Source organism: Cryptomeria japonica, chromosome 4 (assembly GCF_030272615.1).
Source record: "Cryptomeria japonica chromosome 4, Sugi_1.0, whole genome shotgun sequence".
Taxonomy (NCBI): Eukaryota; Viridiplantae; Streptophyta; class Pinopsida; order Cupressales; family Cupressaceae; genus Cryptomeria; species Cryptomeria japonica.
The window spans coordinates 566,855,612-566,999,790 of record NC_081408.1 but is presented as its reverse complement, the minus strand read 5'-3'; the positions used below and the strand labels follow the sequence as shown (position 1 = coordinate 566,999,790).

The following is a 144,179-nucleotide window of genomic DNA, read 5'->3' as shown; positions in this document are numbered from 1 at the left end:
AGGCACGACATTTTGGCACCCACCGTGGGGCCGAAAATCTCATTTCTGGCCTCTCAAGCATCATCAAATCTTCATTTCTAGTCGGGTTGGAATCAGAATCTCGTACGAGTTCCTTTTTCTGGCTTGTACGAGCTCCTTTGTGAACTTGGACGATAATTCTTTCTTACTCATATGAGCTTCTGATTTGTCGTACGAGCCTGCTTCTGCACTCATACGATCTCGAAAAGATACTCGTATGAATAGGTAAATAGTGTCGTACAACATTTTGCTTCTGTGCTTTTAAAATACACTGCATTTTTGGGGTTTCATGCTTTGATTCGATTATTACTAATGCTAACCCTGGTCTGTTTGTGATTTTTTCGACAACCTAACTATTTTTTTGCATGACGATTATCGAAGATTATGCTTGTCAAAGACTCATTGCATAAAAACACATCATGACTACTAATGCAACTATTTTGCAATTTGCCTAGGAGGACTCAACAAAAACTCTATGTCCTCTTTAATCTTTCTAGGCACATTTGATTTTGCTAATGGAAATGAACAATCATGTTTTATGTGTTTTGATGATAGGCGAGTATGCTCTCACCTTTCTGAGGTGATTAGAAAGTTAGACTCATCCTTTTCTTTCATTAGTGCATTTCTTTAGCGGGCATGCCCTCCCGATGAGCTAATAACTCTTAGCCATTAAGGTCGGTGAGAGGGAAACGACCTAAGTGGGAATGACTAACGCCAAGTAATCCAACCCACTATAAAATAAATGTGATTTGATGAAAATCAAGTCAACAACAGTGCTCGAGAATAGCTCTCCTCCGTACCTTCGGGTATATCAAACCTTGGTTTTCAAGGTTGGGAGACCTCTTAATTGAGTTTATACCTCGACACATCGAATGAATCCCTTACTAGTTTCGGTTAAATTAGAAGCTATCCGATTCACCTTCAAAAGGGTGATAATCTTTGTGCAAGAGAGATAGTAACTCTCCCAAGACACTTGCCATATCGTGCCCCCATTAGCGTTTAGAGTCGGATAATACGACATTGAAAATCCATTGCGTGAGACTCGATGATCATATTCTGATTAGCTATTGGGTGTGTACCTAAGTTTGCAAGCAAAGGTTTTCTCTCTCAGCCAACTTCTTTAGGGTTTAGCATGCTTGAGGTCACTTAACATATCACATGTTTGTTGTGTATTTGTCCCTAAATCGGAAAATCAGACATTCAAAACTGGAAAACATAAGCAAAAAATCAAACTTCACTAATCAAAATTCGGCCAAACAAACATATTTTTCTCTGTTATGTTCTTTGTCGTACGATGAATATAGTTTGTCGTATGAGCCGGTAAAAATTATCGTACGAGCCTGTTAGCATAAAATCTTTTGTCGTATGGCTTATTGAGTTTTGTCGTACGAGGTCTTTTGTTTATCATTTGGCTTAGGGGGAATTGTCGTACGAGCTTATGCTTTGTCATATGGAATTTCTGATTTGTCATATGGGCTTATATGTTTTATCGTCTAAGGCTGCTTAAACTATCATATGAATTTTTGTCTCTGTTGGTCCAGAGTTGTCTTCTTGCACATCTTTTTCAGGTCTGTCATATTTGTTCGGTCAATTTGCAGTGATCATAAGCACTTGTTATCTATCATTTTATGCTCGGATTGTCTTCTCGGTTCTCTTGGTCAAGTTATCATCTGTCAAATCAGATTCTAAAGCTAAACACCTCAAGATTTTCAAGTGCTCACATTCAACAAGTTCAAGATCTAAACATCTCAAAGTGCATTATCACCCTCTTTGATAAACTGATCACTCAAACATAGTTTCTCATCAAGATCTATCATCCTTTATCATGAAACTACCACGCTCGGTCAGAATAATCTTGTCCCACATCATAGGATATATCATTCCTATTGGACTTGATTTTTATCAAATCATCATCATTGCACTCCAAAACCAAAAATCAAAAAACTTGCAAACTTTTAAACACTTGAATCATATTTTTGTGTCATATCACTCTATCACATTTACATTGACAGTTGATCACTAATCGAAACAACTTTTGGACAATCGAACCCCTGAAACGGAAACATAAACATTTGAAATAGCTGAAAATCATATCAACATGGAATACCAAAGTAAAATACAAGTAACAAGACAATATATCAAAGAAATCAAACAAGTCCAAAATCAAAATCCAACTATGTCAAATGTCACAAGGATTCAAATACATCTCCAAAGAAAGGTGGTTCTTTTATGTAGCTCTTAAAGATATCCCTAAAGGATTTGGCTAAAGAAGATCACAATCACGCACCTATGTCTAGCAATGGCTCACCCCTCCATAAGAAAATTGATTCTCCAAAGGCATCTATTCCTACACCTCTTGAAAGCTTGCAAGAACCTTCCATAGCATCATCACCAAACAATACACCCAAAGATGAAGTTCCCCAAGGGATATCCATAATGGCCATCAAACCTATTTCAGAATATCCTATTGAAATCTCATCTCCTTCATAACCAGGCATTAATTCCTTGCAACATCCCCATAGCGCTCCCTTGCAAATTGAAGTCATCATTCATAGAACTCTTGTTAAATGTGTCCTGATAGATGGGGGAGATGGCTTAAAAATTTGCTCTCTGAGTCTTGTCCATGCTCTAGGTTATTCAGAATATATAGTTGATCCCTTGAAAAAGATCACATTCAAAGCCTATGACGAAGAAGAGCATTCCTCTAAAGGAATTGTGATATTACCCATCAGAGTGGGACCTTTGCAGAAAGACACAACATGCCAAGTTTTTGACTTGGACTTACCATACAATCTACTCTTGGGAGGACCATGGTTACATGACATACAGGCGATTCCATCAACATATCATTCGTGCCTAAAATTTCCCTACAATGGGCAGGAAATCGCGATATCAACAGACTCAAATCCATTGCAGTGTTATAGTAATCTGAAATCAACTCAAGAGGTCATAGTTTCAAATAACAAAGAGGCAGCATATTCAAGCACACAATCCAAAGAATAATCATTTGCATTAATTTTGTCAAACATGGAAAAACAAATACAACTAAGAGATCGAGGGAACGGAGAATATTTGCTATCATGGAAAAACAAACAAGAGCAACTTGAAATTGAAATGGAAGAAGAAGATGTAGATGTCGATGTAGTTCACGCGTATGCAGGACAAACGTTAGGAACTAGCCTACTTGAATCATAATCACATTCGGCTATCATGGACTTAATCGAGGATGATCAGGAGCTACTTGTGTGAGGACATTCTGACGAGAGTACCGTTCTAGACATGGAAATACATATTGAAAGCTCTGACATCTCTATCATGACCCCTAATATCTTTGACATTATTCAACATGAGGACCCTTTATCCCTAATCTACCCCAAACCTATAGACTGGGAAAATGAAGGACATACTACCATTGATACCTTTTTGAATGACCACGCCATATCTGTATATCTTAATGAAATCAAACCCGCAACAACTCTCACCAGGAGTTTCAACAACACATCTTCTAGTCAAGTGGGTGCCAAATCTCCTAGTCGCAAAAAGAAAAATAAAGAAAACAATATCAGGTTTAATGCTGAAAACCTTTTCTTGGCAACATTAGACAGGGAAAAAGTAAAAATAAAGGACGCATCTAATAGTGAAAACCTCCTCGAGGCGCCAGAAGATGGGAGATTTGACACCTTACCTGAATTCTATCAAAAGAGGTCATCTATCTCGATCAAACCAATATAGGCAGTTATCATTGGCATAACTAATCTACATCCAGCAACTTCTCTATTAGAACTAGCAAGGCAAAAATATTTGGAACCCTTCGAAAGATGGCAAATCAATTTCGCTTGGTCATATACAGACATTCCAAGGTTCGATCTATATCTTACAATACATCACCCGAATATCAGTCCAGGAGAAAGCATCAATAATGGAACACAACACAGATCATGAGCAAGCATTTTATTCATCGCACCACAATGTCATACAATTCCAAAAGCATACAAATTAAGCTTTCCATGCACCAACAATACAAAAGAATATGAAGCTTTGGTTACAGGTATCAAAATGGCTATAGAATGGAACATTACACAACTTCAAGTCTTTGGAGACTCTCAGCTCGTCATCAATCAAATTAATGACGATTATCAAACAAAAGATGAAAAATTAATGCCTTATAAAAGGATGGTTGATGATATCAATAAATACTTTGTAGAAATAGCCTTCCAACATAATCCAAGAAATGACAACAAAGCAGCAGACGCCATGGCTACACTTGCTTCTCTCCTTCAGACATAGGAAAATCAACAGCGTTATGAATTCCTGGTAGAAGAGTTGTTTTACCATGCTCATAATTGTCCTGGTTCCCAAAACATTTGTCAACTTGCTAGGCATGATTCCTCCCGTTACGACCAAACTTACACATACCTGAAAGATAATACCTTACCTCCTGACTTATCAAAAAATCAAAAGAGAAACTTTATTCGCCAATCCTCCCATTTTACTCTTGTCGCGGATACCCTATTTAAACAAGGTCTAGATGGTACTCTTTTAAGATGTATTGAACAAGAATAATATGAGAAGGCCTTACATGAAGTCCGTAACGGTATTTGCGACACTCATTCAAGTGGTCTTACCCTTTCGAAAAAACTCATACGCTTGGGCTATTATTGCCCGACTATGGAACGAGATTATTTTCAGATAGCTAGAACATGCAAACAATGTCAGATCCATGGGAATTTGATTCATGCACTGGCACAAGAACTTCATGCTTTGACAACATCTTGGTCTTTCTGCCAATGGGGTTTTGATCTAGTAGGAAAGATAAATCCTTCTTCATCTAATGGTCACAAATTCATCCTTGTAGCTACAGAATATTTCACAAAATGGATTGAGGCAGTGCCTCTCACAAATATCATAGGAAAACAAATTGTTGCATTTATCTTGAATTACATCATCCGTCGTTGTGGAATACCAATGACCATTATCATTGATAATGGGCGACCGTTCAAGAATCAGGATGTACAAGAACTATGTGAGAAATTCAAGATCCAGCACATATTCTCCACACCCTACTATCCACAAGGAAATTGGCAAGCAGAAGCATCAAACAAAACAATTCTAACAATCCTCAAAAAGACAATGAATGATGATGGAAGAGATTGGCATATTCAATTAAACCCTGCTCTATGTGCCTACCGTATTAGTATCCACACACCAACAAGTGCCACACCTTTCTCTCTTGTTTATGGATCAAAAGCAATACCGCCAATAGAAGTAGAGATACCTTCTCTACGAGTATCATTAAAATGTCTCATCCCAGATGAAAAACAACGAGTATCTAGATTACAAGAGTTAGAATTAATCCATGAATGAAGACAAAATTCCTTTGATCATTTAAAGGTATATCAACAAAGAATGTGTCAGAGTTATAATCACAGGGTCAAACCACGAGTCTTTCAAGTTGGGGAACTAGTACCAAAGGAAAATCCACGCAACCAGGCAGATCGAGAAAAGAAAGGAAAGTTTGAGCCAAATTGGTTAGGTCCATTTATGGTCACATTAGTATTTGGATCAGGAGCATATCAGCTATCAACACAGGATGAAGATCAACTCGATGAACCCATCAATAGCATGCATTTGAAGAAATTTTATGTCTGAAAAAGTAGAAAAATAAAAAACGGTGAAGAGAGAGAAAAAAAGAGAGTGAAAAAGCAGAAAATCCAAATAAAAAAAATCAAATATGAGAAAAAGTGCAATAAAAATAGATGGTGAAAACCTGACAAACAGGCACTATCTATCTGTTAGCTCTTCCATCTATTACTTCATGCATCTTTCCGCTTGCATTCATTTTCCATCAGTGTTTTCCATATCCATCATGAAGCCTTTGTACATACGCAGACATCCTAGCTAATCTCTCGTAATGGTTTGGATTATTGAGTATATCATAACGACTTTGTTTCTAGGCTTGGGACAAAATCCTACACCTAGCTGGGGGCAAAATTCTTGATCATTTTGAGCTTAATCAAACAGGTAGAACAACAGTTAAACAACCCTTATCAAACGAAAACTGAGACATATCCAACATTGAACACGAGATCAAATTATCAACCATCAAACTATCACAAAGTCAATCTAAACGCATGGATGATATCTTTTGGATAATGATTTTAGCATGATTGTTCAACTTTTTTATCTTGATTTTCGCTATCATGATTTTTGAGTGACTCCGGGATGTCTTTGACTAGAGGAACAAGGAAGGAACATGATATTTTTCTTGTCTGATGTCTATAAATTAATCATTAACATGTGCAAATTTGTCTCGGGACATGATCATCGAAGACATTTTCGATTTGCATATTAAAATGATTAATATTGCTTGTTTTACGCAAGTAACACTCAGGTCGTCTTAGTTCAATTATACCTTGATGATTGTGCTAAATTACCATATTAAAATCCAGGAAAGCAGTGCTCAAGTCATCATCAATGTTTGCACTCACTTCCCACATTTCAAAAGCTCAATGATGACAAAAATGCAATAATCCAGTGACTTGTCCAATCGTAGCTTCGCATTTCATTTGCATTTGCATTTAAGCTTGCATTTCATTCTTGCATGGGATCCTGAATGCTCATTTTATCCAAGGTTAAATCTATAGTAGGAATCATCAAGGTATCATCATAAGTGTATACACAATCAAACTGATGACTCATATCTCTCTAGATATTGTCGACCCAGCGAAAATCTTATGCTACCCTCTCAACAGAACCAACATCAACATATCTGAATCTTTCTGCAACTTGATATCAACAAATTGTCAATTCTTTATCCAATCAATCTTATCAACTATATCAATCGATCATATATCATCTATTTTATCATGTCTTATACAGGATGTATCTTTCCTGAAACCAGATGTTCTGATCATGTCTTATACAAGATATATCATTCCTGAAACTAGACGCTTTGATCATCTTTGTCTTATATAGGAGGTGTCATTCCTGAAACCAGATTGAATCTCGATCTTATCAATATAATCAATCAAGATTTATCAATAATCAAGAACCACATCACCATGATTGTAGAACTCACATTTTCATCAAACACAGTTGCAGACATCGAATCATTTCTAATCGGGATATCAATTTTGCAAAAATTTGCAAAACTCCAAAGGTCAATTATCTCAATTGATCTTCCGAGGGGGCATCATCATACCACAATCTATCAATCAATAGCTGGGGCATCCTATCAAACCAATATCATCATCAAAATGAGATTATTCTTTGAATCAACATGTCATCACACTTTGCTTCAAAGAGGGGCAAAATGTATACACCTAAAAACAGTCTGAAGATAATTAATTGAATATGCAATTATTTAATTAATCCTCCTTCCCAATTTTTTTGAATTCATTAAACAATTTGATTAAATTCTCCCACTCATCTGCTTATTAATAAATCTATGGATTTATTTAATAGGTTAATTTCAATAATCCCCTTTGATTAATTAATTCAAATTAATTAGTCCCTCCCCATTTAAATTCATTTCTTCTAATCTTCTAATTAATTAAAACAAGTCAATTTATGAGTTGTTGAAAGTTAATTAGTCTTGTCCTATTATTTGAATTTTTAAATTTAAATTATCCACATGCCTCCTAACTTCTAACCACCTAACCTAACCACTTCTAAACCTAATTGATTCCATCTAACCTTGGGTTTAATTAAACCTATCCTAGCTTGCACATCCTACCCTCCTTATCCTAACCTCCTATGGTGTGGATACTCTCCCCTTGAGACACATGGCATTCTTGGGCCACATGTCCCCTCTCTTGGAAGCCCCTTGACACTTGTCACCATAGAGATGACAAATGTCCCCTTTCCTCCAACCTCTTTTCCAACCTCTTCCAATTTCACCATTGATATCTTCAGACTCAATCTTGATCGTTGATTCTTGCCACCTCACCCCTGGCCTTGGAAATCCTATAAATATTTCCCATTTTGGAGTAATAATCATCCCATCTCATTTGCATTTTAGGCATTGTTACTATAGGCATAATATCTCTTAGCATATCATTTAAGCATTGTTATTGTAGGCAAATGCATCTTAGATCTAGCTTAATTTGATCATTTTCTAGCATAATTGTTGAATCATGTAGCTTAATCATTCTCTTTTTTAGCTTAATTACATCATTATCATTTCAAATCCTCCATCTAGGTGTAGACAAGTCACTGGAATTTGCTTATCCATATCTGAGAAAAAATCCACACTCACATCTCTTAGGAGGCGATAAATCACTTTGCCATGGTTTTATCTTCCTTTGTTTTAAATTTGCTAACCATGCTTGTAATGATCTATTGAGTGTTTGTGTTGTAGCTACAGGTATCACACTTCACAGGCACAACAATTTTCACCTTCGGATACATCCTCTATTTTTACTTTTTTAGGGTCAGACAATGCCATGATGTGGTTTTCACTATAAGACCCATGATTTATTTTTATTTTTATACTTTTGCGATTAGAAGGTTTGGCATTCTCTCCTAGATATGTGGCACTATCGAGTTCTATGATGTATCCTGCTTTGTGGTCTCCAAGAGGTAGATCATTTCTTATGCCAAGGTAGTCCTTGAAGGCCTCGTCATTTTGGAAGGTGTCTAATTGAGGAGGCCCTTGTTGGTTCCAATCGATGATATGTGGATGAACGAGGGGAGGCCATCAGTGTTTTCAAAGTCAACGAGAGTAAGAGTAAAGACACAAGAGTCTTTGGGCATTTCAATGCAATCATCGGGGTCATCACTAGAACTCTCCTCATCAGTCTCAATTGTAAACGAATCCAAATTGGCATCACTAGAGGGACACTCAGCAACGAGAGTCTTCACCATTTGCAGTTTTGACCTAGAACCTTGAGATGTTGAGGATTTTGGATCCCAAAATGTTTTTATCCACAGTCCTCCACTATCTTTCTTTTCTTTAGATGTAGGCTTTGATAGTGTTACTTGACCAAATCTGAATTTTTTGTTAAACTCTTCTTCTTTCATGGGTTCACTTTATTCTTTGAATGTTTCAGTGAGCTCGTAATCATTGGATGACTTGTCCGAATCCCATTCCCATTCTTTAGAGTCTATGAAATAATGTTTCTCTCGTTGTTGGTCATTAGTGGAGATGGAATCTGTGATGTGCAATGCTTCTTTAGAACTATGAGTACCTAATCTAAAGGGTATGAAGCCAAGCCCTTTGGAGTGCTAATTCTTTAATGTTAACTCTTGTTGCAATGGTTCAACAATTCCTTTCTTTTGTAACTGAAGAGGGCCTTTACCATCATATCCAATTTTTTGTAATAACTTAAAGCCTTTGCCATACTTTTCACATGGTATTTTGATGTGATTTTGTGTGGATTCTTCTTCGAGTTCTTTATAAAGCATATTGTCTTCAGATCTTCTTCATCCATCTCGCCCCATTTTTTAAATATGGTGGGATCCTATTTTATAGTGATAGCAAATACTTTTTTAGAAGGATGTGGTCGTCCATAATCTTTAGGAGAATCCATTATTCATCCCAAATACATGGTTTGATTCAAAGTATACTCTCCCATGTCATTGTCCTTGTATTTTCCTTTGAGCTCACCTTCTTTTGACTTAGAAGGTTTTAATGATTCTGGATCCACATATATTGATGATGGAGTTGCTTCTCTATTAATTGGAATTATTAGCTTTGATCTTGGTCGCATGTTCATGCAATATATGAATGGGTTTCGATCGCCTTTAACTGTCACTTTGACTCCGCTGTGTGGAAATTTGATACATTGGTGATATGTTGATGGTACTACTCTCATTTCATGTATCCATGGACATCCCAAGAGTATATTGTATGTAATATCTAAATCAAGGAATTGACAAACAACATCCTTCGTGACTAGCCCAATTCTCAGAGGCAAGGTGATTGTTCCCTTGGATGAGCGTTCTTCATCATCATATGCTTTAATGGTGATCTTATTCTTTGAATTCACAATTTGTTCATAATATCCCAATTATTTAATGGTATTCAATGTACAAATGTTCAGACCTGCTCCTCCATCTATCAAGACTCATTTGATACGGCTTTTATGGAGAAAGGCTTCAATGTGGAGATGTGCATTGTGTGGTTGGCATACATATACGTCATCGACTTCTATGAATGTAAGACAATGCAGAGTGGAAAGATATCCCATCATGGCTTGAAATTGGTCCATGTTTAGATCAGTGGGTATGAAAGTTTCTCTCAAGGTTTTGTCAAGAATAGCCTTATGTGAAGGGGATATATGCAAAATCTCAAGGATGGAAGTGAGGGCGGGTGTCTTCCCTAACTAATCTAAAAGGTCATACTCATTTTTGGTAGATGATGAGGTTGTGGTCTTGGGTGGAACACTTTGCAAGGTGACTTTACATCGACGAGTTGTGACATTACATTCAAAGATTTTGTCATTAGATGGTGAAGAGGATGGTCGAGCCTTCAGGAGATTTGTCCTTTGTGATAATGGTAGAAACATAATTGTCCATTGAAATGTGGTTAGTGGTGGAATCACAGTCATAAGACATCTTAACATAGTTAGCTTGATTATCTACTTTGGCTTTTCCTTTATCGTGTTTAGGGAATGGCTCTTTAAACATCGCATGTTCCTCCTTGGAGGTATGACCATCAACTTCTATGTCACCTTTGTCAATAATATCTTGTATAGCATTGTTCAATTTGTGACAATTCCCAGTTGTATGTCCTTTGCTCTTGTGATATTCACAATACTCATCATCAATCCACTATGCAGGTTTCACTTTTGCTTCATAAGGTGGATTGTATGGTATTGTTATAAGCTTGTTTGCAACCAATTTATTAAATGTTGTCTCAAATGGCTCTCCCAATGGAGTGTATTTCCTTTAAGGCTTTAATGGTCTTTGAGTGTTCACTTGATTGCTCAAATTGGATGAACTTGCACTAGGGAAAGTTATTTTTGGTTTTACAACATTTGCATCTACTACCCCATCATTGACTATGTTCTTATTCTTATTCAAAAAATAGGATTTGTCTTTCCCATTTGATTCCTCTTTGTTATCCTTGAATAGCTCAATGGTGCCTTGTTCAATAAAGACTTTCTTAGTTGCCAATCCCTTTTCTATGGCTTCCTTGAAGGTAGACAAACAAGCTTTTCTTAGTTCATATCCAATATCCTTGTTGACATTTTGAGTGAACATTTCTACCATTTGTTTTTGTGAGATATCACGAGAGCATCTACTAGCAAGACCTCTCCATCTCTCAATATTGTATGAGAAGTGTTGTATGAAAGCTTCTACTAGGTCACTCCATGACTTGATTCCAAGTGGAAGTTGGGAGAACCATTCCCTTAGCTTGTCCACCTAAGCTCTGTGGGAACAATCTCATCAAGTATATTTCTTTGTTGGCTACCTCAATACATGCTATGAAAAAATCTCTTACGTGTGCCTTAGGATATCCTTTGCCTCTATACTTATCAAATTTTGGTGTCATAAAATGTGGATGAAATGGAGGCATTGGAACACTATTATCAAATGGATAAGGACATGTGTCTTTCATCGTATACTCTTGCTTTGGTGTATTCATGTATGTAATTTGTTTTTGCAAATCCTTGATTTGTTATTGGAAGTTATTCTTAGGCGGTGTATTTTCTCTTTGAGTTAGTTCCATGCCTGAGCTACCAGACGAAGGAGGAGGGATGTAATGTACGTATGGATGGTATTGATCATAAATGTGTTCGTATGGAGGAGGGACATAGTTATAGCTCGCATATTGACCACTTGGTATGGCATTGTAGCGAGGAGCACTAAGTCTAGGTCGATAAATGTCATGACCATTAGGATAGGAAGTATCATAAGAATGATCTTGGATATTGCCCCCAAATCTAACAGGGGGTCTCCTCGTGCCACGAATTTTAATGTTCCCTTGAGTATAATTGTATGCATTGGTATGATCATGGGTATAATCATGGATATGAGCATGTGTGTTAGCATTTCTCCTCCACACAAAAGGGCAATTGCGGAGTTGTTCATGAGAGTTTCTAGCAAATTTGGCTTGAGCATGAGTGTTGGGAACTTTAGGTTTTTGAAATAAGGATGAGGGTAAATTAGGCATGAAACACTCTCTCCTATTTCCACCATTACGTCCTATGGGATTTGTATTTGCTTGATTCACTTGATTTGGATCCTCTTCTAAAATTTGTGACACATCAAAATCATGAGGTAGTATTATTCCACTTTGTGTCATGACTTGAAAGAAGTATTGTCTATCTCTTCTCATGATTTATTCAACCAATCTATTGAACCTTGGATCTACAATAGTCTCTTTAATGTCCGTGAAAGTGATAGATGCATTGTCATTATCATTTTTTTCTCATTGTTGTTTTCATTGTCATTGTTTGGCATATTGTTGTAATTCTCAAATGGGTTGTAAAATTCATCCCCATCAAACTCATAGGTAATCATGTTGAGAGATCTTAGAGCTTCCTCGACTTCTCTTCTAGACCTTTGGGAACGAGTTTCAACCATGAACTAAACCTTGGCTAAAATGAAAGGTGGAAGAAAATGTGAAGAGTATGGAATACCAAGAAGGAATATGAGATGGAATGAATCTAAGGTTGTCTTGCAATGTCCAAAAATGTAAGTCCAATATATGTGTGATTTAAACTAAGGTGTGACTTCCAAGGAGATGATAGATCTCTCGATGAGGTAAGTTGACCTTGACTAAAGAGGACCAAGTGGGACCCTAAGATGATAGATTTGATGTAGGAACCACTTAGTGATGTGTTGTAATGCATGAGATATGATGAGGACAACAAAGCAACCTTTTGACTCTAGTTTAGAAAATGTGTACGAGGGATTGAAAATGAAAGCAAATGATGGACAAATATGTGACCAAGACTAGTTGATTGAAAAATAAATGAATCCCTATAGGAAATGCCTTATAATCTCTTCAAATCTCAAAACCTAAGCATGTTTTCTCTTCTCAACTTTTTGCAACTTTTTTTCTCTGAAAAGCAGATGTAGAGTTGTTCTACACAGACACAATTTCCAACCCAGACGCAGTTTTAAGCGACACAGACACGGTTGAATTTCACAGACATGATTTTGTATGTCACAAACGTGATTTCTTGTTGTTACTGACAATGTTTTTTCTCTTTTGATACAAAAACGTGATTATGCCTTGCATAGACATGATTTTCCAACCTAGACATAGTTTAAGCTAACGCAGACACGATTTTGGAAAAAAATTCTGAGTTTTTCCAAATACGAAGTTGTTGAATGTGACCAGATCTTGATGTTGAATGTTTTGTGGCAAGAAAACACATCAAACAATGAAGACATAATGTCTGAGGGTGTTTTTATCGAAAATGTATGTTCAAAAGATTTTTCATTGGTATAACACAAATTGAAGATACTTGAAAACATGCACAACCCAGGCTAAAAAGAGAAACCATTCAACGAGGCCCCTGCGACATAGAAATACCTCAAATAAGTGGACAACTAGAGATTCTGGTAGCACTGACTCCCCCACCACGACACTCACTTCTCGGACATACTAGATTCCCTCACCTCAAAAGACCAAAGATAAAATGAGGGATTCTTGTCTCAACATGAAAGGGTTTATGAAGGGTATCTACCGGGTATGATCTGCACTCCTTGAACCATCAAATGTAAGGATTTTTGGCCTCTGCAACAAAAGGTGTTTGGTGGGGGAACTTTTGTGGTCCTTGGTGTCTACCCATGCGAAAACAACTCATTTAAGAACCCACTCCTAATCCCCAAAGATGATTTTTAATGCATCCAACACAAGTGTGGATACTAGGGAGAACTGTTAATGTAGATACACATCACCAAGTTGTCGCGACTTTCGCCTAACATATTAATTTATATAGCAAGCAGAAGAAGTATCGCTTGGGTCGTGCTCTCTTACTTGGCCTTATGGGCTACTCGAGAGATAGACCCTCCTACTTAAAAAGAAGATGATAACAATTTCTCTTACACCCAAGGTCCAGTGGAAGAAGAGGGAAGAGGATACTTTTGTTATCACCTCTAGGATTATAAACATAAAATGTGCAAAGCACACCAAACACTTCAAACAAGTTCTTTAACCCCAAATGAAAAAGACATGACCCTAATTAGACTAAAAAAATCAAAGACACACACCTAGATTACCCTTGTAACAAATGATTAGTAGTTTTGATAAATTACCCCCACCTACAAGCACACTAGTTAGGTAAATTTTAGAAATCCAAATCCAAATGTGAAAGAGGGGCCTTCAACAAAATGATATTTTCTCCTTTTCAAGATAGTTGCACCACTTTATTAGTGCAAGCAAGGGGTTCGACCAAAAACTAGATCTAAAAACCATTAGATGAAAAACAAAAAACAAATTGAAAATTAAAAAACGCGACTATACCAAACACATACGCAGTTACCGAACACAAACGCGATAAGGCAGAACACAAACGCGAGAACAGAACTTGAAAAACCTACAGACAGACCATAAAACACAAATGTGACAAAAATAAACCTAAACATAGTTTCCAATCACAAACGTGAAATCTGAAAGTCTGAACCTGCAAAAAATAAAAGAAAACACAGACACAAAAAGGATGAACGAAGATGCGACTTCTAGGCGCAAACGTGAAACGAAAAATCATGGACGTGATTTTAGATCATGAAACCTACAGACAAATGAAAAATCACAAACTCAACAAAAATAAACCTAAACACATTTTCCAATCACAAATGCAAAATCTGGAAACATGGACGCAAAAACTGAACAGGGACGTAGAAATAAAAGTCGTAGATGCGCAATAAATTAAAATAGTCGCTAATCCAACCTACAACTTGACAAACAAAAAGCTAAAAAAAAGCCAACACAAGTTAGAAACAATGGGACAAGAGTCCCATCGGGTGTGCCAAAATGTATATTGTAAAAAGAGATGATGACAAACTATTGCAAAACCACAAAAATCCAACCACAATAAACCTTAGTGCTACAACCAAACATTCACCATACACCAATGAAGATACCTAAGAACATGCAAATCAACAAATGAAATAATATTACCATTCACATGTCAAGTAGGGTTTCAATCTCCATTGTCTCCTATATCCATTGATTTTGTTTGATATATTTGCTCTCAGTTTTTGTATGTGCACAAGAGCTCAACAAAGAACGGATTGTGCTTGTGAAGTCGTTTGATTGCAAAAAGGCTTGATAGTCGCATTGGGTAGACGCATTAGGTGTTAGAAAGAGAGGAAGAATCCCCTTACATAGAAGATGCTTTAGAAAATGAAGGGATAAGATTAATAGGTGAAATAAATATATGGCTAACTAGGATTAAAGGCTAGATAGAAGAAATAATTAAATAATGAAGGGGGTCCGTAGATGAAAATCAAGAGATGGATGACATATGTCAGAGGAAAAAACTAGAATTAATTAAATAAATAGAGATTTATTTAGTTAATAGAGGAAGTGAGACCAGTTAAATAAATAAAAATATTTATTTAGTTTAGGGAGAAAGATAATTTAAATAAGTAAAAATATTTATTTAGATGAGGAAAGGGCTAGAAAAGGTTAAATAAATAAATTAAATAAATAAAAAATTATTTAATTAATAGAAGACTTAGGACAAAATAATTAAATAAATATAAACAGGACAATTTTAGGTGTCTATACTTTCTTGTCTATTTATGGAGGTGGAAATCACCAAAACAAGGGGTTTGACTAAGGAAAAGCCCTGTATAGCCACACACACACAATTTTCCAGCTTGCAGGCACAGGTACAAGTTTCCATCGGAGAGGGTGGTTTCTGAGGGATCTCAACAATCTGTCACGGACCCATTTCTATAATTTGGCCCCAAATCTTAGGGACCAGAGTGCCCAACACCTTGGTACTTCACAATTAGGTGCATATTTTGGCAGTTCAGATCCAGATCTTATCGGCTGGCATATTTCTAGTTTCTGGCTCAATACAGTCACTGAGACTAGAGAACCCATCGCCTTGGTCCTACTCAATCAATCTCAATTTTTAGTATCAGGTGCACATCATAATTCTCTTTTCAACCCTGTATTTTTTTCTTCTCAGTTTCAGTTCTATATCTATCTGTTATTTACTGCTATCTTAGTTGTTCTTGTATACACCTAAAAATTGTCTGAAGATAATTAATTGAATAAGCAATTATTTAATTAATCATACTCCCCAATTTAATTGAATTCATCAATAATTTGATTAAATCCCCCTTTTTCATCTACTTATTAATAAATCTAAGGATTTATTTAATAGGTTCATTTCAATAATCCCCTTTGATTAATTAATTCAAATTAATTAATTCTTCTCCATCAAAATCATTTCTTCTAATCCTCTAAATAATTAAAATAAATCAATTACGAGTTGTTGAAATTAATTAGCCTTTTCTTATTATTTGAATTTTTAAATTCAAATTCTCCTAACTTTTAACCACCTAGCCCAACCATTCATAAACCTATCCCATTCCATTTACCCACATGTCCCCTTTCCTTGAACATTTTACCCTCTCATGAGAAAATCTTTGTGACACTTGTCACTAAGTGTTCCCTTTCATCTAACCTCTTCTAGAATCTTTGTGACACTTGTCACTAAGTGTTCCCTTTCATCCAACCTCTTCTAGAATCTTTGTGACACTCGTCACTAAGTGTTCCCTTTCATCCAACCTCTTCTAGAAGCCTCTTGACACTTGTCACCATAGAGATGACAAATGCTCCCTTTAATTCAACCTCTTTGCCAACCTCCTCTAATTTCACCATTGATATCTTCAAACTTAATCTTGATCGTTGATTCCTGCCACCTCACCCCTAACCTTTGAAATCTTATAAATAGACCCCATTTTGGAGTTCAAAGAATCCCGATTGATCCCATCTCATTTGCATTCAAGCACTGTTATTATAGGCATATAGATCTTAGCAAATCATTCTTAGCATTGTTATCATGTTCAATTTTAGCTTAATTGCATCTTCATTCTAGCTTATTTTCTAGAATAATCATGAAATCATTTAGCTTAAATCATTATCTCGTCTAGATTATGCATCTTCATCATTTAAATCATCCATTTAAGTGTAGTCAAGTCACTGGAATTTGCATAACCAGATCTGAAAGCAAAATTCATACTCGCATTTACTAGGAGGCAATAGATCGATTAGCTATGGTTTTATCTTTCGTTGATTAATTTTCTAACCATTGCTTGTAATGATTTAGTGAGTGTTTTGTGTTGCAGCTGCAGGTACAAGTACACTTCACAAATACATGATATTTTGGCGTCCACCATGGGGCCGAAATTATCATTTTTGGCCTCTCAAGCTTCATCAAACATTCATCTCTGTCGGGTCTGAATTAGAATGTTGTACGAGTCCCTTTCTGGCCTAGTACAATGTACTTTGTGAGTTGGAACGACAAGAGATCCTAACTCGTACGATCCTTTGGTAAAATTTTAATATCGTACTATCTCTCATTCTGACTTGTACGATTTCTCATTCTAACTCGTACGATCTCTCATCCTGACTCGTATGAGATGGTAAAGTGTGTCGTTCGACACTCTGCTTCTGTGATTTTAAAATTGACTGCATTTTAAGGGTTTAATGCTTTAAGTGATCATTACTAATTCTAACCCTCATTGATTTGTGAGATTTTGGTAGCCTAACTCTTTTTTGCAAGACAATTATCGAAGATACATTAGCCAAATATGTAATTCAAAAACCAATCAATGACTATTAACAGATTTATTTTGCAGGTTGCCTAAAAGAATTCAACTAAACTCTATGTCTTCTTTAATCTTTCTAGGAACACTCGATTTTGTGAAAGGAATGAACAATCATGTATTTTGTGTTTTGATGATAGGCGAGTATGCTCTCACCTTTCTTAGGTGATCAGAAAGCTAGACTCATCTTTTTCTTTCATTAGTACATATCTTTAGCAGGCTTGCCCTCCCGAGGAGCTAAAAACTCTTAAAGTCATTATGGTCGGTGTGAGGGGAACGACCTAAGTGGGAATGGCTAACGCCAAGTAATCCAACCCACTATAAAATAAATGTGATTTGATGAAAATCAAGTCAACGATAGTGCTCGGGAATAGCTCTCCTTCATACCTTCGGGTATAGAAAACCTTGGTTTTCAAGGCTGAGAGACCTCTTAATCGAGTTTATACCCCAACGCGTCGAACATATCCCTTACTAGTTTCGGTCAAAATAGAAGCTACCCAATTCACCTCCGAAAAGGGTGATAATCTTTGTGCAAGAGAGATAGTAACTCTCCCAAGATACTTGCCATATCGTGCCCCCATTAGCGTTTGGAGTCAGATAATATGACATTGAGAATCCATTGCATGAGACTCAACAGTCGTGCTCTGATTAGCTATTGGGTGTGTACCTAAGTTTGCAAGCAAAGGTTTTTTCTCCTCAACCAACTTCCTTAGAGTTTAGCATGCTTGGAGACACTTATCATGTCGCGTGTTTGCTGTGTATTCATCCCTAAATTGAAAAATCAGACATCTAAACCTGGAAAACATAAGCAAAACATCAAAATTCGGCAACACAAACATTTTTATCTCTGCGCTGTTATCTGTCATATGAGTCAGGTTCTCTGTCATACGAGTTAGGTGATTTATCGAACGAGGAATCTGTTTTGTCGTATGGTTCATAAAAGTTTGTCGTACGAGCCTGTTCTTTTGCACATAAAAATCTCAGTTTATCATATGGCCTTGTATCTTTTATCGTTTGAAGCTGAGTAATCTATCGTACGAGTCTCTGCTTTTACCAGTCCAGAGATGTGTCCTGCATGACTTTTTCAGGTCTGTCATTTTGATCAATTTACAATAAACATAAACATTTGTTATCTGTCGTTTAATACTTAAATTGTCTGCTTGGTTTGCTTGATCAAGTTATCACCTGTCAAATCAAATTCTAGACATATACACCTCAATGTTTTCAAGTCGTTATCCTCAACAAGTTCAAGATCTAAACATCTCAAAGTGCATTATCACCTTCATTGGTAAACTGATCACTCAAACATAGTTTCTCATCAGGATCTATCATCATCTATCACGAAATTGAAACGTTTGGTCAGGATAATCTTGTCTCACATCGTAGGATATATCGTTCTTACTAGACTTGGTTCTTATCAAACCATCATCATTGCACTCCTAAACCGAAGATTGAAAAACTTGCAAACTTTTAAACACTTGAATCCTCTTTTAGTGTCATACTATTCTAGCATATCTACATTGACCATTGATCACTTATCAAAACAAATTTTGGACAATCTAGCCCCCGAAACAGAAACAAAAACAAAAACATTTGAAATAGCTGAAACCATATCAACATGACATAGCAAAACAAAATACAAGTAACAAGTCAACATATCAGAGAAATCAAACAAGTCCAAAATCAAAATCCAACTATGTTAAAATCTCACAAGGTTTCAAACACATCTCCAAAGAAAGGTGGCTATTTTATACAACTCTTAAAGAGATCCCTAAAGGATTTGGCTAAAGAAGATCAAAATTGTACACCTATGTCTAGTAATAGCTCATCCCCTATAAACAAATTGATTCTCCAAAGGCATCTATTCCTACACCTCCTAAAAGCTTACAAGAATCTTCCATAGCATCATCACCAAAGAATATATCCAAAGATGAAGTTCCCCAAGGGATATCCATAATTGCCATCAAACCTATTTCAGAGGATCCTATTCAAAGCCCATCTCCTTCATATCTAAGCATTGATTCCTTGCAACATCCCCATAGCACTCCCTTGCAAATTGAAGCCCTCATTCATAAAACACTTGTTAAACATGTCTTGATAGATGGGGGAGTTGGCTTGAACATATGCTCTTTGAGTCTTGTCTGTGCTCTAGGTTATTCAAAAGATACAGTTGATTCCCGGAAAAAAGATAAAAATCAAAGCCTCTAGTGAAGAAAAACATTACTCTAAAGGAATTGTGGTATTACCCCTCGGAGTGGGACCTTTGCAAAAAGACATAGCATGCCAAGTTCTAGACTTGGACCTACCATACAATATACTCTTGGGGAGACCATGGATTCAGGACATACAAGCTATTACATCAACATGTCATCAGTGCTTAAAATTTCCATACAATGGACAGGAAATCACAATATCAGCAGACTCAAATCCATTGCAGTGTTGTAATAATCTGAAATCAGCTCAAGAGGTCATTGTTTCACATAACAGAGAGGTAGCAACTTCAAGCACACAATCCAAGGAACAATCATTTGCATCAATTTTGTCAAACATGGAAAAACAAATACAACTAAGAGATCAAGGGACCAGAGAATATTTGCTATCATGGAAAAACAAACTAGAGCAACTTGAAATTGAAAGGGAAGAAGAAGATGTAGAAGTCAATGTAGTTCATATGTATGCAGGACAAACGTTAGGAACTAGCCTACTTGAATCAGAATCACATTCGGTTGACATGGACTTAACCGGGGATGATCAAGATTTTCTTACACGAGGTCATTCTGATGAGAGTACCGTTCTAGACATCGACATACATATTGAAAGCTCTGATATCTCTATCATGACCCTAATATCTTTGACATAATTCAATATGAGGACCCTTTATCCTTAATCCCTCCTGAACCTATGGACTGGGAAAATGAAGGACATACTACCAATGATACCTTTCCAATTGACCAGGCCATATCCTTATATCTTAATGAAATCAAACCCGCAATAACTTTCATAAGGGATTTCGCTAACGTATCTTCATGCCAAGTAGGTGTTAAATCTCCTAGTCACAAAAATGAAAATCAAGAAAATAATATCAGGTCTAATGCTGAAAACCATTTATTGGCAACATTGGAACGAGAAAAAGTAAAAATAGAGGACGCATCTAATGATGAAAACCTCCTCGAGGCGCCGGAAGATGGGAGATTTGACACCTTGCCTGAATTTTATCAAGAGAAGTTATCTAACCTAATAGAACCAGCAGAGGCAGTTATCATTGACACAACTGATCTATATCAAGCAACTTCTCTATCAAAACTAGCAAGACAAAAATATTGGGAACTCTTCAAAAGATTGCAAATCAATTTTACCTGTCCATATACAAACATTCCACAGTTCGATCCATGTCTTACAATACATCACCCAACTATCAGTCCAGGAGCAAATATCAATAATAGAACACAACATGGATCAGGAGCAGGTATTCTATTCATTACACCACAAGGTCATACAATCCCAAAAGCATACAGATTAAGCTTTCCATGCACCAACAACACCACAGAGTATTAAGCTTTGGTTACAGGTATCGAAATGGCTATAGAATGGAACATTACACAACTTCAAGTCTTTGGAGACTCTCAGCTCGTCATTAATCAAATCAATGATGACTATCAAACAAAGGACGAAAAATTAATGCCTTATAAAAAGATGGTTGATGATATCAAGAAGTACTTTGTAGAAATAACTTTTCAACAGATTCCAAGAAACGACAACAAAGCAACAAACGCCATGGCTACACTTGCTTTTCTCCTTCAAACACAAGAAAATCAACAGCGTTATGAATTCTTTGTGGAAGAGTTGTTTTACCCTGCTCATAATTGTCCTAATTCCCAAACTATCTGTCACCTTGTGGGTCATGATTCCTCCTGCTACGACCAAACTTACACATACCTGAAAGACAATACCCTACCCCCCGACTTATCAAAAAACCAAAAGAGAAAATTTATTTGCCAATCCTCCCATTTTACTCTCATCGCGGATACCCTGTTCAAACAAGGTCTAGACGGTACTCTTTTAAGATGTATCGAACAAGAAGAATATGAGAAGGCCTTACATGAAGTCCATAACGACGTTTGTGGCACTCATTCAAGTGGTCTTATCCTTTCGAAAAAACTCATACGCTTGGGTTATTATTGGCCAACTATGGAATGAGATTCTTTTCAGATAGCCCAAACATGCAAACAATGTCAAATCCATGGGAATTTGATTCATGCACCAACACAAGAACTTCATGCTTTAGCAACATCTTGGCCTTTCTATCAATGGGGTCTTGATCTAGTACGAAAAATAAATCCTTCTTCATCTAATGGATACAAATTCATCCTTGTAGCCACATAATACTTCACAAAATGGATTGAGGTAGTACCTCTCATAAATATCACAGGAAAACAAATTGTTGCATTTATCTGGAACTATATCATCTATCGCTATGGAATACCCACGACCATTATCACTGATAATGGCCAACCGTTCAAGAATTAAGATGTACAAGAGCTATGTGATAAGTTCAAAATACAACACAAATTCTCCATACCATATTATCCATAGGGAAATGGGCAGGCATAAGCATCTAACAAAACTATTCTGAAAATCCTCAAAAAGACAGTGAACGATGTTGGAAGAGATTGTCATATTCAACTAATCCCTGTTCTATGGGCCTACCGTACCAGTATCCACACACTAACAGGTGCCACACCTTTCTCTCTTGTACGCGGATCAGAAGCCATATTGTCAATCGAAGTAGAGATACCCTCTCTACGTGTATCATTAAAAGGTCTGATTCCAGATGAAGAACGATGAGTATCTAGATTGCAAGAGTTAGAATTGATCCATGAACGAAGACAATATGCCTTTGATCATCTAAAGGTATATCAACAAATAATGTGTCGGAGTTATAATCGTAAGGTTAAACCACGAGTCTTTCAAGTTGGAGAACTAGTGCTAAAGGAAAATCCACGCAACCAGGCAAATCGAGAAAAGAAAGGAAAGTTTGAACCAAACTGGTTAGGTCCATTTGTGATCACAACAGTATTTGGATTAGGAGCATATTAGATATCAACACAGGATGAAGATCAGCTCGATAAACCTATTAATAGCATGCATCTGAAGAATTATGTCTAAAAAACAAAAAATCCAAAAACAGTGAAAAAGCCAAAAAAAAAAAAAACAATGAAAAAAATAAAAATTCAACTATGGGAAAAAGTGCAATAAACACAACTAGTGAAAACCTGGCAAATAGGCGCTATCTGTCTGCTAGCTCTTCCATCTATTAGTTCATGTATATTTCTGCTTGCATTCATCCTCCATCAGCACTATCCATATCCATCACAAGCATTTGTACATACGTAGGCATCGCAACTGCTCTCTCACCATGGTTTGGATCATTGAGTATATCATAACGACTTTGTTTCTAGGCTTGGGGCAAAACCCTACACCTAGCTGGGGGCAAAATTGTTGATCATTTTGAGCTTAATCAAATAGGTAGAGCAAACAATTAGACAACACTTATCAACCGAAAACTGAAACACATCCAACGTTGAACACGAGATCAAATTATCAACCATCAAACTATCACAAAGTCAATATAAGCACATTCACACACTTTTCAATGGATGATATCTTTTGGATAATGATTTTAACATGGTTGTTCAACTTTTCTATAATTGATTTTCGCTATCATGATTTCTGAGTGACTCCAGGATGTCTTTGACTAGAGGAATAAGGAAGAAACATGATATTTTTCGTCTGTTGTCTGAAAATTAATCATTAATATGTGCAAATTTGTCTCAGGACATGATCAGTGGAGTATCATCGAAGATATTTCCGATTTGCATATTAAAATGATTAATACTGCTTGTTTTACACAAACAACACTCAGGTCATCTTGGTTCAATTATACCTCGATGCTTGTGTTGACTTGCTATATCAAAATCTAGGAAAACAGTGCTCAAGTCATCATGGTTTAATTATACCATCGATGTTTGCACTCACTTCCCACATTTCAAAAAGCTCAACGATGACAAAAAAACAATAATCCAATGACTGGTCCGGTCATAATTTGCATTTCATTGCATTGACATTTAGCTTGCATTTCATTCTTATAGGGATCCTACAAGCTCATCTTATCCAAGGATAAATATATCACAGGAATTAGCGAAGCATCATCACAAGTGTATACACAATCAGAATGATGACTCATATCTCTTCAGATATTGTCGACCCAACCCAAATCTTATGTTATCCCCTCAACAGAACTGCCATCAACATCAACAAATCTAAATCATCCTGCACCTGATATCAACAAATTGTCAGTTCTTTATCTAATCAATACTATCAATTTTGTCAATCAATTACATCTGATCTATTTGATTATGTCTTATACAAGATGTATCCTTCTTGAAACCAGACATTCAGATCTAGTCTTATACAGGATGTATCCTTCCTGAAACAGACGTACTGATCAAGGCTTATACAGGATGGATCCTTCCTGAAACTAGACGTTTTGATTAGCTTTGTCTTATACAGGATGTATCCTTCCTGAAACCAGACTAAATCTCAATCAATCTTATCATATCAAATCAAGATTTATCAATTAATCAGAATTGTATCATTGAGATAAAAAACTCGCATTTTCATCAATCAACATTGCAGAAATCAAATCAATTATAATCGGGACATCAATCTCGCAAATCTCAATTCATCTCCCGAGGGGGCATCATCATACCACAATCTATCAATCAAGAGTTGGGGCATTCTATCAAACCGATATGAGATTATTCTTTGAATCAACGTGTCATCACACCTCGCTTCAAAGAGGGGCAAAATGTATACACCTAAAAATGGTCTGAAGATAATTAATTGAATAAGCAATTATTTAATTAATCCTCCTCCCCAATTTAATTGAATTCATCAACAATTTGATTAAATCCCCCTTTTTCATCTACTTATTAATAAATCTAAGGATTTATTTAATAGGTTCGTTTCAATATTCCCCTTTGATTAATTAATTCAAATTAATTAATTCTTCTCCATCAAAATCATTTCTTTTAATCCTCTAATTAATTAAAACAAATCAAATACGAGTTGTTGAAATTAATTAGCCTTTTCTTATTATTTGAATTTTTAAATTCAAATTCTCCTAACTTTTAACCACCTATCCCAACCATTCCTAAACCTAACCCATTCCATTTACCCACATGTCCCCTTTCCTTGAACACTTTACCCTCTCATGAGCAAATCTTTGTGACACTTGTCACTGAGTGTTCCCTTTCATCTAACCTCTTCTAGAATCTTTGTGACACTTGTCACTAAGTGTTCCCTTTCATCCAACCTCTTCTAGAATCTTTGTGACACTTGTCACTAAGTGTTCCCTTTCATCCAACCTCTTCTAGAAGCCTCTTAACACTTGTCACTGTAGAGATGACAGATGCTCCCTTTAATCCAACCTCTTTGCCAACCTCCTCCAATTTCACCATTGATATCTTCAGACTTAATCTTGACCGTTGATTCCTACCACCTCACCCCTAGCCTTGGAAATCCTATAAATAGACCCCATTTTGGAGTTCAAAGAATCCTAATTTATCCCATCTCATTTGCATTCAAGCATTGTTATTGTGGGCATATAGCTCTTAGCAAATCATTCTTAGCATTGTTATCATGTTCAATTTTAGCTTAATTGCATTTTCATTCTAGCTTATTTTCTAGAATAATCATGAAATCATTTAGCTTAAATCATTATCTCATCTAGATTATGCATCTTCATCATTTAAATCCTCCATTTAAGTGTAGTCAAGTCACTGGATTTTGCATAACCAAATTCGAGAGCAAAATTCATACTCGCATTTACTAGGAGGCAATAGATCGATTAGCTATGGTTTTAACTTTTGTTGATTCATTTTCTAACCATTGCTTGTAATGATTTATTGAGTATTTTGTGTTGCAGCTATAGGTACAGGTACACTTCACAGATACACGACAGTTCTCATACGTTCATTAGCTTAGTTTGTTTGCATCTTACATTTGATTCATTTCCTTTTCATATTAGCAAAGGAATAAAAACCCTAAAAATATTCATTGACTCCCTTTCACAACAGGAAGTCAAAGTGAATCACTTCCTTAGGCTCTTTTGTATTCCAATGTAAGGATGGAACTGAGATTAGGTCCTAGTTTACCCGATCCCATTTTTTACCATTATAGGTTCATCAAATAAAACATTTAGGAGAGGGAAGAGATACAAGCTAAGGAAGGAGGGCCAAATTTGAAGGGCAAGAAGACCAAATTTCAAAGGATTATTACTAGGTTTCGTAGCAAGATAAGGCTTGATTTTCTAGTCGATTAGATTTTTTAGTCCAATTTTTTTTGGACTTCATAGCAAAATACAATGTTTATATGATACTGTTAAGACTGTCTTAGTAATAGGTTAGCGGGGAATATTAGTAGGGTGGTGTTTGTTTAAAAGATAGTAGTTTAGTATGGTAAATGAGTAACATGGAAGGTTTTGATGGTGCAGTTGGAACTGGATTTGTAAACATGTGTTAAATTTTATGTTAAATAATCATATAAATATATCTTTACTGATTAAAAAATAATAATAATATCAATAAAAAGTTATTATCGTGGATAATAATATGGATAAAAAAGTTTCTATTAGTAATATGGATAACTCTTTCAAGTAATAATTCTTATGAGGCAATAGATGGTTTACAAAAGATGACTCTTTTGGGAAGGGGTATCTTTAGCAAAGGTCATGACTATCTGTTCCTTCTTGAGGGTACATATATGGCAGACCGCTAATTGCATCGGAGGGTAGGGGGAGGGGAACATGAATAAGTATTCTATCTGATGTAAGCGAGTCAAGAAAAAAACAAGTGATTAATCATCATTAGAAGATAAGGAGAGGTGAAAGGTTGAGATCAATGGATGTTAGCGAATTGTATCTTGCTGTCAACGGTATGCTGAGAAATATTGGTTATAATATATATATATATATATTTTTTTTTTTATTTTATTTTTTTATTTTATTTTTATTATTTTTTGATCGGTAATTGGCCGAAGCCTGAATAGCTTTTGACTGGAGCTATGAACCAGTGGGGACACAGTAGGGGGCCCCATCCCCATTACATATCTTTGAATTATTATTATTATTCTGTTTGATTAGATTGACTCCAAGACCTTCCCCATCCTATGGAAGGCCAAGAGTCACAACTTAGAATTCCACTTCAGATGTCCCTATTGGGAATTGAACTTGGGTTTCCACAGTGAGAACCCAGTGTTTTAACCAGTTAAGCTCAACCCCTTGGACAAATATTGGTTATAATATTAATGTTTCTTTATGAGAATATTCTGCTATAGCTTATATACAAAATGTCTTCATAAAAAAGAATAACAATATTAGATTGTAAATCAAAAATAATTCTTAAGGTAATAAACATGAAGAAGAATATGTATATACAATTTCATTCTTGTTATTACTGTCAATAATTAAGAAGATGGGATTGAGTTGTTTCAAAAGAGGGACAACCTAAATCCAATCAATAGGATGATTTCCAAGATAGGATAAGGATTGGCGTCCCATTAACTTTGAGGGCATGGTCCCAAGATAGGGTAAGGGCTTTGATCCGTAAACTTTGAGGGAGCCTATTATATTTTGGTTCCTAAGTGCTTTGGTAACATAAACATTCTCTTCTTCCTTAGAACTGAAGTAGTAACAGAGGTTGAACTTTGCATTAAGAATTATGGATGATAAAATTAATTATAGTATGATAGATTGACAATTTATTCATTAATAATTGATAAATTATCTGAAACTATGAAATATCGCATATTTGATTCATGTTAAGGAAACAACTAAGAATAGAGTTGTCTCCTAATCAATTTAGCTGAATGTCATAAGTATATTGAAATGAATTAATTATTGTTAAAACATGCCTAAACCTAGTAGTAAACATTACACTTATTTACCTTTGTTACCTTCTTTTTCTCTCACTATTACCCCTTCAATCTATTTCTCCCTGTGTCTCCCTCTCTATTTATATCACATTATCACTAACTCTCATTGATCCACTCCATCTCTCATATTCTTTATCCCACTCTTATTATCTTCATTCCTCCCTCCATCTCTCCCACTCTATATCTCCATCTCTCTCTCTGCCTCCTTCTCACTCCTATCTACCTCTTTCTATCCACATTTTTGAATACCTTTGTCTTCTTATCTCTCTATCTCTCTCCCTATCCCTCTTCATCTCTCTATATCACCATCTATCTACATCTCTCCATTCCATCTCCCCCCCCCCTCTCTCTCTCTCTCTCTCTCTCTCTCTATATATATATATATATATATATATATCTCCCTATTTTTCTCCCCCTCCACACTCTCTCCCTCTCTCCATATCTATCTATCTATCTTTATGTCTATCCATCTCTCTCTCTCTCTCTCTCTCTCTCTCTCTCTCTCCTCTTTTTTTTTTTTTTGTCTCTCCCTCTCCTTTCCATATCTATCGAGCTTTCTCCTTCTCCATCTCTATATCTCTATCTCTATCACCTATCTCTCTTACTCCCCCTCCTATCTCTATCTCTCTAACTCTCCCCCCTCTATTTATCCCTCTTTATAGGCCCATCTCCCCCTCTCTCTCCCCTCTTCTTATTGTAGACAAAACACAATCCCGTTGCTAAAGATTATCTTCTTCATTTAGAGGTTTTGTTTCAATCATGTTCCAGACCTTTGTTGCACAAACAACATCACTTGTTAAATTACCTACCAATTGACGTCATGTACAACACAATTGTATGCAAAAATATACCACTTTTTTATCTTATTGACCTTCCACATTACCTCTTCAACATACCCATTACACACCAACATACACTCAATAAAGAAGCACAAATCTCTCAAATACCAAATCTAAGAAGAAAAGGCATGGCAAGTGCCACGGAGCACAAGACCCTTTCTACTTGGCCGAAACAACATAACTTGGGACCCACAAAAAGATTTAATTTGAAAATCTTTACCAAGAGAACATCGAACGGTGGATTCTCTCTCCAACAAGACGGGAATCTTCTATCTGCTGCACATTATTATGCACGAGGACGCACCAAAAATTAAAACATTCAAATTAAGGTGGAGCCCACCACATGGCGGGTGAGCCTGTTATCTCTCTTCCAAACTGCGTATAAATCGACGGCCCAAATCCAGAGCTTGCCATCTACACCCTCAGCCGTCGATGCTTTCGCCACAGATCCTTCTCCGACAAGTATCACTGTGCAGGGCGGTTTCAGCAGCAGTACGCATTTTTCATTCGGCGGTAAATTGAGCCCCAATTTGAGCAAGGAGGCCGGGAACGATAATACCGCCTTGGCGGAAAGTTTTCCCTCCTTGAAGGCCAGCGAAAGGAATTTTTACAGGCCTTTTGTTCACAACGCTCTTCTCCCATACCCTGGGAGTGAGCTTACCAAACCCTTGGAGCTGCTGTTGGAGAGCGCTTTTGATGCAGTAATGGAACGCGGGGATCCGAAGATTGTGGTGGGAGGGGAAAGGAAAGGACACAAGCGAAAACTGGCAGAGACATGTGCGGGACAGGAGAAGGAGAAGGAGAATGAGGAGGATGGCCCCTTCAGCCTCCTCCCGCAGGATGTACAAACTCAGGTCGGAAGGCTCAATTCCAGTTTTTCATGGCGGGAGGCTGATCGCTTCACCGCCAGACGCGCTGCTCATTCAATTGCAGAATTCGCTAAACACGGTAACTCTTCAGCAATGTGTATTATTTCTTTTTTTCTTCTGGAGATTTCTGCAGTGCATTTTATACTTCACTTCAAGGAAATCTTATGTTTTAAAGCGCGTAACGTTGTTTATGTATTAAGTTTTTCTTTGTTAAGATTTTGAAATTTTTCAGCTCATTGTTTTTTCAAGTATCTTGTGGATTGAACGGCTTTGTAGGTTTTCAATTGGCTTTTTTATTGATTGATGCGGGTTCTATTGTGGCCTGCGCCCTTTAGAAAATACCGGAGTACTTGTATAATTGCCTTCATATGCAAATATGGAACACATATATAAAAATTAAAAAAACGGACTTAACTTTATAATCATTCTAAAGGAGGAGCTAAAAATACTCCATAGCCTGTTTCAGTCACCACCGCACCTGTCTCCATAAGTTACCTCAACTGCGCACGAACTACTTCAGCTGTAGAAAATTCGTACGCTCGAGCTGATGTAAACTTATTTGCCAATACCCTAACCATTAAAAAACTAAACATAAATACTACTAGCTAGATTATGAAGGGCAAAAGTTTGGAGGAAAGAGTGATTATAAAATTAGATCCCTCTCCAACATGGATCCTCTTGCCCAATCATAATAGTCTTCACTTATCTTTGCCGAGAATAGGCACTAGTTCGCTCCATTATTAGCTAGGTAGTCAGTTACACAATTCACCTAATGCAAACAACGCATGTACTTCATCTTCTTGAATCATGTTTCTACAGTTTTAATCCCATCAAATATATTCTGAAGTGCCCAATCTGCTAATGAACTCTTGTCACAGTCACTTATTAGTTTTAATCTCATCAAATATATTCTGAAGTGCCCAATCTGCTAATGAACTCTTGTCACAGTCACTTATTACCACATTTGAAACTCCTACGATCTCTAAATAATCACAGTTAGAAGGTATGACCACTTTCATTCCTCCCAAAAGCACTAGGGTCCTTGTTTGATTATTGGATTTCTTGCCAGGAAAAGTGGATCCTTTTTCTTCCAAGATTGTCATCTTCTTTCTCAAAGCTTTTCCTGCTCTCGCTGGGCCTGGATTCCCTTTAACTTCCCCTTCAGAATTAAGTTGAGGCACCCCTGATTTGGCGTAAGCCATGCACTATTCTTCCTTCTATTGTGATCATCTATTTCTCCATCAACAGGGAGTAGATTTTCAGTTATTTATTGCTTTGTAATAAATATATTTGCATAATGTTGCTGAAGTAAAATATATTTGCATAATTGGTAAGTCTTTTATATGTGGTAGAATTCTACAAAAGGCATTTGTTTAGCTGAAGTAAAAGATTAGCAAGCCACTGGTTTTGGCAATACCTGGCTTGCAACTACTATTTTAGGTAGAGACAAATTTTAATGATTGTGTGTTGGAGGCTCTTTTATTACAATTATGTAAGCTTGTTTGTTGTCATTTGGATTTATTTCGTGGAGCACTTTAGATATATTGCTCACATAATGAGTTGTATGTCTTTGTTTGAGCAGAAATTAACTATATCAATTATAAATTAAAAATCATATATCTATATCTACATATATGAAATATTTCTTTGAACGTTTAGTGTTGTGGTAGAAAAACTCCATCGGTGAGGTAGCCACCAAGGTTCAAATCCCTATTGGGCCATTGAGCTCGTGGGCTTTCTACCTTTGTTGGGTTGTTGAGCTCGTGGGTTTGAACAAGCGTGGGGAATGATGAACCCCCCAAAAATGGACAAAATAACAAACTTTTTCAACGTTGATTCCACATTGACTCTGATTTTGTCTGACCAACCCTATTTCTAAGCAATTCAGTAATTTCATGCGTTTTTTCTAGGGTTTTGCAAGTTTTTACAATGATTTTTTTTCACTTTTTTGCCATTTTGGGGTTTTTAAACATTATTTTAACGTGATTTAAATGCAAAAAAAATTGAAAATTGGGTCAACGCTTGGTCAACAATTTTTTCATGAATCGGGATTTTTTCGGGGAATAAATCGGCTAGCTCCAGGATTCAGGATTAATTGGGTATAATCGCGATTTTTTGCAGACTATTGCTTCATTGCTTTAAAGAACACGATGTGGAAGCATAGACAAAGAATGTGAATTGTTCAATAGAATGCATCAAAGAAATTTGGTCTCATGCATAAAAAGAGATTATATTGCTACTTATGCCCCAAACCCCCATAAAAACAGAAAAATATAGAGCATTAAAAGTGAAAAATGGAATCAGAATTGGAATAAAAAACACTGAAAACTGGGAGAACAACAGAGTGCCTTCAAAATACAGAAACTCTATCCAAAATATGTCACTTTGAAAGCACTAAAGGGGAAAAAAGGGCAGATGACGAATACAAATGTATTGATTCCATATTCCAAAATTAAACATTAGAAGTTTCCAGGGAGGTTTATTTTTATAATTGTATTGATACAGAGTTTAAGTTGAAAGATTTACAGCCGAAAATAACAGGCCACAGCTTGAGAAACAATTCAAAAGTTTCATTTGTCCATTGCTCCTGGTACTTAACAGGAATTTTGTTAACCATCACCTGCACATGTTCTGCCTGCTTAAGGTTTATATGGGCACCTTTGCTCATACTGTATCTGTTTTCATCCTGCACATGAGTAGTTCACAGTTTATAGCTGAAATCCAACAGAGTTTCATTCATATGGGGGGAATTAAATGCATAAAGATTAGAATCAACCAAAAATAAAGTGTGTAACACTCAAAAGCTACCCCTGTTATAATTCTCCAACCCCAATTTCCTTCTTCAGAAACTACCATCTATTTCTCCACCTTCTCTATTATTTCTCTCCAACTTTGTGCTTGTTCTTTGGTCTTTGCAATCTGATCATCCATACTTGCCAGAAGATCCAAATGATCAATGGTATCTTCGTAAGAGATCAACGATAACTAGTAAATAAAACTCAAATAAAATCAGAATAATTTGAAAGCAGAGTACAAACCAGAATCAATCATGGTCATTGTATTCTCTTGTGCTAGACTTGATTTTTATTTCCATGTGAGCCCACAAACATATCCACTTAAAGAAATCAGAATGGTAATTCAACATGTTGTCAAACCGCATTTGTTTTTTTCCCTTCAGTGCATTAAAGAAAGTGTTTTTGTCATGCTTACAGCTGCAACCAAATCTGGCAGCTCGCCTGTCTATAAAATGCTAGAATCACTAGTGAGAAAAATAAGGTCTAATGATTTGTTAAATTCAGATACAGGTGTTTCCAAGAATAGCTTTTTAACCGTTGCAGCTTCCCCATCACCCCATTTCCACACTCTCTCTGTCATTTTGAGAACTGCTTGCAGCCATTACAGAGCCGGATAACCTTCTCACGTTCAAGGTTTGAACTGTTAGCTGCTCGTCAATTTAAATTGCCTGGGGATTTTATTTACACAGATCTCTGCTGCCACTGTATAAGGCCTCTTGGTGTAAATATATGGACAATATTAATGTATATTATTTATTATATATATTATTAAATTTTAATAATTAACTATTAAACTATTGATGACATATATAATATTTATTATAAATACAGTATTAATAATCTAAGTTACTGAATTGGAATCAGGCATTGGTACATTCTTGGGATGTCCATACAAAAAATATATAAAATCATAAATATATACATATTTGTAGCCTAAAAATTAATATACAGCTATACTATGTATAATTTATTCTTAAGCATGCTAAATATTAGCAGTAAATATTTAAAAATCAAAGCACTTTAGGAACACCATATCAAATATGGATAAAACTACTGTTCAAAATCCTTTAATTATTAGAATAATATCTTTATTCAGTTAATTTAATGGTCAATTTTGTAATATATTGTAAATATTAGGAGTTTCTATTTTTTGCATCTGTTATCAATTGTTTCTTATTAGAAACATTGATCTCTTTGTAATCTATTTAATGATCGTTTGATCATTATTTAATTCAATCAGTTTTTTACCAAATACTCTTGTATTATGGCATGAGAGCAGGAGATTAAATTCGTCAAAAAAAATTCTTTTGAAAAATTTGATAGAATTTTTTTTAGATTTTTTTTAGAAATACGAATTTTTTTTTGAGGGTTTTCCATGCCCCATCTGTGTATCTGTTTGCGCGACTTCTAGGCTCGATTTTTGTCGGGCTTTCATTTTTGAGAAGGGTATTTTGCGTTTTTGAAAAAATCATGATTTGTTTATGCTTTCTCTATTTGCGCGATTCGTCTGTTGGCTCTCCGTGGCGATTTGTTTTAGGGTTTTTTCATTGTGCGAAAAGGGTTTTCTTTTAGTCGCGGATTTCATTTCGTGATTTTTTGGTGCCCGTTTTCGGCGATTTGGTTTCGTGGGGTTTGTGCGACGCTTGCTTTTGTGATCGCTTTCTGGTTTATGCGTCGGCCTTTTTCCTTTTTTTTGTGTGTGGTTTTGACGCTCGTTCGTAGCCTTTTTTCGCGGATCTGAGCTGTGTTTTTGCCTACGATTGCTATGTTTTCGTACTCGCAATTTGCCGTGGTCGTGACGTATTCTAGGTCATGATTTTTTTGGATTTTCGTGATGATGGCGCCGTGGTTAGGGTTTGTGTTCGTGGGCAGTTTTTTTTGCTGTGTTTGTTGTTTGCAGAAGGGTTTTTGGTGATTCTTCTGCAGCATAGGGTCTTTACGAATTTTTCGTACTTTTTCTGTGGCTAGGATTTTTTGCAAAATCATTCATAAAATATCCTAATTTTTGGGTTTTTTGAAACCTCTTTTGGGTATTTGTCAGAAATTTTATGGGTGCTCATAAATCCGTACATTGGGATCCGTGCCAAAAATTCTTCATTCCACCTTGAAATCAGTGCTAGTTTTCTGCCTCCGTTTTCTTGCACGCGTTGTGTTTATGTGATTTCATGTGTTGATACCTCTTGCCTCTATTCGTGTCATCATTCGGTCAACTATTTGTGACCTTCATTTTTCAGTGATGGCATCTCAGATGAATATTTTACTCGAGGGAGGTTAGAAATTCAACGACAAAAATTACAGTACCTGGAAACAACAGATGCTCACAATTGAGTATCGCGTTATTGATCAGTTGGTTCTCGGAAAAGTTTCCCATCCTTCTTCAACCAGTCCTGATCAGACCAAGTTGGATGAGCAAAATCGTGAAGTTGTCATGCTCATCAAGCTCTCAGTGACCGATGATCAACTTCCTCAGATTCCTTTCGGCAAAATAACTATCGATATATGGGAGCATCTCAAGACGTTGCATGAGACGTCTGATAAAAGCAGAGCCTTCTTTTTGAAAAATATGCTCTTCTCTATTGTCATGGATGAGAGAAAATCCCTTCAGGATCACCTCAATCGGATCAAGGAAATCCGTGAGTAGTTGGAAGCCATCAGTTGAAAAATGGAGGAGGACATGGTTGTCATAACCTTGAAAAGTTTGCCCAAGTCCAACGAGCATTTTGTCGAAACACTTAACATCACCTCAACCAGTGTTGATTTGAAGTTCATTGATCTCTGCACTAAACTTCTGCAACAGGATTGGTGGAAGCAGCAGTTCGACAGTAGTACCAGCTCATCCTCTACAGAACAATCATTTGCAGCCAAATTCTTTCAGAAGGATAAAGGCAAATCACATTCTTCTTAGTCTTCTCAGTAGAAACCTTTTGCTCCGTCATGAGAAGGCTCGAAGAAGAAGAGTGTTCAGTGCAATTATTGCCATAAGTTTGGTCATATGTGCTGTAAATGCTTGGCTGCACAAGCTAAGCAAAGTGGTTTGCAGCCTAAAGCAAATGTAGCGGAGCACATTGAACAGAATGAGTCTGCCTTTTACGCCTTCATGGCTAAAAGACCTGCAGACCATGTCAAATCCTCTGCTTGGTATATAGATTTAGGTGCTTCACGCCACTTCACTCATCATCGGGATTGGTTCATTGATTTTCAGCTTTACTCAGATTCAGCTATTTTTGGAGGAGGGGAAGAGTACATCGTTGTCGCAAAGGGCAATGTGCAGTTTCAGTCTGGAGGGAGGAAATTGATTTTCCTCAACGTGTACTATGTTCCAGGAATGGAACTCAACCTTCTCTCAGTCAGTCAAATTTTGAAACATTCTCCTCGGCTCGACGTGACCTTCAGTTCATATCAGTGCAATATCATTGATCGGGAGACTCAGACAACTGTTGTTGTGGGTCTTGAGGATCATGGTCTTTTTAGACTAGTACACTTTGACATCAGTGGTATGGGCACTTAAATGTGCACTATCTTTATTAGCTTGTTCGGGAAGATCTTGTCATTGGATTGCTACAAATTCAGACCCAGAACCTCGGAGTTTGCGGAGCATGTTAGGTTGGGAAGCAACTTCGGACTTCATTTTCGGATGGCGACCCTTGGAGTACCTCTAAGGTACTACAACTGGTCCACGTTGATATTTGTGGACCTGTGGCTACTCCTTCTGTTATTGGGTCCAGGTATTTTCTACTTTTTGTTGACGATTTTAGTAGAAAAATGTGGGTGTATTTTTTTCATCAGAAATCAGAGGTGTTTGCTATGTTTCAAAAGTTCAAAGCATTAGTTGAAAAAGAGTGTGGCCAACATATTGTTACTCTTCGGTTTGATAATGGGGGCGAATTCTGTTCTTTTGCTTTCTCCCATTTCTGTGAACAACATGGCATCAAGCGCCAACTCACTACACCTTACACCCCTCAGCAAAATGGTGTCGTCGAGCAGAGAAACTGCATGATTACCGAAATGGCCCGGTCTATGCTTGAACACAAGAGTATTTTGAAGAAATTTTGGGCTGAAGCAATTAACACTGCAGTTTGTCTTCTAAATCGGTCTCCTACTGTGGTTGTGAAGAAGAAGACTCTAAAAGAGGCTTAGTCAGACTGCAAGCCTAGAATCCATCACCTCAAAGTTTTTGGCTCCATTGCTTTTGTTTGGATCCTTGATGCTAAGCGCACCAAGTTGGATGCCAAGAGCCAAAAAATCATGCTCATCAGCTATAGTGATAATCACAAAGCCTACCGATTGGTTGACATTGAGACAGGTTGCCTCATCTTTAGTCGTGATGTGGTTTTTGATGAGCAACGGGGGCTAGTTCAGCTCTCTCCTCCAGTTGTGTATTATGAGGATCAGCCTTTGAAGGCTTCAGACTTGGGTGTCCGTCTTCCATTAGGTCCTCGTGATGGGAGGGCTCCAGTTGTTCCAATTCCTGCAACTACATCAGTTCCTTCTCCTGCAGAATCACCTAGACATGCAGTTGCACCACCTAACTTACCTTAGGATTCCTCCGATCTTTTGTTTGATGAACTTCATCTTGTTGCACCTCCTGCATTTGATGTTGGCACTTCTACTCTCCAGCCTAAATGGTGGGCTAAGACAATTGTTGATCTTCATGATGATAAGCTCATCGAGGGTAGAACTGCTTGGAAGACGAGCAAACATCTCGACTATGTCAATTTTTCTCTCATGGGCAACATTCACAGTGTGTATGAACCTCAATCATACACAGAGGCGAAAGGTATACCTGAGTGGGAACAAGCTATGGCAACTGAGCACTAGAGCTTGTTGAAAAATATCACTGGTTCTGTCAAATCTTCCTCCAGAGAAGAAACCCATTGGATGCAAATGGGTTTATAAGGTCAAATACAAGGCTGATGGTACTTTGGATAAGTACAAGGCTTGTCTCGTTGCCAAAGGCTTCTCTCAGTGTGAAGGAATTGATTATGAGGAGAACTTTGCTCAGACAGCAAAGATGATTACCATCAAATTAGTCCTAGCCATGGGAGCTCAGTGTGGTTGGAAGGTCCTTCAAATGGACGTCAAGAGTGCCTTCTTGAATGGTGAGTTATAGGAAGAGGTCTACATGACGCAACCTCCTGGATTCAAGGTTACCGGAAAAGAACACCAGGTACTCAAACCGGTGAAAGCACTCTATGGCCTGAAACAGGCTCCTCGGGCACGATACATGAAGATTGATAAGTACTTCACAGATCAGGGTTTTTCTAGAGGAGTCCTTTTGAATTAAATCTGTATGTCAAGATTACTGGCCGTGATATCATCATTTTGGTTATCTATGTTGACGATTTGATCATCACTGGCAGTTTAGCATCTTTGATTTAGGGAATCAAGCAGAATTTAAGCCGGTCTTTTGACATTACCGATCTTGGGCTTCTACACTATTGCCTAGGTGTTGAGGTTTGGTAGGAGTCTCATGGCATCTTCATCTCTCAGTCCAAATATGCTAGGGCTCTGTTAGACAAGTTTCGAATGTAGGACTGTAAACCTGCATCTACACCTGTGGAGAAAGGCTTGAAGTTGTTAGCCAAATCCGGTTCTCCAGTTGAGAATGAATCCGATTTCAAGCAACTAGTGGGCAGTTTAATATATCTCACTTCCACTAGACCTGATCTGAGCTATGCAATGAGTTAATATCCCGCTTCATGACAACTCCTACATCAGAACATTGGGCTGCAATGAGGCGGATCTTGCGCTATGTCAAGGGCACTTCAGACTTTGGTATCCTTTATGGACGGACTAAAGATCCCAGACTCATTGGTTATACAGATTCAGATTGGGCAGGCTCTGTTGATGACAAAAAGTCCACATCCGGGTATGTCTTTAGTTTGGGCACCGGTGCTATCACTTGGACCAGTAAGAAGCAACATGCAATAGCTCTTTCCTCGTCGAAAGCTGAATATCGAGGAACAGTCAAAGCAACTTGTGAGCCAGTTTGGCTTCAATGGATGCCTCAGACATCCAGTTGTCTCAAGTCAAACAACAAAGATGAGCACCATCAGATTAGTCCTAGCCATGGGAGCTCAGTGTGGTTGGAAGGTCCATCAAATGGACATCAAGAGTGCCTTCTTGAATGGTGAGTTATAGGAAGAGGTCTACATGACGCAACCTCCTGGATTCAAGGTTGTCGGAAAAGAACACCAAGTAGTCAAACCGGTGAAAGCACTCTATGGCCTGAAACAGGCTCCTCAGGCACGATACATGAAGATTGATAAGTACTTCACAGATCAAGGTTTTTCTAGAGGAGTCCTTTTGAGTTAAATCTGTATGTCAAGATTACTGGCCGTGATATCATCATTCTGGTTATCTATGTTGATGATTTGATCATCACTGGCAGTTTAGCATCTTTGATTTAGGGAATCAAGCAGAATTTATGTCAGTCTTTTGACATTACCGATCTTGGGCTTCTGCACTATTGCCTAGGTGTTGAGGTTTGGCAATAGTCTCATGGCATCTTCATCTCTCAGTCCAAATATGCTAGGGCTCTGCTAGACAAGTTTCAAATGCAGGACTATAAACCTGCATCTACACCTATGGAGAGAGGCCTGAAGTTGTTAGCCAAATCCGGTTCTCCAATTGAGAATGAATTCGATTTCAGGCAACCAGTGGGCAGTTTAATATATCTCACTTCCACTAGACTTGATTTGAGCTAAGCAGTGAGTTAATATCCCGCTTCATGACAACTCCTACATCAGAACATTGGGCTGCAACGAGGCGGATCCTGCGCTATGTCAAGGGCACTTCAGACTTTGGTATCCTTTATGGACGGACCAAAGATCCCAGACTCATTGGTTATACAGATTCAGATTGGGCATGCTCTATTGATGACAAAAAGTCCACATCCGAGTATGTCTTTAGTTTGGGCACCGGTGCTATCACTTGGACCAGTAAGAAGCAACATGCAAATGCCTCTTTGTGTTTGCTCCAACTGTCTCAAGTCGGTCCTACACCCCTCTTCTGTGACAATCAAGGGGTGCTGAAACTTGCTAAAATCCAGTCTTCCATGAGCAGACCAAGCATGTTGAGCTTCATTGTCACTTCATCCACAAGCTGGTTGAAGATGGATCCATTAGATTTGCAGTATGTTCCTATGGAGGACCAAATTGCAGATGACTTGTTGTGAAGGAGACCCATGCCCCCACTAATAAACACTCACGTGTGAATGTGTGATTATGTTTGTGCACTACACGTGTGTGGGCACATATGATAAAACATTTCAGTGGTCAGCTCGTGATGTGGGAGAAAAAAGCCCCTCAAAAATTGTGTTTCCAGGTTGAAATGCTCAGAACTCAGTTTTGAATTGCCATGTCATCATTGGAATCGGCTAGATTTGATATGTAAGCCTAAAAAACGAGTATTACAAGACTTGGACTTACCTCGGACTTGGCAAGCTGATTTTTGACTTGGACTCGAACTTGGCCAGACTCAGCAAATACTCGACCAAGGCTTGACGAATTGGAAAACCCAAAAAATTCAAAGATTTTTAAGGATTTAAAACTTGTTTTATGCATCCTTTAATAAATAAACCTTAAAGACACAATAATCTCATCAAATAGAAGCTACTTTGAACACATTCACAAGTTTACATTGATCACATAAGTATAAATGCAAATTTTAGGATTGAGTTGAAGGAAATAAGTTAAACTAAATAACACATTAGAAATATAAATAGTGTCAAATGTCTACAAAATTCATTGAATATGAAATCCATGGCATCAAAAGTTCAAAACATATATCAAAATAAAAGCTAGAGCCTAGAAGTCTAAGGCTCAGAGGAAACAATACAAATGACCACTCGACCTCGCAACGCTCCTACATGTGCGTGAATGCAAGCTAGTAACGTGCACAAACAATCGGCAATCATTATCTCCTCTTCAATCGATCTGCTGGTCTGCTCTTCAATGCCTCAATATTTTTGCTCAAATGCCTCTTTGTGTTTGCAAACAATAAAAATGAGCTTTTAGGGTAGGGAGGCAAATATAATGACCTTTTGGTCAAGTGAAAACACTTAGTTTTTAATTTTTTTTTTGCTTTTTTTGTGTTTCTGTGTTGCAGAGTCTTACCCTTGAGACTGACTTGTCGAGTCGGAGCAAACTTGGCCAGACTCGGTCGAGTCCGAGTCCAGAACCTCTTGGACTCTGTAGAGCTGACCCAGCTCTGGACTCGCAAGGATCCTATTTGGGGATGTTTCGTACCTGGAATTGGCCTGTATATGAACCGATTCTCTAACTTAGATTAACCTGTGTTTATGGAAAAGGGCAAGGATATTATGTATTCATTGTAACAAGAATATTATAGAGTCCAATAGGTTGCTGAACAGTGAATTTGCTTGTCCTGTGATCATGGATGAAATAAACAAAATTATGAATACTAGAACCAAAATCAATGACATTATAAACCTACTTTGACACTTGCTGTGAGGATATAGTACTTTGCAGGATTGAAGTTCATTTCAGCAAATGACATAAAAATTATATAGCAAATGGAGCAGATGGTCTAGCAGAGTTTGAACTGTGGCCTCACTCCTTCCTGATTTTTACCACTGTATTCTCCCCAACACTAGCAAGAAACCAAGAGTGCTGAGCATGACCTTTTTCTTCAGTGAATGGATTAGTAACTGGATGAAGATGAGGGTTGTGAAAAGTTTCTGTAGTGTGAGGTCTATGATAACAAATGCTGTAATCACTGTAGAAATTTTCACCTCAGGGTCTGCAACATCAATACAAATAATTTCAAGTTCACCAGCAGGTTTTAAAGGCTGCAGATCCTACATGGAATCCTCATCATTAACTGCATCCTCGGACATTAAGGCTTTTATCTGCTCCTGTTTTATAAGTACATTATCCCTGAACTCATTCAATTTATTCTTTAGATGATAATTGGAAGGTCTACTTATGCCTGATACTTGGTAGTTCCTCCACTTTCCCAATCTACTCCTATCCTGATTCAATAGAGTTAGCAAGTTAGCTAAAATTCTTGAAAGCTATACTGGCTTCTTTATGATTCTAGCAAATGCAATTCTTGTTGAACATTTGAAGTATGTGATGATTGTCAAAGTTCACTTGCTTCAACTTCCAACACTTGCTTCAACTTCCAACATATGATCTCAGAATCAATTTCTGTGATTGACTTTGAGATTTGATGAGAAACAGCTGATGCTAATCCTTGCCACATAGCAAGTGCCCCACAAATGTTGTTAGTGGCAACACATGCATCAACAAAAGTAATATATTGAATTTTCAAAGCAATTTGAACATATACCTATAGCACATGCAGTCCCAGGATTTCTGCCAGAAGCATCAACAACTTTCATGTTTTCAATCAGGAAGGAACAAGGGGAATTCACAGTATAAGTTTATACTTATTAGGCTTATAATATTTCGTTCTGCCTTTTCTGAATTGACACTTTAAACTCTTTGCAGTGTCAAAACAAATCTACCTCCTCTAAGATTCGAGCCTTTGTAGGTGATTTAAACCTTTTACATGTTCCAGTTAGCTGTTATTTAAGTTGCTGAATTGGAATTGGAATCGGAATCAGGCATGTGGATACAGTATGCAGGTACAACAATTTTTTTTTTTGGGGGGACTTGGTATGTTTGGATACATCCATACAAAAAACATATAAAATCATAAATATATGTTAAAACTAAATATATATATATATAAATATATATGATGTATATGAAATACATTATAAATCGAAAATAAGTATATTTATATTTTATAGTAAAAATAAATTATAAATATACAAGTTTTTAATAATAATTTCATAAAATTTATATTATATTTAATTTATAATTTAACAAGTATTTAATAGTTTAAAGTTTAGAACTATTAATTGAGCCTTGGCAACATCGACATAATTGATTTCTAATTCTCGGGCATAGCAAGAGTCCTTCAGCCTGTCGGCGCTTTGACCATCCCTGATCTGCATAAACTCCGATCAAGGCAATCTATAGATCATAGAACGTCTAGGTTCGCTCGTCCTTCTTCTCGTCCTTCTGCCGGCATTGCTGATTCATGAAATGCCATGCCAGTTAAAATAGTATCTTTTGATTTATAGTTTTCATCTACAAAAGAAGAGATTAGAATGAGGTTATGTTTAGGGTTTATTTATTTTTGGGAGTTAAAAGTATCATTTAGGGTTTTTTTGAAGGCTTGAAGTTCAGGGATATGTAGGGACAAAATTTCTGAAACTGGATGGATTCTGTGCCGATTCTACACAGATTCTGATTCGGGGATGTTTCCTACCCGGAATTGGCATGTTTTTCCAGTGATTTGGTAATTTTATTATTTTTCTATTATATTCACTAGGCTCAAAGTATTAGAGTTCTTTATTTTTTGAAATAACTGCATTGTTAAATGGTATTTATCTCCAGTGCAATAGGAGACTTTGTGCAGGGCAGTTGAACCCTTTTGCATTATTAAGGTGAACTCTCATTTTGTTTATTATACATAGCATCTTAAGTATTTTTCTTCTTTTTCATTTCATGAATTAGTGTTCTAAGCCCTCTGTTTTGCTAAAAGAAATTTAGTTCTTGCAAGACTTTGGTTCTCACACATGGATTCTATCAGTTGCCACTGCAGAGTACTGCTATGTGTTACATGTTTTATACGTTTACTAGGCTCAAAGTATTAGAGTTCTTTATTTTTTAAAATAACTGCATTGTTAAATGGTATTTACCTCCAGTGTAATAGGAGACTTTGTGCAGGGCAGTTGAACCCTTTTGCATTTTTAAGGTGAACTCTCATTTTGTTTAATATACATAGAATCTTAAGTATTTTTCTTCTTTTTCATTTAATGAAATAGTGTTTTAACTTTTAAGCCCTCTGTTTTACTAAAAGAATTTTAGTTCTTGCAAGACTTTGGCTCTTACACATGGATTCTATCAGTTGCTACTGCAGAATACTGCTATGTGTTACATGTTTTATACGTTTACTTGTTTATTTATTTGCATATAATATGCCAATAATATAAAGGTTTCGTTCTTTTCCTTTTTGAAGTAGTGCTTCAAACACTGTGCATTGGTAACAGGAATTTAGCTTGAACAAGACTTTAGATTTCACTCATGGGATATGAACCTTTTCCACTGCAGAGAAAGCTATTATTTGTTTAGAATAATATTCCTTTTCTTTTCTTTTAGATAATCCCATAAATTTTGTTTTGCAGAAGGAAATTTTATCTCTTTGAATATTTTTTCTGTTCTCACATAGGACTTGAACCTTTATCACGACAGAGGAAGCTGCTTTTTTTTGGAGAAACTTTGCCAATACATTTTCCCCCATAATTTAAGAAATAGTTATATTGTAAAAAACAAATTTCCCTTTTGACATTTTGCACATGAGATTTGAACTTTTCCCATGCCACAAAAGCTATTGTCTGTTTATTTATTTCAAATATGCCTAGAATAGTGATTTTTAGAAATAATGCGATGGAAATTCTCCATTGTTGGAATAAATTTAAGTTTCCCGAGATTTGAGCATTTCTGCATGAAATTTGAACTTTTGTGTCCACAGAGAAATCTGCTTATGCTTGCCACTAGAAATTTATCTTCCACCAGAGTGATGTTTCACATAAGATTTAAGAGCCTATGCCACTATAGAGAAGCTGTTATGTTTTTATTTAGTTATTTACCATAAATAGTAACAGCCTAACTATCAAGTGTTTAATTTGTTTTTGAGATAGTGCTTTGAATTCTCTTCTCTGTCAAAACAAATATTGCTTCCTGCAAGATTTGAGACTTCATGTATGAGATTTGAACCTTTATGATGGTGAAGAAAGCTATTTGGTTTATTATTTAATTAATTTGCTTCTTGTAACTTTTATGTTAACATAATATTTGAGGATGAAGTTTTCGTATTTTTTGAAAACTGCACTTTAAGTTCTCTTTATTGTCCAGAACTTTAACAGTTTAACTTCTTCAATGTTTGAACCATCAGGCATGCGGATTGAAGCATGCCCACATTGATAAGGTTGTGTCCCCTTTCGACAATTTTAGAATATAAAATTTTCCATTTTTTTTTCCTGAAATAATGTTACTCCGCCTTGTCAAAAGAATCTGATTTCATTGGTGTAGAGTTTTCACATGTGAGATTGAACTTCCAAAGTATAGAGAGTAATTTTTTTTTATATTTTCTTGAACTCTTAGCATTTATTGAACAATAAAATAAGGTGTAGTAGTTCTTTAAATGTAAAGGCAAGCAAATATACTCCTAGTGATAATAGAAAAATATAATATGAAATCAAAAGCATAGAATACATTAAACCATAAACAAATTTTGCTCTGAAGACCACACCAGCACGGTGAATAATAAAAGATTTAAATTGGGATATTTGTAAGGGTGGAATAATCTTAAGCCTAGAGGTATGAGTCTCTCAACAGGCAGATTAGTATAAAAATTATCCGGTGAGACATAACTGAATGTAAGGTCCCAGTCTTGTCAACATTCAGGGGAAATACAAAAGATCAAGAAAAAAAACTTATGGAGTAAAAGTTGCGTGGAAGCAAAGCCCCCTCGAACCCCCCAGCAAGGCAGGCCAAAATCCTATTCCCACATAAGTATTAGAATAATGTTTTGTTTCTTTAATGGTCATTTAGTTGTCGTAGTTTGGGAAAGTTTCGTTTTCTGCATTCTGTTAATGATTGTTTCTTTTAGAAACATCATCTCTGGTAAATTCTTTATATAGAGCTTTCGTCTCTATTGTTTATTATAACATCGATTTACCATAACATGGTATCAAAGCGGGTTGATGGGGGTTTTCAGAATTTACAAACTTTTTAAAATAAAATTTTGCCACCTCTTGCTTCTTGATGATTTTTAAAAAAAAAATTCGTTGGGTCTTGTTTTCTGAAATTTGAGGGTTTTTCAGCCTGTTTTTTATCTCTAAAGATTTTCGTGAGTTTTAACTTTTATTCTACAATTTGTTCAAGGGCTTTTGTTTGAGGGTTTGTGTATTTATTTGCCCGTGTTGGGTGCCTGCAGTGTTTCCGCGATTGGTTGCAGTGTTTTTCCTTTCCTCGCGAAAGTTTTTTTTTGGGGCACATTTTGCATTTTTTCGGCGGATTTTTAACGACCTTCCATGGTTTTCTTGCGGCGACTGTGTCGTTTTTCTTAGGGGCTGTGATTTCCTGCAACTTGAGATATTTTTTATGACCGTGGGGCTTCTTTTGCGACTTGCATTTGTGTTTTTTTGTGGCAGCTCGTGTGCTGATTTTTGCTTGTGTTTTGTTCTTTGTGACCTACGAATAAGGAGCGATAGGCGTGTTTTTTTTCTGGGCGTTTTTGTGTTCAACGCGTTTTTCTTAGCGGGCTCTCTACACCCCACGATCTATGGCTTCCGCGAAGGTTTTCAGTGACGGATTTCGATGTCTGGTTTTATACCATGCTTTGTGGGTTTCTGCACTTACTGTCGGCTAGGGTTTGCAGATATTTTTTGGTGATCGGGGTTTTTTATAATTATTTCCACAAAAATTATTTTGGTGTTTTTTAATTTTTGTCCCTTAAAATTTTTTTATTGGTGGGTTTATATTTTTTATCCTAAAAAAGTATCTGTGGGTTTTATAATTTTTATCCTAAAAAAATTATTTTGTTTTTATTATTTTTATCCTAAAATATTTATTCTGTTGGGTTTTATAATTTTAATCCTAAAAGAAATAATCTATTTGGTTAATAATTTTTTACCTTAAAAATTATTTTGTAAGGTTTAGAATTTTCTCGTAAAAAATTATTGTAAGGGTTTTTCAAATTGTTGCCTCAAAAATCGTGTTGGGTTTTGCCTGATTTTATCTTCAAAAATCATGGGTGTTCCTATTTTTTAATTTTTGTATGCTGATCCGTGTCTCGGAATTTGTGCCAGCTACTCACTGATGTTTTAATGTTTAGGTTTTGATCGATTTTTATCCTAAAAAATTGTGTCTTGTTTTGATTGGTTTTTCAACTCAAAAATCATGTTTGATTTCTTGCAGCTATTTTGGATCATGCCTTGAGTTTCTAGGGCAATGGTCTGCACAAGGGTATGTCGGTTCGGGTTTGTCGATTTTTCCTCAAAATTGTGGTTTTAGTTTGAGAAGCTGTTATCAGTGTCTCTGGCTATAGGGAGGGGCAGTTTTTTGTTTTCCCAACATCAGGTTGGAAGGTTTTTGGTTATCTTGATCATTAACATTCTGCAGATCTAGGGAGTGTCTCAGTAGCTGCAGAGTGTTCTGAAGAGAAGGGACAGACTTTTTTGTGTTTGTGATCAAAAGACCTGTAGATTGTCTTCTGTAGGGTTGTTAGGACGATGATCATTAAGGGAGGGTATTAGAATAATGTTTTGTTTCTTTAATGGTCTTTTAGTTGTCTTAGTTAGTGTAGGAAAGTTTCATTTTCTGCATTCTGTGAACGATTGTTTCTTTTAGTAACATCGACTCTTGTAAATTCTTTATATAGAGGTTTCGTCTCTATTGTTTATTATAACATTGATTTACCATAACAATAAGTAAGTCTGGAGTCATTTTGGGTGTCTGTAGTAGACCAAATCCCTAGGAATGCACTGGATTCAAATGTCTTTTTTCAAACATTATGCGTAGTAGAGGTGATGGCATCATTTCCTATGCCAAGCCCTTGAGCAAAATAACAATTGATTAGTTTAAAAACCAAGGAAGCAGACCTACTTGTTTAACTATTGAACTGTCTGGAATCTGGATTACCTTAGCTAGCTTCAAGAAGGATGCTACTTTAAACCAACCTAAGCAACTAAGGGAATCAAGAAATTTTCAGGGTAACCGCTGCAAGGAGTCTGTGGAAGAAACTGTGCTTCAGAAGAATAGAACCTTGTGTGTGGTTTTCTTGAAGTTAAACAAATTACCTTTTCAGAAAGACCTTTGTTTGTTTTTGAAAGCTTTGAGTGAGGAAAAAGCATATACTGATATGCATTTGTGTGTTTTTGAAAGCTTTGAGTGCTTAAAAAACCTTTTGAAGCAAAGTCAGTTCCCTTTAAGATGACAGATCTGTGGAGGTAGATCAGCCAGTGGACCGATGAGATCAATCATATTCTGAATGGATTGCAATTGATGAGGAGGAGACACTTCTTGATTAGGAAAAACTTATTATCTTGGGAGATACTGAATTTGATCGCGGGGCGATTGATCAAATTAGGAGAGGCTATGCCCCAGGAGCTTCATTATCTCAACTTGCAGGCTTCTAGTGTATTGTACTTCATAGCAGCAAGTGTCATTATATCACTCCAGTTTTTGTTACTTTGAATGTTGTATGTTAGATTGTAATACATTTTGAGGTTTGAACTTTGAAGTTGAACTATGTACTTTAGTGTCTAGTAATGGCAAATTGATGAAGAAAAATTTACTCAGAAATTCATGGTGTAAAGTGTAAACTCTCATTTCCCTCTCACTCTTTATATCTCAATGCGTTTAAATTGCCTTTGAATATAAAATACAGCGATTTTCCCTTTTTCTTCCTGCATGTTTTGATTCCCAATTATTTTCCTAGTTGAATGTCATTGTTTTGAAAAAATCTTTATTCTTTTGGTTTGCTGAGTTATTCCCAAGAATGATTTGTGCTACTATGGCTTAAACCACTTGATTATTTAGGTTGCCACTAATTGTACCAGTACATTTGATTTTTGCAGTTAGAGTACAGGGTTTTCCATCCTGGAGGTTGATAAAGCGGTTCTTTGATATTACAAATCCCATTTCTTTTTGCTGTACTAGAGAGTGATTCTAGATGTTACTATCATATTCTTTGCTTGTATTCTAAGTCAATAATGGGCATGAGCAAATTTTACTTATATGATTTTTTTAACCTATGCATTCTTTAAACATAGTCCCATGTTTGCTCTTTTGCAGAAGAGCATGTGGACCTTATAGTGGGAGAAGGTGCTATCCCAGCATTAGTTCAACACCTTCAAGCACCTCCAGTTGGTGAGGGGGAGGGGCCTATTGCATGTGAACATGAAGTCGAAAAGGAGGCTGCATTTGCATTGGGACTTCTTGCAGTGAAGGTAAGGTCTTTCTAGACATATGTTACAGTTAATGTCATGAATGTGTAGAAAATGCTGAAAGCACCCAAAATGCTTTAAATTTTTGGGTTATCTTTTCTTGCCTGTAACACTAAACAGGTAAAATAAAAGTAAAGAAGTGTACTTTCATTTTCATATATTTATTATTTGGTGGAGAAGATTTAACCATGCTTATGATATATTTTTCAGTGTCATAATGGAGAAAAAACTTTTTTAAACAAATATTTATTGTCTTTTTATAAGGAGATGTTTGGATGCCTATGTATTGGAATTTTTGACGATTGTAAACAGAGTCTATAGTTGAGTATTTGGTGAACATCTGTAAGCTGCAATTAATATTTCTTGTGCTCACTTTCAATTACCCTTGTATTTTGATTGGCCCTACTTTCCTTGTAGTTTAATAGCACATTAGAATTTAGTATGGCTTGTAACTATTAGTTTTCACTTGAATTTAGCTGAAAATCTCACATTGGTTTGCTTCTGAGCAGCCAGAGCATCAACGACTCATTGCAGATGCAGGTGCTCTTTCCGGTCTTGTTTCTTTACTAAAAAGGCATGGGAATGGCTCCAATAGTCGTATTTTGAATGGTGTCCTTCGCAGAGCTGCTGATGCTATCACAAATCTGGCACATGAAAATGGTGCTATCAAAACTCTTGTCAGGTTTGCATGATTGGAGTAGTTTATTGTTGATTTGGAGGTACAAATGCAGTGAGTATTTTTGTGTAGACATCTGAAAGGAATGAATCTGAATGTGCTCACAGAACGGAAGAAGGAATTCCTCCGCTTGTTGACTTGCTTGAGTCAACTGACACCAAGGTGCAGCGAGCAGCAGCAGGTGCTTTGCGAACTTTGGCATTTAAAAATGAACCAAACAAGAACCAGGTCAGAGTTTATGCTTTTGGAAACTCAAAAAAAACAAACATTTAATATGCTTCAGTTTATTGTGTGGTTTTGCTATGTCTAATCATGGTGGCAGTAGTGTGTTTCAATTGGCGTATCTGCTATAAAATCTTCATTTTTCTCAAGTTGGAGCAATGTTTGCATCAGATTGTAGAATGCAATGCACTTCCAACTCTTATTCTCATGCTGCGTTCTGAAGATGTCGGCATCCACTATGAAGCGGTAGGCTTTTTATTTTCACATATTTGCAATTGTCTTGTTTCCATTGCATTTCACATCGTTTAGCTATATTGCACATTATCTGGAGTGCACTGAGCTCATTTGTTTATAACTTTATAGTAACTGACAGGCCTTATGTCTGATTAGATAATATTCAAAGTATGGGTCCTGGGTTAATGCTAACTATATGGGAATGGGATACTAGTTAAATGTTGACATAATATGTTTGTAACTGTTGCGTTCATTTGTTTATAGTAAGTGTATTCCACATTATCTTGGAGTGCACTGAGCTCATTTGTTTATAGTAACTGATAGGCCATATGTCTGATAATGCTAACTGCATGCGAATGGGATAATAATTGAATGTTGATATCATTTGTTTGTAACTATTGATTACATTTGTTTATGGTTACTGAGAGAGCATACATGTGATCAAATAGGGTTAATACTAAGCAATTACTTATGGTATATTGGTTGATTGTTGACATCATTTGTAAGAACCTTAAAAGGTCCTCAACTGAGACAACTGACGTTTAATTGAACCTGTTGCGTTTCAAGTGTTTTCTTTGCCAATTTGTAGCAGCAAATATAATTTTGACAAACTTAAGCACAAAAAGCAACTATAGGGAAACGCTAGAAATCAATTCTAATTCAGTAATAAACTGATCAAATCCTTATTACATATATTCAACCTTTATTTACTCTCAATACATAAACAGATGATAAAAGATGGGAACTGAAAAATACCAGGAATTGTTGGAAACCCTTATTTCTTCCTTGCTGGTCATACACAGTCCATTATGACAGCATGCTATAACTCACTCCAGATTGACCCAAACAGCTGGCATGGTAGCTCAATGGGTGACTCTAGGCTAGGCGCACCTTCTCCTTATTTTATTTATTTTTTTGGATCCTTCCAACATGCAAATCGCAGCCCCTTAGGTGATTGGCGCTACTCCCCAGGCAGCCGTACAGCCATAAAAAATATCTCCTTTGGGTATCGTTGTTTCCTTGTTTGCTGCAGCAACAAAATACTGATAAATAACGGTGCCTCTCTGACTAATAAGCACAAACTTGGTCCCTGAATGAAACCAACTATAAGAGCAAGATCAACTGATATTTCACAGCCTCTAATGCTGTTGTACAAGAATCCCACGTTTTCCTGTACCGATACCTCTGATCACTGCAAAAGAATCTTCTGCTGAAACCCTTGGCCAAAACTCCTCTCAGAGCTCCAAACAAAAATATCAAAACTTAGCATAATGAAAAGAAGACCTAAAATCTTCTTTAATCTTCTCCATTTAGGGTTGGTGCGATTCCCAAGAAAGGTGCGATTTTGCCTTTAATGATGTTTTAACTTTTATTATTTATTTTTGACTCTTGAAGTGTCAAAAAATAAATCATCTTCCATTTAATATAAAACTGGCCCCATCTGATGAGAAATAGACCCTCACTTAAGTTATAACTTAAAGTGACTTTTAAAACATTAAAACATTAAAGTTCGCCATTTAATATTTAATTAAAAATAATTAAATATTAATATCTAAGTTGCAGGGTTCGCCCCTGGGAAGCCCTGGTACGGGTCCGGGTTCGACCGGGTCCGTGGTACGGGTCCGGTTCGACCCGGGTTCGACCAGCGTTCGTAAAACCCAGGGTGGGTTCGACCCGGGTCGAACCCAGTTGAACCCGAGGTCGAACCCAGTCGAACCCGGGCGGACCCAGTCGAACCCGCGTGGCTGGGCGGCCCAATAAGTTAAAAAACAAACCAAATTTTTTTTTTTTTTCAATTCCGCCTTTAAAAAAGCAAAAATTATAACCTAAAAAACACTTCTAAAACATCTTATTGACACATTTCACCTCATTTGTGTTGCAAACAAATTTTTTATGAGAGCAGGTTGAAGAGAGGTTGAACAAAATTTGGCTTCCAAGATCAAAGAGGAGGAGTTGAAGACCGATTTTAGAAGCTTCAACAAGTGTTGCAGCATCATTTCCATACATTTTCAAGCTTCCATTGGCAGCAAGAGGTAGGTTTTTAAACATTTTTTTCCAACTATTTTTGTTTCACAAATTGTCAAACATGAAACTTGAATTTTTTTTCATTATTTAGTTTTTGTTTTTGAATATGTTTATTTTATTTCTTGCCATAGGAACTAGAATGGCATCTACATCTTCCTCCATTGGCAATGAACAAGTAATTGCAAAACAAAGAAATGATCCAAATTCTCCCTTATGGAAATATGTGGACATTATAAAACAACTTCCGGGAGGTGGGGGATTCCGTTGGAAATGCCATGGATGTGATATTGAACGTAATAGTTCATATTATCGAGTGGTAGGCCATTTGTGTGGAATAAAAGGAAGAGGCATCAAAAAATGCCCTGGCAAAAATGGTAAACCTATACCAGATGAGATAGTGATGAAATATATTAGGGAGCATGAGGCAGCAGAAGAGAGGGAAGCCCGTAGATTGAACCAAACCGCATCAAAGAAAACAAGGGGAATGCAAGGCCCTTCTAATCCCAGTATTGTAGTAGAAGACCACCCCTTCTTTGCCACAAATGAACCTCAAAGTGAACCACCCTTGACACGTAAAAGAACAAAAGGGCCTTTAGAAACCGCATTCCAAAATGAGAGTAGAGACAATGCTGATCAAGATATAGTAAGGTGCATTTATGCAAATGGTTTGTCATTCAATGTTGTTCGCTCCCCATATTGGAAGCAAATGATAAAAAGTGTTAATGAGGCACCAAGAGGGTATAAGGGCCCCGGTTATGAGAAGGTACGTGGAACATTATTGGAGAAAGAGGTGAAGAGGGTTGAAGATGCATTGAAACCCATAAGGGATTCGTGGGTTGAGACAGGTGTAACAATTGTTTCAGATGGGTGGAAAGATGCTAAAAACCGTCCCTTGATCAATGTCATAGCGGTGTCCCCTAAAGGGGCAATGTTTTTGAGAGCTGTGGATAGTGAGGGCCAAATAAAAGATGGCGAATTTATTGCAGAAATTCTCATCTCTGCCATTGAGTCTGTGGGACCCCGCAATGTTGTCCAAGTCATAACGGACAATGCAAAAAATTGTAGAGCTGCTGGTTTGTTGGTTGAGCAACGCTATGATCACATCTTTTGGACACCTTGTGCGGTACATTCGCTCAATCTTATGCTACAAAGGATTGGGCAAAAAATAAAATGGATCAGAGATGTGTATGCAGAGGCTGAGGACATCCAGATGTTCATCACAAACCACCACATGTCTCAAGGGATTTTTAGAACCTATTCGAATTTGGAGCTATTGAAGGTAAGTGAAATAGTAATTTAATTTTACATTTTCTGATTTTTTTGAATTTTCAATGTTAATAATATCATTGTGTAAGCTATATTGTGTATTCTTCTTTAAAGTTTGGCTTTATTTTTTAATAATTTGGCATTAATTTGTGTTATAGGTTGCTGAGACCCGTTTTGCATCAAACACAATCGTCTTAAGACGACTTGTGAAAGTTAGAGTGGCACTATGCAATATGGTGATCAGCACCAATTGGACTGTATGGAAGCAAAGTAGCACTGAGAGGGCAGGAAAAATTAGGGATAGAATATTGGATGAGAAATGGTGGGATCTTGTTACATATCTCCTAAGTATCACTGAGCCCATCATGAGCATGATTCGCTATACAGACATGGATAGGCCTTGCATAGGTGAGATTTATGATGGCATTGATTCAATGCTTGAAAAAATAAAGTTCACTATAAATGAAAAAGAGAATGATCCTCAGGAGAAATTCTTCAAAGAACTGGAATTAATTATTGTAGAGAGGTGGAATAAGATGACCACTCCTTTGCACCTTCTTGCCTATGCCTTGACACCTAAGTACTATAGCAATCAGTTTCTTGATAAACTAGGAAGGATTCCACCATGGAGAGATCTAGAAGTATCTGATGGGTATAAGGCAGCATTTCTTAGACTATATCCCGATGATGATTTTGCGAGATGTTGTTACAAATGAGTTCATAGAATTCGCAAATGGGAATGGTCTAAGTGTTGATGCACTTCGTCATAGATCCAAGAAAGATGCTCATAGCTGGTGGTACTTCCATGGCACATGCTTCCAACACCTACAACCCCTCGCTATAAAAGTTTTATCACAAGTAAGTTTAATTAATTAAAATTTTTAATTTACAAGTTTTAGTTTATTTATAGTTTACTTTGTCTTCATAGGTTGCTAGTAATTTTATTTTTATTAATGTATAACTTTAATTGTTTACTTTGTCTTCATAGGTTGCTAGTTCATCTGCTTCAGAAAGAAATTGGAGCACATACTCTTTCATCCACTCAGTAAAGCGCAATAGGCTGCTATCAAAAAGAGCGGAGAATTTAGTATATGTGCATTCCAACCTACGTCTTCTTTCACACAAACAACATGACTACACACAAGGGGAAACAAAGATGTGGGATATAGAGCCAGAGCATACTGATTTGGATGCTCCTGGTTCTCAGCTTCTTGCATTGACACTTGATGACTCGGAAATTGAGCCAACTTATAGTGCAAGTGCAAGTGGCATTGGCTTATGTAATGTCAATGTCAATGAGGATGAGGAGGAGGAGGAGGAGGAGGATGAAGAATTAGATGATCCATTTGATGATTAAACTTTTAAGTTTATATTTTTGAAAGTTGAAACAATGATACTTGAATATTTTGTCATTTTGATATTAAACTTGATGTATATGATGCTATTATCAATTATGGTATGATCATGATGCTATGATTACAAGTTTATGTTTGTTTTGTTGTTCATATGATGCTATGTGACATGCATATTTTAATTCATGCTTATAGGCTTTGATATATATATATATAATATATATATATATATATATATATATATATATAAATTTACATGTTTTTGTACTAACGAACCCAAACGAACCCAAACCCCTTTTCAAAATTTTGCCGTACCGGCGTACCGGGTTCTTCGAACCCGAACCGGAACCCGAACCCGAACCGGCAACTTAGATTAATATCTCTCTAAGCATTCATCAGAAATGCCTGCCGTTTGAACTGGAGACTGCCAAACCATAATCTGTCCTTGCCCAACCTACTGGCTATAAATAGCAGGACTGCTAAAAATAGAAAGTATCTCAAACAAAGTCTTGGAGAGACCTCAAACGAAGACCAGACTTGGAGTGCTTGCTCTGAAGGTGGTGAATCAAACTCTGGAGGACCCTCTACCCAACCTCATCAGCCTACGAGGGTCAGTGATAGGCTAATCTACTCAGCTGACAGATGTCAACTAGAAGGGGACATCACATCATTTGTATGATGTATCTATATAAGAAAGTGAAAATAAATTTTGAGCCTCAAAATAATTATCAAAGTATCTATGTGCAATATCCAACATTATGCAGGACAAATATTAATCTAGAAATAGAAGCACGGTTTAAATGAGTAGATATTAAATCTGCTAAGAATGCACAGGAGAAAGATAATAAGGAAACAACATCAATGGTCAAGATTACAAGTGAGTTGTCTTGCAAAAATTGTTATGTTTGCACTCTTCATCAGCATGAATAAAATATATGTTCAATGACAAGTGCACATGCTAGGTTGATAAGTCCCAGCACATGCAAAAAACAAAGAGCCAAAAAGACATTCCCTCAGGGTCCTAAAAATTAGGCCTTAAAATTTGCCAATGTATAACTAAAATTTTCTGACCTGTATATGTAAAAATCTGATAAATGAACAGATGGCATCATATGATCAGCATTTCAAATTTCAGGCCAACGTCACGATCAGATACAGCAGTGCACAAATTCTGCACAACTTTTCCCTAAGCAGTGTCAACAGATTATGATGGCTCTGTGCATGGTAAGTCCAAGGAAAGACAGGTGGAGAATGTGCATGGTGCAATATTGTGAAACTTTGAATTAGAAATTGTCAAGATCGAAAAAGGTTTCGGACAGTTTATCTTAGAACTATTTTCTTTTGGCTGGTTTTTAACATCTCAGAAATGTTTATATTTTGTAGACACAGAAACAGTATGTGGGAAAAGCTAAAAGGAATGTGTAGAGTTTGCAATGGGAAAGTGGTTGCAGTCATATAACAGTGAAAATTTCGTAATGTGTCTGGAAAAGTTACAATCAAGAGTGGTTCTGTGTGACAGCAGGATAGGATGGGAGGAGAAAGGGGAGATCAAATGGTAAAATCCAGTCTGTTGAGCCTTAAGATACGATCACAACAAAAGTGTGGCTTTGTGACTGTTGAGGGCAGGCCTGTATGTGAATCGGGTAGGGAGTGGTATAACTTGCTCAGAGTGCACAGAAGAAACTAAGAATGGATATATATTAGAAATGGCAAGAACACATGAGAGATTTGTTGCAATTACTGTTATGTTTACACTCTTGATATATGCAGAATAATTGGATGTACATTGACAAGGTTGTGTGGTCACTGGATAAGGTTACACAGGAGAAAAAATAAAAAGTTAAAACTGTTAGCTGCTAACTAATTATAGAAGTTTTTATAAGAGTGAATCTTATTACAGTGAGAGGTGTTCTACAGTGGCAGCTAGGGGTAGAGTAATGGCGCGTGTTAAATATTTTTTTTACATTTCATGTTAAATTTGACAGCCTCTTGGGTGTCAAGGCATTTAATATAATAATAAACACAATATTTAATAATAAATATAAATGTAAATATATTAAATACAAATGAAATAATCTTTTATTTTTGGCATTATTAGACAAAAAATAAAAATAAAAACTTTAATAATATGTTTGAACCATCATTAGTATAAAAAAGAAGGTAAATAAATAAATTAAAGTTGCTATGAGTTGATAAAAAAAATAAATGAAAGAATATAAAGTGTTTAAAAAAAGTAGGAAAAAGTTTCAGGTTGCCATGAGTAAAAACTAAAACGATGGTAGACTTAAATTAATTCTATTTAAAAAAAAATTTAAATAGAATAATATGTTAGGGTTTAAATTGAAATATGTTCTTTGTTAATGATTTTAAAGTGTACTACAAAAATGTCTTAAAAGATAAATAAATTCCAAATTAAAATACAATATTTTAATAAACCTCTTATTTAAAAAATAGCTTAACAGATGAAGTAAATAATTTTTGTTTTCTTTTAATTTTTTCAAAATTATGGATAAAAGATATCTTAAACACATTTATTAAAAAATATCTTGTCCTCTCATTCTACTGGGTTGTATCCCACTTATAGTTTTGTTGTATCTTTTCCTCTGATTTATCATTTGTATCCTCAACAAGAGTAGGGCAAAGGAGAGAACTAGTAGTTCCTTGGTCTTGTTTCCCATAATACCCCATGAGAAGGTTAGGACCAAAATCAAAGTATGGTGCTTTATTTTTAGTCTCAGAGCTATCCTCAATAACCTGCAACAATTCCCCATCCCTTTGTAGGTTGACCTCTTCATCATATGATAGGTCAGGATTTGCATGACACAGGTGACAAGAATCATTTGAACGATCACTGTGTTGCAATTTCAGAAGACAAAGTAATGTCATGAAAAATCAATTGAATTTTCTGTTAATGTAAGATGTTTTGAGTATGAAATATGTTTTTTCTATCATAATTGATAATAATCTTTGCATTTCTGACACGTTTTTCAACATGGAGCAGCTTGGCACAAAATGATAGGAATTTAGATTTTAGTACCCCTTAAAAAACTATCCAGGTTTGCTTGATTTTATTTCTTATTTCTTGAGTTTCCAGGATTTGCTCAACACACAGGTGACAGGAATCATTTGAATAATCAAATCACCGAGTTGCAATTTCAAAATGAAATGTAATGTCATGAAAAGTCAACAAGAAGTATAACATCATAGTAGCATTCCATTTAGTCAGTATTGATTCTGCAAACTTAAAGTATAAATTTAATCCAATTACTTGGAATTAGAAAAGAAAAAAATAGGAAAAAACCAGCAAACAAATATGTGCTGTAATATTCATAAGACAGGAATTTTTTTTGTTAAATTAACAAATAAAGCACCAACAAATTATCCAAAAAAATTCATTCAATTGAAAAAATCAGCAAACAAGAATGTGCTGAAATAGTCATGAAACAGGGGAAAAATTGTTGTTGAATAATCAAATAAACCATCAACAAATTATCCGAAAATTTTCATTCAATTCAAAAAATGGAAATGTAATGACAAAAACGTATGCAAATGGAATAATTGTCAATTAATTATGATTGATTGAAGAAGTTACAAAAAAATTGTGGTTTATTGGTGATTTTTTAAATAAGTTGCAAATATTCACTGAAAAACCTGGTTCTTTAAAAAACATTGGTATGTTGATCTGAATTGGTACGACAATTGTTATGGTTGGCAATTAATTGTGAATTTTTGGGAATTTTTGCTACTATGATTTTGTGCGAATAACACTGCCACCACAGCCACAGGTATACAGATTCAATTCCTTGGATCTATAGGTAATTAGCAAGATTTTGTAATAGCATTGAAGTTCTTTAGTTATTGTGTGGCAGATAGTTATTGTTGAAAACACTTTTTTAATAAATGGTAGGTATGATTCTAAAAGTGAACCTGGTAGCATGATCTTTATTTGCTATAAGTGAATTAGAGGGGAAAACCACATCTTATATTCTTCCTTGGAATGTCAAAATCCTGGTCAATAGTATATATAAGATGACCCTTTGAGAGTTTTCTTTGTATAATTTGTGTGCTTGTTTTGCTGTGCAATCTTGCTGTAGGTTGGTGTGATTGGGAATTTGGTGCACTCATCTATTAACATAAAGAAGGAGGTTCTTCTTGCTGGAGCTTTGCAACCTGTAATTGGTCTCTTGAGGTATGTTCAGTGTTTTTATTTGTTTTTTATGTGCATAATGGAGTTATTGTTTGTGCTTTTAGCTGAACTGACTTGTAATTGTTGAGCTTTCTGGTCTTCACAGTATGGAATTATACATTCTCACTATATATTTTAAATAACTAATGATGTCAGAATGAAAATTTGAAATTCTAAGGGCTTGTCTACATTTAGAGTCCCTTAATTTACATTTAACACACAAGTCACATTATACATCTTAATAAATTTTCTCCATATTCTTGACCAATATTTCTGTTTTAGCTTGATGGTTTTCAACTTCTACCTTCATTAATCCATCTTGCCTCTACAGTGAAGCCTTAAATGGATAAAGTAAAAAAAATCTTAAAACAATCACAACTGCTTTAGAGACTTGTGTGCTTCACTTAATTGATTCATCTAGAGGCAATAATATCATTGTAATCATTGTATCTCAGTGGCTTGGTGGTGTGAGGGATTTACTCAATAATGTCTTTGGGGTGTAGATGGCTTATCCTATACCAATGCTCTGTGGAGTCTTTGGACTTTGAAATTGATCAATAACTTGTTGTGTTCAAGGTCAATGTTGGTTATAACTAGGTAAGATGGGTTCGGATTGCCTTAAGGCAACATCCGAACCCATATAGGATTGGGTCCTATCTTAAAGGGGTAACGTGGCCCAAGTCAAGTCCGGCCCCATTCCTCCACGCCACACTAAATGCACCACGCCTCAATAAAATAAATTGGCGCCAAAAAGGATTACGGCCGACTTGAGGTATATGGGTTAAAGACTCATATAAATAAAGGTAAAATTGCAAACACAATCAATCACTTCATCTCTCATGCAATCAGCGAACTAGCTCTGCAAATAAAGGTGCGAAATATTGAAGAGGATTGTGCGAACTTGTCCAAGAGGATATAAGGCATTTTGGTGCAGACTTGGTGTATTTAGAAGGGCAGATCTTATATACTAAAAGGGATCAGATCTGGAGAATCAAGCTAAGTATTGTATTTGTGCAAGTAAGATTGAATACATAATCTGACCTGTGGGTCTTTAGTGCTGGGTTTTTCCTCCTTGGAGGTTTTCCCAGGGTATTTGTGTTTGTCTCTTGCTCTCTTGTTTCATTCTTGGATTTACTTGATTATGGTTTACTAAATGATAACAAATAATTAAATGTTACAAATCTGATTACTGAACTAGGGCACAAATTTAACAGTCAATACTATCACTACCTTGAACACCTTACTAAATCAGACATATCCAGCACTTTTTAGTTTTGAGATGCTGAAATGATGCACTACAATTTTGAGTACAGTCCTTACATTGACATCTGTAACAAATTCTTTTTGTGTTTTCTTTACTTTTACCAGAAGAAGATGGTCACAAATCTTAACCATTAGCATTCTTCACACTTTCATCCTTCTAGTGCCTCCCATCTCTAGAATTTTTCCATTTCTTGAGAATATAACATGTAAGTGCCTGGCCCAGAGGTAACATACTTCTATTTCATCCAACTTGAGATCATGTTCCTTCAAGTTCAAACGGTTCACTACATGGACTGTCCGATATCATTTTTGAGTTGGAGAGAAAAAGTTTGTTTATAACTGAACAAAAGAATTCAGTTTTCTTCATATCATAAGCTTAGATCTATTTGGTATGGCCACTATATGATTTTGTAATCCATTAAATGGAAATTTGCTGCTTTGAATTGTTTGCTCATTTTAGTATCCCTTATGTTATGGCATTTTTTCTCAAGATTAAAGGTGCCTGATCATCCTGTTACATAAAATCTAAATTTAAGATGGTAATGGTGTTGGCTTTGTAGATCAAGATTTAATTTTTCCAGTTTAACATCACCCAATTCTTATCTTTATTCTCCTGAGCTAATTATAGGTAAGTGACACTGTTACGATGTATTTTTGTCACATGTCATGCTAGTTATTAAAATGATCCTATTGCATGTCCTACCAGGTTTTGGATATCATAAAGTTGAGAAATGAATTTCTAATTAAATGCAAATGTAGTAAGTTGCTAATTGAAAGTGAAATTCCTTGAAAAGTTTGAGTAAGGTTGTGATCATGAATTAAATGTTTGTGCTCTCAGCTCTAGGTGTCATGAAAGCCAAAGGGAAGCTGCATTATTGCTGGGGCAATTTGCTACAACAGATCCTGAATGCAAGGTATTTGATGTTTTGTTTTATTTTGGTTTCAACATGCAGTTTTATAGCTGGAAATGGTGGCCAAACATCCTGTTTTTATTTATCGAGCACACTTTTTTTATGTATTGAAACAATGGGTTTAAATCTGAAATCCATTTCAAACATACAAGACTGCATTGACAACAAATGGTTTTAGATTTGTGTTTGAGTTCCTATTAGCTTCTTTGTTGGATTTGTTGGTCCAGTAAATCTGTGGAGCTTGAAGGAATGTATGAAGTTTGTTATAAGTTTTGAATAATATTATGTTATCACTTGTCTTTTTTGAGTAGAAAGAAACATTTAACAAAATCTATATTCCAATTAGGCATTGTAAGAATATGGAAGAATCTAAAATTTAGTGTTGCAATTGGCATACCAGGTGAAAATGAATTATTGTCCTCTGCACATGATTTTTTCATTCAAATATTTTAACTTTTTGGATATACAGGTGCACATTGTCCAAAGAGGGGCTGTTCGACCTCTTTCAAATATGCTTCAGATGCCTGATCCCCAACTGAAGGAGATGGCGGCTTTCGCCTTGGGCAGATTAGCACAGGTTTGAATTTATCACATGGGTTCCTGGTGTTGTCAATTCTTTAAATAGTTTTCTTGATTGGTTAAATGGTTTGAGATGAAAAATTGAATTGCGAATTTCCCTAGCAATGTCATTCTTTTTCTAGAATAGATTTCTGACAAGGATCCTTAAAAATCAACACTGCCAATTAAACTTCAAAAGTCTTAATAATATATCTGTCAAGTTTATTAATATACCATGTTACTTGTATGGTGCTTTATTTTCAATACTGAAATTGTAGTAGAATGTTTTTTTTTGATGACCAGAATTCACACAACCAAGCTGGCATTGTTCATGATGGGGGATTAACTCCATTGCTGGAGCTGCTTGATTCTAAAAATGGATCTCTTCAACACAATGCTGCTTTTGCTCTGTATGGGCTGGCAGATAATGAGGTCTTTTAGAAGCTTGTCTTCACATTCATGCAGCATTTAGAATATATTATAGCATGTATTTGTGATTCTATTCATTCTGGGGAATCCTGCTTGCTTGCTATTATTATTAGTTTTTATTCATATTTGTTTCCCTTTCTGCATATATGACTTGACTACTCAGGCACAGTTGATGTGGTTTTCAGGACAATGTTTCTGATATTGTGAAGGAGGGAGGAGTACAAAAGTTGCAAGATGTAGAATTGATTGTTCAGGTGAAATCGATTCACTTATGTGTGTACGAATCAGTATTTGTAATTTCTAGGAAAATATAATTATGTAAGCTTAGACATGTAGCGATGCTGTTTGACTGCAGAAATAACTGACTACAAATTCTGTAATTTTGTCTTTATTTTTATGAATCTTTTATGTTATTGAATCTTCTGGGTCTTTGCTACAGGCTTCAAAGGATTGTGTGGCAAAGACCTTGAAAAGGCTTGAGGAGAAACTTCATGGAAGAGTAAGTTCTTGCTACAGGGTTGCTCTGTATGTTTTCTAAGTTTGTTACCAGTGATTATCAATGTGCTTTTAGCATTTATTGGCAAACTTCTGGGTACATAATTGAAATAATAATTGATTGTTTGATAAACAAAGGAGAGGATTACTCCTAATATAAGCAATCACAGAGGATCTTTCCATTACGGAAATGATCCAAAACTAAAGACATAAATGGAAGTTACTAAAACTGACATACAGAATAGAAGGTTATTAACTAAACTACTTAAATGACCATTATAAGCTAAATATTACAATATTAGTATATTACTTTAATACCTTCCCTTAATGGTCATTCTACTAAGTACAACAATTGTCCCAAAATTTTACAACCATGACCTTTGATGCCAACCGTGCCGTTGAATCTCTGGCTGCTGTCCAACATGATGTTGGGTAACAAAGTCATCCCTCCTGCTATCCAGAAACACAAATTGAGATCAGCTTCTCAAAAAACTTCGAGGGAAAGTCGCACACAATTCTGTCAAAAAATCAGCAAAACCCTTCATTTTGGGAAAAAATGGTAAAAAACCTTCGTTTTGTGGAAAAGCAGTAAAAACCTACCGATTTTGTCGAAAAATCGTCAACAAACAGCATCCCTCGATCACAGGAGCAGAGAACCCTGAAAAAGCAAAAACCACGCCAAAAACACGAAATCTTTGCATGATGAAATCCTATCCGTGGAAAACAAATAACCCACTATTTACAAAAAGAATTGTTTTAAAAACATTAGAAAAAATTTGTATTCAAATCATGAATTTTAACTAAACAAAAATTTGCCAATTTATTTTATGAAAACCTCTAGAAATTGCCACAAAATTTCCAGGAAAATTGTCCATGAATTTTATTAAAAAAATCAGGCAAAAATTTCTAGAAATTTCATTGAAATTTTTAGGTAAAGACCACAAATTTTTATATAAAAATTTTAGCAATAAAACTCTTGAGCTCTGATACCATGAAATAATTATTGATTGTTTGATAAACAAAGGAGAGGAATGCTCCTATTATAAGCAATTACAGTGGATCTTTCCATAACGGAAATGATTGAAAACTAAAGACATTAATGGGATTTACTAAAACTGACTAACTGACATACTGAATAGAAAGCTACTAACTATTTACTTAAATGACTTAAATGACCATTATAAGCTAAATATTACAAGATTACTTTAATAATTGTTTAACTTTATACATTTGTGAGTTACTAAGTTACCAGAAGCCTTTCAGTATTTGTGTTTGGCATATCGTATATGTATCACTAGCTGACAAAGGCCCAGTCCTTGGGACCAATGCACATATCCTGGATGTATGGGACATATCAGAGGTGAGTATGTGATGAGATCAAAGATGTAAATATCTTAATCGGCAATAAATCTTTTGGCCAAAATTTAAAAAAAAATCGGGAATCGGGAAAAATTCGGCAATAAATCAGCAAAATTATCGAACATTTGAAAATATATAATTTTTTTAAATATTCTAAAAAAACACATGTATACACTAAATTTATAGAACACAATAGCATATTATTGGTTTCCATCATATATAAATCATAGTTTGAGACTTTGAGTCAAATACATACCACATGGCATATAGCAAAATGATATACCAAAAAAACAAGTTCAAGTTCTAAATAGTAAATACTAAATATGATTGAGTCAAATCCATATTGTAGAGCGTAGACCACAAAACAAATCAGTGAAGTCTGAAATTCTGAATACATATTAAGTTCATGGTTTCATATCATTGAAAACTGGAAATCATAGATTGCGTCTGCGAATAAAGTTCAAAAACTCTGTTGTTGCTGAGTGGGTGCTGAAGTAGATGGTGTTGCAGCAGCTGCTGCTGCTGCAATATCCTCAACCGGTGTTGAATCTGCCTCTTCTGGATCAACAAACTCATCTCCCGCCTCCTCACGTTTTGCCACCTCTGCCGTGTTGATTTTAACACTTTCAGATTAACTAAAACTCAGAAAATCAGAATTTGATTACTGATTAGATTAATTAGATTAGAGATTTATAGTTTCAGATTTAAGCATAGTAAAGAAAGAGAATGAAATAAAGACTAGGCACAGTTACCTTGGGAAAACCTCCTAGGAGGAAAAACCCAGCCAGAAAAGATCCTCAGATCTGATTATGGATTATAGTTATGCAATCATTACAACACTTATCTCATGTATTTGTAGGTTCAGATGTTGCTGTCACAAGAGGTATGGCAGATTGAGGTGGCTGCCTTCAATGTTTGCTTGCTGTCATATGAGAGATGGATGCTGCTGCTCCCTTAACCTAGATTGCAGACCTTCAAGGAATTCGTTGTGTATAACCTAGATTGTAGACCTTCAAGTAATTCGCTGCTGACTCCTAATGATGAATTTCGCACCTCCAATGGCAGATGAACTTGCTGTAAGTGCAGATGTAATGTGTCTTCCTGAAGTTCGCATTTAGGCAGGCATGTAATTTCGCATGAATGAGAGAGCTGACCGAATTGAATGAATGACAATGAGGTTTTACATTTACTTATATGAGGAGCGAAACCTTTTAGATAGGTCGACCTTCTTTATAATTACCTTTAATTATATTTTCCCTTAATTGCCTTATGAATAGGGTCGGCCCTATTTGTCAATACGTTGAATGTTTAAGTTTAAGGTTTTAAGGTTGCCGTGTGGTATAGGGTTTTGCCCTACACGTTTGAGGAAAGGGGCCAGCCTTTTTGAGCGGATTCCAATGTTGCCCAAGGCAATTGGAATCCGCCATTCCCTAATTAACATCAACACTCCCTCTTAATTAGGGAGGAGAAACATAACTATAATCTTCCATCTTGCACACAAGCAAAGAATGGATTACATAATCAGAATGTTGTAGTCTTCCATCTAGCACACATACAATGGAACTACATAATATAATCTTCTAGCTCGCACACAAGCATAGACTGGATCCACCTTACATAGCCCGCAGAGGGTGGAGAGGATCTTTTCTACCATCTTACATTGATCGCAAAGGATGGTCAACAATTACACTTCTCCCTGAGAAGATTACAATACCATCTTACATTGCCTGCAGAGGATGGTTAACAATTACACTTCTCCCTGAGAAAATTACAATACCATCTTACATTGCCCGCAGAGGATGGTTAATAATTACACTTCTCCCTGAGAAGATTACAATACCACCTTACATTGCCCGCAGAGGGTGGTTTGATACAACACAATGTATCACTGAGATTGAGACTCCCTCTCAATTAGGGTTTCATTTTCCACAATACCAAGTCTGTCCCTGAAGTACACAAACTTCACTTTGGATAGAAGCTTGGTAAAAATATCTGCAACCCGCTCATCAGTGCTGACATACTTCAGCTGAATAGCACCTCTTTGCACCATATCCCAAATGAAATGATAATGGGTTTCCACATGTTTTGACATGTCATGAAACACTGGATTGATAGACATTTTGATACAACTCTGATTATCACAGTGAATAACTGTAGGATCCCAAGGCTGACCAAACAGCCCAACAAGAAGCTTACGAAGCCACATTGCTTCTCTAGAAGCTACACTTGCAGCAATATACTCAGCTTCAGCAGTACTCAATGCCACTGAGGATTGTTTTCTGCAAGTCCAAGAGATCACTGTTGATCCCAAGCTAAAACAAATACCGGAGGTGCTTTTCCTGTCTTTGACGCTTCCAACCCAGTTTGCATCTGAATAACCTTCCAAGGTTATTGAAGTGTTAAGTGGATACTTCAGCCCAAAACCAACTGTGCCTCGCAAGTACCTTAGGATGTGCTTGGCTGCAACGAGATGAACATGTTTGGGCATGCTCATAAACTGATTGAGAGCATTCACAACAAAACATATGTCTGGTCTAGTGTTTACTAGATACATCAGTGATCCAATCAACTGCCGGTACTCTGATGGATCTGCAAAATTAGAGTTAGCTGCAGAAACACTTAACTTCTTTAAGTTAGATTCCATAGGAGTAGACATAGGTTTACAATCCATCATTTTAAATCTTTTCAAAATGTCAATAGTATACTTTCCTTGACTTAGAAAAATTTCTTTAGGTCTTTGCCATACGTCTAGACCTAGAAAATAATGCATTAGACCTAAGTCTTTTATTTCAAATTCTGAAGCTAGTTCTTTCTTGCATCTAATAATAAGTTCATCTTTACCGGTAAGAAATAAGTCATCTACATATAGAACTAGAATTAGCATTTCATCATTGGCTAACTTAAAGTAGATGTTAGTGTCAGCATCATTTTTGCAAAAACCTAGACTTAACAAGTATTTATCAATTCTTTCATACCAAGCACGAGGAGCTTGTTTAAGGCCATACAAAGCTTTCTTCAACCTACACACATGAGTTAATCTATCCTGAATCTCATAACCCTCAGGTTGTTCAATATAGACCTCTTCCTCAATGATACCATTAAGGAAGGCAGTCTTAACATCCATCTGATGTAGTTTCCAACCTCTAGTAGCAGCAATAGCTATAATCGTTCTAATAGAAGTATATCTAGCAACAGGAGCAAAAGATTCTTCATAGTCTATGCCTTCCTTTTGAGAAAAACCACGAGCTACAAATATAGCCTTATATTTTTCAATACTACCATTAGCATTATGTTTAATTTTAAATAACCATTTAGAGGAAAAAACAGATTTACCTTTGGGTCTGGGCACAATATCCCAAACATCATTCTTGATGATTGACTGATACTCTTCATCCATAGCAAGCTTCCAAGCATGATGATTCAAGGCTTCTTCAACATTGCAAGTTTCAGTTTCAATGAGATTGCACATCAATGCAACGTAGTTGGAGAATACTTGAGGTCTCTTAGTTTCACGGAAGGTGCCATTGGGAGCAGCAAATCGTTCGGCTTCTTGAATGGTGTTTCTTACCCAAAGAGGCCTCTTTTTGGTAATGACAATGTCACTAGGAATATCAGTGGGATTCATGGGCTCTGGTGGATCATTATGTTCTTCTTGAGGTGGAGGTTCAACCAGCTCCCTCTGAATCTCAGTGTTAGTATCAACATTCATATCTTGATTGTCATTAGCTTCATCAATAACACAAGAACCTTTTGATTTCTTAAAAGCAATGTTTTCTTCAAATGTAACATCCCTACTTACCTCAACATACCTTTGACCCGAGATGTATATCTTGAATGCCTTGGAGGATTCACTGTAGCCGACTAGCATGCCTTTCTTTCCGGAGGGTTCCAACTTGGATCGCTTTTCTTTGGGCACATGAACATAAATGAGACTTTAGGGGTCATGTTCTTTAGAACACGGTGTGGACATCTATTCTGGATATACACTGCTGTTCTAGAAGCCTTAGCCCATAGGAAGGTTTGCAAATCTTGATCGTGAATCATAGCCTTTGCAGCCTCAACAATAGTCCTATTCTTTCTTTCAGCAACTCCATTTTGTTGAGGATTGTATGCAACACAAAACTCCCTCTTAATTCTTGACAACAGAAAAATCATAAAAGCTATGGGAGGTGTACTCCCCTCCATTGTCAGATCTTAGACATTTAATTCTTTTGCCAAAGGAGTTTTCAGTTAATGCCTTAAACTCTTTAAATTTACTTAAGACTTCATCAGATTCTTTAGATTTCAAGAAGTAGATCCAAGTTTTCCTAGAGAAATCATCTATGAAGATTACGTAATAAAGAAATCCACTAGGAGATGCTATAGACACAGGACCACATAAATCAGAGTCAACAAGTTCTAGTTTGTCTTTAGCTCTATTTTCACTTTTATGAAAAGGACTTTTAACATTTCTACCTATATCCCAACCTTTGCAACTATTATCATGAATTTGACTGAGTTTGGGCATACCTTTGACAAACTTTTCAAGAGAGGGAAGAGCTTGATAATGCAAGTGTCTCAGGATTCAGGAGCCTCATTAATGAGGGCTTGAATAGGGTTAGTAGAGAGCTTATAAAGACAATCATATCGATGATCGATTATACGAGCAGATTTAAAACTAGATTTCTTAGGCCAAGCAAGAACTTTTCCCTCAGAAAATGCAATTTGATAACCTTTATCTTCTAGAGCAGAAATGGAAATTAGGTTTCTTTTAATTCCAGGAACAAACAAGATATTTCTAAGGTGCAGAGAAATACCAGAGTCTAAATTTAAAGAAGTAGAGCCAGAACCTCTTACCGAATAACGAGCGTCATCACCAATTACCACGTGAAGGCTGGTATCCTTTTCTACTAAGTTTGAAAGATGATCACAGTAGCCTGTGATGTGTCTAGAAGCACCACTGTCAATCAACCATGTATTACTATCTGTAGGAATACTGCTAGACATAGCGGAGATGAATAAGAAGTCATCATTTTGTTTTGAGACTTCATTTAGGTTGACTTCTCTTTGGGTAGGGTTATTCTGACATTCTTTAGCATAGTGACCAAATTTGTCACATTTAAAGCATCGGACACACGAGGTATCTCTTGGTTTCTTCCAAAGGTGCTGGGAACTAAATGGTCTGAATTCCCTATTTCTTTTTGGATAAGGCTTCTTCCAATTTCCCCCTTTCTTGCATTGGGCTGCAACTATGTGTTGATCATCAACATGGGGACTTTTGGTTTGCCCTCTTGTGATGAGGCGAGACTCTTCTTGGATGCAATCATTCTTAAGGCTATCAAGGGTAGGTAACTTAGTTCTGCCACTTATGGTTTGGATAAATGACTCCCATGAGTGAGGTAGACCATTTAGGGCAATCATGACAAGGTCTTTGTCTTCCATGTTATGACCAATTAAACCTAGCTGATTCTTTAGTTCTGAAATTATCATAAAGTAGGAAATAACAAAATCTTCTTTTGCCATTTTGATATTAAGTAGTTGCTGTCTTAAAGTAATTGCCCTACTGAGATTGTTAACCTCATATGTACCTTGTAGATGGCGTTGGCAGTAGTAAATGAGGCAATAGAGGTGACTAGGTGGTTTTTGACTGAGTCGATGAGAATCTTCCTGGCCTTGACAACATCTTTTTTGAATTGTTTTAGCTCACCTGCATCCGTAGGTTTAGTCAGCTCTTTCGCTTCTATGAATTGGAAAAGATCTTCTTCCTCTAGAGCCAACTTGATTCGAACCTTCCATGCAGTAAAATTGAGATTCCCATCAAGCCTATCTTCAACTTTCAGCCCCATTGACCTGACTTGCAAATGTGACAACAATCTGGAAATAAAGGAGTACTAATTTCTAAAATATGAAAGTTGATCTAGCCTATAGCTCTGATACCATGTTGATTTTAACACTTTCAGATTAACTAAAACTCAGAAAATCAGAATTTGATTACTGATTAGATTAATTAGATTAGAGATTTATAGTTTCAGATTTAAGCATAGTAAAGAAAGAGAATGAAATAAAGACTAGGCACAGTTACCCTGGGAAAACCTCCTAGGAGGAAAAACCCAGTCAGAAAAGATCCTCAGATCTGATTATGGATTATAGTTATGCAGTCATTACAACACTTATCTCATGCATTTGTAGGTTCAGATGTTGCTGTCACAAGAGGTATGGCAGATTGAGGTGGCTGCCTTCAATGCTCGCTTGCTGTCACATGAGAGATGGATGCTGCTGCTCCCTTAACCTAGATTGCAGACCTTCAAGGAATTCGCTGTGTATAACCTAGACCGTAGACCTTCAAGTAATTCGTTGTTGACTTGCTGTAAGTGCAGATGTAATGTGTCTTCCTGAAGTTCGCATTTAGGTAGGCATGTAATTTCGCATGAATGAGAGAGCTGACCGAATTGAATGAATGACAATGAGGTTTTACATTTACTTATATGAGGAGCGAAACCTTTTAGATATAGGTCGGCCTTCCTTATAATTACTTTTAATTATATTTTCCCTCAATTGCCTTATGAATAGGGTCGGCCCTATTTGTCAATATGTTGAATGTTTAAGTTTAAGGTTTTAAGGTTGCCGTGTGGTATAGGGTTTTGCCCTACACGTTTGAGGAAAGGGGCCAGCCCTTTTGGGCGGATTCCAATGTTGCCCAAGGCAATTGGAATCCGCCATTCCCTAATTATCATCAACATGCCGCCCATTCAGCTGCCTACCTCTCCATCTCATCTAACTGAGTGTCAGTGATAAATGTATCCACATCAATATCACCAGTAGCACCATCAGGTTTAGCAATCCAATTCGCTGTGTATGGATCAATCTCATCAATGTCAAGTGCGTCGTATGAATTGTTCCCTTGTACCCTCCTTTCATGCAGTCGAAGGTTGTATCGCACATATACAAGGTCATTCAAGCGCTTTTGAGTCAACCTAATGCGCTTTTTTGTGTGAATGGCCTCAAAGACACTCCTGTTGCGCTCACAACCAAAAGCTCTACAAGGCTGAGATAATATGCAGATTGCAAGCTTTTGGAGATTAGGCGTTGTGGCACCATAATCTTCCCACCACAGATCTGCAAGCATACAAATTGGCATTTATAACTCGGTAAAGATTTTTATAAACTTAAAGATTGAAATAAATGGTAAAATAGATTTAAGAGCACATTTGTTTGTACCTGGCAGCAGGGTGTCTCTCTTACGAATACCAATAGGTGAAGAAAACAATGGCCCATCTTCCTTCTTGTACCTCTGCAACTCATCAACAATGATGTCTTGAATATTTTCATCAGGAACCAACCTCTGAATACATGTGTCAAGGCCAAGTTGAACCTCCTCATCTATTTTGAAACTGCGGGAGTAAAAGAACTTGGGGTTCAAATAGTAGGCAGCAGCATGGATATGTTGGTGGAGTTGTCGGTTCCACCTTCGATCAATTATGCGCCATATGGGTTCATATTTAGCCCTCTCTAACCCATACAAGTGCTGAATTGCCTCTTTGGCCTTATCCATGGCCTCATATAGATACCCTATGGGGCTTTTATCCCCATCCACCATCTGTAGAACCCTCAACAACGGTTCTGACAACTAGACATGACAAATTTAACAAAAATCAGCAATGTGTAATATTAGAAAATTTAAAAATATATCATCAATTGAAATTTGAACTTTGAACACTTACATTGATGATCTCCTCCATGAGTTTGGCAAATCTATCATCAAAAATGGCCTTCACGACCTTCTCTGCTTCAGGCTTCCTACAATAAGGGCTTTGCAACCATCTTTCACTCACAAACATCCTCTTTAGGTTGGGCAATGGACGTAATATGCTTTGTAAGTTGAGGAAATTCGTGGCAAAACGTGCGACTCCTGAACGCACAAGATCCTTGCCATCAGTGTGTTGTCTCATAAGCTCCAAGACCCATGTGTGGTTGTAGATGTACTTTGTGTTTTCCCTTCCATCTTCAACAACATTCTTCACCCAACTAAGTTTCCCTATGTCCTCGAGGAGTAAATCAAGGCAATGAGCAGCACGAGGGCTCCAAAATAATGACGGATGCCTAGCTTGTAGAAGTTTACCCGCTGCCACATATGCAGCTGCATTATCGGTCATAACCTGAACAACATTCTGCACTCCCACTTCGATCACCACCTCATCCAACATGTTTCACAAGGTTTCTGCATTCTTCACTTGATCTGAGGCATCAATCGATTTTAAAAATACCACCTGTCCCCCTGAAGCAACTAGAAAGTTTATGAGTGTCCTATTCCTACTATCCGTCCACCCATCAGATAAAATGGTGCAGCCATTCTTTTCCCAATTCCTCCTTTGTTGTTCCACCAGTTGATGTGTGTTTTGGACCTCATCTTGTAATAATGGCCAATCCACTGACTATTTGCTCCCAATATGGACTCTCAATAATACTAAACGGAATATTGTTGTAAATCCAAAATCTAGCCACTGCCGCTCTTGTCTGCTGATGCACTTCCTTATTCCATGAAGTACCTAACAATCCAGGTTGTGTACCAATAGTGTTACGAGGAATGAAAAAACCAGATGTATTGCTGCCCATCCCAATATTTTCTGACTCTGTAGAACTGATATTCCTCGTTGGGGCTGCCATTGCCTTTGCTGTCCTCTTTTTTTCTACCTTCTTTTGCTCAAATTCTAAAAGTCTTGCTTTTGCCTCCCTTTGAACCTCTTCAGGAAAATTGTCACATACTGTAATATTTTGTCCACTGATTTGTGCAAGTTGAATTTTGAGTCGGTATATGCCAACGGTCATAGTTTTCATGCAATTGTTACAAATAACCTCTCCTGCCACTGCACCTGGTGTGCCATGTTTCCACATAGGATCCCTCTTTCTACCACCACCTCTAATTGTACCACCTCTAGTTGCAGAAGCCATTGCCTTTTATAAAAATTCGAAAGAAACCTATCAAAAGAGACCAAACATGGATGAATAAATATAAATTGAAGATGAACAAAAACTAAAATTGGACAATTTAGCATGGTCACGACTCACAGCCAAAGTACCAAACTACAGAATCCAGATAAATGTCTCATCAAGCTAATTGTAGGTGCCTCCATTATCAATTAGATACATCTCAATTCTGTTATTTTTAAACCACTACACAGTACACACCACTATTAGTAATTAAAATTTATTACTATTATTACACAATACAGTGTATTGTGTAATGATAGTAATAAATTAAATTTTAATAAGTGTCTGTGTAGTAAACTGTAAATTAATAATAGAGTAAGTAACTGTAAGATAATAATAGTAAATTACAGTCTTAGGAAACTATAGTAAACTAGAGTCTTAGGAAAACTACAATAAAATAATAATAATAAATATTAAATATACAACACAGTTCACAGTATGAATTTTAATTAAAAACCACTGCAAATTAATAGTTAATAACTTAATATGAATTTTACAGTGTAATTGTAAATTAATTTTGACATTTTTTTATTCAAATTTCATACTGTGTTGCAAAGAATTACTGTAAATAATTACAGTTACAGTTACACACTTACATTATTAATAAATATTGATCTGTAAATTAATAATATATAATAATTAATATATATTATACAGTGATACACTATACATGCTATTATTAATTTGATTTGGGTTATACAGTTGAATGAGTCGGGATATATCGAATAGCATTATATAGTTACCAGTATATAACTTAACACAGTTTTGGGTTAGTTTTTTATTTGAATTAAATTTATTATTTATTACAAAGATGTTAATTTAACACAGTATATGCCGTGGAAATTTCGAATCACGAATCAGGAATGAGCAGATAAAATAAAAATTTAACATAGTATATGCCGTGGAAATTTCGAATCACGAATGAGCAAATATAATAAATAAAAACCCGCAACACAGTCTGAATGCGCGTCGGTGGGGAAGCTGCAGTTGAAACCGGCGAATTTGCGTGCAATACGAATTCGCCTCTTTTTTTGTTTTTAACTTCAACTTTTTGACTTTTTAGGGTTGCGGGCTCTGTTGTTTTTAGGCGCGCGATTTTTACGCGATAAAATTGCGATTTGCAGTTAAACGATTCACGATTTTTACTGAAAAAATTGTTTTTGACGATAAAATCGGCAGGTTGAATGAGTCGGGATATATCACGATTTTCTGCCGATATTTACAACCTTGGATGAGATGTTCCCCCTCTGCCCAATCCTTGTTTACTTAACTTTTGCTGAGATTTCCTTGTTTTTCAACATTTGCATATGTCCCAAAAGTTTATAAATTTTTTTGCTTTTTCAGTCTTTATTACAGATTTGTATTATTTTATTTTTTTAAAACTTTTTTTTTTCTAAGAGAATATTGGGTAAGAGAACAAAACCACACAAAAAATGGCAGTCTGTACCAGATTCAAAGGTGAATTCTTTCTCATATTCTTGGAAGATCTTAGAGTCATCTGATAATTAGTCTTCCTCTGTTAGTGTTCTTAGCAAAGGTGAAGCTTGCAAACCAAAATAAAAAACTGAATCCTTAGATTGTGCCAAACTATCCCTTGCCACCTTCAACCTGAAGGTGTCTTAGTATTCAGAACTGGAATGATGGTTGGATCTTCCTGCAAATTTTGTGAAGGAAATCATCTTCTCTCTTAACATTGATACCCAATGCTTTCTTGGTAATGATATCAATTCCTCTCTCTTTCTCATGTGTAGAAGCACTCAAATCCTCCTGGTGAATTCAGTCAGCCTTTATATATTTATAAGCTTCATTCTCCTTTCTTTTGTAAATGATGTGGTTGTGCCCTTTACACTTAGTAGCTTGAGAAGATAGCTTCTTCTTGCTATCTTGAGTTGGAATAGAGCTTCTCTTAGGGCATTGAGAAGCCAAATTTCCTTAAACAAAAGTTTTTATGGCTTGTCAGATCAAATCTGCCCAGGAAATCCACTAAAAAAATGGTCTGGGGATGGTGTTCTGAGTTCGGCCTCTACATATAATTACTAAGGTATGGGTTAGCGCTGATTTTTCCCTTTAGATTTGTGCAAATCTGAATTTATAATGATTTTTGGTCGTCATCAAATTGAATTTGGTGGTTGAAGGCATTAATGGTGGAAATCTGATCATTCTGGTGAATGCAGCAGAATATGAGACCTTGGATGAAAAAATATTACTATCTGCTGTCACTGCAACTGAAATGTCTTTCATACTTGAAACAGACAAACCCACAACAGAATCCTGCACACAGACAGGGGACCCAATGAGATGCATGCAAACATGCTCTATAAGATCCTCCAAAATTGTTCCCACATCATGAGGCGGCTGATGATTGCACAGAGAAAATGCCAAAATCTGCTTAGGGTTCAGAGGAGCGAAACAAGAGTGAAACAGGAGCAAATTAGGAACCATTGCGAGTGAGCTTTGTGACATCTCTGTAGCATAGTCTCAATATTTTAGGCTGCGGAAAATGTCTTATCATCAAAACCTTGTGCAGGGCTCATGTGCCAAGCTGTTCCTTGAAATTCCACTCTGAACATTATCACAAAAAAATCTTGTATTGATAAAATGACCTTGAAATTCCACTCTGAACATTATGACACATAGTCATGTTTCAACTAAGATGTATATTTTGCTTTTAAACCCTGCACGGTTGTATATTTTCTGATAGCTTAAAACAGTCTCAAATGACCTGGGATTTCCACTCTTGAACATTATCACATGGTGCCATCTTTCAATTAAGATGTTATTCAACTTGGTAATTAAGGAGATAATTTGCTTCTAAAACATTTAAGGTTGTATAATGCTCTTCTGTGAAACTGTTCCCTCATAAATTTTTTTTCTTACAGCATTTTCTGTTTACCATCAACCTTTTTCCCTTAATGTAAGATGTTTGAGCATCAATTATGTTTTTTCTATCATAATTGATAATAATCCTTGTGAATTTCTGACATGTGATAAGGACACTAACCATTGATAGCCAGTTCTTGAGTTTTCTTTGGCCATTTTGAATTCTTTGAAATTTTTTCCAACTTGTTGGTTCTTGCTCCTCTTATTGCTTTCATCATTTCTTTTCTTGAAGCCTCGCATACCTTTATAATGCCTTCATTTTTTATTCAGGTTACCATGAAGTTTTGCAATTCTTTTGGAATTCCCAGGGCTTTTCTATTCACATTTTAATATTTTATCTCTCCTCGATGTGGTTCACATGTTGGTCCATTTACATCATCTTTAGTGTTAGTCTGTCTGACCATTTTCCTTTGTCAATCCTCCTCCTTTGAAGACAATGCAAAAAAATTTAAGTTACTGGTTCGGGTTTGGATTCGGCAAAATTTTTTTTTCTTGGGTACGGGTTCGTCCGTACACACACACACACACACACACATATATTGAACATATATTATATATATGTTCAATATATACAATCCATACAAAAATAAAATGTGCAATGTGACTTTCCATACATAAATGATAAATGATAAATCCATAATTGCCAATGCCAATAAATATTCATATATCGCAAATGTAATCAGTAAACTAATAACTTAAGTCTAATATCATATTCATAATTTGCAAAAAAGATAATATTCAAGTTTCAAGTCTTTTTTAAAAAGTCATAAGGGGGCGAATTAGAGTTTTATTATAAAAAAGCTATTTTAAAAAGTTTTTTTTTATTGTTTTTTTGACCCGTGGGCCCTGTTTTTGGGAACCCACGGGCCTGAGTTCATGTGGGTCCTCTTGGGTTCACACGGGTCCTACTGGGTTCCTCCCGGGTCCTTCCCAAGTGGCTGGGTTCCCTGTGGCCTTCCCAGGTGGCCGGGTTCCCCGTGGGCAGGATCCACAGGGAACCCGCCCACTTGGGAAGGACCCGGGAGGAACCCAGGGAGAACCCGGGGAGAACCAGGACCGGGCAAGAACCAGGACCCGGACCCAGGCCAAAAGGGGAAGAACAGGTATCTTGGAAAAAAATATGATTATTCTTCTAAAAAAATTACAATAATATTATGGTCAAATAAAGTAATATACATGTGATAGTAGTATTGTCACTATTGATAATTCAATGTATCAATACATGACAGATAGTAGCATTGACTGTTAAGTTTTTTATTACGATAATTTGGTGTTAAACACTGTTTGTCTGACTAGGTCATAGAAGAGAACTTTCACATTTAGGAATTCAAGAATCAATTCCCACAAAATTGGTTGAAAGTTGAAATCACATAGAATACAGACATTTCATCCTGTCATTTCACATATATGAAGTTTTTAATGTATCTAGGAAAGGAATCATTTATCATGTATATAGCTGTATTGTAAAACTAACCAAATTGATTTGTAAGACAGAAAGCCTTTTCTTTGATTTTGATGACTTGTTTGAATGTTGAAAAATTATTAAGATTTTATCTCTTTTGAAGCTGAATTCACACATGGGCCTATTCATGACTTTCTAGTGTCATATTAATCTTATTTGTCAATGAATAAGCATGCCCTGCCTTCCATGACAGTGAGAAGCCTTGGGGAAAAAGTAAGAAGTCCATCTTCATAGATATCGTAAATGCTATTGCTTAAATTTTGTATTCTTAAAAAGCAAATGCAAATGGAGAAACTTGTACTGAATCTGACTGATCAGTTTGGGTTTGTCTCTTAGAATACTTTAAATATCATAAACTAATGGATCATATTGGATGTGTGCTCAAATCTTTAGACTTTCTCTTCATGATGATTCCAATTCCCAAGAATCTGGTCACCATAGTCACCAGGAAATTCCAGTATAGGGAGGATGACTGCATGCAGATTCCTGTACCCTTACATTCTGGTGACTTTATTCATATATAATACGGCCTTTGCCCTTATTCATTTTCTCAAATACACCCTGATTTGACCTCTCTCTTGCTCCAACGTTGCCAGGCGACTATGGACGTTGTCTGTGCATAAATGATTTAATTGAGGTTTTGAAGTCTAATTTTGATAAATTGTTGAGTATTTCTTCTAAATGCTGTTTATGTAGTGGTTTAAACAAGTGGTCAATATTTTTAAGTGACACAGCTTGTGAACTGTACAATTGCATATTCTTTTGGCTTGGGAATGAAATCAAACTGTTGTTGATGTTTGTTATTCTTATGGATAGGTATTGAAGCACTTACTCTATCTGATGCGTGTATCTGAAAAAAATGTTCAAAGACGTGTTGCCTTGGCCCTTGCTCATCTGTGTTCTCCTGATGATCAGAGGATGATTTTTGTTGATAACAATGGTAAACAATTCAGGGTTCTGATATACTGGATTTCTATGATCTTTGTAAAAGCTTTCATGTTTAGGCAATTGGCACTTCCATGTTATCCCGAATCCTTTCCTGTTCCACCTGGAGAGGAAGTTGAAGCACGGATGATTTCTCAACAAATGATTGATGTCACTTCTGTTGAAAAATTTATGCAGGTTTGGAAGTACTTCTAGGTCTTTTTTCTCCGAGTGCAAACTCAAAACAGCAGCATGATGGTGCCGTTGCATTGCATTCTCTGGCAAAGAGGGCTGCTGCACAATCTCCAATAGATGCCGCTCTTCCACCTCCAACACCTCAGGTTTGCTTAACTAGGGTCATTTCTTAGAAGCCATTTATGTAGCTATACTGAACAAATTTGTAGGTGTTCAAAATTGTTGGAAGATGATTAGCAGAATGATTGAAAGTACTGTTAAGTTGTTGTAAGTAGACAAAGAACCTAGTATGTACTTTCAATATTATTTGGAAAACTTGTAAATTATAATATGGTCTAACAGGATTCATATTACTTAAGTACTTAACATTTTTGTAATTTTTAGTTCTGCAAAAATCTTGCAGTTCAAAACAGTCTTGAATGATCTTGAGTTCCACTCTGAACATCATTGCATAGTGCCATCTTCCAACTAAGATGTCGATCAACTCGTAATTAAGGAAAGAATTTGCTTCCAAACCATGCACAGTTGTATATATGCATATAATGCATTCAAATAGAGCAGATAATTTCTTCAAAACATAGGATTCTGTGCAGATCAGAGTCATCATAGTAGCTCTCTTGATTAATTGAACTTGGGATGACTTAAATATAATCTAATTGTCAGTTTTTCACTTATGAATCTTTTTGAACTTTTATCAAGCAAATCCTAAATGGGTCCTCATCCAGAAACAGAAATTTGTTAGTATACATTGTTAGTGCCTTGCACATCCAAGGGGTTCAACCTGAAATAAAATTGCCTCCATTAGCAGTAAGTTAAAGCTCACATTTGGGCAACTTCTTCAATAATCAAAGAATGACAAATGGGGGACTTGACTTTTGTGTACACATCATTTATAACCAGCTACACTGGTCATGGTGACAAATAAGTGACTTGGCTTGTATTTACACATCCAGCTTCATTAGGTTTGTCGATCAACTAAACTGATGAGTACTTCACAAGCATGATTTAATTGGTCTGAATCAATTCCATTCATTCCCAATGCATTCTGCTATGATTGCTGATAAAACTGTTGGCTTATTTAAGTGGATCATACAACTATCCCTTATGGGACACTTGGAATATCACTTTATCAGTAAGTCCACTATCCATTACAGGACTGTTGGCAAAACTCTCCATGAACCATACCATTATCACTTTCAGAACTGTTGACTTAACTCGTACAATTATGCCACTGTTCGTTTTGATAATATTGGTTTATCTTGCAATTAATTGTGTCATTATCTAATCATACCACCATCATGAGATGTTGGTTTATATGATATAATGGTACCATCCAAGCTCATATTCACTCTAATCAGGACAGCATCCTCTTAAGATGCTTTACTACATTCTGTTACTATTCTTATTTGACTGTTGGCCAACCATTTCAATCATTAGGATTTTTGATCAAATCTAGTTCATAACAACAGGCAACATCCTTCTGGAAATGTTTGTCAAATTCTAATCTCTGTACTAAATAGTCATTCCAAGTGCACAGAAGTTGATTAATAGCATATAAGAATAAATATCTAATATTGAATCTTTGTTGTGGAGCCAATGCCTTTTTGTGGTTGTTGAACCTTTTGAACTTCCTGAAGTTGGAGTTAAGTTTCTATGAAAAGGTGTGTCTTCAGGTGCCATCTTTCTGCGCAATCTGGCTATTAGCATACTTATCTTTTCCACTAACATTGCCTTGCCAGTTTTAAGCCAGATCTGTTATTTTCTCATCTATTTTAACCAAATTGTGGCCTTTCTATGCTCTTCCGTAATAAATACTTTTACCACCAGTGCACACCATAAAATTCAAAATTTGTGGAAGACATATTTATGGAAGTTTTTAAAAGACCTCAGGATATGATATTATGTGGATGTGTTACTACAAGAGTATAGAAGTATTGTAGTTTAATAAAAGCATACAAAAGCAAACATATTCTCTTTGCAGAAATCAAGAGGCAATGTGAAAAAGTTGAGATACCATATGGTCTAAATATTTTTATTTTATTTATAACAACTTGTGAGTACCAACATTTGTCAGTGCTAAAATGTCAATATTATACATCATGATAATAGTGAAATATTGATGTTTAGTTGTCATTAATCACCTTGGAAACATTCGTCTTGTCTAGATTATTATAAGTAACACTATAAATAAGTTATTGACATGCTAACTTGATCACGAGTCCAGTAAGTTTGTTAGGGGTTTCATTCAGTAATTTTCTAACTACCGTGTAATAATGAGGTCAGTTGTAACTGTTGGCAAGAACTATATATCTACGTGCGTATATGTATTATAATATTTGTCACAATTGATATCTAGTATGATGAATCTGTATTCTATTTCTTTTTCAAAAAATGCTGCACTTAACACATGCAGATTGAGAAAATTTGTTTGTGGTAACTGATTCTGTTGCAGGCTGAAAGAATGTAGATAGTAACTGGGGTAAGTGAATGATTTAAAATTTTAATGTCATGAGTTACAATGGATACTGCAAGTATCCAGCCTTGATATGGCAATGCCTTCAGATATCAACCGGATGTAACACATCTGCACATGGTTTTTAACTGGTTATGGACATTTTTTGAATAGCTGCTATTCTCCCATGCTATCTCCTTAACTGAATTTGTACTGGCTATGTTAGATACAGATACAGCAGGGAAATCCTGAAGTATTCTGCAAATTTTAAAACAACCTAGAGGTATTTATAAGATAAAAAGCCAGAACTAGCATTTCCCATGGGCCATATTGAATAATGGAGGGTATACAGATTGGAATATACAAAATATTGAGGATTTTCCTCAAGAAATCATGTTTTGTAGAATCCTTTTAGGGAGATAGGCTGGAGCAAAAATGGACCAACATGCAGGTTTAGTTTTCTCTCTTCATCCCCATGGTTTTTATGAAGTGAAAATTCTCGAAATTTTTCAGAATTTATGGTGGTCTCTAGCATCTTTTTTGTGGATGTGGCGAATCTGGCTCCAAAACGACTGACTAACCTTTGTGTTATACACACAGCCGAAAAATGAAAGACGCAGCTAGTTCTGCCGAGCACGGCCGAGATCTGTAATTTTCGACTTACACTCGTGTTATGCGGAAATCGTGGCGTTTTTTGAGCCAGATTAGCTACAGCCCTTTTTTGTTGCAACCTAACCGATTTGAATTCAACAAGGAATTGCCAATTTCAAGGGTCATCCAAAAATGCATTACAATCAGTTTTGCAATGGTTATAGCTGGCTTGCTGCAACTATTGGATAAAGAATGCTGGAAATATTTCTCAAAGGAAAGGATTCTGTTGTATAACAGATTTTTGATGGCAGTGGTGTTTAGTGATACTTGAAGATTCTTGGTTGAGGAAATGCCATGATATATTTTGATAAGCTAGGAATGCTATACTGTCCACTTGAAAGGTTTAGAGTGGACTATACTTGAGTAGATGTAATGTGCAGATAGCTCTTCTATTTTCTGGTTATAAGTTTCAACATGATGGCAATTCAGTAATTAGTAATAGTGTAATGGCATATTTCATACGAATACTATCTTTTTCAAGAAAGATGCATATTGATTTAGTTTCTAAATTAATTACTTACTATGATCTTTGACTCACTCTCATACAGTTAATTATTAAATTAATTTTGTCAGTGAGGTTGTATGAACTATGCACATTACTAAATGAAAACCTGTGCAGGTATACTTGGGGGAGAAATATGTAAACAGTAACACATTGTCGGATGTTACCTTTCTAGTGGAGGGTAAGTATTTATTTGTAATGTCAGTAGTTTTGTTTAAGATATTACTAGCTCCAATGGAATGCTTGAAGCAAAGGCTTCAACGGTTATTTTATCTGACAATTGTGAATCAATTGAGATGAAACACAGGTAGGCGGTTCTATGCTCACAGGATTGCATTACTGGCATCATCAGATACATTCCGTGCAATGTTTGATGGAGGCTACAGGGTATGATCATCATTTGTTTCTTTATATGTAAATTTAAAGGATACATATTTCTTTATCATATCCTTTATGCTAGTGATTCTCTGAGTTTCCAGGCCTGGGGACACAGGGACAAGGTTCTGGGGATGGCAATTTTTTTTTTCAAATTTTGGGGATGGCAAGGAGACAGCTATTAAAATAATGAAATAAATTAAAAGCAGCATTAGATTTTATTACAGTGCACCAGTTTTGCAATGATAATCCCCTCGTTTTTAGGAGTTTTTAGTGTTTTTCCTAAAAAATTACCCTTATTTTTATACATCAAATGTAGCAGGTTTCCGTGGAACACTGCTTTATGTAGTCATTTTTAAAATGATTTGTTCTGTATTCTAATGAGACTTACAGTCCTTGTTAGTGACTGCACTAGCATAGATATTTTAAATGCATCTACCTAAAAGACATTGAGAAATATCAGTGCCTAAATTGGATTTGTGACATTGGCGTGCCTCGAGATTATTTTTTTTGGTAGATGCATTTAAGATATCTATGATAGTTTATTATGTTTGATGTGTAAATGGTTGTCAAATTTATGCTACTAGTTTTTGTTATCCACTCACTCCATTACAATTTACAACCCCTTGCTGCCATTGTAGTTAGGCCTCCTAGCATAATTATTGGTGCTGTAGATAGATTTTCTGAAAACATATACTATCTTAAAGATCATTTTATGATTAAGAATGAAAGGATGATGATTTTTGGGGTACTTCTGAAAATCTTTGGCAGGAGAAAGAGGCGAAGGACATTGAAATTCCAAATATAAGCTGGGGAGTTTTTGAACTAATGATGAGGTGATTTCTTCTCTTTATTGTACTTGTACTTGAAGATGCATCGCCATGTTAAGGTTCAATTCTGAACTTACGTGGAAAGAGGATAACAAAGCAGAAATTAAGATGCTTAATCATTGAGATTATTACTGTTCTCATGGGAAATATTTGTTTCAGATTTATTTACACAGGCACGGTCGATGTTACAGCAGATATAGCACAGGATCTTCTCAGGGCTGCTGATCAGTATCTTTTAGAAGGACTTAAACTTTTATGTGAATGTGCAATTGCACAGGTACTTGTTTGTTTTATTGAATTTTTATTTTTAGTTTTGAGCTTGTGAATGTTAATGTAGAGCTTTTGAATTATGTTCAGGACCTCAATGTGGAAAATTTTGCGAATGTGTATGACCTTGCTGAGGCCTACCATGCAACTTCATTAAGACATACCTGCGTTTTGTTTTTTCTTGAGCAACATGAACATATGTCTACAATGCTTGGGTAAGGAAACAGACAACATTGAAGTTCCATAGAAGACATTTATTTCAGAATCCTTCTAATTATTAATCATTTGCTGTGCAGCTATCCCTCTCTTGTAGAACGCATACTTCCAGATATACGTGACTACTTAATTAGAATATTACGGCCACAGCTTCAAGTTCCTTCACAGTAGAATTACTTAATGATTATTTTCAGTGACCGAGGGCTCGGGCATCTCACCAAATGAATTGCTTCAAAGGACTTTCTGAGTCTGACCAAGATTGCATACAGTTGCATGAAATTTATTCAAAGGGATGAGCTTTCAGTTGGTCTTTTGATGATCTCTCAATAGAGCTTTGCTTTTTGGCCCATGATTCTAATTTTTTTTTTGACAAGACTCAAATTTTCTTATCTCTTTGTATTCAATATTGAAGATCAATTCAAAGGGTGGAAAATTGAGGGCTAATCATGCATTAAGTGATGTAAATCTTCCGCTTGACCAAAGAAGATCAGAGTTACCTTTCTGAGTACCATCTTTTAGGCAACAGAGATTTTCTGTATGTGTCCTGGAATTTGAACTTGTGCTTGTAGTGAACTATCAATCAGTGCAAGGAATTTGGTACATGCCAGAGCCAGGGATGCTCTGATTGGTTTTAGATAATGATACTATATGCAGTTTTTACTGGACCTGTAGCATATGTAATTGAAGAACTTATAAAACCAAGTTTTATGAGATTGGCTCAAGGATGGCACCATAATTTTGAGTTTAGTGCACTGTGTTACTAATTTCTTCCGTTCTTTCTATTATGGATATGAAGTCTTCCGACATACGTTTTTTCGCTATCTTCCATTTTTATACACAAAGCAATGAGTGTATAAACAAACAGTATCTTTGCTGGGTTACTAAGTTTTGAATCGCCCCCTGATTGTCCTTTGCGTGTTACAACAATTTCATCTATATAAAGAAGCATTTATATAAACTTGTCTTTTGAAAAATGTCTTACCTGCCCATTTCTTGAAACAGAAACTTGAGTTGATTGAGATGTGAATCTGAAAAAACTATTCAGCTGATTTTAGGAAATTATGTCTGGGTTTTGGGTCAAGAATCATTATCTTGGGCACTCCGTGGATATCAATAAATTCATCCATTATTTGCAAGCATAAGCAAAATACAGTAAAAGGGTGAGGTCAGGAACATTGTAAAATAGTGTTTATATGCTAAAATCTTAGGAACCATTCAGAGCTCTTCTAGTGACATATTTAGGATTTAGGACTTAAATGTTTGCTTGTAGGTGCGTAAAGCCCATCTTATGTTTTTTGATCTATTTCCATGCGTCTAAAGTTGCTCTCATGTATAGGACCCGTTCCATCCATAATGCTTTTGATCTATGTATTGAGAATCATCCAATTACCTAGAATTGACACTGCAACCTATAACTTCGACCCGACAACATAGAGAATTAGTTAATGGTAAGCTGTATATTATGCAATTTAATGCAACGTGTCAGGTCAAGAGAATAGTTTTTACAAAATTTCAGACAGTAAAAGTCTTCCTTACAAAGACAGCTGAAATACACAATTGTAATTATTACTTTGAGGCAACATTGGACTAGCAACGGCATTGCTATCTGTAGAAAATTGGTTAATTGTGGGTCGAATGTTATGCAATCGAATGCAATGTTATCTCATTGAAAATTGTCGTATCTGATACAAAAATTAGAAAGATAAAAGTTTTAAATTTCTATTTTTTAGTTTTGCCAGGCTTTTAAGCAATACATGTTGAAACAGGTTTACTTGAATGATACTCAAAATTAATGGCAAAGGTGAGATTAGCTTCCTAGGTGATCACCAAGTGGGACACCAATATGGTGTATGAAATTTGCTTTTAGAAGGCTACTGGTTATCCACTTAACTTAGATATTGTTCAGATACAGAATAAAATTAGGTGACCTCCTTGATGGAGCACCTATGCGTTCACCTTCAATCTCACATGGTCGTATTTGTAACAAACAATTGTAAGCCCACTTGGTGTAAATACCTTGAATACGAAGCTTTGGCAAATTTAAGAAAAACAAACACATATATAGGGTCAAATCAATATAGAAGTGATTTGATAAATGCCCGTGTGATATTAGATTAGAGATTGTTAAGTTGTATATTTATATTATTATTTAATTAAATCTAATATCAAATATTAGTGAAATCAATTCTTCTATATTGATTCCACCATATATATAGCCATAGGCAAGCATATTGGTAGATAGCTATGAAATTGTGAAATTTGTGGGCGACAACTATCGCTGCTTTTGGTATTATTATTATTACTTTTTTGTCATTCATGGCGACTTTACCGAATTTTTAGCGACACTACTAGTCAAGATTCTTTCTGTCTTTCCAGTTGTCATATATCGATTTAATTTATTAGTACATAGAAATTTAAAAGCTTGCAGATATTGAGTTTAGTAAGCGTAAACTTCATTCTTGGTCATCATGGAAGGAGATAGAGTGATTCATCCTCAAATTAAGTTGAATGCCCAGCGATGAAATCTCTGTTAGAATATTGAGGTTACACAATTGTTGTTGTTTCTGATTTATATTGTGTGTAATTTTTTGCATTAGTGATTCATAATCAAGATGATAGAAATTAATGATATAAGACTTTCATAATTCATTATTTGTTAGATGCTGCTTTTGGATGAGACTGCAATCTTTTTTTATCAACGCTTTGGATCACACCCAGTGATCCATCATTAGGATGATAGAAAGCTCATGGAGTAGAAAGATAGATTGTTGCAGATCTCTGAAAATTAAAAAGACTTGATTCAAGGGGGTGGGAAGATGTTGCACACTTAACGAGGAGACACCCAAGGAGGTTAAAAAATATCATTCAATAACACCTCATCCACTATGCTGACATCACGAGTGGTCTTGGATAAACGAGTTACTTTCACACAAGGCCCTCGTGTGTTCACTCTTGCTTGTCTTGATTTCTTGATGTAATAATAGAAATAATATTATATGTTTGCTTAATTTTATCTTTCTTTGACTATTATGTATATATAGATTAGTTTGGGGTTATATTTTAAAATATTAAAAAATCAATTTAATACCAAACTCTTGTAAAATTTTCTTAAAAATTAAATGAATTTATGTTTGGGATGTATTGGAAATATTTGTAATAAAAAGTGAAAGGGAGGTTTATGAAAGAGTCTTTATGAGCATATTGTAAGAAACAACAATGTTAAAACCAAACTATAAGATTTACAAGTTCAAAATTAGCAAAAGCAAGCCCAAGCCATGACAAGATTTACAAAGAACAAAATTGAGCCAAAGGACGATTGAGGGTAGAGAAGAATTCACATAAAATAGAGTTGATTGAGAGCCACTACAAGTTCTCATTCCTCCTTTAGGAAGTTAAGGTGCTTATCCATAAAGTGTGTATTTGTCCTAATCATTTCCTTTATTTGTCATGTTGTTCTAGAGTTGGGAGTGACCTATTCTAAAGTAGAGATCGATTTCAATCTCTCCTATAAATTTTTATTGGTATCAACACTATTTTGCATGATAGTTTTCCTAAGGTTAGCAAATCTCAGCCAATCTCCTTAGATTAGTATAATATCCACCAAAATTTTCACTAATGATTCAATCTTTCCCCCCATCCAACCTTTTAACTACGTACAACCTACCCGTTTCTTCCATTTCTTCCTAATTTTTGTAATAAAGTTTTTCTTATTCAATAGATTTGCTTTTAAATTCAATTTGTTAATCTCAATGAAGAACCACTTAAGGATCTTTTGGTGAACAACTTCATTATAGTTTTGTTTGCAAGAAAATTCACCACAAAAATATCAACTCACAAAGCAAAAGGATTAGTGTACAAGCCTTTCACTTTTAGAATCTTGGCACCCACATCAAGTCATTGCTCATAGTCAATTTTCTTTCCCTATTGGGTTGACTACTCTGTACTCCTTGCATGTTACCACCCACAACAAAGCCATTGTCAAAGTTTGCAACATAAGCTCTTGCAAGATCAAGCAACAAATAAGAATACCTTTCACAAATGAGAGCTACAAGAAAAGATTTGTTATATTCCTCATAAACAAAAGTACAAAATGAATGAAAAAAGCGAGAAGGCTTGCTTTATAGAAAAGGTAAAAGAAAACTTAATTTATAATTAGGGAACTAAAAAAACTCCAAAGAGGATTAAGTTAGAGAATGCCATGTGTCTTGATCATATGACTTGAGACAACCTAATGTATAATCATATAGTAAAGTACTCCCAAGTTCAACTTTAGTTTAATAAAGTAATAAGTGACCTAAGTTATTAATAATTGATTAATTAATTAATTTGGTGATTACCTAATTGGTCCAAGACCCCCCTCCCCTTAAGATGAAATTAAGGAGAATCTGAAACCCTAATGATGAATGCATGACTACATGGATGGATTGGTCCCAACAAGGCCCGATGAGATACCCATGTACAAACAAATGAATCTCTTATAAGTGAAGAAAAGGAGAAAACATCATGGGAAAAAAACTCCTCTCTAAAAGAGAGAATACAATAAATGCATTAGTGAAAGGAGGATAGGACTTGATGTGACCCCCCAAGGACTGCTTCTGGACAAGTACAATAGATGCCCCCCCCCCACAAGAGAGAGGAAAACGAGGATAGGAATCCCCCAATAAAGAAGTAGCTCCTATGTCAATGATGAAAGCTTGAAAATAGGTCAAGATCCACTGTCTTCAAACAACCTTTCTCCCCTTAGGAATAAACAAATTCATTGGAGATTAGAGAATCCATTTCCATAAATTGGAAGAATTAGGAAACCAAATCCAAATGATGGGTGCCTTTGAAAATTGCTCATGTGTCACTTTGTCCCCAAAGGATAATGATGCCACAAACCAATTAGGCACATACTCAATCAATGTAGAAGGTGACAATCCATGACTATATGAAAAATAATGTAGAACAAGCTCTATGGGCAATGAAGATGGGCCGACAACATCAATGAGACAGTCAACAAAGTGGAGATAAATGTCCTCAATATAATTATTTAGATTTGCAATTTGAGACTCCACAAACAAGGATGATGTCTATGGGGAATAAATTGAAGATGATGGGCTAATGACAATGTTGTAGATATCAACACATATGAGACGAATGTCCTCAAAATAATCCTCCAAATTTGCAATATGAGATTCCACACAATGAGGATGATATTTGTGCAAGATACAAATCCTAATTACTTGTTTGGAAGATGAATGTCCTCTTGCATTGAATTAATGGGGGCCATACATGTTGCAATGCCAAGTTGATCAAGGACAATAGAAGATGTAGATGGGGTGTCAATATGAAGAGTTAGAATTGAGAGATGAGCCTCTAATCTATTAGAACACAAGGTCTATGATCAAATCAAACATCTCAAAAGTACCATGATGATAGGGTTATATAACTAGCATGTGCAAGGGGAATGAGAAAATTTGTTGCAAGCTCTTCTAGAAATGGAGAGATATGAGGATCTCCATAGATCTCCAAAAGGCGATTCTAAAGTGTGTGGGGATATTCTATGCCTGATAAAGCACGTAGTGTTAAAATCAACACTAGAAAAAATCTATTACAACATGGTCAATGATGATCCTCCAAGAATAGCTATCCCTTCCTGTGATTGGTTTAGGGATGAATCCATCTAGATAAGGCAAAAAATCAAGCCACTTGAGATGTGTCCGGATGCCCTTTTGGCAAGACTCATCATTACCCTTTTGTCAGGATGACAACATAAGGATGAATAAAAAACCCATGATACCTCTTCAAATAAAAAAATTAGAGAGCAATACCACAAGTTTTACGTAGCAATTAGAGATTATAACTGCTGTTTTATTCACACATAAAGCTGAAAGCTGATAAAGCAAAACAGAAGAAATAATGATAAATCATGATCTCTCAAACCCATCATTCGATTTTATCTTCAATCTCCCCCTGAATGATCAATGGAGGTGAGTCCCATATGGTTTTAGAAGGCAATAAAACTTGTGGTTGGAAGAGCTTTAGTAAAAATATCAGCAACTTGTTCAGATGAAGGACATAATTGCAACTCCACTTGTCCATCTTGAACCAAGTCACGAATGTAATGATGATGGATCTCTATGTGCTTCGTTCTGACATGAAACACATGATTCTTTGTCATGGCAATAACGCTATTGTTATCACAATAAATGGTGGTTAGATGCTCCGGAACCAAGTATAGAATATCCTTCTTATCCATACTCCTTGAGAACTTGCTGATGATGCTGCCATGTATTCTGCTTCTATTGAAGAAAGAGCCACTGTTGCCTGTTTCTTACTACTCCGGGATACAACTCCATAGCCAAATGAAAACACATAACCAAATGATGATTTCCTATCATCCATTGAACCGACCCAATCTGAATCTGTGTAACCAACTACTTCAAACTTGTCAGTGGGAGAATACTGAATGCCAAAAGTCTGTGTACCACTCACATACCTCAAAATTCTTTTAGCAGTCCGCCAATGTGACTCATGTGGATCTTGCATGAATCGAGAGACGAGGCTCACAACATACATAATATCAGGTCTCATGGTTGTGAGGTACATGAGGCTGCCAACCAAACTCCTATACCGAGTTGCATCAACCTTGGGACTAGCATCTTCCTTGGTTAGTTTTTCACCAAGGGCTACGGGGGTTGCAAATGCTTTGCATGCCACCATATTAAACTTCTTCAATAAACTTCTTCAATAAATCAACTATACACTTGGATTGAGAAATAAATATACCTTCTGATGTTTGTTGTACTTCCACACAAAGAAAATAGTGCATAAATCTTAGATCTGACATTTCAAACTCTTGTTTCATTTATGCTTGAAACTTCTCCATGAGGGATTTGCTATTACCTGTATAAATCAAATCATCAACATAGAGGCAAACTATGAGAATATCATTACCAATACGTTGAACATATAAGGTAGGCTCTGAGTGGCTTCCGTTGAATCCTTTCTTCATGAAATAACTGTCAATTCTAGTATACCAAGCATGAGGAGCTTTCTTCAACCCATAAAGGGCTTTCTTCAACTTGTAGACTAAGTGTCCTTTTTCTGGAACTTCATAACCCAAAGGTTGTTCCACATAAACTTCCTCATCTATGTAACCATTAAGGAATGTTGATTTCATATCCATATGAAATATTGACCACTTGTATTGTGCTGCAATAGCCAATATAATCTTAACTGTATTAAGATGAGCCACTGGAGCAAAAGTTTTTGCATAATCCACTCCAGGACTTTGCGCAAACCCTTTGGCAACTAGTCTTGCCTTATGGCGTTCTACTGAACCATCTACATGATATTTGACTTTGTAAATCCATTTCACACCAATCACATTCTTACCTTTGGGAAGTGAAACTAATTCCCAAGTATTATTCTTATGAATTAAATTCATTTCATTATTCATAGCATTAACCCATACGGGTTCTTTCACTACTTCTTCATACACAAATGGTTCATCTTTAATTGTACTAAACAAAGCAAAATTAACAACTGGATTTATATTGGTACTCCTATGATAAACATCAACCAAAGTTCATACCTTTCGTGGAAAGAATGTTGGAGGTGATGGTGGAAGTGAATCTTCACCTGAGTTTGTGCTACTTGAAGAACTAGGTGAGCTTGGAGGACTGGAACTAGAGATTTAACTTCCACTTGAGCTTGTGGGGAGAGGAGGAGGAACACTGTTATCTTCCATGTTTATGATTATTGATGGATTTTTCTGCACATCATCTTTCCACTACCATACTCCCCCTTCATCAAAAATCACATCCCGACTAACTATCCATTGCCTTGTCTCAGGATTATAGAATCTGTACCCTTTAGTTGCAGTAGAGTAGCCCACAAATATAGTAAGTTGGGATTTGACACCCAACTTCTTTCGCTTTTGATCTAGAATAAGCACATATGCCAAGCATCCAAAGATGCGAAGATGAGCCACTAAAGGCTTGTGACCACTCCAGGCTTCCTTTGGAGTTAGATTTTGAACTGCTTTCATGGAACTACGATTGAGAATATATACTGTAGTGGCAACTGCTTCTCCCCAAAAACTATTTGGAAGATTTTTTGTTTGCAACTTGCTTCCTGCCATTTTTATAATTGTACGGTTCTTTCTTTCAGCAATACCATAGTAAGCTGTCTCTGGATGCCATTCTTAGCACAAAAAACAACAAACTCATTAGAAGTAAACTCTCCCATCTATTTTGAGTATCTTGACAGGATACCCACTTTGTTTTTCAGCCAGTGCTTTAAAATTCTTGAAGCATGCAAAGGCTTCATATTTTTGCTTCAAAAAATAAACCCAAGTGTGGCGAGAGTAATCATCAATGAATGTAAAAAAATAAAGGTTCTTACCCAATGATGGCTCTTGCATATCACCACAGATGTCGGCATGCACAAGCTCTAGAGGAGATTTGGCCACGGGAAAATTGTCTTGGTGATGCTTGCCAAGTGCACACCTTGAACAAACTTCTTCTTCTGCCTTGATTGGAGGAAGACCTCACACCATATTTTTTTTATTCAACAAAGTTAGCCCTTGAAAATTCAGATGACCATATCGTTGATGCCATAACAAGAATCATCTATGGTTGATTTTAGTGCATGCAACTTACAAGAAACCAATTTGAGAGGAAACAATCTATTCTCTGTCATATAAGTCTTTGCTACAAGATGATGATTATTAGATTTATCAAAAATTTTGCAACAGCTATCTTCAAATACAACTTTATAGTTCTTTTCTAGAAGTTGCTCTATACTCAAAAGACTATGCTGTAATTCTAGCACCAAGAAAGTATTATGGATATTTGTAGTGTCTCCTTGCTTAGTCTTGACTGCAAGGGTACCTTATCCCATTACATCAACCTTCTTATCATCTCCAATTTTAACTTTACTCCTCATTGAATTATCTAATTTGACAAAGAAATCAAATTTACCTATCATGTGATTTGAACAACCGCTAACCAAGAACCAGACATCCTCTTGGGGTTCTTTTGCCAAATTGCATGCAAAGAATGTAGAATTCTTTGCGTCAGAAGACTCTTCTGCATAACTAGCTCTTGACTCAGATTCATAGTGCCCATATCTTTCACAATATCTGCACTGTATACTCCTATCAATAGAACTTCGTCCTCTTCCTTTGTTATTACCAGAAGATTCACCTTGAAATTTAGCAGTATGAGAGGGAGGAGATTTGGATTTTTCCTCAATATTCATAGAATACTAGAAAGCTTGAACAAAACTTTCCATAGAATGTTGCATGCGCTCTTCATGAGACTGCGAAGAATTAATTAATTATGCAACTTTGAAAGTAGTTAGATCTTTACTTTCTTCAATAGCAATTACTACTGGATCAAATTTAAAGGAAGAGACCTCAAATTTTTTTCTACAATCTTCTGATCTGATATAGTTTCACCTTGAGTCCTAAGATGGTATTGGATGATTCACAATACCTTGAGTCCCTGTAATAAATTCATGAATAGACTTAGATTCTTTCATCTTCAAATTTTTAAACGTTTCAAAATTTTTGAAGTCTTACCGATTTGATTTTATCTGTACCTTGGCATGTAGTTTGTAGAGCCTCCCATGCATCCTTTGATTTTGTCAGACTGACAATTTGAGGAAAAATTGAAACATCCAAGGCAGATTGAATGGTGAAAAGAGCTTTGTTATCCTTCTTTCTATCTTCTTTCAACTGATTTTTCTATTGTGGTGTCCATATATTGAATGTATTCTGATCAACAAGTTCTGTGTATCCACCTTCCACAAATTCCCAAAGATCTTGGGATAAAAGTAAGATCTTCATCTTGATACTCCAATAATCATAGTTTTCTCCAGTAAACAATAGAAGCTGAAATGTTAAATCTTTTCCATTAGCCATCTAGAAATAACTGTTGTTCTAACCTTCAACCTGCACAATGATAACTCTTGCAACCTTCTCTGACATCAAATGAAATAAGTATAAAATTGAAAAGACAGAAAAACAAAGAAAAGAAGAAAACTGTAAATTATTTCAAAGAACACATATTGAGATTGTAAAACTTATATAAAAAATAGTTACAATAAGCTGTCTTTTATAGACAAGAAGAACTTCTCCAAAGAAGATGAGAAGAAAGAAAAAAACATAGAAAAAACAATAAATCTATCTAAAACAAGATTTACGTAGCAATTAGAGATTACAACTGCTATTTTATTCACACATAAAGCTGAAAGAGGATAAAGCAAAAAAGAAGAAATCATGATAAATCGTATCTCTCCAACCCAATCATTCGATCTTATCTTCAATCTCCTCCCCCCCCAGACTTCTTTATATTCTCTCCACCCTTCTTCCTCCATTCTCCACCTTCTCTTCTCCTCCCAGCCTTCCAAATCCTTTCCTCCGCTACCTCTCTTCTGCTTCCTGTCTTCTAACTCCGTCTCTTCCCTTCCTCTACCAGCCATACTCTCCAGCCGCTCCACTCACCTGCGGCCTTGCTTCCTCCGTGCACGTTGAGTCCCCTATTGCTGCAGCCACCTACCACCTTTCTCCTCCATACTTCGTTTCCTGCCTCCTGTCTCTCTCCGCAGCTCCCTCTCCTATTTCCGCTTCTTACTACACCTCCTTTCTCCGTCCTCTTTTTTTTTATCTCCATCTCTACCGCCACCAACCTTCATACAACCTCCTTTCTCAGCATTCTATCTTCCTCCGCCAGGCATACTCTCCTATTGCTCCATCCACCTTACTCCACCTCCATGCACGTCGACTCCTATTGCTGTACTCACCTAGTGCCTTGCTCCTCCACCCCTGACACCTCCCTCCTTGCCGATCATATGCAAACTCCGCTCCTACCATCCTCCATTGCCTTCTCTGCTGGATTTGCCAAGTCTCCCCTCCATCGACCACCATAGCGACCAACCACCGACCAACGAACCAATCATCCGCTACGAGGGACCAAGCTCAGCGGGGATTTGAACATAGGACCGTTGGGATAAAATGGTTCGCAGACACCGCTGCGTTGCGGGCTCATGCCCCAAAATGTCTAATTAATTAATCAATATGTGAAAACACAAAAATATAAATAAAATGTACTTGGGATTTATTTTAGAAAAGACCACGTATGTATGTGAAGAGCTTTGAAATACCTTTCCATCATTGCAAGAATCATAAAAATTGAAAATTGTGGCAAAAAGTTGAGTTGGGAAGCAAAAAAGAAAAGATATGCATTTTTTTATAAGAATGTAAAATACCAACAGACAAATATTAAGATAACACCTACACAATAGAATGGGGCTTGAAACCAACTTTCCGATGAAATTTCGTTCGCCCAATTTTAACACCATATGCAAAAGTTATGATCAATTTACCAAATCAAGTCAAGAAAGCCAAAAAAGGGCACCTAGATGGAACATTCTACCTGACAAAATATTCTCTTGGTGGCCAAGGGTAGAATATTCTTTGAGCAATTGTGTCAGAGATGGTATAGATCCCTACAACTATATGAATATTTCTTTTGCAAAACGTGCCCTAAGAAAATGCCAAGTGCTCAGATTTTGGCAAATAAACAATTGATTCTTAGGTTTTTCGCCGCTCTAGATGCAATGGTGATGTCTATTTGCTTCAAGATGCATCAATTTTTTTTTGTCGAAGCTAAAGTAATGGACTTAATTGGTGGACATAATTCTTCATTTTAGTCCATAATCTAGTTATAACTTTACATGAAATAGAACTATCAATATATAATTTGAGAAGAGCTTCATTTTATTTTGTTAGGACTAGGCCATATAACAAATTAGTAAGCAAGAATGAGTCATAGTAAATAAATACTTTGAATTGAATGCTTCTCTTAGTGGGTATTGATTGTAAAGGAATTGTTTGGGGAAGAAGGGCCCTAAAAAAAGTCTTTGAATTAAATGCATCTCTATGGGTAGTAATTGAAGAGGAATTGTTTGGGGAAGAAGGGCCCTAGAAAAAAGTTATGTACTCACATAAAAATTTCACACCAAATATATTTTAGAAAACAAAACTATATATATATTACACTTCAATCCCATCTAAAAGTGGTGTATGTAGGTAGTCTAATGAATGGAGGTTCTTAATGTGTAGGTGTTCAAGTATAGGGTAGGGAAAATATCCAAGAAATGAATTATCAATTTAAATATCTATATTAAATTAGTTACTCAAAAAAATTAGTCAATTACAATTAAGGATGAAATCATTAAGATAAATATAAGATAAATTATATTTGGTGTTGACTCAAAACAATCTCTGATGGATTGCTGGACTCCTCAAGGATTTATACTCATGAAAGATGATGACCTCAATAGGAGTTTGTAGTTTTTAGTGAGAAACTTAGGGCGTAGTTTGTCCCAATGAGTTAAGTCTCTAACTAGAGCATGTACCTATTCTATATAGATAGATTCATATCTTGTTTGGATAGATGCTTATCTTTGATGGATAAAGGAATACTTGTCCTATATGGATATATGCCTTACTCATATGGTTAGATTCTTGTCTTGAATGGAGAAATGCCTCTCGTATGGATAACATTTGAGTATACAAATGAATGTACATTTGACAACTTGTCTAAAAGAAAAAAAGAAAAAAAGTGGCACTTCTGGGTACAATTGTTGGGTCATTACAAATTAGCTTTTTAGAGATATCCAACTCAAATACCCTCATCTTGACTACTATAGAATTCTAGTTCCTCAAAATTTACACTGAAAGCTTGGTCTCAAATCTATTAACCATTTCCATGTACTTAATGAATCCTCTCCTTTTGAGAATACATTGAACATTAATGTCTATTTAAATAAAAAATTCACATGAAAATGACTCCACCTAGTTACGATCCCTTTCTATGACAACAAATAACTTTTTAAGCCATCAATTTTGTCCCCTATCAGCACCACTCCATGCAAGGTCCATATCTACAATGCAAAAAAAAAATAGTTTTACTTTCACATTGCTTCCACCAAAATATCAATTGAAGCTTCTCAATTCACATAGAACCATTTTCATTATGTATTTTATTGAACAAATTAGCTCTCTTCTAATAAAGGTGGGTGCATCCACCAACAATAAGACTAAGATGCATAGGGAGTCACTTGTAATATGATCTATTGTCTAACTAGGGGTTTGAGATTTTAAGAGACAGTTAACCATGTTTAAAGAGTACCTAGGTTTTTAGCAAGGACAATCCTAAAAATATGTTGTTGAAGCTTCTATAAAATGATGAGATTGAACTCCTAGATTGATAGAGGAAGACCCAATCACTCACACAGTGGTTTTTGATTATTGCTCCTCCCACTAAAGGTATTTAGTTACCTTTGGAGGCTCCGTCAAAGTTCAAATTTTACCATAATGGATAGGGGTTGGCCCTATGAACCTAGGAACAATGAATAAAAGTCTTTTGTAGAGTAAGCCCAATGTCAATTCTCAAATCCCAATAGCCAAAATCTTACAAATCGCTCAGGAGATCAAATCGGTCCCAAATAAAAAATCATGTTACACAAAGCTAATAAGTTCTCTTTGATTGCTAATAAAATTTTTGGGATGAAAGCTTTCTATTTGTGAAAGAAATATAAGTAGATAGTGAATAAAATATGTTCATCATTTGTTGAAGAAGCAATATCTAAGAAGATGGAACTTTGATTTGGAGGTTGCTGCTTCCTAAAGGAGAGATTGGTGTCTCTTGCTAAGTTGGTGCTTAATTGTGGGAGTTGGTGCCTATTAATTGTGGGGATTGGTGTCTCTAGTAGGTTGGTTCCTACGAAACTTGTAAGAGAGTTTTATATGAGAAATATATTATCATGGTTTTCTCTCATAAGGGTTTCCACGTAAACCTTCAGTTCTTATTGTGTTGCATAATTGTTAGATCTCATGTGAATAATGCTATGCAATTGATATTATTATGGTTGTTAGTTTGAAAAAGTAAAAATTATGTTATACTTATTCACCCTCCTCTTATAAGTGTGTGCCCATCAATTGGTATCAAAGCCAGTTTCTTTGAAGTATAACTTAATTGCTAGAAGGAAGATCTTAAGAGCACACATGTCAATAGAAATAAGAATTAGCATATTGGAAAGTGACAAAGACCTTGTGAGAAAAAGAAAAGAGAGATGAATTTAGAAGAAGAAAATGAGAAAGATGAAGTAGAAGTAGATTTAGAAGAGGAACTTATTTATGTCGAAGTAAAATAAAGAGACTTAATAATTTGAAGCAAAAACTATAGCTTCAAGAAGACTATGAATTGAAGGTTAAAATATCACAAATTCTTAAAGAGTCTAAAGAGATGATCATCAATCTAAAAATTCAAATTGAAGAAGGGAAAAAATAATTGAAGAAGAAGAGAGAATCCAATTGAAGAAAAAAGGTATAAAGTTTTGACAAATTAGAATTTGAAATGGTTTCCTTGACGAAGGAATTGGAGAAAATAACTACTTAGTTGAACACAAGTTTGAAATTTGAGAAAAACACTAAGGTCTTGAATAATATTACAAATGAGCAAAGGGCACCATCTATAAAGACGAACCTTGTATATGGAGAAAATCAAATGACCAACAAAGAAGAACCGAAGAGTTATGTTAAAACCCTAAAAATCTATATCAAAAGTGAAAGTAGTAAGAAGAAGGAAAATCAAGCTCCATTGAAAACAAGCACTCCTACAAGAGTTTACAAGGAAAAATTTAGAAAGTCCTTTCCTCCAAGAAAAGCACATGAGACTAGGTTCCAACCCTCCTTTGGGTATTGCTTTTTGCAATCAATTTTTAATAAAGAAAGATATCATTGGGCAAGCACAATATATAATGATGGTTTGAATAAGAATATAAGTCCTTATGGATAAAATAGGAACTATTATTCCTTTGCTATATGTTAAAAATGTAACAATTATGGACACACATCACACTATTGTCAAAGTGGTTTTGTGATTCCAAATAGAAAAACAAGAAAGTGGATGCATACAAAAGAAAACAAACAAAAGTTTGGAGGAGGAAGAAAAAACAAGATAATGAGAAGAAAGAAAAATCCGTGCTTGTGCAAATTGCATTTTTTGCACTAGAGATAGCACTAATTTCATAAGGAGAAGAACAATTAAGGGGGAGCTAATCATTTAATTATCTTTTAGCTCGATGGAGAAGACAACTCAAAGGAATCTTTTTCCTAAAGAGTATTCTTGTATATGCATTTGAAATTTTTTCTAGAACACACAAGCATGTGTTGGCATAAGAAAATAAAATTGATAGTGGAAAGTTGGATGGTTGTGTTGGTGCTTATGTTTGACTTCCCATTAAAGGAGTTGATATTGTTTTAATAAGAATCTCTTTACCATTGGTGTAAAATAAGGAGAGTTACAACAACAAAGAGTTATTGGAAAAGTGAAAATGATGCCACAGATGCCAAGATGAAGTATTACATAAAGGGGGAGTTTTCTTTGTGAAAGTACAAAACTTCCCTTTGCCATTAATTTCAAAGGGGGAGAGTTATAGAAAGAGAGACAATTAGAGAAAGGAAGAGGATTATGTTCATTCTACATTCATAGATGGTTTGATTGAAAGCTTGACATCAATGATAAAGGGGGAGATTGTTAGATTATTTTTTATAGATATCAAAGTTTATTGTCATTGATGTCAAAGGTATGTGAATGAAATAAATAATGGCCAAAATCCACTGATTGTAGTCCAAAATCCGAATATGAAATTAGTTTTAGGTCTCCTCATTCAAGGAAAGCTTATTAACTTCATATTGACATTATTTTCAAGATAATTTTTTATTTATGTTGACCAACTCCTTTTACCCTTAGCACCTAAGTCTTATGGAAAATAAATTTAATCTATATCCTATTTGGGCCAACTTGCATGCTTGGTGTCCAAGACAAAGCCATTTAATGTTCATGCTAGCCAACTTAAATGTGATATTATTGATTTTTTTTAGAACTCTCAAGTCATATAGAATACAACATTTATGGGCCACTATGGTGAGTATATGTGAAGTGATTTCTAATATGAAGTAGACAGTGGTCAATGCTTAACACGACAACAATTACTAAAGATAACAAATCAATAAGGCAACACTTATGTTTAACAAGACAATGATTCATTAATTAAAAGGTGCCATGATTCTTGAGAAGGCATGTCCATTGTGAAGAATGGTGTCTCTCAGAAGGTAATCACATTCCTTCAAGAGAATTATGAAGGTATAAAAGGAATATAAAGTACTGTGACAAATCTGTGTTTTAATGAAACATCATAAAAAAAATGAGTAGATCTAGTGTAGAAATGAAGACATATCAACAAAGAAGAATAAATACTATTTCAATAAAAAAATACATGTAAGAGATTTGCAAGTAGAAACTATGATAAATCTATTGATTTAAAAGAGGAATTATGAGCACTTGTGCAACATATTTAAGGAAAAATTATGAAAAGATGGGAGGCAGATTTAAGGCAAAAATATGAGCATATGTGAGGTAGATTTACAAGCACTTTTAAGGCATATTTATGAGCATATGTGAGGTAGATTTTACAAGCAGTTTTCAAGCAGAATTACATGCAGATTTGTGAAGAGAACATATGCAAATTTGTGAAGGAAATATAATCATATTTGTGAATAAAATATGTTCATCATTCATTGAAGAAGCAACATCTAAGAAGGTGGAACTTTGATTTTGGGAGTTGGTGCTTCCTAAAGGAGAGATTGGTGTCTTTTGCCAAGTTGGTGCTTAGCTATGGAGATTTATGCCCACGAATAATGGGGATTAGAATCTCCCATAGGTTGGTGCCTATGAAATTTGTAAGACAATTTTATATAACAATATTTTGCCTTGGTTTTCTCTCATAAAGGTTTGCACATAAATCTTGTGTTCTCGTGTTCCATAGTTGTTAAATCCTACGTGAATTTGATTTATATTTTGGAATTGATATTATATGAATAGTGAGTTTTTTTTGGTTTTCTCTAATAATTTCCATACACCATTGAAATTGTTTTTTATTTTACCACAACTTTTCATTATTTGTTTCATTTAACCTATCTAAGTCAACGAGCAATTATGACGTATTCAACATCATTACAAATTAGTTTTATAAAATGAAACCTAAAAAATCAAAAGACAAGTTTAGCAAAAATATATTGAATTTACTTATTCTTCCCACCTTTTAACTCCTAAAAATATTTTCTTTTAAAATTGAAAGAAATGGTAGAAACAATTTATATTCAAATACTTTTCCCAGATTTCCCTTTTTAGTAACACTGGAAAAAGAAAACATACTATGGATGAGATCTAAAAAATTAAAGATTGCCATGACCTAACACCAAGCTTTAATTACTTGGATTATCTATATACGTTTTCTTTGTCCAAGCCTTTCATCATGAGATTTTGATATGACTTATACAAAATAGAGGTGGTTTCACCAATTACTATCAAGTTTGAGAAAACTTTACTAATCTCAACATAAAGAATTATAATTTTTTTGTCTTATATTAATACAAATTCAACAAACATTTAAAAATTAAATAAAATGAAAAAGCTTCAATGTCCACGTTCCTTATGCTCTTAAAATATACTAAAAATAAAATTAAAATAAATAACCTTTCAACTTTCATTCTCATATACATAATTCAAAATAAACAAAACCAATTTACTTTAAATGATATCTTTTTTCTTATCATTTCTACTATTACTATTAAAACTAAAATTTAAAATAATTGTAATAAAAAGATAAAACATAGATTATAGAGAATTTTGTTTAAAACCATATCCGTTAAATTTACCATCTAAAACAAAGCATATTTTCTTTTTAAAAGTAAAAGAGAAACCTAAATTATGAAGGATATTCCTTTCTAGTCATTAAAAAAAAAGGGGGTAACACGATAACTTAAGATTGATATAAATAAGTGACGTGAAAACAATTCAACATTGGACAAAGTATTGCATTACTATCCTTTCTTATTTATACCCATCAAATTCTTTTAAAAAAATTCTATTAAATTTATTATACCTTTGAAGAAAAGAACATAAACAAGAAGATTTTATTGGGCAAACTAAGGATCTCATTACCCAATTCAAAAGTGAGAGAAATATACCTTCTCCAAATCAAGAAGAATGTGGAACATTATATCACTCCCATATTACACATTGGGTTGCCACCTATGTATATCCCTTCTTTTTCTAAAGGGAAATGGTCAATTACTAAAGCCAACTGGTACCTCTTATTGTGAATACTTTAAACTTTTTTTCCTTTGTTTGATATTTTAATATTAAAAATATTGCATATTTAGTATTTTCACATTTGTTTTGTTTTCATATTTTTATTTTAAAAAGGTATATAAATGATATTATTGAGTGCGAGTGTCTAATTTGATTTTCATGTCTATTTTAAAGATTGGTTCTATTTTTTTTTTCTCTTTTTCTCTCTCTAGTTACATAAATTTCCCTTTGACTTTTGAAATTTAAATTCAAATCAAGGGTTAGCTTTACCTTTATTTTTTATTGTTGTATATCAATCCAAGGCATGAAAGTGTTTCATTTGACTCTTGATGTTGTATTTAAAGGGAAAAACCCTAGTTCATTTTAGAAATCATCTAATCATCTAGATCAGATGGATCTTAAAGTTGTTATTTATTGTCTGCACACATTATCAGTTGAATAATTATCAAAGAATCTACATTGTGCAAGCATCTAGGGCATATTGCATGTTTAAGAGCATTGTCCTGAACGTCTTATCTAATTGTTCAATTAGTATCCTTACATAGTTTGACACAAGGGAGTAGACCATTAGAATTAGTTCATCAATTTTTATGCTTGGAGAAAAACTAAGGACATTAAGGTGAGCTAAAAGAAATGTTCTAGAAAAAATTAGAGATAAAAATGTAGGTTGAGATTAGATCCGATCTCACAAGAGCACTTTTGATGGCAAGCCTCACTGGTCACTTAATCAAATTCACTCTTCAAACATAGTTCGATCAACTCTCTTATTTTATATCAATAACTAGAACAAGGAACTTACAACAAAAATATTTAAAACAAATTCACTCTTCAAACACTATTCAATCAACTCTCTTATTTTAGACCAATAACTAGAACAAGAAACTTACAACAAAATTATTTAAACCAAATAAAGAACAATCTAATTCTCTACAATTTCAAACACATTAAGAGAGAGACAGAGACATGAAGAATTTCAAATCAAAACTCTAATATTGATTTGTGATAGGATGACAAACAATTATCCATAGTAATGACCAAACAATTACAGAGATTCCTCCTTCAACACATTGACAGTGTTCAACATTTGTCTTTCACAAACATCTAGGATTTTGATTCATCTGTTCCCTTCAACCAACATTTTCTCTGTGTAGGCTTCAGTGTTTTCATTCACCGTCCAACCGTTGCTCTTCTTATTAACCTCCTTCATATATGTTTTGCCAGTCTCTCCCGTTGTCCAACGGTCTACCAACTTGTGCTCTTTCGAATCCTCCCTAGAATGGTCAAGTTCCATCCCATTAATTGCGTAACTGTCAATGCAAACCAACAACTAGGACTGTCGAGTTTGCAGAGCATAACGTCCAAGCAGAGGCAAAAAGTTCCTATCACTCGGGCGGCAGGAGGTAGAAAGTTTCCTTGCTTTTTGTTTGCCAAGGCGACATGAGTAACTGGAGAATTGATATATGTTGCAACAGAAGAAAGAAGAACACCCAACATCGAACAACCCAACAAAACCAAACCACAACCAAAATATCAACAATAAATATAAAATCAAAAATTGCAAGAGTAGAATGCCCCTGCATGAGACTCGTTGGGTGGAATGAATTCATGAGCTCCTACTCATGAGATCTGCCACTGAATGAACTAGTTTACTGATCTCATCCTTTGTGAGCCAAGAAGCATCTTCAACGGAATGATTGCTCCAATTAACGAGATACTAAAAAATACTCATGCCTACGGGTCTTCTTCAACAACTTCTTATCCAAAATGCATTCAATTTGTGGTGGAGCAGAGACTGTGGTAGGCTACTTCCCCAAGGATGACATTGCTGTCTCAATCCCATCCTCTTCTACATCCCCCTTATATGGATACAGATCTGCTACATTGAAAATGGGAGATGTATTTAGATCTGTAGGCAAAGAAATCTCATAAGCATTGGCATAAAATTTCCTAAGGACTTGGCAGGGACCAACTTTATTCATTTTAAATTTATTGTATGTTCCTGTATGAAACCTCTCCTTATGAAGATGAGCCAACACAAGATCTCCAACCTGAAATTACAATTGTCTCTGCTTTTGATCAACATACTTTTTGTAGTATTGATTGTTGTCTTCTATGTTCTGTTTCACCTTCTCTTGAATATCAATAATGGATTGGGAAAAGTCCTCCCTATTTGCACTCCTCTTCTCCATACCAACAAGATCACAAAGCTCAAAGACACCCCTTGGGTGCATACCATACACCACATAGAAAGGATTGAAACCTGTACTTTTATTTGGTGAATCATTATAGACAATTTTTTCTTGTGCCAACATGAGATCCCAACTTCCAGGTGAACCACCAACGAGACATCTTAACAAATTGCCAAGGCTTCTATTGATAACTTAAGTCTAACCATTTGTTTCTGGATGATATGCAGAACTAAAATTCAATTTTGTGCCCAATTTCCTCCATAAGGTCCTCCAAAAATGACCCACAAACTTTGTATCCCAATCAGAAATTATACTCCTTGGAATTCCATGTAACCTTACAACTTCTTTAAAGAACAAATTAGCAATGTTAGTGGCATCACTAGTCTTATTACATGGTATGAAATGCACCATTTTCAAAAATCTATCTACCAGTACAAAGATTAAATCGTTTCCCCTTTGTGTATGAGGCAAACCCAACACAAAATCCATACTTACTGAATCCCAAGGTTTGACTGGAATGGCTGGTAAAGCCCAACATTTTGGCTTCTCCCCGTAGCAAGTTGACAAATTCTGCACTTTTCCACATACTTTCTCACATCTGCATGCATTTTAGGCCAAAAATAATGAGTACTCAATTGCAAATAAGTTTTATCCTGCCCAAAGTGACTAGCAAGACTATCACTATGTTTTTCCTTCAATAAATTATCCCTCATGGATACACAACTTGTTCCCCTTGAATAGAAAACCTTCTTGAATCATGTAGTCCATCCAAGACTCTCTATTCCTGCAAATAGGATCAAGGCAAGCTTCATATGCTTCCTTAAAGTCAACATCCTCTATATATAATTCCTTCAAGCTTTCAAAACCCACACTATTAGTTTGTATCTCACATAGCAACAAATTCTTCCTACTTAAAGCATCCACAACTTTATTCATTTGAGCACTCTTATGTTTCAAAACAAAATTAAAACTCTGAAGATACTCAACCCATTTAGCATGCCTCTAATTTAATTTCTATTGGCTATTAATGAATTACAAATCATGGTTATTTGTTTACACAATAAACTCCTTAGGTAGTAAATAATGTCTCCACTTCTTAAGAGATTGGACCAAAACATAGAATTCCAAATCATAAGAATAATACTTCCTCTTAGCTTCATTAAGCTTCTCACTAAAATATGCAACCAGTTTACCTTCTTGGCTTAGGATTGCCCCAATTGATAACCCAATAACATCATCACATTCTACTTGAAACACCTTGTCAAAATTAGGCAAAGCAAGAATGAGCTTCTCACTTACCTTCTTCTTAAGAAATCTGATTTGTTTTTTAGCCTTCTTAGTCCATAAAAATTGTCTTTTACTCCCTTTTATGGTCTCAAGTATAGGTGCCCTTACATGACTGAAATTTCGTATAAACTTCCTATAAAAACTAGAAAGACCATGGAAGTTTCTTACCTCCATTACACTTCTTGGTGTTGGCCAATCAAGGTTGGTCTGAACCTTCTCCTTATCCATATTTAGTCCATCTTGCGACACCACAAAGCCCAAATAAATCAGCTCAGTCTACATAAACACACATTTCTTCAAGTTAATTTGCAATTTTTCTTCATGTAATCTTTGCAATACCATCCTCAAATGTTCTATATGCTCCTCCTTAGACCTGCTAAACACCAAAATGTCATCCAAACATACAATTACAAATTTACGAAGGAATGGTTTCAAAACCTCATTCATTAGTCTCATAAATGTGCTAGGGGCATTAGACAATCCAAAAGGAATAACTAGCCATTCATACAACCCATCACTAGTCTTAAATGTTGTCTTCTATTCATCCCCCGATCTGATTCTTATTTGATGTTAGTCACTTTTCAAATCTATCTTGGAAAAATACCTGGAGCCACTCAAACAATCCATGATATCCTCTATTCTTGGTATGAGAAATTGATACCTTATAGTAATCTTGTTAATAACCCTTGAGTTAGTGCACACGCACCATTTCCCTCCCTTATTTGGAACTAGCACAATAAGAACAACACATGGACTTAGGCTCTCCCTTATCAATCCCTTCTTCAAAAGGTTTTCCACTTGCTTCCTTATTTCTTCATTCTCCATAGGTGTTAACCTATAAGTAGCTTTGTTAGGAAGGCCGACCCCCAAAATTAAATTCATATGATGACTAATGCTCCTCATAGGAGGCAATTCACTAGGAAAATCAGATGCAATAATATCCTTATGTTCATTCAAAATATCTTGCACTTCAATAAGCAAATCATAAACTCTTGAAGAAAACAAAACACTTCTAGGTTTGAGAGCCAAATCATAACCAATTTCTTCATTCTTTAAATCATGCAAAAACTCCTTACCACTTACCATCATCACCTTATTGTTGCTGCCCTCTTCTTTCTCTTTTATTGGCATCAAGGTGTTCTTCTCTTCATCCTTTTCAATGGTATATATGTTCTCCCTTCCATAATGCACTGCTTTCCTGTCAAATTGCCAAGGTCTTCCAAGCAATACATGACACACATCCTGTTGGCAATATGGATGAATTGATTATGTGTTGCATTGATGTTTTGTTATTAATGTCAACACTAGTTGTTATGGTTGGTTACCGACATACAGGTTTTGGTTACTAGTAGAAGATCTAGTGTTACCGGTAGAAGGGACTATCTGTTGGACACTTCCAACATGTTTGGATCAATGGAGTATGCTTGGTTTTATGTGTTACATGCTTCTGGAGTATGTTTTGGTTAGTTGGTATTAACTTGGTAATCGGATCCTATCATACACTTTTGTAAACCCTTACCGGCATGGGTTTAAGGTTTAACCGACAAAGCTTTCATTGAGAAATCTTGACAAAATGCTAAGTGGTGTTGGTGCGGCTTCTAGATGGAATTCAAGATGCAGATGGTGATCCCTGATCGTGCCTCAATTGTTTGAAGACATTGCTTTGGCGTGGTGGACCCAGATTAGGTCCGGTGCCTATCTAGCTTATGGACCAGTATCATGTTAACATGTTCTCTACACGTTACTGGGATGATTTATGGATTGGTTATTGTTGTTTTGGTCTTAAGATGACATGGCATATCATTGTAATATGGATGTATGTAATGATCTTATTGTAATATCTTTTAGGTGGCCGACCTAATTGGTTTAGGCCTTAGGGTTTGTTTAATTGATGTAAGATCTTATTGTAGATCATGAGTATGGTAAGGGAATGGAAATGTAATGTTCGTGGACATGGAATGCAATATAATATGCAAAGGAGATTTGGTCGATCATAGGTGATCGAATTGGGTTTAAGGAAGAGGTCAAAGGCCTCTGGTATTGAGCTTCACCGAGACTGTAATCAGGCATGGTAGATGCTATATGTGGTAGTTCATTATTCTAGATTGTTGTCCATTTATCTTGAGGTGGTTATAACCTCTCTGTAGTCAGTGAGACTTTTTTGTAATGAACAATACACTCTAGGAAGTGTGCCTTCCTGCATGTGTATGCCCCTTATTGTATCACATACTTTCTGCAAAATTATCATCTGACTGTGGGTAGGCTTCCCACCATGGTTTTTCCCTTTCTGGTTTTTTCACGTACAAATCATGGTGTTATGTGGTATGGTTGCATTGTGTTAATTCTCTGTTTCATTCTTAAGTTTTATCGCTTACCGGTATTTGTTTCTGCTATTTTGGCATTCAAAGTTTACGTGCTCCAGTTAAGGTTATTAAGTGGTTTGATTGACATAATCTATTAACAATTGATTCACCCCCCCACTCTCAGTTGTTCACCGGTTATCCTAACACATCCATGGGCATTACATCACACAAGACATTATCCCTACAACTTTCAATATGAAATTCAACATAGGCCTTCTCACTCACCAATATTTGATGACCTTTTTGTAACCAAGACACCTTGTAGGGAGAGGGATGCTTAATTATTTTAAGATCTAACTTTTCTACCATTTTAGTTGCAACAATGTTATCTGTACTAGCACTATCTATAACGAGTTTTCAACATTTACCTTGTGACTTACACTTGGTTTTGAACAACGATCTCTGTTGAATAGGCTCTTGACTTTCCTTTTGAAGTTTCAACAATACTCTTTTGAGCAACAAAGATTGTCCTGACTCAGGTTCATCCTTGTGGTGTACTAGAGACCCCACACTTTCTTGATCAATATACACAATTTGAGTACTCTTCTCAAATTTTATATATCCTCCTTGGGAAAACTCAACACATTCCCAGCTCTTGTGTCCATATTCATTGCATATCACTTCCCGACAAACCCTCTGCCTCTACCTTGAGAACCCCCTCTACCATAAGACTTGCCCCCATTATTTTGGAAACCTCCTTTTTCATTAGTTGCTGTTGTATTGGAACTTCCAACCTCTTCTCCTTGGTGATATTGTTTCCCTCTACTTGTTTGCTATCCCTTTCCTCTGAACCTTTGTCCTCTCTTCTTCTCTTGTTGACTCTACTTTCTTTGCAACTTCTCTTCTACCTTTAGAGAAATTCGATAAGCTTTTTATAGTCTTCTAGGGGACACAAGACTCATTTCGTCTTGAAGACTATACTTTAGGCCATTCATATAACATGTGATCTTCTTATCATCTTCCTCACTATGCCCTGATGTGATTGCCAACTTGTGAAAATCCTCTGTATAACCCTTTATAGACATATCAATCAGCTTTAAATTATGTAACCTTTTAAAGAGATTGGTTTGATAATCAACCAGAAGGAACTTAGCTTTTAGTTTAGCCACCATTCGGTCCCATGAGTAAATTCTCTCCTTATTCCGCCTTCTTCTCTCAGTTTGGACAAAGTCCCACCACATTGCAGTGTGGCCTTTCAACCCGGTACAAGAAAACTTAACCCTCTTATCTTCTGCTACACTTTCATACTCAAAATACTTTCCTAAATCATTTATCCAATCAATCAAGTCTTCTCCATTAAGACTTCCTGAGTTTGTTGGAACTTCTATTTTAGGCTTGGAACTTGCATTCATGACTGTCTTCAACAACCTCTCCTCAAATGTTTCCTACTCTCCTTTCCCTACTCTATTACCCTCTTGGTCTTGTTCTTCCTCCTTTGTCTCATCACCACTTTGATCCATATCAGGGATCCCTCTTCTCTATGCCCTTTCCAAGGCGTCCATTCTCTCCATCAATTGCTGCAATAGTCCTTCATCATTACCTCTCCTGCCCCTTCCATGGGCTCCACCTCTTCCCATTCTTCTTGGAGGCATATTGTTCACACTCTTGAATCCCCAAACTTTGTAGGCTCTGATACCAAATGATGGCAAGCCTCACCGGTCACTTAATCAAATTCACTCTTCAAACACAGTTTGATCAAATCTCTTATTTTAGACCAACAACTAGAACCTGAAACTTACAACAAAATTATTTAAACCAAATAAAGAACAATCTAATTCTCTGCAATTTCAAACACATTAAGAGAGAGACATGAATAATTTCAATCAAAACTCCAATATTGGTTTGTGACAGGATGACAAACAATTATCCATAGTAATGACCAAACAATTACAAAGATTCCTCCTTGAACGCATTGACAATGTTCAACATTCATCTTTCACAGACATATGGGACTTCGATTCATTTGTTCCCTTCAACCAACATTTTCTCTGGGCAGGCTTTAGTGTTTTCATTCACTGTCCAACCTTTGCTCTGCTTATCAATCTCCTTCATATATTTCAATTAATGTCATTTAGTTCCAATATTTACAAGGAGCAATATGAAATTAACTAAATTGCGTTGAGTTATAACGAACTTTTTTAAAGGACTCCTTCCTCCCACTAAAGAGAGTGTTAACTTGAATAGTTTTTCTTCTTTCATGTATTTGTGTGCCTACATATGAACTATTGAGCTTAAGTTTCTTTCATCTAATGCTTTGAAAGATAGGGTTTCCCCTTATTCCTCCACCGATTCCTACATTTTCAAATTTCAAAAGAATAACATCTTTGAAAAAGAGAATGACAAGAAACAATATAAATGTAGTGTCAACCAAGCAGATACTACTTAAAATCATGTTTCTTTCAAGACTCAAGGACCTAGGAAATTTACAAAGCTTAGAAAACAACAATATAATGTTATTCAAGTCATCCTTATTAATAATACAACCATTGTTCCTCCCATCCTACTTCTCATTTGTAACCCTCTAGAGGATAACCTAACAGATATACTATAAACTAACTTTTTTTAAGTTCCATAAATTTAGTGGATACCATTTCAAATTTATATGATACTCATGCATAAAATATAATATGTCATATACAATAATGCGATTCACTTTGATTGTGTGAATGATGGAAGAATTCATTTCAATATCAACAAGCATCGAAGAATCCTATTGATTTTAGGGCATATACATGTATAGTAGAGATTGTATACATATACATACATACATACGCATGTATGTATGTATGTATATGTGTGTATGTATGTATGTATGTATGCGTGCATGTATCTTTCACCATTATATATGTACATACACACACATGTTTACATATCTACATATACATACATACATACATACATACATACATACATACATACATACATACATACATACATACATACATACTTATATATAATTGAAATATAGATAGACCAAGTGAGATCAATATAATGTATTAAATATATATAAATATGTATGTATGGATGTGTATATGTATGTATTTATGTAATTGTGAAAGTTGCATACCCATGCAAATTCCCACATATGTGAATATACATAAATACCCACCATCCTACAATTATATTTATGGGCATGATTCATAATATTTCCTTTATTTATGTGTTTTATAAGGAAGACATCCCCAAGAATAACTATTATAGTCCACTTTATGTTTGATGTTTTCTAAATGACTATCAATATAATGACATCCTCACTGTTCCAACAAATTAATATAATATATACATGAAATAATTTTTATATGATAGATTTATGACATCCTTCCTACTATTAAGATAATTATCTTTAGCATTTTGATAACATTACTATTTCCTATCTTTTTCCATAGTTACAAGACTACCTATAACTATTACACTTATCTTGTGTAAGTTTAAACCACACCAAATTTATCATGTTCTACTTATCATACTTATATATTGCATCCAAATGATTATGTGGCTTATTATATTTAATTAGGATATCTCACCTTTGATTAATCTTACAAGATACTTTTATCTTGCATTGTATGGTTTATTCCTTGCCCTACTGGGAGCATTAATGGAGGAAAAGTCATTATGCATCATTTATGAGGCTTCTACAAACATATATTAACATATTTTGGTCACATATGACACTATTTTTTTTTGATTAGTTCCTACCAAGGATACTATTGCATCCATGATGTTTTTAAACATTTTAAATAGTTATTAATCATTGTCCTCGTTAACCAATCAAATTTTAGAATTTTTTAAACTAAAACATTTTTTTCTTTACAAAAGTTAACATGCAAATTTTTTGGCAAAAAAAATTTAAAAATGATTTATTGATCATATAATTGGCCAAAATATTTTGATTAAGCCCCGCACCTTCACGTTGTTCAAGGAAAAATACATTTTTATTTTAAAACCTATGTTAATGATTTAATGCATTCAGTGGCAAAGTCATGTACTTTTTTCATGCCATAACAATGCAAGATAATTTAAAAAATTAGTGCTTCGACTATACATAAACTATTGATAATTTTTCCAATTGTTGTTATTTTATTTATTTAATTCATCAACGAGCTTGATTTCATATTTTTTGACATAAGTATATTTCATCACTTTAACATTCAAATTAGTAAAATATTGGTTGACTTGCTTTGAAATAATGGTAGAAAGTAATAATAATAATAATAATTTACTCAGGGCTGGGGTCTAGCTTGATTGGCGAGAGCTTCTAGTAGTGAAGCATGAGGTCACAAGGTCTAATAATAATAATAATAATAATAATAATAATAATAATAATAATAATAATAATAATAATTTACTCAGGGCTGGGGTCTAGCTTGATTGGCGAGAGCTTCTAGTAGTGAAGCATGAGGTCACAAGGTCTAATAATAATAATAATAATAGTAACAATAATAATAATAATAATAATAATAATAATAATAATAATAATAATAATAATAATAATAATAATAATAATAATAATAATAATAATAGACTTAATTTTTAATAGCTAAATTTAACATGTGATTAACTAGCTTAAAAAATAAAAAATGGTTGAAAATAATTTAAAAAATTTAGATATCTAATTTACAATATATGTTTAAGAAAATTTACTAATAAATTATTATTATTAAATTTATTATATATTAAAATTAATTTACTTATAAAGATGATTTGAAATAATCAACTAATTTATTAATTATTTTAAAGTTTTTAATATATTATTAGAAATATTTGTAATTAAATTACATTTACTTTTTTTGCTATCTTTATTTTTTATTTTTAATATATTAAAATTAGATTAGATTTTGAAAGAATATAATTATTTCAACATGAGTATTATTCAAATGTTATGATTTGACGCACTACATGTTTCTCCCTCCCCATCCCCTCCTCTCTCTCCTTCTACCTCTTCCTTGGTATTTGTCTATCACTTCATCTCTATTTGTCTATTTTTATCTATCTCTCTACCTCTCTCTTTTTCTCCAATAAATATCTCCCTCTTTCTGCCCCTCTATCTTCATCTCAAATTTTATCTACTCTACACTAATAACACAATAGGTGATAACATGATGCTTTGTGTCTCTTGTTATCACTAACCTTTATTTGTTTTAACTTATTTATCATATATTATATACTCTCCTCCAATATATTTGCATCCCTTGTTTGCAACCAATTATATGGGGTACATGAGGTCACTATTATTCCTCTCATGTAAGTATGTTTACAAGATTACCAAATGATTCAAATTTCAATGTTATATGGTATCACATCTTCTCATGTGCCCCTAGACACTATTTATCCAACTTAATTTTTCTTGATGATTGATATTACATTATTATTATAAATTCCTATGTGTTTCTCCTCATTGCTTCCATTTATATTTTGTAGGATTCTAAGATGGAGCACTCATTTCAATAGAACAAGAACCATGTAAAAAACTTAATTCATTTTAGTATTCTTATTATAAGTTTCATTGACTTCAATATTTTTTATTTTATTTTATTTGACAATAATATTAATAATAGTTCACATGCAAATCAAATTGGTATAGGACATAATGGTGAATATATTCCTCATACTTTTCACATTCACTTTATCTCAATTACTCTCTTATGCAATAACAAGAATAAAAATGGTGTGTTTAAAATTGAGAGAAAGAACATAAAATAAACTTTATATATTTATAGTGACTACTATTGACCTTCAATTTACCTTTTACTAGTCTTAAGTTATAATCATAGTCATGAAGTGATCTAGATCAATTCTAAATTCATGGAAATGACCTAGCTTTAAAATAAAAATAAAATATGGTATCGAATTTACTTCATTATGTGCTAATTGAAGATGTGAAAGTGTTTCACTTGATCTTTTATTTTATATTTAAAGGGATTTGACAACATTAGAACACATAAAGGGTATAAAATAATAGATGTATAAACCTAAAATTGGATTGAGATAAATTAATTAAATATTACTTATTTAAATAATGTCTATTCCTCTATCAATAAATAATTTATTTATGTAATTCATTCTTATTCTATTCTTCTTAAGGTTAAATAAATATTAATCCTAAGTCTTCGAAAGTTTTTGATTAAGATAAAAGCAGGTTTTGAAGGGGCCTCGAAACCCTTTACAAAAGATCCTTAAGAGAAAAGAGCATGAAGAAACCAGAAGGAACAAACATCATAAAAACTAGCATAGCAACTAGAAAAAACCAACAAAAAAGCCCCACAATACCAGCAACGACCAACCAAAACAGACAAAGCACATAAAATAAACTATTTTATGTTTTTTTTAGGGCATTAGCCAAGTTTCCGCTAATCCCATACAGTTCTTTAATATTATCCCTAAGTTTAGGGATTTCCTTAGAAGAGGCCACAACAACTTTCTTCAAGCTCGCCCTAGTTCTCTTTGCCGCTCCACCAGGATTGCTTTCCACAAACCTAGTCTTGATTGCATCTTCATCAATGTCAAGGTCTACGACTGGTTTGGGAGAGCTGGAGCTTTCAAGGACCTTAGAGATATCCTCTAGGTTCTTAGTGACAACAATCAAGATATCCGGAATCATTCCCAACAGGTTTTTCATTGCAACTTTTCCTTCCTCTAGATTATCAATTTGAGCTTCCATCTTCTTAGCTTTTTCCTCCATATCCTGCTTCTATTGCTTCTGGTACCTTTCATCTTCCTTCCTTTTCTCTTCCAACTGCTTCCCATTTTTTTCCAGATTCTTTATAAATTCATAAGTCCACCTGTCAAAACCCAATCTAGCCTCAGTCAGGTTTTTGAGATTATCCATAAATAACCCTTCTCCAGCACACTCCTTATCCTTGCTCAGATTATCCTTGACTGTTTCCTGCTCGGGTTCCTTATTCTTCTCCTTCTCAATATCCATTTCTTTTTCCTCATTAACCTTTTCATCCTTCTCCACCATTGGTTGGCTATTGTCATTTCCTATGCTAGCACTGTGAGTAGGACTATCTTGATCGGACACGTCCTCAGCTTCACCTTCCTCTTCCCCCACGTCCTCTTCTTTCCAACTTTCCTCACCTCCAGACTCATCCATTTCCATCTCACTATCATCTTTTCCGGTATCCTCTGAATCATTCTTGTCCTCTTGGATTTTCATCCCAGTAGCACTTTTGCTCTTTTTGCTCTGAGTCAACTCTTCCTTGCTGGGTCCGCCTTCCTCCACCTTTCTCTTGCCTTTCTCTGGAGAGAAAGACAATCTCTTATTTTCCTGAATAGAAAGGATTTTGCAATGCTCACACATGAGCAAAATGAGGCCACAATGAAGTACCAGGTTCAAAGGATTCTTGCTGTTCTTATTAAGAGACCTCAACAGAGACCTGAAGAGGTAGTAGGGTAGGGAAACCCTTTTCTCATGCCTGAAATGATTTAACAACACGAAATGGTATGTGTGGGACCTAGTAAAATGAACCTCCACTGTAATGTATTCTATGATAGCATTCAACACACAACCCCAAATTTTCTTAATGTTGGAAGCATCATAATAACCCCCCGTTGCTTTACCAATTTTTGCCCTCTCCTTCTCCTTATGCGGAAAAAGCTTAACCACGTTATTTGAAACTTTCAAATCTCTAAAAAAATTGAGACCTGAGTGGGGCATACTTGTTACAGTCGCGATGAGGCCTACATCCAATTTAAACCTCACACCATGGATTTTAAAAGACTCGTTACTCCAGTTTTCAATAATTTTAGAGACTGCAAGATTAACCCTACCTTTATCGTAATCAACCAGCTTCTCCATGAAATTCGTCATGAACCCTTTTTCTAGCTTCGTCCATACCTTTGGCATTTCCTTCCATCTGGAGATATTATCTGGTTCCTTCCTCCTTAGATCCCCTCCCATATTCAAGTTCAAAATACCAACTCTGTTCTTCTGCAATTTCAGAGCTTCCTTCCTGTTGTCTCTCAAAATTTTGAAAATGATAACCCACAAAGTGTGCAGAGGATTAATATCTTTGATTAGGATTCTGTCACTTTGCCAAGTAATCATAACCTTTCTATAAATATATAGATTACTCTTTACAACTATCATAATTGATTTGCGGTCCCTCTTTCCCCGTGAATCTATCCTTTCTTAGAAGATCTTTAATATTAAAATTAATATTATCTTCCCCGTGCCAAATGATTTGAGCTTTAGAATTAACGCCTAGGTTCGCCAGGCCATCCACAACCAAATTTTTTTCTCTAAAGGCATGTTCAATTATAATAACTTTACAACTAGCAATAATTTCTCTAGCTTTAAAAATTATGTTTTCTATAGACCATGATGGCTCAGTTTCCCCCTTCAAGCACTTGATAATATTTAGTGAGTCTCCCTCCAGCCATAAGTTTTCATGATTTATATTCTTAGCAATAATCAAAGTATTCAAAGTTGCAGATGCTTCTGCATAATGACTAGTTTGACTACCGAGGGGGCCAACAACTACCACAAGGCAACTTCCAACAAATCTCCTGACAATGCCCCCATAACTAGCTTTACCCGGATTCCCCTTCGACGCCTCATTAAAGTTGGCCTTTATACATCCCTGAGATACCACACTAGACCATCCCTACCCTTCTCCTTACTTGAATTGGTAATAGAAAGGTTCCATCTATCATTAAAGTCTTCTTTAGCTGCTAAACCATGATCAGTTCCATTTAAACATTCAAATATATCTCTATAGATTTTATCCACCACAACTTCATAGTTAACACTTTTATCCCTAAAAATCCTATTGTTGCGCTCCTTTCAGATGTTCCAGATAACATTAGGGAAAGTAAGTTTCCATAGCTCAACATTCTTAGGGTTGGAATTAGGATAGTACCATTGCTGCCAGGACTCCCCCAGAGAGTTCAGGAAAACCCAGCTCAACTTCCACCTACTAAAAATAATTTTCCAAATTTCCTGGTTGAAAGTACACTGGTAGAGAATATGACAAGCATACTCCTCTTCCTTGCAACAAAGAGAACCCCTGTTAGGAAAAACAAATCCATGCTTTTGGAGGTTGTCAAGAGTCAGTACCTTATTTTGGATAAAAATCCAAAAAAAAGATATTAACTTTAGGAATTAACTTCTTATTCCACACTTTAGCCCAAATAGGAATCTCTTCCAGAACTTTGTTGTGGATAGCCACAACCAAAGACACAGAGTAATTCCCATCTGAGGTCTCCCTCCAAATCAAACTATTCTCTTTATTGTCCCTCAAAATTTTAGAAGAAAGGAAAATCTCAAGAAACTTTAATCCCAGACATTGTTGGCTGAACTCAATCCATTTCCCATTTCTCCAATAGCCAAACCCCCATACCTGTTTTTGAACCAATCTTTCCAATCTTTAAGGATTGGAATATCCTCCAAAGGTTTATCCAGAAGCCATCTATCTTCCCAAAATCAGATACTTCTTCCATTCCCCAATTTCCACATTCTTCCAACAACAACCTAACTTTTAGCCAATTGAACTGAATTCCAAATCACAAAACCTTCAATAGTAAAAGAGTTATCCATAAATTCTTCCTTAGAAGGTTGCATATATAGATATTTATTTTTCCAGATTAAATTCCATTCTCTTTCCGCCCCTTTCATTCTCCATATTTGTTTTGCTAATAAGGCATTAGTCATAGAACTAATATTCCTTAAACCCAACCCCTCAGAAGCCTTAGGAGAACATATTTTGTTCCAAGCTATAAGGGGAATTCTATTCTTGTCTTCCACTCCCAACCAAAGAATTTTTTTTTTTGGATTCTTTCAATTGCCTCCGCAAACTTTCTAGGGATTTTAAACAGGCTAAAAGCATAAATAGGCAAGTTTTGGAGAAAACCTTAATACCATCAAAATCCATGGACCCTTCATTAATACAATAATTAGATACTTTAGTCATATTCTCAATACTATTTTTTGAAACACTTCTTAATATAATTCATCTCACGATCATTATATTTATTCACCAAACCCTTCAATGGATTATAAGAAGAAGACTTATTCATTAAAGAATCCACAATATATTTGATAGGATCCAAGCCACTCAAAGTCCTCTTATTAGTTCCTATTCCACATTGAACTATTGTGGAGGGTTAGAATTATACAGTGATTAAGCATGCATTGAACAACCAATAGCATCGTTTGATTTTTTCTTTGCTATAGTCTAATTCTATGGTTGCTACATAAATATGATCAGACTTTAGTGGCTGCCTGTGGCTTCCTGCAAAATAGGAGCGTTGGCAAGTTCTCCTTGGTCGATGCAGAGGCACCTCAAACCCAATGCAAGAGAACACACTTCTCTCAATGCACTGCTCAGAGCTTTGCAAGATTGCAGATGTTTCAAGACCAAAATTATTTGCTGATTTTTTGGTTTGTGCAGGAACGCAGTGGTTTCAAGACAAGAGGAAGAAATTTGGAGGCAACACTTCACCACCAATTAAAATTTAATGGCTCAACCAATCAAAATTCTAAATTTTCTTGCTTAAATTTTATCTGCAATGTTTACTATACCTGACTTATTGCATAAAGCTTTGTTTTTAAACTAAGTTACTTCCGTAGATTTATAAAATAATGTATTGAAAAATTCAAATGTTGTCCTTAAATCATAAATAATTATGTATATTAATGTAGTTAATTTTCCTAATCTTTGTGTTTTCCCTTCATCCTTAAAGTGTCTTAATCAGATAGTAAATAGAACAATACCATATTATGCCATATTATGTTCTAATTATTAATAAAAAATTACATTTTGATAATTGTTAATACTGAGCTCTGAATGCACCACCAGTAATATGGGAATGATAGAACATCTACCTCCAAGCTCGGGATAATGAAAACATGAGAAAAACAACAAATAGAACTAGCCTTTCTGTCAATATAAACTTGACAGAAAATACCAATGAGTAACATACACACTTCCATCCCTCAACATCCGTAATGCTGAAGGGCTAATCAAGATCCATTGCCAAATACAAAAAAATCTTTTACCACCATCAGTCAGGGGAACCACTGACACTATTACAAAAATTCTCTTCATATAACCCTAAAGATCAAGAAAGGTCGGAATTCCGATTGAATTATGAGTAATTTCATCAATGATTTTGGCTTTACAAAAGTGCACATCTTTTTGGTTTGTGTGTAAGTTCAATATTGAAGTAAATGCCTTTTTTTCCTTAATACACCGTAGAGAATGGAAATAACTGGAGTCACTAAATATTATTAAGCTTGCTAACCAATTGATTCTTTGGAGGATGAGACAACCTGTTACCATTTATCATCAAAGAACTACACAATTGAACTATGTAAATGTTATCATTACATTTGCGAATGGATAGAGATAATCTATTATCACTTTCAACTCGGGTGAGAATTATATGTTTATCTCCATCTTCCAAAGATGCTTAGAGGTAGATGGCTTCTAGTATATGTCACAATATTAGGAGGGACCTCCAAAGCAGTTCCATATCGCTGGAGCTTACCGCTTTCTGGCTCAAATTGCAGGAGAACAAACGATGAAGATATATATTTTAGTGTTTGTGAGAATTCCAAGTTAGTTATATGTTTAAGTACATTTAGAATAATTCAACAAATAGTCTGATATTGTATGCATGCCTGATGGATTGAAAATGTTGAAATGCATGCAAGATTAGCTTTCTTACTTGATGCACTCTTGAAGTACTCGAAGTCAAACCTCGAGGAGTTTGGCCAGAGATGACTCGGTGTCCAAATGAATATCTCCGATAATTCAACTACCATATCTTCTACTATGAGTTTTTAAGTGGGCCCAGTTTTAATGGTTAAAGATTATGGAAGATTAAAATACAATTACATCAAAACAATTTTTATGCAATAAGGTTCACTCCACATAATCCTACATGTCTAATAAAATAATTTGTAAGAGTAAAAATAAAATAAATAATATGACCTTAATAATAATGACTAGATGCTATTTTTTTTTAAGTGGATCCAATTTTAATGGTTAAAGATTATGTAAGATTAAAAAAAACAAATAATACAATTACTATCAAAACAATTTTTACCAAAGACTCCATATCATCTTGCATACCTAATAAAATAATCTGTAACAATAAAAATGAAATAGATAATATGATTTTAATAACAATGATGAGAAATAACCTTAATAACAATGATTTCAAAAGTTCTCATTATGACCATAATTTTTTTTACAACCTACAATTCTCTAAAATTGTAGAGCTTGTGCCCTTGCCATCTTTTTTTTTTTCTTTTCTAAAATATCGTTAAAGATGGATGCATTCTAACCTTGTTGCTCGACTTCATGCTTTGTACCAAAGCATTGATGTCTCTCACAAGCGGATGTTGCTTGCATCTTTACAAGGTTACCTCTCTATTTACCCTATTTTCACTATCAGGACAATTAGAAAATATTTCCTTGACATTTCTTATCAACAAAAGTGAGGGTTATTTTTGATACAACACATAGAAAAGAGGATGCTTAAAAAATATGCTCCATATTTCATATCAAAATTAATCTCTAACCATCCCAAGAATAGCTAGATGTTTCATAGTAATTTCTACATTGTTCATCTGGAGAAACAACATCTTGCCCTCTAATTTCCAACTATTTTCATGCAGATAGTGTAAGAAATTTATACAGAACGAAAATTGTTCTTCCAGTCCTAAGTAGGAACTTAGCTGCCCCGCAGCTCTTGTTATTATCATTCAAGCTAAAAATTAAAAAATGGGTTGGTTAGAAGAAATCAAACTTACATCCATGGAAGTTTGAAAACCAAATATAGTAAGAATTATCTTATATTCTTCATAAACTTCTTTTGGAATTTAGGAAGAGGGAAGGTCCCTCTCAATATCACCTAACTTATCTAAAAACATCTTTATATCAATCTATCCATTGTCACAATATTATATACCAATCAATATAAGGTTACTAGTATTATTATTAATTAGCATAAGGCATGTAATTCTTAAGTGGCCAAACTTGCTTGCAATAAAAGCATGCATTTAATTAGTCTTTAATTTCTTAGTAGACACATGGAGATGGATTGCAATTCAATTAAATCAAAATAATCTCATTCATGTGCAAGAGGGATGAATGGGCATCTTCAATTTTGATTAGTTCTTCCAATAGATTTAAGACTTAGGCAATAAAAACCAAAGACGTGGAGACCTTAATCTATTTAAGAAATAGTTTTAAAATATATTATATATTAGTTTTTCTGAAGTGCATCTAGCTTCTCATCTTTAACAGGCACGTTGAATTTGAGTACTTCGGTTTAACATGAGTTCTCCCACCTAGGTTGCGATTTTGAAATATTCTTTTGCCGCCCTCAACGACTTTCCTGGTTCCATCACTGCAATCCCTCCTAGTGATGCTCCTGTGGACCATGGTGTGGTAATTGCGCATTGGGTTGTCGTAGCTGCTGCGTCGAAGCGCCATTCTCCCGGGTGGATGGTGATACCAATGTTCCTTGTGTGGTTTTGACCGGTGCAAACCCTTCTGCACCCACACCCCTTGGTTCTCTAGTTGTGGGTGAAGTTGGGAATGTTGGTACTCAGGTTATTCGAGATTCCTCTTGGCTGGGTGATGCTAATGGTAACCCTACTATGGATGCTAATGCCTTAGGCTAGATCTACTGCCCAACCCTCCATAGGGGTTCATCCTCTTCTCCGTGTCAAGTCCTCCCCTATGGTGGTATGTGGATAGAATGTTTTGGACAACATTGAGTTTTACCAAAGCTGTTCTCTAATGCAGAAATTCTCTGGGCTTTGGCCTCCTTTATTAGATCTTCATTCTTGGGTGAGTAACTCATGGAAGCCTTTGGTTGCTTAGAATATTGAACTCTTTCCTTGTGCTAAAGGTTTTTTCTTTCCTTCTTTTACGTCTTCTTTTGAGTGCGACCAAATTTTGGGCAAGATGTGGGCATGGGGAATTCATTCCCTCTTTGTTAAGCCATAGACTACCTCTTTCAATCCCCTTATTGAATTACTCAATGTGCGTCTAGTTTGGGTTTGACTTCTGAATCTTCCTCTCCACTTTTGGGAACAATCTTTCTATGAGGCCATAGGCAACTCTATTGGTCGTTTCTTGATGGTTGATGATACCACGACTTCTATGGGTCACTCCACCTTTTCTTGCACCATAGTGGATATTGACATTTACTCGCCCCTCCCTGGGGATGTGGTCCTTATGGTTGGGGACAAACCTTGGACCCAACATTGGATGTTGAGGGCGTCCCCTTTTTCTACAGAAAATGTTTCTCCACATGTCATTTAGCGTCAGACTGCTCCCTCTCATGTCACAAGGGGGTGACTACTTGGTGGAAGGATGCCACCTTGGATCATTTGACTATTTATGCTATTGACTTGGTTGATGACTCGTCCTCTGCCAATGATGTTATTGCTGTTTGTGAGGATTAAACTTATGTGGCTCTTGATTTGGATTCTACTCTCGTCACTGACTTGTAGCTCCGCTCTACACCTACTACTTCTGCTCATGATGCCTCTCCCCTGTAGCAACCTTTTGTTGTACTGCAACACCCCTTTGCTATTTTGCAGCAGCTGTCTGCTACCTTATAGCTGTACTCTCTTGAATCTTCTGATGGTACCCAAGTGGGGACCTTACCGCTTGACCACTCCCTTGACGATCCTGGAATGACAATATCACCTGGACTATTGTTTGTTGCAAGTATAAGGGGAAGTTTAACCCACCCCCAGACCTCTCCTTGTTAAGGCTCGGGTATCCCTACCCCTCCTTGAGTTAGGCCTAGGTTGTTGATGGTTTCTAAGGTTTTTATTGTTGTGAGGTGTTTGTATTACCTATTTTTTGATAGAATAATAAGAGAAATCTTTTTTTTTCCCATCCTTCTCAATTTCTTTCATCTACATGAATATTTGATAGTAGTTTTTTTTTTTCTTCTAAATATGGAAATCTCATTTAAAATCTGTATTCTTTCTCAAATAGAAAATAAATTATCTGATTTTTTTTAATATAAGTAAATACCCTTGTTTTATTAAAAAACAAAAAAAATTAGGATAGAAAGAAAAATCACGTGCTTTTTCCTCTGTGTGAAATCTTTCCTCAAAATATGCATAAATGTGTTGTATAATTTATTTTTTGAGAAATCTTCTGAAGACTCTAACTCAAAATATTAATTTGCCCCAAATATGTTGTACAATTTATTTCTCTAGAAATTTTCCTCTATGTGAATCTTTACCTCTATATTTCAAATGCATATCTATTCACCCATGTGAATGCTATCTTTTTCCCTTCTGAATCTCTTTTTCTCTTATGAAATTTTCCTCTATGTGAATCTTTACCTCTATATTTCAAATGCATATCTATTCACCCCGTGAATGCTATCTTTTTCCTTTCTGAATCTCTTTTTCTCTTATGAGTTCATTTATCTCTAAGGATAAATTATCTCTCTGTGCATTTCATTTCTTAGAATAAATTGTTTTCTTGTGTTTATTCACCTCCTAGAATAATTTCTTAGTCTCTTGTGCTCTTATGAATTTATTTATCTGTAGGGATAAATTATTTCTCTATGCATTTCATTTATCTGGATAATTTTTAATCCTTTGTTTATTCTCCTCCCAGAATAATTTACTCCTTGTGTTTCTTACTCTCAACATAATTTATTCTCCTTTGTTAAATTACCTCTCGAATTAATTTAACCTTTGTATTTAAACAAGGTTAATTAAACATTAGATTAATTATATATACATAGTGATGGGTTATTAATAATGGATACTATTAATGACATTTTTAATGAAAAAGTTTTTTTTAAAGCAGTTGTTTTTGTTTAAAAATCTTTGCATAGCCCACTACCCTCTCAATTCCTCTAACTGCTATAGGATGCAAAAGGAACCTTGTATTTTTTCTAATTTTACTTTTTGTAATGTGATTTTATTCGATTAATAATTAAAATTTAATAATACAAACTTTGATTTTGATTAATAATTAAAATTTAATAATATAAATTTTGATTATAGTTTGTAATTTTTTTTGTTGGTTAATAATTGAAATTTAATATTATAAATTTTGATTATAGTTAGTTATAATTAAAATTTGATAATATAAAAATTGATTATGGATTGATAACATTATTTTGTATTTGTTTTATCAAAATTTTTATGTTAATGGCAAACAATTTTGGAGAATTATTTTCTCAATTAATTGGTTGTAAAAATGAATTCTCTTTAATTTTGATAATCAAAGGGAATTCCATTTACAGTTTTTTTTTGCTATACTAAACATTTAGTGACCCATTAACTAACTATTCTTAATTAGTTGATTTAAAGGGGGAATGAGAACTTACAAACTCTTTCAAGTCAAATAATTTTATTCTAAATAGTGGTTCACCTAACACCCCCCTTGAATATTCAAAATCCTTACACCTTTTGTATGCTTCACCTAGTTCTATCATCTCAAACATTTGGGCTCCTTCACATAGTTCAAATTTTAAGAGGATTTATCTTCCATGTAAATATGTGTAGTCCCTTCTCAGAAACAATTTATATATTTCAAGCAATATGAAATAATTGTTTGGTTAGACCTGTAGTTGAGTACTTGTTGATTTCAAAGAATAGGTTTAATAGACTTACTCTTTTAGTAATAATAATCCCCTAAAAGTTGCCTTGATACTATTACTCTCAAGCAAGTGTTTCTTCCATAGAATTATAATCTTAGTTAAAGCATTAATTCCTTGCACTTATTCCATAGTATTGGTTCTTTTCAAGTATTAATAGTTTTAACGTCAAATAAATTTTGGTAGTAAATAGATCTTCTCATGCATTTCAAACAATTAAGTTATTTATTAGACATAAAATAGATTTTTGTATACTTGAAATTAGTGTAAGTATTAAAAGTAAAAATAATCTACCTCTCAAGTAATATTGTGCTTAGATTCGGAGTTACCCTTTTGTGTTTTTCAATAAATATGAATTAATGTTAGTTAAGGATTTACTCAATTCTAGGAATTGAATATATTTGATTTCTCTAGTTAAATTACAAGATATAGAGTATGTAAGGAATTCGAGGGTAATCGATCTTTGAATAGTCAAAGGCATATAAGATTATTAAAGGGTGAGGTTCCATTAATATTGCAAAGCAACTAGTATAGATGAATTAATTAACATCTAAATTAAAGATAAATTACATATAAGTTAATGATATGATCTATTTGTGAAAACATAATATTGCTTAGGATTCAAAGAAGACTTTATTTGAAACCAAATAGTTTTATCAAATCTGAAAACCCTTTAACATAAGACTTGACTTATCTTATCAAGTAATCATATTCCTTGTATATGTCTAATGAACTTAGTTTTGAAGACGAAATAAAGTTAGAATCAATTGTCCTAGATTATTGGATCCTTATCCTTATCAAGCAAATGAGTTTCAAGAAAACGTATCCCATGACCACTTAGAGAATTAAATTGAAATAAGAAAATTGAAATTTATAAGGATAGTATTTGTAGGAAATATCTAAGGATAAAATTAACGTTACTTCAAGTGGAAGGAATAGTTAGTTATCTCTTATAATCTTGCAAGGGAATTGATATTAGTTCTAAAGCAACTGGAAGTAGATTAATTGGAATTATTTAGGAGCTTTATTTATAATAGTTAATTGGCAGGCAATTAAACTCTCTTCTAATCTTATTTTCAAATGTTGGTAAATTAAAGTAATGTGGTGATTTTGAAATTCCTTTCCAAAGTCTTGCTATTTAATGAAGAAATTTAATACCTTTCAAGTATTAGGATTCATATTTACGTAATGTTATCATTTGTAGAAAATAATAAAAGATAAAATTTATGCTACTTCAAATGGAAGAATTAGTTGGTTTATCAATAATGTGGTTATTCTCAAGTTCATTATTAAATAGTTTTTCTCTTCAACAAGTAAATATTAAATTATTTTCCAAAGTCTTTCTATTTAATCATTTAATTTTCTTTCAAGCAATTTTGTACCTTTCAAGTTTTAGCATTCATACTTAAAGTGTAATGGTCATTTTCATAAGCTATCTCCTATAAGTGTCATAGCTTTCAAGCGATAAGTACTTTCATGTATATATTTCAAGTTCTAGAATTTTAATTACTATTACTATAGTTTTCTTTCAAGAAAATACTATTTCCAAATACTAGTTGAATCGTTTAGCATGTAATACTTATATCTAGTTTTTAATTCCTTGCATATTTTCCTTTCATGAATTCATAGTTAAATTCTTAGATAGACAACTAAACAAGAGGAGTTGAAACCAAAAACCTTAGCAACGTTCGGTATCTATGGTGCCTCTGGGTCATGCTTACGGGTAATGTCGTCATGTTGAACTACTGCACTTAACGCCTAATAAAGCTGCAACAACGACGTTTGTGGCATCGTCCCTATAAATTGCCGAGGAGAAATAAGCGTCATATGGAAGTTAATATCCAAGGGGCGGGTAATCCCCTTGGATTGATAATATAAAAATAATTAAAAAAAAAAAAAGAATTTACATCTGCTCAGTTAAACCTTAGAAAACCCCATTAGGGTTTGGTGGTGTGTGATATATTGGAATTTATTTATCTTGATGATTTTTTTTTCAGAGGATGATAACGGATTAAGGGTGACGTATTTAATAAGAAATACGACTTAGTTATTTTAGGCCACAAGCAGAAGGCCACCTTGAGCCTTTGCTATAGAGCTACCATCGTGGGTAGCAACCGCAGAGAAACTGTCTGGGACATTGACCCTAGAAAGGGTTGCATACCCACCAAACAGTTTACATTAAACCATAGTTAGAAACCAGAACTACATACTTTACGCCTTGATCCCGTGCTAAAACGGGTATGTAGGCAGTCTAGGGACAAAGTTGTCCCTTGTACTCAGGCATTCGGGGATGGGGATTAGGATTTGGTTATGGGTGAGTAGTTGGTTCTTGAAGATCCTTGGTCTTTTAACCAAATTGTGAAAATATAAATTGAAAGGTTAAAATTAATTCAATGCATACTCAGAAGGAATCCCGTATGGATTCGCTTGACTTCCCAAGGCTTTAGGCCAAATTTCGAGGTGGAACTCAAGCTTGTTTATGTAATTATTTTTATACTCCTAAGGATGGAGACCTCGGTGCACTCCTAGTAGGGAAGTGTAGTCTTTAGAGAGTGGCTCAGGACCCAGATGGTCCCGATGAGTCTAAAGTCTTTGGCAGAGCATATCCTATTCTTATGAATAGATGCCTACCTTATTTGGGTAGATGCCTATCCTGAATTGGATAGATGAAACCTCTTGTCCCGTATGGACAAATGCCTAACCCATATGGTTAGATGCCTAGTCCTGTATGGATAGATGCCTAACCTGTATGGTTAGATGCCCATCCCGGTTGGATGGATGCCTATCTCGTTTGGATAGATGTACCTGAGTATGCGATTAAATCAAACATAATTAAGAATAAGTAAGAATAAGAAATCAATATTTATATATATATATATATAAAAAATTAGTTAAAATTTTGGGTTAAGTTAAGTGGGTTATTACGCAGGATTTGTTCTTTGTGATTTTAAATTTGATGCAGAATCATTCCTAAAAAATCGGATCTTTGAAAATTAGGGTTTTGCATTATTTTGCTCATATCTCACAAAATGCTTGGATTTTTTGCACAATTTGTTTTATGAAGGTTGGGAATGGTATCAGGAGTTTCCAGTAAAAAATTCAGATTTTTTGGATCAATGTTGCATTTTCTATGAATTTTTTATGATTTTCATAAAATTTTTTTTTGAAGCAAATTAGCAATTGTTTTGGATTTTCTTACATTTCTAGAAATGTCTTGAAATTTTACAGGTGGTCTTTTTTTATGATGAATCAGATCTTTGAATTGGTAAAAAAAAAGCGCGTTCTTGAAGACCCCTAATTCACAGTCTTTTGGATCTAAAATTTACCTAACTTGTGTGCTTGCAGGAGGGGTATTATTGCAAAACTACTAACAAATCTTTGTTGTAGAATTTTTGCAAGAGTTTCTTTTGATTTTCATTGTGTGCCTTGTTTTCATAGATTAGCAAACACTTCAATTGGTACACTAAAATTGAACCAGTTTCTTTTGTGTCTTGGGCAATAAGCTCTTTTGTGTTAATCTTTAGAGGACCTGTCTCCCCGTGTGGTCATTAGGACTACTAGTGAGGAGAGAACGACCCAAGTGGTAGCAAGGAAAACCCACCTCTTCTGAACCACTATAAATAACTATATCCATGGTGAAAGCCATGGGTAACATGTGCTGATTAGTTCATATCGACACTATGTCTCCCCATAAACCCATTTGATCAAATTTATTTGATCAGTTGTAGGGCGTAACCCCTATCGGCTGGAAGCCTTATGTATTTATAGAGCTGAAAGTGCTGCATGTATGGCCACATGAGTGGATGCCCTTACTAGCACCTTTTTGTTTTAGAAAGCCAAAATCCTTCTAGTTGTTGGGGCAAGAGGTCAGACCTCTGGAGCGGCCCACACACATATGGTTCTTAGCAGAGATACAAAGTTTGCCACTAGGAGTTTTCATGGGGATTGATACTTGGCTGCCTCAGAGAAGTGAGCACCGAGGGTGGAGCCAGTGGGGTCAAGCATCTAAGTATCTGCTTTGAATAGCGTAGCCTCGGGGGAAACCCCATGTGGGATCAACAACTATTGTCCTGGCCAGCCATAAGAATTGTGCTTGTCTTCTTTTGATCATTCAAACATTCAAGACCAAACATCATAACATTGTGTCTTTTGTGTCTTCAAGTGTATGCAAAACGTTTTTACATCAAACAACACACTTTCTTTTCAGTCATTGTGAGTTTAAACACTTGCAAACATTGAGTCCTCATCAACATTGTGTCCTCTTGTCACGAAAAATAGTCAAAAATTCAGATTTGGTCACAACAAACAACTTCACAAATTGGAAAGATTTACAGTCCAACAAACAAGAGCAATTAGTTTCAGAATTCTTGAGTTTCCTAGGTTATTTATCCAGGTTTTCATCTAGCATTCAACCTATCTTTGGGTCTCACAAAGTCCATCATTGCTTTACATCTTCATTGCATTCACATTTGTCTAAACTTGAGTCAAAAGGTCACTTGCTTGTCCTCATCATACTTTGTCAACACACTACATACAATAAAATTTTGCTAAGTGGTCCCACATCAAGGTCTATCACCTTTGGGTCTCATTTGGTCTTACTTAGAGTCAAGGTCAACTTACCTCAAGGTCTATCACCTTTGGGTCTCATTTGGTCTTACTTAGAGTCAAGGTCAACTTACCTCATCAAGAGAAACTATCATCTCTTTGGAAGTCACACCTACTTTACTACATACATACTTGTTCTTACACTTTGGACACCTCAGATTCATTTACATTCCATCCAGCTCTTGGTCTTCCACACTCTTTTCCATTTTCATCTAGTCTCAAACACCTTGGTCAAGAGCTAGTTCATGGTTGAAACCCATTCCCAAAAATCTAGGAGAGAGGCTAAAGAGGCTCAAGAGTCTGCAAACATGAGTGCCTATGAGTATGATAATAAGGTCTTTTTCAATTCTAATCATACCACATTACCTGACATGGACGCTTATAGAAACATTCAAAATGTTGAGAACATGGATAACACAAACAACAATGATACACACAATGACAATATGGACAAATTTTCCATACATTCAGCAGAAGTGGAAGACTCCATTATGGATCCCCGTTTTAATCGATTGGTTGAGGAAATAATGAGAGATAGACAATATTTTATACAAGTGATGGCACAAAGTGGAGCCAAGATCTGTCATGATTTTGACATGTCTCAAATAATGGAAAATCAACCTTTGTAACAACCTCACGTCAACATGGATAAAAGGAGGCCTAATAGTGGAGGCAATAGGGGACCACATTTTGTGCCCCAGTCACCATTATCTTTGTTTCAAAAACCTGAGGTCCCCCATACACATGGTCAAGCATATGATACTCACCTTCGCAAACCATTATGGAAGTCTTATGCAGAAAAATATACTCAATCACATGCCAATGCTAAGGACCAACCACCAAAGCAATTGGATATCCAAAGGCATGCTCAAAATTTGGACACAAGGAAACCCCACATCAAATTTGGGGGCAACACATTAGAACAAACTCATGACATACCTGTAGAGTATGGTATACATGGACAAAATAGATATTCCATTCCTCATCATGATTCTATACCAAATGGTCCTTATACGCAACATCATTATAGACCTCCTCCATATGAACATGTATATGGTCAATACCATCCATATATGCAACATGATCCTCCTCCACCCGGTGGTTCAGGCATGGCGTATGGTCCAAGAAGTCGGTATCCACCTAAGAATAATTTGGAACAACAAATTAAGGACTTACAAAAGAAAATGGAGGACATAAATACACTGAAGCCAATTTACACAATGAGAGACATATGTCCCTATCCATTTGACAAAAGCATTCCAATGCCTCCATTTCCTACACATTTCATGACACCTAAGTTTGATAAGTACAGAGGAAAAGGGGATCCTAAGGCACAAATAAGACAATTTTTCACAGCTTGCATTGAGGTAGCAGAAGAAGAGACATATTTGATGATATTATTCCCACAGAGCTTAGGTGATCAAGCTATGGAATGGTTCTCTCAACTTCCACTCGGAATTAAATCATAGGGTGATTTAGCAGAGGCATTTATCCAACATTTCTCATACAATATAGAGATAGACATATCACTCACCACTTTGTGCAACACCAAGCAAAAGGATGGGGAGTCTTTTTCATCATTCTTACAATGATGGAGGATTATAGCCAATAGATGCTCTTGCGAAATTCCACAAAAACAAATGGTAGAGATGTTTACCCAGAATGTCACAAAGACATTGGTTATGATCTAAGGAAAGCTTCTTGTCCACTTTCAAGGACGTCATTGAAAAAGGCTTAGCAACAAAGAAGGTCCTAATTGAACAAGGAGTAATTAAGATATTCAAAGAAAACAAAGAGGACTTTAAAGGAAAAGACAAGCCACGATTTTGGAACAAAAACAAGAACACAGTAAATGATGGTGTTGTCGATGCTAACACAGTGAGACCCAAAATCATTCTTTCTGGATTGAGTTCTACAAACAACCAAGTGAACACTCAAATGACTTCGAAACCACGAAGGAAATACACCCCATTGGGAGAACCACTTGAGTCATCTTTCAAGAAGCTAGTGGCAAACAAGATAATAACTATTCCAGACAATCCTCCATATGAACCAAAGGTCAAACCAAATTGGTGGAATGATGATGAGTACCGTGAATATCACAAGAGCAAGGGACATAAAATAGGAAATTGTCATCAGTTGAAGAACATCATACAAGATCTTATTGATAGAGGTGACATTGAGATCAAAGGACATTCATCCAATCAAGAACATGAAATGTTTAAGGAACCATTCCCAAAACATGACAAGGGAAAAGCCAAAGCCACATATGAGTAGACTAACTATACCAGAGCATCCTATAACTATGATTCAATTGTTAATCACATTTCGATGGATAATTATGTCTCTACCATTATCATAAAGGACAAAATGCCTGAAAATTCTGCCCAAAGACCTAAAATTGTCCTAAAAGGAATTGGATCTTCTTCTAAACCTACCTCTGAATGTAATGTTACAACTTGTTGAGGTAAATTCAATTTGTAAGGTGCTCCAGCTAAAAACACCACTTCCTCAGCAACGAAGCTGGAGTACGATCTGGTAGAACAGTTAAGGAAGACATCCACACTTATCTCCATCCTAGATCTTTTACACACATCTCCCGCACATAAGGCCATTCTTGATAAAACTTTGAGAGATACTTCTGTGCCCACTGATCTAAACGCGGACCAGTTTCAAGCAATGGTGGGATACCTTTCCGTTCCACACTCCCTTACATTCACAGAAGCTGACGATGCCTCCATGAGCCAACCATATAATGCACCTTTACACATTGAAGCCTTCCTACACAAACATCGAATAAAACGAGTCCTGATAGATGGAGGAGCTGGTCTCAATATATGTACTTTGAACACAATAATACAATTGGGATATTCTGAAAAAGTTGTGAATTCTACACATGCTATCACCATCAAGGCATATTATGATGAACGTTCATCCAAAGGCACAACCACCTTACCTCTTAGAGTAGGACCAATAACAAAGGATGTGGTTTGTCAAGTCCTAGACCTTGATCTCACATACAACATATTGCTAGGACGTCCATGGATTCATGAGATGAGTGCAGTCCCATCTACATATCATCGATATATCAAGTTTCCACACAATGGAGTTGAAATGACCATCAAAGCTGACCCAAATCCATTCATATATTGCAAAAATATGTGACCTAGATCATAAATAACAATACTAGTCAATCGAGAAGTTGTTCCATCTTCAACATATGTGGATCTAGAATCATTGAAAGCTTCTACATCAAAACAAACAAAGCTCAAAGAAATATTCAAGGTTAAAGACCTGGGATGTGGCGAGTATATCTTTCATGTTGATCAACTCCCACTATCTCCTAAGACATTCAATCGACAAGAACGACCTATAAATAATTTTCAATGCCAAGGAATTGGGTGTGAACCACTTGGTGTTGTGGCTACTAAGTCTGAGTGCAAATCTCCTCCAGTGGTGCAAGCAACTCTTGATATCAATAATCCTAAGAGTGGTTCCAACAAAGAATCTATTGAGCGTATCGCCAGCCCTCTTGAGAGCTCACATAGCCTTACCATTTCATCCATTCATTCCATTTCCACTCTTTTTCTACACTTGGATCAACAAGAATCACAAAAGCCCTTACTTATTGGGGATCAAAAATCAAGCTTTGAAAAGAAAAATCTAAAAGTAAAAAATAAAGAGAAGTCCTTTAGTTCAAATCAAAATCAAAAGCTATTGGACTCTGCAAAAATTAAAGTCAAGGATATAAATCCTATGAAAGACAAAGAGCAAGAGTTGATCTCCCCTAATATCAAAATAACTAGGGGCAAAAATTCTAAAATTTTAAGTCAAAAAGAACACTTTTTGATCCTAAGTCTCCATCATGCTATCCTACTTTCACTTCTTTTCATAATCATAAGCCTTCATAACTCATCCACTTGTTCCACACATCCTTTCCCTTTTGGCGATACATCATGGACCTTTAATGGAGCTTCCTCGAAGGACTTTGTTATCAGGGGTGCCCAAACTTCTTCAGGTGACACGCATGTGGGCCTGTGTAGTCCACACACTAGTAATTCTATCTCAGTTCTTTATCAAGGAAGACAGTCACTCGAGCTACACACCAATCAATCAAGGAACATTATAGTTACAATCATAAGGTTAAGCCTCACACATTTGAGATGGGTGACTTAGTTCTTAGAGAAAATCCTAAAAATCAGCAAGACAGAGAGAAGAAGGGCAAGTTCGAACCAAATTGGCTTGGTCCTTACATCATCACAACAACCTATGGATCCGGTACATATCAGCTCTCAACCATAGAGGGCGAACCTTTGGAGGATACTATCAACAACATGCACCTTCGTAGGTTTTACACATAGCTCTTCAGAGTATCCTAATTAAAAAATAAAAATAAAAATAAATAAATAAAAAATACAAAAAAAAAATCAAAAAATTTCAAAAATACAAAAAAATCATAAAATAAAAAAATCATTACTTGGTGAAAACCTGGCAAACAGACGCCTTGTGACACAAAATAAAAATAAAAAATTGGAAAACAGAAAAACATTTCGTCCAACGGTGAAAATCACTTCGGTGGTGCCCTGGGCAAGTACCATGGTGAAAATCGGGTCATCGGCGCCATGCGTAGAGACATTGTCCTCCCTCCTTCAAGATTCAACCTCATCCTTTCACTTGGTACACACTCACAACCTGTCCGTTCATGATAGAATTACCCAGTCCCATCATGGCTTGTTATTGATCTACCTAAGATTGGTTAGCCATTCATAATAATCACTCCTTTTTCACCCCTTTTCCGTCCATAATAAATCAGCTCCTATCTCTGGCTAAGGAAAATCCTACGTCTAGTGATGGGTGTGGAACTAAGAGCATCACACATTCTGAGGAGTACAATTTCTTCCATCTTTCTTCAGTCTATTTGTGCACAATCCACAATAAAGTTTCGTCTTCTCCGCAATAAAGTATCAGTTTCATGGATTCAATCAGTTTCAGATGAGACACGACAACAATGGGCTTCAACAAATCAAATCTTTCAATAGACTCAGACAACATTATGATTTAGTGCTACCTATCCTTTTGTGAAAGTAAACATTGTGACCACAATCAACTAGACTTATACAAGTGACAAGAGACACTAAACTTGAGGACTACAGTGGATGTTCGTGTCGAGTCTTGGTTTTCTTTTCATTTTATCTTTTTGGTGACATGTCTTTTAGCTTTTCCAGGATGTCTCTGACTAGAGATTCTATCTCCAGGATGTCTTTGACTAGAAAGGCGAGGATGGGGTATCGTCACCTATTTTTCTTTGATGTCTATGGATTGTCTCTTAGTAATGCTACGACTTGTCCAAATATATGAGGACACTGTGAATCTAGTGTGAACTAGGGCATTCCTTGTTTACAACTGTATGATCTCCATGCAAACGGGTACAATGACTTTCTGGGTCAAACATATATCTAGATTGTCATAACCTACTTGCCATAATAAAGCTCAACGATGATAATAGCACAAGAAGTTCTTTCACTTCCATATCTTCTATCTTTCATCCCTCTTTCTTGATTGACCTCCATCGTCCTTCTTGAGTCTGCGTAGCCCATTATCATATGACTAAGTATAATGACACGCCAAAAATATTTGCAATTTTGCACCTGTATTACCACATATTAAGCATTTCATACATACATATAGATATCACAATTGCATCACATCCTGCACACAACACATGTTACCACATTTTACATTTTCATCATGTAAATATTCATTTGCATTATCATATTCATTTTCATTTCATACATTCACATTCACATTCACATTTGCATTTGCATAACATATTTAAAAACATAAAAGAACAAAAATATTGCATTTCATCATGTACATATTCTCATCCATATCATAAGCATCATATAGACACATGCATCACATAGAAACATATAGAAGCATCTCATAGGTACACATGCATATAGCTGCCACAATGATGAATCATCTCATATATATATCAAAATCATAAGTGTCATGATACAATGATGTCAAAATTCACATGGCTACAAAATCACCCAAAGGTGTGTACATCATCATACAAAATGGTACAAAACTGATACATACGGAGCCCTCTAAGGCTATGATGAACTCCCTCCCTCAGAGTCAGCTGGCCTCGACGGAGTCTGAGCCCTGGAAGGACCCGCCCCAGGATCATCTCTCCTGCCCCTTCTATCTGGTGGTGGTGGAGGACCCATGACCCCACTGCTAGACGCATGTCTCCCGTCTCTCCCTCCAGTGGTCGTTGTCATCCGCAATGGTCTCCGGAAGCTCCTATCCTGCTGATATGGTGGCACCACTCCATAGTAGAGGTCTCTCCAGTAGGCTATCTCCTCCCCTGCCCACTGAACATAGGCGTATCCGGCCCCTGTGTCCTCTACTGCCTATCTCCTTGCCCTCAGTGCTGTCTCATCCTATGTATAGTGCTGAATAGCCTAATCCCTCTCCTGCTCAGTATCCCTCAGCTGTCTCCTGAGCCTCAAAGTATCCCTCTCCAGATCCTGGATCTCATCTACCTGTCCCTGGCAGATCTCCCTCAAGGATAGTAGCTCATCCTCCTCCTCTACCCCTCACTATGTGAGCCTGCTGAGCTTGTCTCTCCTCTCTGCCCTCTCTCCTTGGAGCCACTCTCCTCTCTACCACTGCACCTCGCCTCCACCATTTGCCTCTACCACCACCATCCCCACTATCATCTCCATCACCTCCACCGTCTCCATCTATCGGCTCCCCTGGATCCGTCAGCCGTGAAAACATACGCTCTCCCTAATATGCAGTGTACTCTGCATCCATGCCTACATCCTCTATATCTGCCCATATATCCCAAGGTAAGGGAACCATCTCTACCATCCGTGTCACAACGTGATCATAAGAAAGCAATGGCCCCAAATGCACCTGATCCCTCACTATCCGTGCATACATCCCTGAACCCCGTGGCATCTGTTGTATCCTGCCAAACTGCTTGTACACCCTATCTATCAACTGCCTCTCAATCACATATGGTGTCCAACCAATTAGATACCTACTCCTGAATACACATGGCATCTCCACTGCTCATCCTCCCACTCCTCGTAGTCTCAGTAAGGCCTCCATACCACACTGTCTATCTTGTCAATCACCCTGTGCCAGTACTCTAGTCTCCCAATCCATGGTCGTGATGTAATCATATCATACAAATGCACATAACTGCGCCCATGTCCCCTACCTCGAAAGTGTATCGACTGTGTAACCGACATATGCTCATATGCCCAAACCTGCAACAATGTCACTCTGCATCCCAATCCTATTGATCCATGATACAAAAACTGATCTAGCTCATAGTACAAGTGTGCCAGCAGACGCAGGCCCCATGCAAACCTGGTGTCACCAATGTCTCTAGAGTCCTCCCCCATCCCATAGCCAACCCTTGTGTCACTCTGTCCGGACATAGGAACCCGCTCATCACTCCTGCTAGCACTGCTAGTAGTGCCAATCTTGTCGTTGTCATGGTGTCCCAGGCCACATGTCCAACCCTCATCTCTAGTCCTGTATCCTGAAACACTCGTCTTAGTGCATCCCTGTCTCCCTCTTGATCATAAGGAACCAACTACCCAATGATCGGTATCCTCAGTATCATGTATACATCCTCTAAGGTGACTGTCATCTCACCCATTGGTAAATGAAACGTGCATGTCTCTAATTTCCATCTCTCAGCTAATCCAGTCAGCAATCCCATGTTCGCCTGAAACTCAGGCACATGCAGAATATATCGCAAGCCCATAGCCTGAACTGCTGCTCTATCCTCGGGTGTTAGCTCTGCTCGCAAACTTTGAGTCGAAGGGAATCTCTCCCGTGACTCTAGCATAGGTAGGTCCTCCTGCAGTCAAGCAAATAAATTGTGTCAATCCTAGTGGCATTCCATGTTCATCAGAAAGTGTTGCTTTTTATCCTAGTACTTATATCTATCATACGACACACTTTTTTAGTGGCATTCCCTGTTCATCACAAAGTGTTTTTTTTTTAATTTTTTTAATTTTTTTATCTTAGTACTTATATCTATCATATGGCACTCTATCCTAGTGGTACTCCCTGTTCATCACAAAGTGCTGCTCTTTTTGGTACTCCCTGTTCATCACAAAGTGTTGCTTCTTGTCCTAGTGGTACTCCCCGTTCATCACAAAGTGCTGCTTTCTATCCTAGTAGCATTCCCTGTTTAGCACAAAGTGCTTCTTTGATCCTATCTTTTACCTACTCGAGTGTATCCTCTTGAGTAGCTTATCCAATTGACAACGTATGTTGTATCACAAAATTGCCAATTTTAGCCTAATCCAATTGGCAACGTATGTTTTATCACAAAATTGTCAATTTCTTTGGTACTCCTTGTTCATCACAAAGTGCCTCGATCAATCCTAGCCCTATCTTCTACCCTAGTCTTCTCTAGAGGACCTGCTTGAGTGTATCCTCTCAACAACTTATCCAATCGATAGCGTATGTTTATCACAGAACTGTCGATTTGGCCTTGAAGACATAAACGCGCTTGAAATACACAGATGTGCTCACATCTGACACAAACGTTACTGAAATCGTAGACACACCTGACACAAACTCAGATGCGCCTAGCCTACCTAGACGCGCTTGGCACCAACACAGACGCGCCTCACCGTTTTTACCCCACTTGACATTTTTCTAGACCTACCTAGAGCACATTTATTGCACTAACTAGCATGCATTTATGACAAAAAATAATGCAACAAAGTACAAGGAGGTTTTGTGGTACTCACTGGCTCTCCTACATCTGCTGGCCTCTGAAATTGGCGAACACAATCGAATCTGTGAACCAATGCTATCGCAGCTGATTGCTGACTGCTCTCAACTCTCTCTGCACTCTGATCTCTTAGATGTGTGGATGGCAATGAGGATGTTTTCCCTCGTAGTCTATCTTATAGACTACCCTAGCCCTAATCTCCCGCGCCAGTCTTCTTTATCCCGTGACTCTGTCACTCTATCCTATCCGGTCATTCCATTCTAGTCTTTCTTTCTTATCAAGAGATTGTCTGCGATCTTTTCAGATATTTTCATCCAATCTCTCAAGGGGGGAAATATCATTCCCATCTTGGGGCAACTTTGTATCAGTTCATCTTATCTTCTTTGAAACAACACAACAAGCTGCATTGTCTCAAAGAGGGGCAAAATGTAGACACCTAAAATTGTCCTGTCTAATTAAATAAATATTTTTATTTATTTAATTAATTCACTTATCCTCTTCTAGCCTTATTTGTCATTTAAATAAATACATTTATTTATTTAAATTATCCTTTTTCCTAAATTAAAAAAATAGTTTTATTTATTTAATTGATCCCACTTCCTCTATTAATTAAATAAATCTATTTATTTAATGAATTCATTAACCTTTTCTACCTATGACACATGTCATTCATCTCTTAATTCCTACACTACCTACCCTTTCATTATTTTCTTACTTTCTCTACCTACCCTCTAATCTTAGCCGACCATTTATCTTTTACACCTCTCAATCTTATCCCTCCATTTCTTATAGTGTCTTCTATATAAGGAGATGCTTCCTTAATTATCAACCCTAATCATTCTAATCATTCTATTCAACTCCCAACTACACTTTCAAATTTTCACATGCGATCAAGTCTACTTGCAACCACATTTCTGTTCTTTGTTGAGCTCTTGTGCAAACATAAAATCTGAGAGCAAATATATCAAGCAAGATCAATGGAGATAGGAAGAATGGAGATCCAAACCCTATTGGACATGTGATGGTATAATATTTGCGATTTCATTTGATATGTATTGTCTTAGGTAATCTTTATATGTTATGGTGGATCTTTGTTGTTGTTAGGCTAGGATTTTGTGGTTGAATTTATTTTAGTCTTTCAATATTGTTATTATCCACTTTCACCATAAACACAATGCAAACATGAAAATCACGTGATCATGATAACATGTAAGAGTGATATAATAAGTGTGTAAGAGATGTTGGAGATTGTTGTTAGCATGAGCTTGTATGGTTGTCATTGATGTCAAACCTAGGTATCCAAATATGCTTTTGTCAGATCTCGATTATCTAGATGGATGTTGGTCTGTATACTCTTTTGGTGTTAGTTGTGTCATCCTATATTCCAGGTGGTTTGGAATTCTTTTGGCGCCCTCTGGATATGTTGTTAATTGCATTGTGGTTTAATGGATCATATTCTTTTGGTTCAGATATGTGTTGGAAGATGTGTTGAGATATTTATTTGGGTCTCACTTTGGTGTGTGGAAATTCAGATGGAGTATTTTGCATAGAAAGTGGTTATGTGGTTGATTGGTTCATTATATCTACACATTATGATTTTTAACGTCCTTTCGAATATGTGTTAGCATATGTGGAGTGTCAGATCATTAATGGGATGATGTATTATGATATGTTTTGGTTCCCTCTTTCTCATGGAGTGGACCAAGCTAAGTATTTTCTAAGGTCTGAGCAGCTTGTTTTGTACAATATTGCTTATTTTGTTTTTGTCGACCCTTGATTAGGATTTCAATGTTGTATCTCATATATATATATATATATATATATATATATATATTGTGTAGATGGATGAATTGAGTATGGATAAAATGTGAATTGTGTGAGAAGTGGATGTGAATGATTTGTAAATAGATTTGAGTTAGTGTTGATGCGAAAGTCAGTTTGAGAAGAGCTTTGAAGTTGATATATTTTGCAAGACAGTGTACCGTGACAATGGATATTATCAGATATTTTTTCCATGTTATTGGTCACTTGATTATTGGTCACTTGATTATTGTTCAAGAAAATTCCATGATCAAGAAAATCCTTCTCAATTTCAATTCAACTATTTCATTCATTGTTGTTTGATAGTGAGTCCTTCCGTAGCAATTTGTATATGTTCTTCCATTGTACAAGTCCTTCTTGTATCTTGCCTAAGGTAGTGTGAATTAGTTCTATAAGTTCTTGAGGTGTTGGTGCTCCTTGGCTGCAAACCTAAAATGTTGTAAACATTGTTATTTGTATTCTAAGTTAGATTCTCTTTGTGGTTTTTGCCTGTTTGGATTTTTCATGTAAATTTGGTGTTCATGTGTTTATGCTTGATGTGATGATGCTTAAAATGCTAATGTTAAATAAGCTAATTAATAATTATTTTTGAAGCTCCAGACTGATTCACCCCCCTTCTCAGTCGTGCTAGGTGTTCAATGATTGGTATCAGAGCAAGGTTCCTCTTTGGAAAGCTTAAGCGCTTGAGGTAGATCTAAAAATGGAGCAGGAACTTCATGTCAAAACTTTGATGTTTGATGGAACAAAATCTAACTATTGGAAGGAAATAATAGAATCTTATTCGGAAGCATTGCATAATGGAATTTGGGAGATTATCCAAACTAGTTATCAAAAACCTCAGAATGGACCATCAAATTTAGATGAGATTAAGGCTCGAGAGACAAATACAAAAACTAGAGCAATTCTTATCAGCTATCTTAGAGATGAAGTATCTGGCAAGGTTAAAGGAATGAAATAAGCTAAAAGAATTCGCAACAAGTTGTTTTATACATACAAAAGGTGATCTGAAGACTTAGCAAGCAAGAATTTTGAAGGTTTCAGAATGGTTGATGATGAAAGCATTGAAACTTACATACATAGAGTGAATGATACAACAAAATCTATATGAGCTTTTAGAGGAGTGCTTGAAGAAAGTGATGTTATCGGGAAGATCTTATTTACATTAACATAACCCTATAAATTGAAGAAGTGTGCAATTGAAGAATTCCATGATTTGAAAAACTACACAATTGATCAACTTATTGGTACATTACTTGCCTTTGGGATTAGAGAGCTAGAAGATATAAAATCCTATCAAAGACACGCTACATTCAATGTTTCAAGGATATTAGGAGATGAACTAGAAACAAGTGAGTACCTAGATGAGATTGAAGCAATCTTTGTAAGAAGATTGAAGCGAGGAACTGGAAAGTATAAAAGAATTTTGCCCTTAAAATATTTTAATTGTGGAATAATTAGTCATTATGCTTCTAAAAGTACATACAAAGAAGCTTACATAAAGTTTGAGGATGATGAAAAAAAGTAAATATAGAAGAAATGACTTTAAGAGAAGAACAAATTATAGAGATAAAGGGAAAATGAGTTTATGTTATATGGGGAGACATTCATTTGGAGAAGAATATGTTGAAGACTCACATGAATAATCCTTATTTTTTGCTATAGAGGAGAAGTATCAAGAAAGAACCAAAAGATAAGAAGAGAAGACTGCACTGTATGCTAAAGTTGAACCCGAATCATGGATCATTGATTGTGGATGCTTGAATCACATGACTACAGATAAAGACATATTTATCACTCTGAAGAAGTATGATGGTAGATTTGTAAACTTTGTAGGAGAAGAAGTTGCACCGATTTGTGGAATAGGAAGCATCTCGATTGATGGTAAGCATAAAACCGATGGTATTTATTATGTAGAAGGATTGAGACATAATTTGTTGAGTGTTAGTCAGATGTGCAATAGAGGTTATGAAGTTGTGTTTATAAAATTTGAATGTATGAATAGAAAAGGTAGAACTAAAAAGTTGGTAGCAGAAGGAATCATGACAAGCGAAAATGTTTATTACATAAAGGATAGAAGTGGAAACAGATGTTAGCTAGGTCAGATTAATGAATGTTGGTTATGGCATAAGAGGATGGTGTTGGCTTGATGTTGATGTTTTGATGTAATAGGTTGATTGATGACTTGTTTTGAATTGTCATTGAAGGCAACTATGTTTTGATAGGCATCTAAGTCTTTTAGGCCAACCGGTAAGGCATAATCGGTAGAGGAGACAATTTACCAGTGAATCGACGATATGACTTCAACCGATAAACATGAACAAAGTTGTATTCAAGCAACCGGTATGAGCGATCACTAAAGAGTTAGGTGATGCAGTTTTGCAGGAGTTTTGGAAATTGTATCGGGTAGCTATGTTTCACACCACAATAATAGATTCAACAGGATGAACAAAGTCACTAAGATCAGTAAACCAGTACACGTAATGTTTTATTTTTAAGTTATTATGTCAGTGGCCGACATAAGTAAAGTGTGTATTACAAGATTGTCTAGATTCATTGAACCTAGGAAATTGTTCCAAGGTTGTTAGTTGACTAAGTTGATGCTTATAAAAAGTGTTATGATTTATGAGATAATGTATGAGATCGAAAGTGAATATTGAGAGTTTGATTGTGTGGTAATCTGAAAAGCTCTGCATTGATGTGTTGTTGAAGGAAACTAAAGCGGATCTTATCAAGCACAGAGGTGCTACATGTAGATCATTTTACTGTTGTTTTCCTAACAGTTGCAATAGTCAAATCCCTTAACCGGGTAGGTCCTAACAGGCCTGAAATTGTAAATCCCCTAATAGGGTAGTTAATTTACTTGAGTCTAAATCCTCTTGCGAGGTTGCTCCTATCCGGGCAAAGCTTTCAACAGGGCTGAGGTAAATCCCTGAACCGAGCGATCCTAACAGGGTCTACTCCTAACCGGGCATGTTTGTATGACCTTAACCCTGGTCAAAGATTTCTATTAGTGAATCTTGTGGGTATTAACTCCCACCGTGGTTTTTCCCTTTTGGGTTTCCACATATAAATCCTTGTTTTATGTGGAGCTTGCTATATTGGGTGTTAGCTTATGTGGTGATATTACTTTTATGTTTATTAAGCTTTAATTTACTTAAAGTGAAGATCATATTTGTGTTGTGGTTTTTGCTTGCATTGATTCACCCCCCCTCTCAGTGCCTTAGAAGTTTATCAGATGGGACATGTTAACTTTGATAACATGATAATGATCAACAAATATAAAGCAGAAAGAGATTTACCAAGGATTATCAAGCCTACTGACACTGTGTGCATGGAATGTAAGTTAGGAAAGAAAACAAGGAGAATTTTCAAGAACAAGGAGTATTGTACGTCACATCCATTGGAGATACTTCATATAGACTTGTGTGGTCCTACAAGGACATGTAGACTCAATGGTGAAAGGTATTTATGTTACTCGTTGATTATTTTTCTAGAATGACATTGGTTACATTTTTGAGGGAAAAGTCTGAAGCTTTCGAAATATTTAAAGTTTTCAAGTCAATGGTAGAGAATCAGGTTGATTCTAGAATCAAATGTTTGAGATCTAATAGAGGTGGATAATTTACTTCAAATGAATTTGAAAATTTATGTGAGAATTATGCAATTAGGAGACAAATTTCTACTTCGAGAATTCCTCAGTAGAATGGTGTGGTAGAAAGGAAGAATAGAAATGTTATTGAGATAACTAGAAGTATGATGAAAGATACTAACTTGGCTATTTTTTATTGGAAAGAAGCTATGCATACTGCTATTTACATTCTTAACAAGGTTTAGATAAGGATAAATCATACAAAGACACCTTATGAGTTGGGGTATGAGACCACCTACTCTAAAATATTTCAAAATCTTTAGGAGTAAGTGCTATATTAGAAGAGATGAGAATGACCTCGATAAGTTTGATACCAGAGCTGATGAAAGAATATTCTTGGGATATGATATGAACAACAAAGCTTATCAGTGTTACAATAAAATATTGATCAAGATAGTGGAGAGTACAAATGTGAAATTATGTTAGGCATGGAATTAGATTGCCCCTAAACCTGTTCAAGAGATTGAATTTGAGATTATAGCTGTTGTTGTAGAAGAAAAGACAACTTTGAAAGGAAGCAAGGAAGAGAAACCAAATGGTGAAGAAGAAGAGGACAATGAAGAAGTGGAACAAACAATTAAGACCCCAAAATATGTGGAGAGGAATCATTCAGAAGATCAAATAATTTGAGACAAGAATAAAGGAGTCTAGACAAGAAGAAGTGTTATAGAGGTAAATGAACAAACTCATTGTTGTTTTCTTTTACTCTTTGAACCTAAATCGTATGAAGAAGAAAGTAAAGAAGAAAGTTAGGTTAAATATGTGGAAGAAGAACTGGATCAGATACAAAAGAATTAGACTTGGGAGCTAGTACCTAGACCGGTGGATAAGAATGTGATAGGAACAAAGTGGGTGTTCCAGAACAAATTGAATGGAAAAGGACAAGTCAGAAGAAAAAAGGTAAGATTGGTATGCAAAAGCTACTCTCAGGTAGAAGGTATTGATTTTGAAGAAAATTTTGCCCCTTTTGCTAGGATGGAAGCTATGAGAATGTTTCTTGCATTTTTTGCCTACAGGAAATTTAGGATATATCAAATGGATGTTAAGTCAATATGTTTGAATGAAGAATCAAAAGAAGTATACATTTAACAATCAAATGGATTTAGACTATCAGGTGATCTAGACATAGTTTGTAGATTAAAGAAGGCATTGTATGGACTTAAACAAGCACCCAGAGCATCGTATGAAAAATTGGACAAATATTTGTTACAACAGAATTTCTGGAAAGGTACTGCAAACAACAATCTTTATTTTAAGGTTGGAGGCATTATGTTGTTGATTGTTTATGTTGATGATATTATCTTTGGAGGAAGTGATGGCTTGTGTAAAGAATTTGCAAAAGAGATGCATAAAGAATTTGAGATGTCTATGCTTGGAGAAATGACATTTTTTCTTGGACTTAAAGTTACTCAACTCAATGATGAAATTTTTATTTCTCAAGCTAAGTATGTTAGAGAGATGTTAAAAAAGTTTGATATAAAAAATTATAAACCTATTACTACCCCTTTAGCTATTGGATGCAAGTTAGGGAAAGATGATGCATCTCTGATTGTTGAGATCAAAAGAAGTACAAATCAATGACTGGAGGACTATTGTATCTTACCGCTTCTAGACCAGATATTGTGTAGGTTGTATGTTTAGTTGCAAGATTTCAAGCTAGTCTAAATCAGA

General features: G+C 35.6%; 3 protein-coding genes across 3 annotated transcripts; 2 read left to right on the top strand and 1 right to left on the bottom strand.

Moving 5' to 3' along the window:
* Positions 1 to 28,922: 28,922 nt before the first annotated feature.
* LOC131036098 (ARM REPEAT PROTEIN INTERACTING WITH ABF2) lies at positions 28,923 to 83,754 on the top strand. The gene is made up of 19 exons (XM_057967910.2): positions 28,923 to 29,543; positions 48,159 to 48,313; positions 48,820 to 48,992; positions 49,094 to 49,214; positions 49,380 to 49,454; positions 58,180 to 58,274; positions 60,373 to 60,448; positions 60,915 to 61,022; positions 61,307 to 61,435; positions 61,618 to 61,686; positions 61,872 to 61,931; positions 77,412 to 77,535; positions 77,718 to 77,860; positions 81,437 to 81,500; positions 81,627 to 81,706; positions 82,466 to 82,530; positions 82,684 to 82,801; positions 82,882 to 83,006; positions 83,088 to 83,754. Exons 1-19 carry the CDS (start codon positions 29,300 to 29,302, stop codon positions 83,176 to 83,178), a joined length of 2,115 nt encoding a protein of 704 aa, XP_057823893.1. The 5' UTR covers positions 28,923 to 29,299; the 3' UTR covers positions 83,179 to 83,754.
* Positions 52,424 to 54,267, top strand: LOC131036097 (uncharacterized). The gene is made up of 2 exons (XM_059219950.1): positions 52,424 to 53,591; positions 53,722 to 54,267. Exons 1-2 carry the CDS (start codon positions 53,382 to 53,384, stop codon positions 54,088 to 54,090), a joined length of 579 nt encoding a protein of 192 aa, XP_059075933.1. The 5' UTR covers positions 52,424 to 53,381; the 3' UTR covers positions 54,091 to 54,267.
* A 5,451-nt stretch (positions 83,755 to 89,205) lies between the features above and the next one.
* On the bottom strand, positions 89,206 to 89,712 carry LOC131036117 (secreted RxLR effector protein 161-like). The gene has a single exon (XM_057967932.2). It carries the CDS (start codon positions 89,710 to 89,712, stop codon positions 89,206 to 89,208), a length of 507 nt encoding a protein of 168 aa, XP_057823915.2.
* Between the last annotated feature and the right edge of the window lie 54,467 nt (positions 89,713 to 144,179).

Coding starts and splice junctions, on each gene's coding strand:
- LOC131036098 (XM_057967910.2), top strand. CDS start 29,300: ATGGAACGCGGGGATCCGAAGATTGTGGTGGGAGGGGAAAGGAAAGGA. Junction 77,861..81,436: donor TTCCACCTCCAACACCTCAG/GTTTGCTTAACT, acceptor AAACCTGTGCAG/GTATACTTGGGGGAGAAATA. Junction 83,007..83,087: donor CATATGTCTACAATGCTTGG/GTAAGGAAACAG, acceptor TTTGCTGTGCAG/CTATCCCTCTCTTGTAGAAC.
- LOC131036097 (XM_059219950.1), top strand. CDS start 53,382: ATGGGTATAAGGCAGCATTTCTTAGACTATATCCCGATGATGATTTTG. Junction 53,592..53,721: donor CTATAAAAGTTTTATCACAA/GTAAGTTTAATT, acceptor TTGTCTTCATAG/GTTGCTAGTTCATCTGCTTC.
- LOC131036117 (XM_057967932.2), bottom strand. CDS start 89,712: ATGGTGGCATGCAAAGCATTTGCAACCCCCGTAGCCCTTGGTGAAAAA.